This window comes from Leuresthes tenuis, unplaced genomic scaffold, assembly GCF_036924035.1.
Source record: "Leuresthes tenuis unplaced genomic scaffold, fLeuTen1.0.hap1 SCAF_23, whole genome shotgun sequence".
In the NCBI taxonomy this organism is placed as follows: Eukaryota; Metazoa; Chordata; class Actinopteri; order Atheriniformes; family Atherinopsidae; genus Leuresthes; species Leuresthes tenuis.
Window position 1 is genome coordinate 22,821,678 of NW_027325377.1, and position 144,179 is coordinate 22,965,856.

General features: G+C 43.0%; 4 protein-coding genes across 10 annotated transcripts; 3 read left to right on the forward strand and 1 right to left on the reverse strand.

Annotated features, from left to right (window-relative positions):
* Positions 1 to 679: 679 nt before the first annotated feature.
* foxp2 (forkhead box P2) lies at positions 680 to 92,652 on the reverse strand. Of its 6 annotated transcripts, none has more exons than XM_072377785.1 (19): positions 92,262 to 92,652; positions 84,050 to 84,120; positions 83,296 to 83,361; positions 54,144 to 54,330; positions 38,778 to 38,867; positions 29,954 to 30,091; positions 28,484 to 28,573; positions 26,558 to 26,756; positions 25,296 to 25,581; positions 23,602 to 23,706; positions 17,897 to 17,984; positions 16,390 to 16,473; positions 13,015 to 13,225; positions 12,127 to 12,203; positions 11,888 to 11,989; positions 9,332 to 9,453; positions 9,061 to 9,130; positions 8,043 to 8,347; positions 680 to 4,304 (listed from the first exon to the last, which is right to left on the reverse strand). In XM_072377785.1, exons 4-19 carry the CDS (start codon positions 54,318 to 54,320, stop codon positions 4,160 to 4,162), a joined length of 2,289 nt encoding a protein of 762 aa, XP_072233886.1. In that variant the 5' UTR covers positions 54,321 to 54,330; positions 83,296 to 83,361; positions 84,050 to 84,120; positions 92,262 to 92,652; the 3' UTR covers positions 680 to 4,159. The 6 variants fall into 6 exon arrangements, with proteins under 6 accessions (XP_072233886.1, XP_072233884.1, XP_072233887.1 ...); XM_072377783.1 differs by having other exon boundaries at positions 12,127 to 12,230; XM_072377786.1 differs by lacking the exon at positions 23,602 to 23,706 and having other exon boundaries at positions 12,127 to 12,230.
* LOC140283110 (uncharacterized) lies at positions 92,118 to 101,840 on the forward strand. The gene is made up of 5 exons (XM_072377764.1): positions 92,118 to 92,316; positions 95,531 to 96,419; positions 97,202 to 97,260; positions 97,370 to 97,467; positions 98,006 to 101,840. The coding sequence occupies exons 2-5, from the start codon at positions 95,632 to 95,634 to the stop codon at positions 101,171 to 101,173; spliced, it is 4,113 nt and encodes a 1,370-aa protein (XP_072233865.1). The 5' UTR covers positions 92,118 to 92,316; positions 95,531 to 95,631; the 3' UTR covers positions 101,174 to 101,840.
* Positions 101,841 to 133,012: 31,172 nt separating this feature from the next.
* LOC140283081 (uncharacterized) lies at positions 133,013 to 135,147 on the forward strand. Its single transcript, XM_072377733.1, has 2 exons — positions 133,013 to 133,032; positions 134,440 to 135,147. Exons 1-2 carry the CDS (start codon positions 133,028 to 133,030, stop codon positions 134,666 to 134,668), a joined length of 234 nt encoding a protein of 77 aa, XP_072233834.1. The 5' UTR covers positions 133,013 to 133,027; the 3' UTR covers positions 134,669 to 135,147.
* Positions 135,148 to 137,058: 1,911 nt separating this feature from the next.
* Positions 137,059 to 141,567, forward strand: gpr85 (G protein-coupled receptor 85). Of its 2 annotated transcripts, none has more exons than XM_072377842.1 (2): positions 137,059 to 137,208; positions 138,480 to 141,567. In XM_072377842.1, exon 2 carries the CDS (start codon positions 138,631 to 138,633, stop codon positions 139,762 to 139,764), a length of 1,134 nt encoding a protein of 377 aa, XP_072233943.1. In that variant the 5' UTR covers positions 137,059 to 137,208; positions 138,480 to 138,630; the 3' UTR covers positions 139,765 to 141,567. The 2 variants fall into 2 exon arrangements, with proteins under 2 accessions (XP_072233943.1, XP_072233944.1); XM_072377843.1 differs by lacking the exon at positions 137,059 to 137,208 and adding an exon at positions 137,221 to 137,471.
* Positions 141,568 to 144,179: the final 2,612 nt, after the last annotated feature.

Below are 144,179 nucleotides of genomic sequence, written 5' to 3' on the forward strand. Positions count from 1 at the left end.
TCCATCAGTCGAAAGGCTAAAAAGCATGTTTTTTTTGTTTTTTTTCCCCCCACTTTTGAAGTGCCAAGAGGAAACTGCTGTCTTAAAGATGGATGGAAAATGAAAGACGTCTGATGCAATTTCACATCTTTGTTTCCTGTCCATGATGCAGAACCTTGATGCTAATAAGGCAGGCGTTTTTCTGAGCATGACAACAGACTTAATAATGTGGTTGGTGCCAAAACCACTTTTGCAGAGTGCAGCCCAGAAATGAAGCCTAGTTGGGTCACTCACTTCGTACAAAAGTCTTTCAAACGAGTACACAGCAGAACGTCTGTGTGTACTGGGAGATGCTTGTGGTACATGAAAGCAGCAGGCTTGAATCACACACAGGCTAAAGCCATTACAGGTCCAGAGGGGTGGGCAATGCAGCGCCTTGTCCCGCTCCTCTAAACAAGACCCAAGGTGCTGGAAGCTGGAAAAAAGCCTTGTAACATATACATTAAATTTTAATTGTTTTTTTTGTTTTTTTTTTCCTTTTTCCAACCCCTTCTTTCACATCTCTGAAGTAGCGGCTCCTGAAATGTTAAAAGTGTAATGCCAGCTACATTTTCATGGCTGTGCCTTTGTAGAATAAAAGATATATGTGTAACAGTAGGGAGGGGGGAATAATTTACTCTCTGATGCCGGAGGTAGACAGTTGCTTTTCAAATTCCAAGTTTTGGTCCTTTATTTTATTCAGCAGTGAAATGCCATGAATACAGAAAATAATGTCTGTTACAATTCTCAACCATGACCTTCTAATGTCAGAGAACCTTTAACGTATGGACACAGTACACAGTAATGAGAAGTATAAAAAAAAAGTAGTTGAATCTCGATCAAAAAGGAAATTTCAAAAAAAAAGAAAAGGTTTTCACCAATTACATAAACATATGTTTGCTACAGTCCCAATTTACTGTATACATAGGGGGATCATATTCTCAATTATTAGAGAAGGATAGCAGTAGAAAGGATACATGACTCAACTGCCAGACATAATGCTTCATAAAGTATGCACAGAGGTACAAGCAATAAATACACACATTAGGTTAAGCCTTACAGCTACGCAAAGCAGATGCAGAAAAAAGCAGGTTTGCTATTCTTAGCGAGCAATGAGAGAGAAACAGTAAAAATTCAGGTAAGTCAGAAAAGAAACACAGATTTTTTTTTTCCTCTTAGAAAAAAGTCTGGTAAATTTATGGGTCCACCAAGGTTTTTTTTTTCTTTTTACATAAGTATGCACAGTTATCAAAATACAGACAAAATCAACCCAGAAAATCCAGACAACCCTAAAATCTAGTGGAGGAGCAGATCGCAGTTCTGGAGGTCTTTCTGGTATTATGTGCAAGCAACTATTTTAGACATTTTTTTTTTTTACTTAATTTATACAAAACCCATGCAAATCTACAGGTAATATGCATTCTGTGACTGACAGGTTTTATCCCTCCCAAAACAGTATATCTGAGGTAATGCACTCTGATGCATTGTACATGTAGGCCATCGTCCTGATGATTTTTATTATATTCTTTTTATTAGTTCTTGTTTCCAGTCCACCAAATGATTTTTAGACATGCATTTTTAAAACACAATATTCCCTTACAGGTAATCTATACATCATCATTCTACAAATGTTTGCGGACAACCTATTACAATGCAAATCTTCCGTATCTTGACGCAGGGAATGTAAACGTTGGTTTGAGCCACGTCCTGTGAGACAAGTGTAGTAAAGTGTAACAGCTCCTGTGGCATTCTCATAACTCGTGCAATCTGTCATAATTGTTCTGAACTTGTTGTGCAGAGGTAGAAGCTTTTAGAAAGCCTTTTTGGGTAAGTGGGAGAACCCTTTTTTTTTTTGAAAGACGCAGCGTCCTCTTTATTTGGTGTGATAAGATTATTAAGAACGTCGTCTTCAAGTCGTTTTGCTGACTCCAGCTCAGTACTGAAGGGATAAGCTTTGTTCCTGGGCCCAGTGTCCTCCTGACGTGGAACTGGCAAGTGTGTGTGTGTGTGTGTGTGCGTGTTTCCTGGGCTTGGCGTCACACTCCAAAGCAACATATGCACAGTGTGTTTCCATTTTGGTCAGAAGGGGCAGACGCGTTGCTCGTTACAGCGCCACACAAAGCCACGTCGGTTCTCCGACGGCACGCTCTCTGTCAGAACAAGAAAGTTGGCCACGGGATCTCTGTGTTACACTCTGACATGGTGTGTGTGTGTGTGTGTGTGGCTGTTCTAGGATTTCTTTATCCCATACAAGAGGAGGCAGAATTTTGTGTAACTTTGGTTTACTGAAAACAGAAATGACCGTTAAAGCAACAACACTTTTCTAGATGACATAAGCTGAGAGGAGAACGATGGGATGTAGTTTCCACAACAACTAGTTCTTCTTAGTCACGAGACTGTAAGTACCAAGTGTGTTGTAAAAAAGCTGACCACCTATACAGAGCAGTTGTTTCTATATAGTTTAGAAGCTGTGACCCACACAATGAGTTTCTGATGAAGTTAAAGCAAATATCACCTAGAAATGTCACCTTTCACCTTAGATATCCTCTTCTGCAATGGCTATCACTATTTGCTTTTACATGCTCACCAAGCCACATCATTTCATATTAACTTGAAATCATGACTTATTTGGCTTCACTAGATATTTTTCATGTTTGGTTAGAAATGTTTTCAGTTTCGGTTTGGACGCGGCTCAGAACAAAAACCGCCACGGAAGCAAGACGTGACAGCACTTCAGTCCCACTTAAAAGCATACACGTAACAAAGAAGAAAAGAGGAAAAGGTGATGCGTGACAAAAGAAAAGAAAGAAAGTTCACAACAACACGACGTTTCTGCACTTCCACTGAACACACGAATGTTTTGTTTTGGTCATGATCCACTTTCACAGTTCGCTGCTCTCCACCACTTACATCTCCAGCACTAAATGCCTGCAGGTCAAATATCGCATCACCCTTCACCCGCAGCACGTCTGCCAGGAAATCTCCCAAAGTGGACCTTTTTACGACTTCTCAAATTACACAAGAAAAATCAGCATTTCTTTCCGCTCTCTCTTTCATCTTTGTATAGGGCTAAATGAAACAATCCCAGAGGTTATTCCAAGGTAGTTTGCTGAACGAAAGCTTCTCTTTGTACTAGTTTAAAGTCACAGAGAGCGGACCAAGAAGAGTTTGGCGGCTTCTGTCGATAAGCTATTGGCCATTGCTAGTGTTGGCTTTGGTTTCTAGCTGTTGCCTGTGACTGTTTGCAGGTAGACAAAGCTTTAGAACGCAGAGGTAAGAGAACAGCAAAAAGGAAATGATGCAGAAATGTTCTGTGAATGGTGCTTTAAACAAACCCAACCTCATTTCCAGTTTTCTCTTTTTTTTCTTTTTTTTTTACTGACACAAACAGGTAACAGACTGGAGGCCAATTTCTTTATCCTTTTTTTTTCTCCCCTCTTTTTTGTGGACAGCTGCAAAAACAGTCTTGGTAACCGCGGTTCCATTACTGGTGTGATTCAGGGAATGGAATTTACAGTTGGTGGTGTCTTAAAAATCATATCTGCAAAATTAACAATGGAAGAAAGTAAGAAGCTAAAAATAATGTACTGGTTTTCATAATAGTAGCAACATACAGGCAGTGACACAAATTTCCGAGACTACTCCTGTGCAAATGATAACAGAGCAACAACTTGAATTGAACCAGCAATTGTCTCTAGACATTAACAACTACTGTGGGTTGGATTATTCACAAACATAAAATGTCTTCCTTTTTGGCAGTATACGAGGCCGCTAGCTTTCCACGGAACATGATTTGCTTATTTGTCTCATGTTTTTTCCCCCGTCCGTGAGTCCATCATTCGTGTAGTGTGTGTGGCCACGCCACCCCTAATGAAACGGGTCTCAGAGAGTTTTTTCTTTTTTTTTCAACAGACATCTCATGTCTGTCATGTTTGGGGATCCCAAAGGACTGCAACAGAGAGTTCCTTTGGACTGGTCTCTATCCGGATACATGCTCAATAAATAGTCCCAGTGGTGAGAGAGACAAAGAGAGTCACCTGTGGTTTTTTGGGCTGTGGAGTGGTTTCTAGTCTTGTAGGTCTGCGTGAAAGAAACAGTGCGGTCGGGTTAAGGGATACATTGACCAAAAGCTGTATCCTAGTCACTCCAGGTCTTCCGACAGGTTCCCTTCCTCCAGCTCCCGGTCGTCCTCCAGCTCTGGACTGTGATTGGCTGTCGTCACGAGTGACATCGGACAGTCGTCGTCGTCCATATTAAGTGGCTCCTCCTTCACGTGAACCGGAGGCCTACGAGACAGTCACAATGCCAATAAATCCGAGATTCTTATGTGTTTTATGTCACATTCCTGCAGCCGTTAGCACATCAGTAGCTGAGAGAACTCCTGATAACGCAAAATAAAATGTAAATTACTGAAAAAGAACATTTTGGGTCACACAGTTTCTTCGCTGTAATGCAGGGTGCTGTTCAGTTAACACATGCATATTCTGTTGTATCAAAAAACAAGCGTGACATGTATTATCGAGTGAAAGTAACAACCATGTTGTTTGCAAGACGCTAATTCGACATGATGCCTCACGTCTACTGTAAGTAAGCGCATAAAAATTGCATGAAAAACGCTGCCCCTGTAAGGCCGATAAGCTGTGATGTTCCAGACATGTTTGGCATTTAAAAGTTTACTGATGACACCAGGTTGAAATACATGAAAAAGAAAAAAGGGGGAGGAAAAAAAAAACAGGACACATGATAAATAATGGAGAATTTCTCATCCCTGAGCCCCCTGGAGCAAAGGCAGAGGAGAGGCTTTTTTATCTAGTTAATAGAAAGCACAGCCACTCGTTAATATGCAGGGGCTGTGCATGTCGCTCCTCAAGAGGAAAAACCGGCAGCTAGGTTCTGCCATTAATCAACTTCAGCCCCGGCAGTTTGCTCGGACACCATGATACATGTTTTTAACTCTAAATGGATGAATATCTTTAGCCACTGTCAATAAGCTGTGGGCAGGAAGCAGCAGCGGTGCAGCTCACAGGACGCCTCTCCCTTCAGAACAACAGAGGAGTGGGTGGAAAAAAAAGTGTTGGGCGGCTAACAAGAATAATAATGCTGTCACACACAAACAAGGCGTAACATGATCCGGGGCCCGAGTCGGGGAGAAGGGTTTGTGCCACAATGATAAATCTGACAAAACCTAATTATTTTTGACACATCGGATGCATCAGACAGTCCCCATAGACACTGAAAGAGGAGAGGGAGACTTATCAAGTGGTAGTGCGTTAGGATGCGCCTCTCCTGGGCTGCCTTCATCAGTGGAGGAGGAGAGGGCAGGGGGGTGGGGGTGGCTTTGAATTTGAAAAGAATTTTTAAAAGGTACAGATGACTTTAATATTCAGAGCCAAATACTGTAAATTAATATTCTGATGTGGTAGGATGAGAGGAGGAGGCAGATCTTAGCCGGATGCAAGCGGAGCGATGAATATTTCTGTTTCTGTCCCCCTGCTTTAGACAAAGCATGTGCACGTGCACATTCAGAAAAAACCCATGAAGGCACCGTGAAAATATCCTTGTTTCTTATGCGTTAAAATTCAGACCACAACAACATGGCTGCAAGCCGCAATAAGGACGTTTTAAGTCACATATTAGTGCCCAGAAAAGGAGTTCTAGAACCAAATGACACAAAAAAATAATAATTAAATTTGCTTTGTCGGGAGACGTAATAAAGAACATATTATGTTTCAGTTGCTAAAAACCGATATTACTATAGTTAGAGTTCACTAGCATGCCTGCCTCACACTGCATACAAATGCTTGTTTTCTAAAAAGCTCCTGATCATCTTTTAGTCACCATCACTTGAAAATGATAATGAGCGCACCCCATTGATCACCTGTCAGACCTGAAGGTGCCCCCCCGTATCCTCATGTGCTTTTAATATGCAGCTCATTAGTTGTTTGTGTGGCTTAGAAGAGAAATATGTGGCACCGCATTCGCAGGCTTGAGCTTTCTGACACTTTATTAAGATATGTGGATGAGCCATTTAGTGCTTAATGGCTAGCTGCCATTATTGAGTCACTCAGGAGTAAACGCCCGTCTTTGTGGTGTAATAAATACGTGATGCTCTGCGGATGTGTGTGCGTGTTGTGGAGATGCCTGCTCTCACATCAATTGGAGATTAGCTGTGGCAATCATGCAGAGGTATGTCAGGGATGCAAATAAGGTCATTAGTCCAGGCAGCCTAATGGTGGGTTGGGCGACAGGAGAAGTGGTGTAGTGATGGAGGGTGGGGGGCATTTATAACATCTCACTATGATTCATTAACTTACACCAGAGAGGGGTGGTCACTCAACAATTAAAAGTGGCGGGATAAGACACAGCTCATAAGACCGAGCGCCATTAAATAGATTTTCTTTTATTTCATGTGAACTCGTGATGAAGTTGGCTGAATCACAACCAGGAGACATACTTCATGAGGTTGCCAATTTGCTCAAGTTGGGAAGTCTAATTGAGAGTTTCGGTCTTCCTGGGTGTTACTGGTACTACTTCTTTTAAGCATACCCCTTAGGGTGTACATGAGTGTATTACACGTGCACACTCGCAAATGCACACGCCAGCGCTTGCAAACCCAACATGGCCCAGGGCAAGCTGGTCTGCGGTTAAGCAGATATCATTAACCTTTAGACATTTAGGGGAAGGAGAGGTTTGTCGAACTGTTGAATTGAGTTGGTTGTGCTGAGGACTCCTCTCAGGAGAAGGGCCTTCGAGGTGATGTACTATTTAGTTTAGTGCTACAAGCCACTCTATTATTTAAACACATTCTGGAAAAGTCAGTCGTGAAAAACACATTTCTTCCATTTTGAGGTTGTCGTGGCTGCGTGAAGGCAGGCAGGGATGGAGGAAAGGAGGGAGGGCGGAAGGATGGATGGATGCATCTCATCCTCCGCAGCCACTCATGTCAAGGCAGAGTGGTCACAGAGAGGAGAAAGCAGGAAGAAACGCACAAGTCAGTATTGCTCTGTTACTGAAAATTAAATGACCTGAGGGAGTGGTAACACTGGGATTCTGTCTAGAGCTGGGCAGATTTGCTCCACTTAACACCCCATTTCAGAGACGGGAAAACATGTCCAAATATATTAACGTATAGACACTTGATAGGATTAGGCAAACACACTCATAACTACACTCAGCCGTATGGAGAAGAAGCGCATCCTTTCTCCATTACAGAAGTGGTCGGCTAATGTGGACCGACTTAGCAGCATGAGCTTTGATGGACACTGGATAAGAAACATCACAATGTCCTTTTAAGGGTTTTGTCCCCCAAATGTTGCATGTTGTGTGTGTGAGAGAGCGCTTCCATACAAGCTGCCCTCACTCCTTTACTTATTCAGACATTCCTGAAAGTCACACAATATCAATCTTTAAAAACACTCCCAGCTACATTAAAAAAGAGGTGTGGAGGGAGGAGATGTTTAAAGTAATTAATGCTATACTTGATCAATATTAATAGGAACAGTCTTGCATAAAAAATAGCAGCTAAACCTCTGGAACGCACGCTATGGTGTAATCAAAGACTATTTATAAACTGAGACCATGGCCCAGAACCTACTCCAGGTACAACGGCAGACAGAATGAAATTACCACAGCAGATGGAGGCGTCTGCTTATAATAGAACACTTTATGGATACTGAGCTTTGCCCCTGGGTCAATGCAAACAGAAAAAGAGACTGATACTGTGGGTTAAATGCCAGACAATTAAACTAACAAAGGGCACAAAGGCAGCAAGTGAATTCAGGCTAGGCAAAGTGGGGGGGTGAAGGGCAACTTGCCTTTACTTTGTGTAAGGTGCAAATGAGTGTGTTCCTTATTCATTTAACATTTTCAGGTATTTCACAGGCTCCATACTGTTCTACTCTTCAGTGAATTTGGGATCACTGACTCATTTGTACGTGTCTGCCAGATGAACCCCCGCATGCTCGTGCACAGCTGCACTGCTTACAGGATGCAAACTGTGTGTGTTTATTCTGTCTGCAACTTACATGTGTACAGGAGGGGAGTATCCGGGGCTGCCGTGTTCGTTGGTGTCCAGGTGGTCAAGTGAGCCGTTGAGCTCCTCATGGACGGAGTGCAACAAGCTGGGGGGGCTGACACTCTGCGTACCTGGGGGGCTGCCGCCCAGCAAACCGTGTGGACTCCCACCTAACAGTCCAGGTGGACTTCCTCCAGTGAGTCCAGATGGGTCTCCGCCGAGGAGGCCGTGGCAGCTGCCTCCCATTGGACCTGCGGCGCTGCTCATGAGCCCCGGGGTCCCCAGCAAAGGCAGGGAGGTCTCTGCCAAGGCAGCCTGCAGAGGAGGAGGAGAGAGGAATAACGATAAACATATCCCGAATAGTACGATCGCTGATGAGCGGAAGGTAAAAAGCAAGAACATTTTTACAATAGAGAGGTCCAGCAGATTTGTAACCATTAGGTTGTGGCTGAAGGATGATGGGAGAAAAGTTACGGGGGTGCAATTACATAAAAAGTTAAGGAAGTAAAAAGTTGGAAGGCAGGTATGACGTTTGGAGGCAGTATGACGAGTAACCTGTGCACTTCTTACTGTCAACTACCTCCCACCAACTGCCATTCATGTATGATGTGGCTATGTATTCAAAAAAAAGTCCCCCCCCAAAACTTTACCTCACAATAATAAAAAGCCCTGACACTTTCGCCGGCTGCGCATTAAAGTTATATTCAGTGATTAAATTTTTAAAGTTTTTGCCATGAGCACCTCGCTGGCGTACACTATGAAGCCAAATCATTTATGACAGCTCAGATAAATATTAATGCACATGCCCTTGCATTTGCACATGCCGCAATCAATCTCGGGTGGCTGCCACAGATGAGAGAAAGGAGAGAGAACGGAGAGAAAGAGGGAGAGTTGCTTCTTGGTTCGACCACAGGGTGGCCTTCTGAGTCTGAGGGTGGAGAGGAGAGACGGTGTGACAGAAACTGACAGCCATCAGCCACCCAAATCAGTCACTCAGGCTCATGTTCTCCCAAACTTTTGGTTCATACCTGTAAGCTGGCATTTAGTGCAGTTCCATAACCAAGACTGGAGGGCAGGTTCTTCACGAGAGATGGACTTCTAAACATGATGTGAAGAAGACAAACAAAGCAGTTAATACACGACGTTCAGTCTATGTTAAAAAGGAAGACTGTGATAGCAATATATAAACTAAATGGCAGGAACACAGAGAGAGAAAGCTGGGCCTGCTGAGTTCCTGTGATCCTCTAAAAGCCATGGAGCTACAGCTCTACATGTAAGGAGCGTCGGCGGAACTCCTACCCTGTGATCTTCTGCGACCTGCGTTTCTGGTACTCCACCTCATCCACCGTCCACACCGCCCCCTTCACATTCTCCACACGCACAAAGCACTTGTGCAGGCTGAGGTTGTGGCGAACAGCATTCTGCAGACAGACGACACACACGGGTCAGACGGACGAGGTAAAACAAATCATATTCACTCATTATCCGTCAGGAGAAAAAAAAGGCCTGGAAATTGATTTTTTTTCCCTCACATTTTGAAGAAATTCTTAACATTCACGCACCATTGATTTAATTAGTAAAAATTGAGTGAGAGCGAATGCTCTTACAAGTCCTGCACACAGTACATATCAATCAGAGTAAGTAGGCTAAAAGGAGGTAATCAGCATAGCGAATGGCTTATGGTGGTGACAGAAGTGGTAATGCCGGCCTTGATAATGGTGATGTCAGTAACCCTTCCTGCTCCAGAAAAGCAGAGCTCTTAATGGACACATTGCTTTAAAGATGACAGTATTGGAAGACAGTTATCAGGAGACCCTTGTGTCATTGTGTGTGTGTGTGTTGATGAGAGGGTGTGTGAGAGAGTTCGAAATAAGCTGAACTCCATCTGACATCTATATGTCCAAATATTCTTCATGTGGTGTCACATCTGGTGTTGAACATGAGCTTACATGACACTCTTATCTTTTAAATTTATTATCAAAGCTGCCTTCAAATTAAAAACAGGATGTGTCATTCATTATTAAAACCAGTAAGGTGTTTCATTAATTACAAAATAATAAAATCCTATAAAAAAACTCATATTAATACAACCATATGAGCATAATTAAAACATGCATTGGACTCTACAAATAATAACCTTGGCTTTAATATCCCTGCCTCTCATATTTATCATCTCTCTTAGCTTGGTGTGTACAGCTCTTTCTTCAAGAAAGGGATTCAGAAAAAAGAAAAAAAAACTCATAAGCAGATCTCGCATCTGACCTGAAAATCCCAGGATTTGATTGATCTTAATGCCCATGGCTCTGAATATGATAATTTTAATATTAATGAGCAAATGAGCAGTTTTATTATGCATGCTATATAGTTAGAACTAATAAGCTTCTGGGTGAGAGAAAGGAAAAGTGGGGCTGTAGGGGGGGGGGCAGATCTCTTTTGAGCTGATGAGACCAAGCTGAGATATTAAACTACCTTTCATTTCTTTCTCTCTCTTCTTTCTCTTTACAAACGCATTCTCTCCGTTAATCAAATGACAAGCCCATCGCTGATCATCACACTAATGCTTACAAAGGGAATTGTGGAGCTGTGGATGTAAATAGATCACCTTGGTTATTGTGCGGGATTGGAGACATGAAGACAAGATATTTCTAAAGTCACTGTGACATCCCTGCCGGGAACAATGGAACTTATGCAGGAAAGCAGGAGAGAAGCCGTCTAAAACTGTGCCAATGGAGGCGTTTGGGATGCTGTGAAATCTAAAGAGTGGCAAAAGCGCTCAGAACATATCTTGTCATAACATTATTACACAGCAAAACACGGCGCGTAGTGTATTTAACAAACTGGAAAAGGGCACCGATCTTTTTGCATGCCCTCCTGAAGTGGTGATCACACACCCATGTGCTCATTTGCATCCCAAATCCAAATTAATTCACTTTGCTAAATCTAGTGCTGTGACACGTCTTGCATGCTGATGAGCGGCTGCTGGAGTTTTCCCTCCAGTCCTCCGTGCAGCCACAAAGGCTAAAGGAAGCAAAAGGAAAACGTGCAGGGCCAAAAGGAATAAAACACTGAAGACACCGACGCGCTGCAAGGCTTTCTTTATCAGCAGGCAGACACACTCTGGGCTGAAACGTGACATTTTTCCCCATCTTTGTGCAAGCAGACAGGACAATAAAGTTGTGAGGACAGATATACAAATGGGCCCTTTTGTGTGGGTAAATAAAGAGCGCTCCCTCCATGACAGGCTCATTCTCACTTCCTCTCCCTGCTTTAGTTTCATGCGAGCACACCCTTAACCCCTGTCTTTGAAACAGTTTATGTATTTGTGTGTGTACATGAGAGTTTTTGTGTGCATGCATCCTTGGCCAACCCCTCCACACAACTATGAGCTGTTTCACAGCCATCTTTCCTTCCAATTAACCAATGATATGCAGGAGACTGTGGTTTCAGGAATAGGAGGAGGGGTGTATCTCTTAACAAAAGGTGCTGATGATGGAATGGCTGCTGTATAATTAGTGCGTCAGAGCCCTCTCCTCTCCATGCCAAGCCTCCACTATTAATTGCGCCAAATTAGAAAAAGATATCTGAGGGGGAATAATTCTTTCAGCTGTCATTTCTATACAGGAAAAGGGGTATGGTGGAAAATAAATAAGAGAAAGAATGAGCTCCATTCAAGGGAGAGGTTAGAAGGACGGGGAGAGGAGTGTTAATCGCTTTGTGCTGAGTAAATATATGCCTTCTTGAGGTTTTGTGTTTGACTTAAGCAAGTGGACTATTTTTCACTGTTTGGAGGAATAAAATGCAGAGTAGGACTGAGGAGGAGGGTTGTGTAGAGGAGGGACGGTTCATCAAGGTTACCTTCCAAGTTGCAGCGTTACGTCTGAAGTAGGCAAACGTGCGTGTGAACCAGCTGTATATTTCATTAAGTGTTAACTGCATGTCGGCAGAGTCCATGATAGCCTGAAATGAGATGACATCAAATAATGGTTTACTAACACACCAACAGGCTGAGAGTGGTAAGAGAGGGAAAGCTGCCATGATTCATGCAGCAATTAATTTTAATCTAATCAAGCAAAGTTAATTTATTTCCCACTCACCTGTCTTATGAGGGTTGCATAAGTAAATGGCGGTCTGACATCTGCGTTCTTATAAAACTCGTAGTTTGGGGCAATCTCTGGAAAAATAAATACTGTGTCACCACCTGAAATAATTGGTAAATTTTATTCCTTTAGGTACTGAATTTACTCAAGGTCTCATCAAATTAAAAAGGAGGAGGAGGGTGGTTGGAGGGGGAGACAAAGAGGGTGGGGTAGGGCAGAAGGGGGGGGCACATCAAATCAGCATTTTCTATGTCTAACAAAATGCATTTTTAATTAATCTCCCTCGTGAGAGATCTTAAACACTTATACATCCACAACATGAGATCTGTGTAGTTAGTTAGGGTGAAGCTGAATAATTTATGCCTCTTCACACTAAACACAGAAAGTAAATACAAACATCAAAGACAGGCCGTTTAAAATGCAAAGCATTAATACATGGGATGTCTTAATATAATAAATATTGTATTTTTCGTCATTATTTGAACTTAATTAACATTCATGCAATATTTATGCGCACTGGAAGTTCTTGTCTGTTTACATTTGGAGTGATTAAGCGCAGACTTGCTTTTACAAATCCACCAGACTTCCACAGTATGTGGAAGTGTTCCACTGCTAACAGTGCAGTGCTCTGGGTTGAGCTATCACTTTAATTTGCTATTTTAACATCCAATAGGTTTAAATAGAAAAAAGTCAGAGTTTTATTTCTTCTTCAGTCAAATTGGCATTTAGACTAATATAAATATTCACATCAAATTCAAGCAATTTCAGGGGTTTATTTCCCTCAAAATCCAAACATCGGACACGTCGACTTTTCCTGGGACCTGTGTGATTGTGCATTATATTTGTGAACCCGTGTTGTGTGTAGCGCTGAGTAGTTGGTCCTACCTGACGACAAAGGCATGGAGTATTTGTCCGAGTGGCGTCTGCGCATGGCTCCCATGCTGGGGACGTTTGCTCCTCCCAGGACTGATGGTACCTGGGGCATGGCAGCCATGGGTGTGATGGGGGCTGTGGGCGTGGTGGGGGTCTGAGGTAAGTTGGGGGGCGATGCTGAGGGCAGATTCTTGGACATGGTGACGCTGGAAACCAAGTTGAGCTGCGGAGGAAGAGCACAAAATGAGATGCATGGAGCGGAAAAGAGACAGATACAAGTGTGAGATCAGGGAGGAGGAAGGCAATATTTTGTGGTTTCTTGCACAGAGCAGAGTGTCTGCACTCCCCCTCTCTAACACAGCTGTGTTTCCACTAACAAGGCGCGTGGAGAGGAGCCAGCCCATCTCCACTAATTACAACCACCAAATTGTATCATAAGAATTCTAATTAGAGCACGCTGTTGAAGATTATCCAGCGATCAGCCTCCGTGTTATCCCGGCCCCATCTCTCTTTATCTCTCTATTTATTGCACCCTCCCTCTCCCACTTCCTCCCTTCCGCCTCCCCTCACTACCCACCCCACTACAAACAGTCATCATCATTAAACACTGAAGCAGTGAGCGCCACAAAAGTCCAACGCAGGTGTTTTGATTCTGGTCCACAACCAAAACTGTGACGTAACCGCACGTTGCTGTGAGGGGGGGGGGTGTCACAGTCTGTTCCACTGACCTACAGTCACAGATAACTTCAGCAAATCTTAGTCGAAAAACAGGTGGCCATCTGTTCAAGGTTAATAATGGCAGTCTTAATAAAAGCCTTTACAGTTACGATTCAACGGCTGCAGGCCGGGTCAACAGCGTCCGGATTCTAATCTTGAATTAACTGCTAATTTTCAGGCTTTATCATCACTGTAAAATAATGGAAGTCTGCTGCACAATACATACTGTGACAGAGTTACTCCAACTTCACATTAAGTCAGCCTTTATGTAATAAAACAAAGCTATAATCTCTGGATTTCACATATTTGTGCTTGTCTTTCTGGAGCCTGATAAGAATTGAGCATGTTTCTAATGATCTTATCAGTTTTAGGAGACTTTACATCACAGAAATGCTGGTAAGTACCATGTTAAAAGCAAACATTTCCAAAAGAAGCTAAACTTGGAGCTTTCAGATTGTACTGATGTCGTTTTTCTATCTAAAAAAATTAAAGTTTTGGATTTGAAATGCTTTTAAGAGCAAGTCTGAGCTCTGCATGGGTTAGATCCAGCCTTTTCCCACTGATCTGTCTTTGTAGAGCAGCCTGCTGGACAGGATATCCTGCTAACCACGAGGTCATCTTGGATTACCAAAGCTCTTTTTTGTTGTACATGCAAAATAAGTACTGACACTCACTGATTTAAGTCCAGTCAGTTCTACAACAGAACTTCAAATCAACACCACAACTGACCGTCATTTCTTCAGGAGAGATTAGAATTGTTGCAGACCTAATGCCCCTAATTCAGCGCGACTCGCAGCGAGTAAGAATGTAGAGTTCACGATCTTTCTCAGGGTGCTGAGACAAGTTTAAGAAATCTGCATTGACAGTTATGTTCATTTGAGATATTAATGCACTCTTTACTGGATCTTTGTCTCCACTCCTTCAACATCAGATACTTACCTCTGGCTCGAGTGCCAACTACACTCGCTAATCGTTCATCTTCTCCACCACTTTTTCACTTGCTTCCCAAATCTCATGTGAGAGGCTCTAACCGACTGGAAAATTCCTTACTGACCTTTGAGTCTCTGTGCTAATTTACTTGGAATGGTAATGACATCGTTACATATTCAAACCAAATTGCCTTAATTGTAAGCCTACAAGTGGAATGCATCCGTAGCGAGAGTTTGAATTGAAAGCGACTTGAAAGACGGAAGGCAGTGTGGGGCCAAAGGCGCTGAGAGAGATGGAGGGGTGAGGCGGTCATTCGCAGCTCGTGTTGATAAATACGACAAAATGTCAAGTTGGAGAAACTCTGGCGGATGGAGGGGTTTCCAGATGATAATCATATACCCATAGCTGTAATGAGCTGCTATGGTGCTGTCCGTACAGGCTTCTGTTGTTCGGTAAGTCGGGGGGGGGGGGGGGGGGGGGGGGAGACGTCATTTTCTCTGCATTCTGTTACATGGCTTCATTTGTGCATTTGGGCTAAACCATGAACCATTCCCTGTGATTCATGCTTCCATTTGGGAATCCACCAACCATCTGTTTTGTTATATCTTACCACTTCTGTACAGAGGATAAACACACATGGATGTCATTCCCCCAACAAATCTTCATCTTACCTCCCTTTAAAAAGCAGGGAAGCCTTAAAACTGAGGACTTAACTGTTCGTTTAGGAATTCTGTCTGAATTGCCCCCACCATCAAATGCAATTAGCCGCTCTTTCATGTGTGCTTTATGTAATGCAATACTTCATTAGCATCATTCATTCATATTCAGGCGTGGATTATAGGCTGCAAATTCTTTATTGGACGAGATGGAACCAAGCTGCCGGAGTTTTGAAGATTAAAAAAAAGAAAGAGCTACAGAGAGGAAGAAAGAGAGATTGAATAATAAAAAGGGAGTTTGATTCCTGATGGAATTATAGGATAATTATGCTATCTTGTGATTATCTACATTCTATGATGAGAGGTGATGAGGAAAATTATTCTATTGAAAGTAGGCACTTACTAAGCAGCAGAAAGACGCTAACAATGTTTTGCTGTCTAATATTTCAAAATGTCTAAAAAGGGGAGCTGGGGGGGGTAATGTTTTCAAAAATGTACAATCGTAATACCAAATTCAAATACTGGTTGAAATGAATGCATTCATAATCATTCAATCTAAGAGTAAAAGGCAAGAGAATGACATCATTTTCCCTCTCCAGTGACTCCCTTTCACAGTTTTGGGCTTTTTTTCTTTTTTGGTAGACGATTGCAGCTTCACTGTGTGTTCATCATGTTAACAGCACATGTCTTCCCCACTCAGCTGTTATTTTCAGCTGTTTGTTGTTAAAATGACATATCTTCTCCTCGCTCATTCCACTTCTGAGTGCTTCTGCGGCCACTGAGCCAAACAGTCATCAGCAGCCAACAGGTTGTTTTGGCTATTATATCTATCACAAAGAAATGACCCTGCTGTTTCAGCCGAGGACTCCGCCATCTAATACACTTCCAAAGTCTATTGTCCTCTCGCAACGCACAATAACTGATAAGAAGCAGATGTAACTCTGTATTACAAATCCCATTCCACTCCTTTCATCTTCTGTCACTCATTCGCACAACTACTGCGCGGTTAAACCGTTCATTTTCTGTGTGGCTGTCTTATTCAGAGCCAGACGTGTTTACGGCGAGCAGAGCAATATGCACTCACTGGTTTGGGAGATGATTTGGGTTCTGAGGGCCGCATGTGCAAGTGGGTCATCATCGCCTGAAGACGCTCACGTTCTTTAGAAAGCTGTGAAGACAAAAAGAGGGGAGAGTACATTAGGGTGGATTAGAAAGGAGTGGAAGAACAGAAAGAAAGAAAGAAAGAAGGAAGATGTAAGGAGAACAGGGAGAGACAGCTGCAGAAGGTGCAGACAGGTCAGGCCAAACAAATAGCATTTCATCTTTTTGTCAATAGAAGAATTTAGGTCAGCGAGACTTTGACAGTAACAAGCTAGTTGGGCCATAAATTAGGTGGTCCTGAGAGTCTGCTCAAAGTCCTGTGGACACTGTTAGGGGATGGAGCGTAGCCAGCAGCTGCTGGGAGGTGAAGGGGTCTTCCAAACAGGGTACCAGGCGGCCCCGCCTCCCCAGTCCAGTTAGTGGCCCCAGCCGGTGCCTATCATCAATCTAATTCATACGGAGTGACAGGGACCGGACCGTGTGAAAGGCTGAACACCCCCACCACCCTGGATGCATACGCACACACAAGGATCCAACACACACAGAGACAGACGAGCAAGCAGGTATGCGCACACACGTGTGCACGTGCACAGAGCTGGGCCTCATTACTAGTGACGGATCTCGGTGAAAAAAGAAAAAGAGGGGGATGATGGGGTTCAGGGATGGAGGAAAAGGGAGAGACAGCACTGTAATTAGCCACACTGTTCAGATCAAACTTCAATAAACTGGTGCTGAAATAGAATCGTACAACCGATCTTCTTTTTATTTGGCAGAATTATTTACTTTCACGGCACTCCAGACTACAGCCAGTTCGTTTCAAACTGTTCAAGTGAGCAGACAGTAAATATGTGTGGAAAGTGTCAGGTCTGGGACTCAAAGAGGAGAACTTTTTACCCAACCATCACCATAAACTGAGGCCTGGTTTGGTCTGAATATTCCCAGCTGGTGCTGCGTTTAAGCCCAGTTTCAAACGCACATATCTATTTGTTTCTAAGGAAGAGCAGCGCATGTCGCTAGTGCTGAGTAATAATGTCGCTCAATCAGCACTCTCATTATCTAGCCAGCATGACTTCTTAATAAGGTCACGCTCCACCTACTGAAAATAGTTCCCTCCTTTTGAGCTTTCTTCAGGTGCAAAGTGCAGTTAATTAACACAGCAGACTGGGAGAGATGCGCTCGCTATTAATTGGAAAGAAGAAGAGAAAAAAAAAAGAAAGCAGAAAATAAAGCATTGGCTTAATTCAATTAAAACAGCCATAATGGCTTTCGTTGTAAGGCCTGAGGATTCCTTTGTTTAGAGGCTTTGTTGAATTCAGCAGGTCCTGCTTGTCTGGGAGTGTTAAGCAGACCACAATGTGGCCTTTCTCCCGCTTCCACAACTTAAAAAAATAAAGTTTTGAATGGAAAACCTGTGCCTTGGGTGCTGTAAAATGTGATAATGGTAGAATGTAACAATACGTCTTCTCTACATCACCCCTGAGAGAACTTACTTGTATTTCAAGCTGCTGTACAACTTGCATCTGGACTCTACACTGGGCTGTGCTCCGGTCATCGAGGGCATGTTCGCTGTTTAGGTGCCTGGTGGGACAGACAGACAGGAGGAGATGTTACACACCAAATTATAACCCATCAAATATGTCACACCTAACAAGAAGGCCGACGATTCTATTCACTTTCATGATCAGAATTGTGGAGGATGATAACTACAGTATCAACTTCACCAATGTTTTGTTTTCATGATAATATTTCCATACTGGGACAATTATCTATAGGATCCAGTTAGCAGCCATTGTTCTACTGTGAAATGAGGTAATTAGAAGTAACATGATGGTGTGTGGTGCCATGTTTAACATGACAATAGGCCTGCGCCAGTTTAGATGGCTAACTTCAGTACCACCCTGAGCACTGCTTTCTTCTGAGAATAAAAGATGCTGGCCCAGCAGAACGGCTTTGTCGCCTTAATTTACTGAAAACAATACACACAATTTAACACCAGCAACATCTGACACACAAAAGCAGCTCTTCACTCCAAGGTGCATTATCCTGCAGCAGACATATTAAATATATCTGGTGTGTTCGCCTCATTGGAAGAAAAAGGCAGTCAGGCAGCCATAGCAGTCAATGAGGGTTTTTGTCTTGATTGGATTTCGTCTGTAGGACACAAAAGCTCCACCATTAAGGCAGACCTTCGGTCCTGGTAAAGCGTCCATTGGCAGACGCACGCAGAAAAACACAAATATGTGGCGAAAAGGCCTTCGTAAAGTGTTGTGATGCTGGGTAATGAGCCTCCATCTAAATGATCATTGGTGACAAACTCACAAAGCAAGCTTTGAGGAGGAATGCTTATGAAATGCCAGAGCTGCCACTTTATCTCCAGTAATTATAGGTTAGCTTGCAGACCCTTCAATGATCATTTACAGCGCTGCCTCCAGTGCATTAGAGGGAGTACAAAATCTCTCCCCCTCTGGCTTTCACTTTATCTAAGAACACACACTCGCTTGCATTATCGTGAACTTGCACAAGCTCTGATTGGCCACACAAAAAAATACACACTCCCACCACATACTCCTCCACTCTCCTCCCTCGCTTCTTGTTTATCTGCCATGTGCTAAACAAGACAACCCGATGAGCCGGCTTCTCTTGGCCTGTCAATCAAAAGCTGAACAGAGCATTTGTAATCACAATAGCTCTGTACCTTTCAATTAGACTGTGCACATTTAAAACCATTTCATCTTGTCCCTGCTTATGCTTTCGTAACCATTCGGGTCTAGTGCTCAGAAATTTTTCATTATAAATCAAGAATGAGGTAGCACTAAAGAAGGAGGGGAGGGGAGAGGGAGGGATGAGGGACAGCAGCAGAGGGGAGGGACGGAGTGGTGGATTTCTTCAGCCCTGTGCCTAATTGCTGTTTCAGAATGCGCATGCAAAAAGGGGGCATTTCATTAATCATTTAATCACGTCCCTTGCAGGATGAGGGAACTAATGTTGCAAATACCCTTTTCATTTCACTGCCCATAATGCTATCTTATGCACTTGATGTATGGCGTGTGTCATGAATTACAGCTGCTTCAAAAGCACAGAGTGGGCTGCTCGCTGTCCCTGAAGATACCTCATTACAAAAAGAAGAAAAAAAGAAGACAAAGACGACGGGGGAAATCTTTATTAAGCTCGCCTCTCATCGACAAGCAGCTTGTTTCTCTTGCATTTTGCCAATCTGAATGTGTTTGTGTGCGAGGGCCTCGCGACGGTCCTCAAGACAGTTCGAGCTTCCTACATTCAATTTCACTGCTGGCCAGTTAGCAAGGCGATTACAGGAAGATTACTACGTCCATTTATGAAATATTCAAATGGCAGCATGTTCTGCTGAGCATTAATAATGCCAAACGAAGACAAATGGAGGAGGAGGGCAGACGCACATGACAGATAACGAAAGAAAGTCTTATTTACTGAAATGTGGGGAAAAGAGTATTTTTCTCTTCATCCCTATCATTTCTCAACAACAAAGTGGTTTTAATCACATTGAATCTTCTTGTTTGCCTCTCACACATCAACATTTTCGCTGCACTATTATCTTGAACTTCACCGTCTATTGTTTGCTGAAGTTATAGCTAAATCTATATGTGAAGGTGAAAAATGGAAGAAGTTGGACTGACCAAACTGTAGCGTCAGTGTATAAGCACTTAAACTCAGAGATGGACTGATATTTGTCTCAATATCAAGCCTGGCTGCCTACTGTTTATGTTTACTGTTACGGCTCATTCCAGAGGAACATTGATTTATGCCCTACAGGGAACTACCCATGTGAGTTGAGAACAGGGGAGAAAAGATGTAGATAGAGACTGGAAGATGTAGCCGAGGAAGAGAAATCAAAGCAAATAATGGCGAATAAAAAAGACAAAGAGAGTGATAAACAAAAGGTGAGGAAGAGGCGAGACAAAGATGTTGTTTTTCAACCCACAGATAAGGATTTGTTCTTTTATTGCATCCTGCAGTTTGTCTTAAAGAGAAGGGAACAAAAGATCTCAAAGGTTTTTCCCCAAGATGCTCACATGAATATGTATAGGCCATCAACGTCCACTAAGGGCCCAATAATAAATCTACTCAAGCCAGCATATATGGATGATACACTTGTGCTAATTGTCTGTGTGTATTATCAGGGGCTGTGAAAGCCCTGCAGAGAAAGTTAGGCCCCGTAACTGTCTGCATGTGGCACACCAACACCAAATCAGCCAGTTTCACACACACACACACACACACAACACTCTAAGTTTGTACTGTAAACCTACCTGCATACATAACTAAACCTATATTTACAAATTCTCTCTCACACATACAGTTGCTGCCCTCCCTTTTAAAGGTCTTGTCACAGTGCAGCAGACATGCTAAAGGGTGGAGGAGAGCTGTGCTATGCAGGGGCTGGGGGTTGCCACAGTGTGCATATGTGTACATTATATAGAAACTGAGACATTTGGCTGCTGCCTTGTGGGTTTAATTAGCAGCGGGTTACAGACACCAACGTTCAGGTTAGTGGCTGAGCTTGCCATTTCAACATGGAGCCTGCCTTTCTGCCAGTAATAAGGAGAGCAGAGTGGTGACAGAAAGTTGAAGAGTTAAGTGTGTGTGTGTGTGTGTGTGTGTGTGTAGTAGGGGGTGGCAAGTATCCGTTTATATACAGATAGTCTGTGTCTTCTTGACATGCGAGGACAATCATTTAAAAGGGATATAAAAGGTGAAAAGCTAAACTAGAGGGATTGAATATGTACATGTTTATTGGGTTTTCAAGTCAAAATCTGTGGTGAGCAAGAGAGATATCGTGTAGACAAATATGGCCTCATAAATAAGAATCGAAATGTGCCAACACTAATTGGATTTTCTTTTATCTTTACCAAAGACTTTCCTCCAAAACAGCTCTTGCACATAACCTCAAAGCATCAATGTGCCACTCCTCTTTGTCTTGTAACTAACACAAATACACCCACAAACCGTAACAGCCACCACTTAAGAAACAGTCCTGGCAACGCGTTTTCATTTTCAACTTCACAGAGCTAATTCAGGGTGCCAGCCACCTTGCGGCTACCTTCTCCAGGTGAGAACACTTTAAAGCACAGTGAAGAGCTATTAAATGCTGATCCTGACAAGTTTCTTCATGCAACAAAACAATAGATGACTAAACGTGTCACTGCCGCTGAGCTGAGCTCCTGCAGCGAGCTACGAGATGCCAGCTTGACTTGGGTCTCCCCTCCCCACTCCACCCAACTACCAACATCTAAACTGTCATCTAAATTTGACACACACTTTATGTAACCCCGTTTAAACTGTGCCCGTGCGTACGTGCACGTGCGTGTCAGTGTGTGTGTAGTCTACTGGCATCTCCGGAAACATAAAAGGACTCCCTCTGACACCTACAATCACTGCTCCGAGGCACGCCACCGAGCAGCCATCTTTGTTCTAATGACGAGCCTGCCTTCTTTGTCGGTGTCTGTTTTCATGTGCTGGCTGGGTTACAGTGTGCGTGGTGGGTGGGTGGGGGGGTGCTGAACCAAGATGCTATTCTGTAGCAGCCAATGTTCTGGCAAGTGTTCTTACAAAACTGTCTGCCAACCTGTGCGCTCGCTTTCAAGTTTGAAATCTACCTGTTTTCTCTCCTTCTGTCGTCCCCGCTCTTTCAGTTTGCATCCTTTTTGCAGAGGCTTACCAGCTTACAGGATTCACAGGCACACACATCGCATTAAGCAGTGTATCTCTGGCCCTCACCTGAGTAACCAGCTAAGCTACCTAGACACAGTATCCTTAGAGCACACAGACTTCAGTGTGAACAAAGCGTACAGTGGAAAGGAATAGACTGATGCCTTCTTTAAGTTAGTGTGCTAAGGTGATAGGACACGATATAAGAAAACCTGCTAATCCGATGCAGGCTTGCTGAATCACATCTGCTCCCAAGCTGCAAGGCAAACTGTCCTACCTGAACTAGAGCGGATGGAGTCCAGGTTCGACAGCAAACTGGCTTTTCTGTTAGTTCTAAAATGATACTGCAGTAGATGATGCCTGCAGATGTGCTATGGCCACTCTACTACACCGACACCGACATGTTTGTGTCACATTCTCCAAAGGGAATAAGCAAACACACTTGTCAGGCTGTAGTTGTAATATATATTCACGTCTGATTCATTTAAATCCACTGCTGTCAATTATGGCTCTTTTAAGTGTGTTATATGCCTTGACAGCGTGTGAAAACTGAGCCTAATATACTGACTGGATGCGTCTTTGAAAGGCTGGTAAATACCAGTTTATTAAGCTCATTTCAATCCAAAGATACTCCTTTTAGCTTTAAATCACAAGCTGCTTGAATTAGCAAAAACCTGACCTAAATCCTACAGCAGCTCCCCATGGGTGGACTAGTTTCTTGTATCAGTACATTTCTGCACCTTATTACAGTCAATACTGTAGAGAAATGCATTAGTTGGAAAATAAGCCAGAACAATGTCCTGATTTCAAGAGTTTATGTGAATTCACATGGACATTTACAGCCCATGAAAAACACTCACCAGATCGTTATTTCACAGTTAATTACAAATCTAATTAGAATATTCAAATTAAAGCTTTCCCTTTCTTTTCTTCTCTGTGTGAGAGCAGGGAGCCAGGGAAAGAGGGAGGGAGAGAGACTCTCGGTGAGTGGCAATGTGATAACCTGTAATCGGCAGTGCTGCAAACACCTTCTTCCTTTGATGTCCCCCCACTAACATCCTGGCAACAAAGCCGGCCAATTACAAATGAGCTAATTAACTAAATTGTTGATGGAGCATGAAGAGTTCATTTGCTCTGGCGCCTGCACCATGACAACAGTGAATGGGGGGCTTTTGTTGTGAAGGTAGGTGTGCGGCCGTGCGAGTTGCCATTAGCTTTTGACGCTTTTTCACAAACCTATCGGGCCCCTCCATGCTTGCAAGGAAATTTGTTATGGATAAGAGTTGGTTTGAATTGTGCTTTGCAAGAGCAGAACCCTGTCAGGTAGCTATCTGGAAGGTCAAAATGCGCTCTGTGGAAGGCAGAGATGTTTTCTTTGTGAGGCCACAGAGAGAGGAGGCAGTGCACTGAGTGAAGGGGACAACTTTTGTGTGCTTCACAAAAAAAAAAAAAGAAGAAGAAGAAAAAAACCATCCAGAATTGCATCTTAGTCATAAGAGCACGTTCTTACTTCAAAAACTGTCCAAAGTCCTCACAGATGTTCTCACAGCCGGGCCACTTGCACACGCCATGACCATACAGTGGGTGAGTTCCTCCGCTTTCTTCATGTAGTGAACTAGAAGCAGACCAAAAAGAAGGGGGGAAAAAAGAGAGGAAAAGAAAATGAGCAAACAAGAAAAAGGAAATGAGGAGGGGAGGGAGGTCTGAAGAATGAGAGGGGCAGGGCAGCGTAAAAAAAAAACTGCCTCGAGATGATTTACATGAGGTTGCAATCAAGTGGAAAGAGATCAAAAGATTCAGCAGATTCAGCAGCGGGCAATTCAGCTGTTCAGTAACCAAGACTAAACAAGAGAAACACAGACTTAGAGCCGTAAAAAAGGAGTCTACATACTAACTGCATGAACCCAAAGTTCAGCTAACATCCCCAACAGAACGAGTGGAAGCTTTGTCTTGTACAGCCATTATCGGGAGAGGAGGGGTGGCTTTCGAGTAAACATTAAAAATCCAGACAGCAATATCATTTTCATCAGGAGATTAATATTCTGTGTAACTTATGTTCTTTGAGGACAAGGAGAGCAGGGGTGTTCTGGCGTTTTTCAAATGGCACCCAAATAAGTTACGACCCTGCCTAGACAGCACATCCTATTAAAGATGACAGTTTAACCTTTAGGCTTGGCACTGGTGTGTGTGTGTGTGTGTGTGTGTGTCTGCGTGTGAAAATGTGAATGGGAGCGCGTGCGTGCGTGCGCCTTAACGTGCGTTTGGCTGTGCTCGAATGTGTGTGGTCGATGTGTTGGTGCTGGCAGAGCTGTGTTTTACAGAGGGGCTTTCCCCACATTGATCCATGGCATGTTGGTAAGCAGCGCTCCTGACAATACTCCTTGCTCCATCATTATGAGACACCACACACCCCTCGGGACACAGGCAGATAAAAAGTCTTGTTTTCCCTTTCTTCCTTCTCCCCTCACTCATTCTCATTTTCTTTCTCTCTGTCTTGCTTCCAAAAGATATCTTTTTCAAGCCTCCTTTTAGTGGTACTGGAGAGATAGCATCTACTTTAAACCAATTACACAGCACTTCCACCTCCAGTGTGAGTCTCTACCAAACATCCACACAGACACACACATCTCCACCCTAAGTCCTTATTATAATATCGCCCAAGAAAAGCCTTTGAATAATGCATGGGCAGATAGGCAGATATGTGAACAGTCAGTGTTTCGGTGCTGGGTGCATTTATAAAAGACGCTGTCACAAGGATAAACATCCTGGAAACGCCACTCAAGGCATCACGTATTCTGTTTACATGACGAGCACGCAAGGAAGGTAATTTTCAAAAGAGAAAAAAGAGAGAAAGCGCTAAATACTTAATGTACAAGGGGTTACCTCGTCTTCTCTGCCAGGGAGGCTTGTTGTGAGTCTGCGTGGCTTCTTCTTCTTCCTGCTTTTGATACGTGTGTGCAGGCTAAGTGTGTTCAATGTTCCCTTGGGAGAATAAGGCTCTGATTTTTCCTTTAATATTACCAAGACACTAATAAACTATTGCATAAATAAACAAAACACCTTGTTTTCCCTGGAGTTCTGATGTTTTCCACAGTGAATCTTGGCACAACAACAGGCTTGTGTGATGGGTGCCAAGCATGCTGCTGTGATCTTTTCTTAGTGTCGTAGGGAGAAGGTAGGCTGATGACATTTCAATTGTTTTACCTCTCTCGCTCCCTTTCTCTTTCTCGCTCTCTTCTGTGGTTGAGGGCGGGCGACTGTCCGTTGGTGATGGAGTGGTGAGAGATGGGCGGCGATGCTTTGGCAGGATTGGAGGAGGAGGTAGTTGAAGAGGAGTTGTTGGTGGAGAGGTCTAAACCGCCGCCACCCACAGCGGGCCCAGTGCCGGTGCCACCGCTGCTGTGTTTGATGCCGTTATCCTCCATGGTGTGACCGCCGCCTCCGGTCACATCCTTCCACAACTGCTGGAGCTCTGCGGGGCTCAAGCCACCTACATCAAGAGGGAGAAAAAGGGATTATATTACACAGCGTTCATATCAGTGCTAAATTAAAAGCCTAATATTCTGTATGAAACAAAAGGCTCAACTCTTTAAACAACCAGAGAAGCTTCGTACAGATGATTAACGGGCCTTGGTCTCTGTGAGTGATGCTGCCTCACTAAAAACTTCCATTTGGACTTAACTTCTCGACCTGATAGCAGCTCACACGCATCGCTCTGTTGTGAATATGGAAAAACTATGAAATGTTCCATGTTAGATGCACAAGATTTGTTTAGAGCTTAGAAAAAAAACTAATTAGACATTTTTCACTCATGTGATTTCTGTCAAACATTTCCCTGCTTGTTATCTTCTGTCTCCGCCATTTTGGTGATAAACTGCAAACATGGGTGTTTACTTGGCTCTGGAGGAGAAAATGGAGCCTATTCTCCCATCTCCCTCACTGTGTGTCCTTTTATTAATCTCTTTTGCTTCTCCCAGGTTCTCAGTCAAGGCAGTAAACAACAACAACAACAACTACTGAAAGAAGGAGGGGGCCGGGGAGCGGGGGAATAGGAACAGAGATGGAAACAACAAACACGAACACTGGCAGAGCAGAGCTGCGAGAAAAACAGAGGTAGACAAAGAAAGCAATAATCAAACAAGGAGGAAGAGAAGAGGGAAAGGAAGAATAAAAGACTAAACAAAACATTCATGTGGAGAGTTAAGGACAAATTGGATGGCAGTGGAGCATACCAATGAGGAGAAGCCAGACAAACAGATACACTTAAAGATGAGTGTGTGCAACAGGAAGACAGGTGCATACCGATAAGAAAAACAAAGACAAGAAGACAGAGGAGAAAGACAGACAGGTTTAAAGATACCTGATGGACATCCGGACTAATCACAGAAAGTATGTGACAACAACTGCTGCAAGTCATGTGCTCAAGATCAACACAGCTACATCACCCATTCCCTTCCCCTGCTTACCTGGTGGGGGCAGGGTCTGTCCGGGCAGGGCAGCCTGGCCTGGAGCGGGCCCAGGCAGTGAGAGCAGGCCCTGGCGCTGCATGTTGAGCAGGTGCTGCTGCTGCTGGAGCTGCTGCATCTGCAGGAGCTGCTGCTGGAAGACGAGCTGCTGGGCAGCCAGCTGCTGCTGCTGTTGTTGCTGCTGCTGCTGCTGCTGTTGCTATAGAGAGGAGGAGGAGGAGGAAGAGAGGAGCAGAAGAGGATAGAAGAGAAGAGGGTGGGAAAATTACAGAGGAATTAACAGCTGAGAGCTGGAGAGAAGAGAGAAGACTGAGCTCTGTCTGGTGTGTAAGAGTATGCATCTGCTGTGACCTTAGCTACAGCTCTCTGCTTCTTCCTCTGTGACTCCACAAGCTCTACCTCTCCGTCTGCGCTCACTCAGTCTTTTTCCTGCTTTTTGGACTGTTCCACAACAATGTTGCCTCCTCCTCTTCTTGTGTGTGAGCTCACACACAAACAGCCACAAAGCAATACTGACAGACCAGCTCTCAAGCCCGTCAGTGTATGTGTATGATCGTGTGTGATACTAAGCCTCTGGTATAATCCCCCCTTCTCACACCCCTGATAGTTAATTGTCTCGCCTTCACTGATGGTCTGTTACAGCTTATGTGACCAGAGGTACTGGCAGAATGAGAGATGTACAGCCTCACGTGCACGGGAATGCTCAGGCAGTTGCATAAAGACAGCCAGTTGCGTAAGGCTTGTGCAAAACAACAGCCCAAACAACAATAAAAAGAAAAACATCCAACTCAGTCAACCACATCAAAACAAGACAGAAAGGAGCACATTTTTTCACGTGTATAAAGTGGTGCCAGATTGCAAACGGTTACATAAATTTATGACATCTCAGACTATAACTTGGCTGTATTGTTAGATTTTTTTTTCTCGATGAAGACGTTGTTTTTCAGTGTTTCTCCCACGTTCCTCTCCACACATGGGTCTGTGCACGCTGCTTGTCACACACACGTTTCCGTATGATGTTATCATGGTGCACCTGGGAAGGTGTGTGTGGGGGGGGTAAAACTCGTGATGCGCTCACTGGAAAACAGGCTGCGTAATGGCATGTTGGAGGGAGGCAGTTTGCCCTCCACAACCCTCCCAACGCGCCTCAAGAGAAATAAGAGAGCAATTTCTATTCCATATTTGATGGCGAGGCCTCTGAAAAACTATTCACAAATCCAAACAGAAACAATGCCGCCGGGAGGTCAGTTGCAACTTCCTGTTGGGGCAGCATAATGGGCTGCTTGAGGAGACGCTGAGAGGTGCATCTCGGAGAGAAGAGCATAAATGAAATAAATAAAAGTTGAGTGTGTGTGTGTGTGTGTTGATGAGATTCTTTTTTCCTATCAATTTGACTGCTTCCAGTGTTGTCTGGATGTGGCCCTAGACTTGCTCATGAGGTTCAGCATCAACACTGTTACACAAATGTGCTTGAGGCCGTCATGCTTGTCTCTTCCCTTCTGATAGCCAAGAAGAGAAAAGCCACGTCTGTCGACCAGCTGCCTGTCACTGTGATTTATGAGCGGCGTAAATTGTAACTTTAGTGGTGGAGCATGTGTTTGAGTGTTTGCGCGCCCACAGAAACGGTTCATTAACGGGTTAGATGCAGGACCCTTTGTCTCTGGTCTCCTTGCTATAAATCAGTGAGTAATACCAAAGTGTGTTCAAACGTCACCTGAAACAGTTAATTAATTGGGTCAGTCCCTCCATCTTCATTGATAGTAACAGGAATACAGCTGGCGTGTGTGTGTGTGATGTTCTTTTTTTAATCCAAATTAAACAGACTCATATGACTATTTCCCTGTCTGAGTATACCTTTCTATCACTTCCATGTCATTTAAATGTTGGACTGTTTGTGGAAACATGCATGGCGTTACATCTACCTACCTCTTTAGCCTGCTTGCCAGGGTGCTGTTGCTGGAGAAGCTGTAGATGGAGCTGCTCCTGCTGTTTCTTATAAAACTCCTGCAGGTGTTGCTGTGGACACATACATAAAGACACAGACAAGAATGAGCCAATGCATGTTTTTAAGGTGCTCATCTCCAGATGATCTAATTATCAACCACTGATAATCCTTGGCAAACAGTTAAACAGAGACAACAATCCATCATATTAACTCTGGATTTGGCAGCCCGAGTGCACGCGCTTCCTGTGGAGTGGGTGAAATAAACAGAGTAAACCCTCTTAGGATCAGGCTTACAACAGTGAACTGATTCCTTGAGCACACGGAGTACTATAGCTATTTAAACTTTCATTTCATTTTCTTTCAAGTCATCTTCAGATGGGTGTTTGTCCTGAAAGAGAGTCCATGAAGCAGACCATCTGAATGCACGGCTCTGTGAGAGTAACTCCACATGATTTAACCGGCAGTGATGTTAAAAATGAATGGGAGCCCCAGGGGCAAGTGAAAAATTGTTTTCAGCTCTTGCTGCGGTCACATAAACTACATGAATCAATGATAAAACTTTGCTGTATGCAGGTTTTCACTGTGATCCCTGATGATTTAGGATCGAGGACAGATGTTCTGGATTAAAGATTTGAAGATGATTAACGTTGCTATGTTAAGACTGACCAAGTTAACGACATAGTTACTGGAGTATATAGTGTTATGAAAGTCAGAACTGTTGAGCCAAAATACATGCTAGATAATTGCTTTAGTTGCTGTAAAAAGGATTGGTAATCACATGCAATTGTGCAGAAAGCAAATCTCAAGCACTTAATGAAGAAGGATAATCAGAATGACTGACATTCTTAATTAAACTATTCTCTTTTTCTTAATCAAATCTAAAAATGAGAAATGTATTTCAACGCTGACATGAGACTTTGCCAAGTGTGTGCCTTCTCGACTTGATTCCCAATATTACATCATCCATCACCTATCATTCAGCTTCTGGTGTTCAGCCCAAGTGTGCCCTACTCTCTCAGTCCCTGATGGATGCTTGTCAGGGAATTGAACCAGCGACACACCAGAGACGGTTAATTAGAGGTGACATGAACAAGAACGTCAATTTCAGTTTCCTCTTGGTAAGCGTGTCAAGGACACCGTGTTCAGCTGGCATGAGTGGCGGATGGCTGTAACGCTAACACAGGAGTGACTCAGGGCTGCGTGGGGCTGAATGTTTTCAACAGTTTGGCTAGACGACAATGTTTAGGCACTAAAATAAACATGCAACAAACTTTATATACAGCCGTACAGATTAGTATGTGTTCAGTGTTAAGTGAGTGGAGGGTCGGTAAATATGCATTTCTGATCCAAAGCATACCACCCCCCCACTGACGGGCCATAGCTTGCATCTACACCATGTTAGTGCTGAACTTTTGTTTACACTTTCTACATTTGATCCCGGTCAGATGTACCTGCTGCAGCATGACAGCCTGCTGCTGCTGGAGCAGGGCCTGGAGCTGCTGGGGGGAAAGCACCTGCTGCTGGAGGATCTGCTGCATCTGTTGCGGCGTGATCACCTGGGGACTCATCATGGCCACTGACACTGGAACCTGGACATGGATGAGGAGTGATGAAGCAATGGAAGTTGGGATAGAAGAAGAGAGGGGCAAGACAAACAAGATGCAATAAATGGGAAAATTGAGGGAGGAGAGATGGGGTAAACAATGAGAGAGCGGGTGGGAAATTGATGGAGAGATGAGAAAGATGGGAGAAAGTTTGAAAAAGAGAGCATTAGAAAAATGCATCAGGCATAGTGGTGTGGGTCTACAGGGAGTGTGGTAATTGGAGGTTTGAGAGGTAGGGAGAGCAGGCCTCTCATGGCTGTGACGTTTGGCAGCCTAGAGGAGATGCTGAAGGACAGATGGGTGCTGTGCCTTTGTATTGCTCATCTTATTTTGCTGCCTTCACTCTGCTGGGAAAAGCAGGGGATTTAAATAGACATAGACCTTAATTAGCAGGACCCTTGAACTCCCCCACTTTAGTGTGCCTATCAGTGCTGCTATTGTGAAACAGCATGGAAATGCACAACTCCAAAGTTGATTAAAACTACACTGATGAAGTGGACACATGACAGGCACAATCAGTATAATACCATGGGCCATGGCTAGGAGTACACCTTAAGCAGTATTTTATGTTTGAAGGGAGAAAAACAGGAGCGGCAGACCTTTTAGATGCATTCTGCCGTGAACATCGTGTATTTCTTTCTAAAAAAAAAAGACTCCAGAAGCCTGAGTGTCATTTAGTTTCTGTCGATATATCATTTAAGAAAAAAAAGTGTCATTTTTAAGGCGATAATGATTAAAATATAAGCTGTCAAGTTGCAGCAGAACTCCACCAAAACAAAACAAAGATACATATCCTGTATTTCTTCCAAATTCTTCTGTGTGACTTCTGAGGCAGCAGATCAATAGGAAAACGATATATTTCTCTCCTGTCTTTGATTGCACACATTCTAGCAGGGGAGTGCAAGCTAACAGTTTCATTGTGGAGTTTCAGCTGCTCACGGCTGCTTAAAAATTGAACGACTTTTGTGGAGAAAAGATAACACATTTTTTTCCAAAACAAAGTCAACGAGCAATGATACCACGGCTCAACAGTTCTCGCTTTTTAACTTGAGACGAAACCCGCGTCTCTGTCAGTATGACCTCTGAAAATAATCAGTTTAAGATACATACCGGTTTACTTGTTTCTGTCACAACAATCTTTTCATGCAACACTTTCAAAGCTCGATGCTGCATCGGATTCTGAACAGACAATTTAACGCAGTTAAAACATCACATGGAGTCAGACCCTCACTGATTCTAATTGCAACAGTGTTTGGCTTGGAGCCTCCATGACAGTTGCTCGCCTATATGGTGTGTCAAGGGGCCAGTAAGACATCCCTGTCCTCATCGCCAGCTAATCAAGCTGGCTTGATTACTTTCCATGCATGTCTCTCCTTCCTCCCTCCTTCTCTCTCTCTCTGTCAGGCCTTGACACGTCCTTGTTTAGCTCTCCTCTCCTCGACGCCCGCCCCCCCCACCCCAGGTTTTCCCCCCTCTTTGATTAGCCGAGACATTTGCATGGTCACTACACATTTTTCATTTTAGAAGTCATTATGCATTAGTGGCTCCTGATCGCCCGCCTTGACTAATCCTGATGAACTGAAAATCACAGCTGAAGGTCAACTTCCAGCCGGCCCCGCTGCACATTCATATTCATATTCAAACAAATCCTGCCTCCATTGTTCATTAGAGTCTGAGAGAGAAGGGACTCCATCTAAGGTGGGAGAGATGGAGGAGGAGGAGGATGTTGTGGTACATCTCTTTTCTTCTCTGGACTCCTCGATGCAAGAGCACAAGAGAAATTGCATTCACAATAAGCGAGGCGCTGAACAAAAGCCGTCAAAAGTTGCAAATTAAACAGTCCGTGTGTAATTATGCAAATGCTGTGCTTACACCTTCAATGTTATTAACCCTTAAAGGCACATTTGCAAGGTAAGTAATTACCCCCACAGCCAGTCCTGGTTTTCTGTTGGTTGCTATTACAATAGCACAAGTGCAGCAGAGAAACAACACAAGAGATGCACTCATTAAAACTATTAATTGGGTGCCGGCTCAAAGATGTTTTGGTTCACAAAAGGGATGCAGGCGTAGATGCACAGGATTTAACTCAAATGTATGCGCATGAATATGTAAAGTAGAATTAAAAAGAAATTGCACATCATGCTTCAAACTGTTTCTCCATTGTACAGGTGGTGGAAATGCAGGCATTCAAAGCCATGTAGTTGTAAAGGAGTAATGCAGGAATTAAGCAAACCTGACTTCGATCAAGAAGAGACGAAAAATAAACGGACATTAAACAACAGGTTATAAAATACAAAATGTCTTTCTTTTTTTTTTGCTTTCATTAGCTTTTTATGACGATAATAGGTGATAATCACCTCCATTTCATCCCTGCTCCAAACAAGAAAAAAAAAGAAGTGGTGGGGGTGCAAAAGAGAGAAAAGGCAGCAGGAAGAAAGCGAGGGGAGAAAAGGCACTGGCCCACATCCATTGTGAAGTGCTGCACAATGCTAATTCCAGCATTTAACTGCATGCTTTTCTGCTTGACGTATCAGAGGCTCCAAGATGAAAGCAGATAAGTAATTGCTCTCCTGGTTCTTATTCTTCACTGACAACCCATAAATTTAATTTTACACACACGTTCATTTACATTTTCGAGTATATGACATGATAATTGCAGGAATATAACACCTCCATTCTGCAGGATACTGCAGGAGGGCTTGATTGACGGGAGCGGTGAATTGAAAGGAACAGGAGGCTGAATTGCCTCTCCTTGAAATGATTTCGCCACAAAGGGATAAAATTAATGAGCATTTAGTAGACGTCGGCAGTGGCGTAAACATCCACGCACCGTGAATAGACTATCGCCGAAGAGGAGCCGTGATATCCAATCGGGCTGCGCCTCTGTTTCTCTGTTATCCAAAAAGGAAAGGATGTATTTCCAGTACTGCTGCTAAAGTAGTATTAATGGGATTTATTAAATTGTTTGAAATTAGCTGCAGCTGATGTAGGCACTGGAGACCTTCATAACTGAAAAGGTTCTAATTGTGAAAATTTGCATGGGGGAGAAAAAATAGCTTGGCATTCGAATGCAAGCCCTACTTTACAGACACTGTTAAGAAACATGCTAGTTTTAGACTGAACTCACGATTAGTTTATGTACGTAGTCTTAAAAAGAACAATGACACAGGCTGACACGGACTGTGAAGTTATGTGGTTTGCCCTCCAAGTTGGAGAGCAAAACAAAGGACCTTTAAATTGGCTCATGATGTGAAAACACTGGTGGGGCCCTCACCAGAACAAGCAGATCATTACACCACTCCCGTCTCATCCTCTCCAATACTTTGCAAAAGGTCAAACTCAGGTATTTCTCCCAGCCGAATCTGGCAGCCGACTCTCTCATTATATTTGATTTAACTGGGCATTCTGGCATTAGATGTAAAACACTGCATCTCCACAACTTACTGCTCACTGGCTGGCTGACACGACTGGCTATCCTGATGAATGGGCAAATGTACTTCACTGTGTCGCAGTTTATCTTTACAGCAATGCCTTTTTTTATCAAATTTGGCAAAGCAGGAGATAACTAGTATCAGAGTTCAAACTTACACGATTAGTCTCACAGAGAGGGATTCCTTTTATTTCCATTTCCTTCCATACAAATCACTTTGTAATAATAAGCAGGGGGATATCGGATGATATCAGCCACAAACATTGTGGAGTGGTTATCAGTGGCAGATGTTCCTGTAACACTGGACAGGGGACTGAACTGTGCTACTGACACTGCTAAGATAAATGCAATGAGAAAAGGAAGGTCCTCATAGCCAATTACTGTGGATCTGTGGAAGAAGAGACTAAGCGCTAATTAAGCCACTTGCTTCATTTTACACACAGAGAAAGAGATCCTCCATCGCCACGCCCCATCTCTATTTCATCTGAATCGCCTCAACACCCCACAGGGGCACTGGACCGAGCTCGTGGACTTCTGACCACTCAACTCGCTCCATCGCTCATTCCGTCGCCAATTACCGCCAGATCATTAATGATAGCTGGAATGCTCTACTATAGGGCCACCGGGGCAACAGGGCAAGCTGGACTGGTAAGCGCCTGACTCACAAGTTCAAGCATGTGATATGCAAATAGTGTGTGTGTGTTTACTCTGTAAAAATCCCACGCATACATGTAAGCCTCACTCAAATGCATGTTCAGCTTAGGGAGATCAATACCCTAGATTGTCAGGACTGAAGCTAAGTAGATTACTGAATGTTTTCCTAAATCAATTTCTATAGCAGTTTGGCAGCAGTGCTTGGGAAGTGCAATTTATCATAACATAAAGACCCATCATGTAAAAGCATCTAATAAGAAAGCCTGAGGAGATTGGGACGGGCTTAGCACAATTTCCATATTGATTTATCTCCACATGAAGAAACTTACTGATTAAGCCTCTTGACTGTAGTGTACACCAGCGTGGCTTTGCAACATAACTTGTGCACATTGTTTGTGTCATTATCAGTGTGCTCCGTCACACCCTTATCTCTAAACTGGCACAATTCACTCCCGACTGATGCCTCCCTGCAGGTGCACACAGTTCAAGAGTAAATGGGAGCGGCAGAAAGAGTGAAAGGGAGGGAATTAAAAAGTGCAGAGAGAGAAGGGGGTTGAAATAGAAAGAGAGGGAGAGAGCAGGTGAGGTGGGGGGGTGTAGGGGGGCATTTTCCTCTGATGTTGCAGGTAATATGGCCTCCACTGGATCAGCCTCTTCATCAGTGACACACAGTAAATTACAAGTGCTTCAAGCAGCTCAGTGAATTATAGTTCATCACTTGGAAAGGCTTTCCCCCTCACCACCGGGGCCCAGGCGTATCAGATCTGCCGGTTAGGATCCAATTAACACCCTGGCCAGAATCATCTGATTGCATGTGTAAGGGCTGGTATAACTCGTTTATTGCACCCATGTATCTTCTGTCACAAGGTAAATTTGTTGCTGCTACATCAAAGGTCTGAGCTACTTTTTTTTTTATCCCTCTCTCTCACTTTCTCTTGATCCCTCAAACTCAGCCACCTCGCCTTGGGGTTGCATTTCAACTTCTTTTGCATCACAATGATGAACCTACTCTGTCCTCGCAATTTAGCAATCTTGTCCTGTAGGTGTTGTAAAAGCAAGGAAAAAGGAGAAGGGGGGGAGGGGCGGCACATGAAAAAAAATCTTGTTTTCTGGTAACAAAAGCAGTAACCAAGGGTGTTTGACTTAAAATGTGCTGACATTATTCTCTCTTTCTCTCTCAGAGTCAACAGAAGTTTTCCTCATGAATAACATATTATTTTCCCCCACTCTTTTTCCCCTTCGCTGTGATAATTTTTCTCTATTTTCAGATCCAACCAGAGGGGATGCAGCTGAAAGATATATTCATAAATGTAAATGTGAACTAGCATCCTTTAGCCATGCACGCCGGAGTCAGCTAACCTATACTCAAACCTAGCGTCAAAGCCCTTTTCCTTGCATCTATATGTATGTGCGTTCCGGATGAGAGCCACGAAGCAAATGAGTGCTGCCATTGAGATGATATTGGCTGACTGGTGAAATGTGGGGAGTTGACCTTTAAAAGTGTGACACTTCCCAGATGGCCCAGTGGCCACAGTCTGACTGGCCTGGGCAGAAAGCTCCAGATGTGCAGAAAACACAGCTAAACCAACATCTCCTCAAGATCCGTAAAACTTTAGCATTTTCATTCATCAGCAGCTGAGCATTGTGTGGATGAAACTAGGCTTATTAGTCTTGTAAAAAGGTATTCACAGCTTGACAGTGTGAAAGGGCCACAGCAGTAGCAACACTTGCTCGGGGAAAGCTCTCCAGAATGGAACTGGAAGTTAACTACCAAGAGGAAAGGTCAGGGGCCTCCTTCACACGGCCAAGCACCCAACTAACACACTTCCAGAGCAGGGTTAGGGAGGGTTCTGGTTGTGTATCCCCTGACGTATGGAAGTGCAGGCCGTGTCAGAAAGGGAACCCAGGGGTGATGTGGTAGAAAGACGACGCAAGATGGGTGAGTGTGTTTGGGTCAGTTAAATACCTACCAACACTGCTGTTAAGTCCCGCTTCGCTCTGCTCCTCCTGATGAGCAGACACTGGCACCAAGTCACCTCGTGCAATGCAAAACTTTAACTGTCACTGTGCATGTGTTTGTGTATGAGTGCAGAATGTGTGAAGATGCATTATGTACGTGTGTGTGTGCGAGCGAAACAACTGTCAGATTCACAGGCCTCTGTAATCCTCTCCGCCTCTGCTTGTCCGCGTTTCTTTATTTGTATTCCAAATGTCAGTGTATAAATGCCTTTCAGAGGGGGGATATTGCCATAGAGGAGAGGAGCACGAGAGGAGAGAGCAGCAGAGACAAGAGGGTGTTGTGTGCCTTGGGAGAGCCGTGTAAGCAGCATGGCGGAGACAGGGGGATTTACAGGAAGAAATAGGTGTTTATTGAGTGCTCCCGTGGGCTTACTGTGTAATAATAGACCTGTCACATTACGCAAATGTGGAGAAGCAGCTTGTGTGCGTGTGTTTGTGGGACTGTTGTTTTTTTGTATTTTCCACGGGCGTGCATGTGAGCGCTAGAACTGCCTGCCTCCGCATCATCAACTCCTGAGAGCAAGCGGATAGAATTAGTCAGGCGAGAGCCTTTAGCCGCTAATACGAGTAATTAAAACTGCAAGCTGAGGCACTTAGATGCTTGTGTACTAAATAATTTACATGTCATGATCTATGGATCATTTCTCGCTTCTAAATACCAAAGACGGAGAACAAGAGGAGAGAAGACTGGCAGAGGATTTATCAGCATCTCTGCCATAAGCAGGATGTCATGCTTATATTAATCCTTTTCCCACTTTCTGCTGCTCTAATCATACAAGGGGATCAATCCGTGTGATTCCTCGGGTGGAAAACATGTAACTTGATTGCCATTGACTCTTATCTAGCTGTGAATTTAATCAAATATTGCACTGTAGCGCCCATTGTGGCCTCATAATCCAGGTAAATAACACAGCTTTATTGGGTAAATTCCCTCAAGACAAGAACTAAAAGAAGAAAAAAAAAGCGGGTACCAGGAAAAAAGGTTTTAATCAAGTAAAAGTTTCTGCTGCTTTATACTGATATTTGCACACTGGAGCATTACAGTTAAAATGTCATTTGAAATGAGTGGATTCAAGGGTGCACAACTGCATCTTCCCACTGTGAACATGATCTTGAAGCAGAATGCAGTGAGCCATGCTGGTGCAACTGTGCCCCTCTTACATGATGACACTGTGCTGGAGACTTTTTGGAACAAAGAGGTGAGGATGTTAATAAAGCTGGATCAACAAATGGATTAGCAGGAAGCTGAGAACAGGCTGATCGGAAGGCCCTCTGATTCATATTGATTCATATCGTCAACCAGGCAAAGATGGAGTAAGCAAATGTAAATACTCAATATTTACCATCTGCTGGTGTTATTAGAGGCAGGGGCTTGGACACGGGCTGACAGTTAGCATGCAGCTTTGTTCCTCAGGCCATGCTCTGTATTTGGAGATCATAATCCCATTTGTTTAAAACTATTCAGATAAGTTATAGAGAGTCTCATCACAGCTTCACAAAAAAAAGATATAAACTTAATAAAACAAAAGACCTTTAAAACTATGTACAAGCTGGATGCCATTGAGGAAGATAATATTAATTATCAACACTCTTGATGAGTCTGAGCTGAATTATTTAAAGGCATGACAGAGCCTTTGACAACCTTATCTCTACAGCAGTACGTAATTAGATACACAGGGGTGTGACTCCAATTGAAGGTGTCGCCATTGTTAGACTCTGTGAAAATATCAACGGGTGAGGTTAACGCCAATTTCCCTGTCATTAATGAAATGCACGGCGCTCTTAATGAGGTAAACCATTGCTCTTTGATAGTACTTATTAGCCAAGTGGAGGGCACAAACTCCGACACTTCAGATTCAAACAGCTAGAAATAAATTCCATAAAAAAGACACACATTATAAAAACACGGAGCAGATGTCAAGGGGTCTTTGGAGGAGGAAAACCAGCTAACCAGCTCGTATGAAAAACATCTGAACACCACAGAGAAAGAAGGTGTAAAGGAGCGTGAACCCGTTGGTGTGTGTGTGTGTGTGTGTGTGTGTGAGAGACGTTCTCCAAATCACTGACAACTGAAACAGACAGCTCTACAAATCAATGAGGTAAATTAGCGTTGAAGGGTGGAAATGACATGCGGTTAAAATCAGCTGTGTAACCCACTACTCATCCTGACATGTCTTTCAAATATTAACCAACCTCTGGATTTTCTGTGTCAACAACACGATGGATCTAGTGCAGTGAGGCACACACATAAAAGACGACCTTCAGCTTTAATGACCTTTGGAAATCCTGGTGGCACCACTGTCCAGTTTAATGGACAATATGCATCATATCAAACCACGAGCTTCGTGCGCAGGAGTGGGTAAATGGCCTGGATAAAACTATTTTTCTGGGTTGTATATGTGACGTTTAGCTTCCTGGGGACTGACTTGTCCAGCTTTAGGATTCCAATGACAGGTCAGAGGATTGCGTCTGCAAATCAAACAAACTTTGTGGAACAGAGGAAATCTTCTTTTCGGAGGAGCATGTATTATGGATGGACTTAAAAGATTAGACAGGGAGCTGCTTTACCTGCAGTGGACGCTGCTTGTCCTGGCTCTTTGGAGATTTCAGGCCACTGCCTGGCTGCTGCAAGAGTAATTGCCTCGCTGCTTGTAGTGCCTGGGAAGAAGAGAGCACAATACAAAAGACAGTGTGAGAAAAAGACAGAAAAGAATAACGGGGGGGGGGGGGGGGGGGGGGGACAGGGAAAATAAACTATTAGGTTTCCCGACGCTCACAGTGAAAATAATTCCCAATTTCATGCACAAAAAACAGCTGAAAACCCTGTCAGGTATCAACCCATTCATTCTGACGTGGTTAACACTACGCTGAAGATATGTTTTAGTAGCAATTCACAGAGCTGTGATCAAGGATAAATACCGTTTGTCTAGAGCAGCCCTGAAGAAGAGGATGGAGGAGGCGTTGGGGAGGAGGAGGGGAGGGGAGGCAGAGTAGAATTGACCTGTCTAGTGTGTGCTCAACTGAAATATCCACTTCTCTCTGCAAATTACTACCACATTTGCATATTCATAATATCAATTTGAAGTAGAGGCAGCACCATGTGAAGTGTCCCTTGGAGCTGTAATTAAAGTTGACAAAATCAACATCAGATTACATTTAGAATGAATTAACCAGCAGCCCAGGTTTTACACTATGCATTAAGGGTGCTTATGCACAGGCGATGGATAGCGAGATGAAAAGACTGGTGGGGAAAACAGAGACTGATGAAATTGGTTCACAGTTGTTTACACATGCCCTGAAAAAAATAATCTGTAAATTGTAAAATGTGGTTGAGGCGTAATTTATTTCTCTGGGGTTTGATGGGCTGGCCGTGTGATGAACAAGCACAGGTACGGGGGCAGCTGGGCCGGCAGCTTCAGTCCGATCCGATCCGGAAAGGAACACGGTGCGGAGCTGCTCAACACAACTGAATACATTGAACTGCAGGCCTGGAAGCATCAAGTGGGAGTGGTGGAGTTAAAGAAAGAAAGACAACTTCACAGGTGTTCTGCTTTTGATGAAAAAAAGAGGATGAGTAGAAGAAAAAAAATAACTCAGGTGGAGAGTGACACTTCCCCAGGAATCAGCGGTGCTCATTTTATTCTGGTGCTTGCCTGTATCCATGACAACAGCTGCCTTGACAGGGCGTGCATATGGTGCTGCTCTACCAGGTGGTAGGAACAATGTTTGAACTAGTACATTGAGATCCTGAGCAAACAAGGGGAGAAGACAGGAGACAGACAGAGAAAGGCAGTAAAAAAAGGAGGAGGAGAGAAAAAGTTGCCATGTCTTAACCCTGCAGGGAACACAGCCACCCCCCCTGATCAATTATGAAAAGACAGACCAGGGTGGGGGTGGTGCTGGGGAAGGGGCTGTCTGGCTGCTCAGGAGGAGCCAGGGCTTCTGATCCAAAGTAAACAAACACATTACACTGGCACTGGGTCCTAACAGCATTGATCCGTCTCCTCTGTCAGAGGAGTCCAGTCGCCAGTGCTTTAAATATGTGTGTGTATCTGTTAGCTGAGCCTTTATTCAGAGCACACACTGAGCTATGCATCAACACCTGCAGTGGCCAGCCACACATAAGCATATAAAGTTTTGCTGTAAGGGAACAACATGGCTGGGAAATCAAACACGATGTTTGATTTCTTCAGAACATAAAAGACAAAACAAATTCCTCGAAGGCAGCCAATCACTTTGCTAATTAAAACACAGGGTCCAATTAATCTCACCATGATTGGTGAATCAAAGCAATTATAAGGCTTATTGAGTCCTGCACACAGTAGTTAGAGGGAAGGCTGCTGGATGAGTGCGGCTCAAGGTAGCTGTCAGGGGGAAATGTTTATCCATGTGTGAATCAATAATGACTCGCTGTGTTATACCCAAAGTCAAGAGAGCCGCTCGATATATTACACACAGTCAAGAGTACAAAGAAAGAGACGTTTTTAACTGCACTTCCAATATCTATGCGAAGTAAATATCCAGGGAGGTGCTCGCATGAGAGGTGACGCAGAAGGGTGATGGGAGATCAGCTACACCAGGCTTATTAGAAAAGAAGTCTGCTCAAACTGAGCACTTCTCCAAACATAACGCAGATCTTATCAACACCGGACAAACTTTTCCTCAGTGGCTTGTCATGTCTGAAACTGTCTGTCACCTCTCCCGTGGAAGCGGGGTTAGCCATTCTTCAGTCTGTGATGGTGTGGAAGGTAAGGGAGGAAAAAAAGAAAACTTCTGTCCCCTCACATTCACCAGCTCTGAGTATTCAGCCATTACAGTAAAAAGCACCAATTTGTGCCACCCACTTCTCACTCCACACAGATGGTGAGCTAAAGCCCATCTGAAAGCACAAAAAGCAGCAAATGCCAAGGAAAGTCATCAAAAGTTTTCTGAAGAGCTGCTGGAGCAGACAAAAACAGGCACGAGTGCAGACGCAGCGTCTATTTAACCGAGGTTGCTATGCACGAAAAAATGACATCCCCAGTCTATTAATGCACACATTGTATAAACAGCACAATGTGACACATTCTTTAGAATGAGAGAGCAAGCCAGACAGAGCAAAAGAGAAAAAGAGCCAGGCCCCGCTATATAAATAACAAGGCACTCAGAGGCATATTTGATGTTGATATCCATCACTGAGGCTGGAGAGAAGGGAAAAAAATAAGGGGAGGGAAAATAACACAGAGCGACCGAGACCGCGACACAGAGATCCTTATGAAAATAAGATTCAGCCCAAATGGATCTGGTGTAATTGGTTTCAGATAGTGAGGTCAGGAGAAAGGCGATACAGGCAACTATTATGCGAAACGGACTGAGAAACAAGAATGTTTACACAGGCATTCCTCTCCTACATTAATAGGCATGCAGAGATCACTAGAGAGGGCGAAAAATAGAGAGAGTGAGAAGAAGCTGACAGAAAAAGGAGGAATGGGGGAACAGAGAAAGAAGGGCCCCTTACAGACAGGACGGTAGTTCAATACGCAACACGGCAATAGGCACCTATCACAATGCATCTCTGTAAGGAGCAGGCAAAGATCTGAAACAAGGATGAAATACTTTAGCAGGGCCTTCAACATAAAGTCTAACCATTACAAATCTCCAGATTGCTTATTGCATGTGGTGGTGCTGACGGGGGGGCGGGGGGGTGGAGACACACATAAGCCTTCCGTGAAGAATGTCACTCTTTCAAATCCACACGGAGACTTCACAATATTCAGCCATGGCATTGGAATTGGATATGTTTGAGTGGCTGTGACATTGTGTTTGGACAGGGCACATCGCTTCCTGGCTCAAATCACAGTGGGAGTTGTTGTTATTAAGAGTTATAGCTGATATTGGAATGATGACACAGGTTTGTAATAAGCTGCCCCCAACAGGTACGTGTTCACAGGATGTTTCTGTGTCCCTGGCTGTAAACCTGGCGCGTCAGTTGTTGATCAGTTGTAAGAAATGGGCTTGTACGCGCTCTCTGTTGTGCTGAACAGATGTTTTGTGTGTACGCACGTGTGTGTTTATTGTAGGGAGGAGAGGGCTGCTGTTCAACACCAGGCTCTCGGCCAGAACAACTCCAGTCAAACTGACAGCTTTGACAACTCTTACACACACACGCTTCAGGCATAAGCACACGCATGCACAGACAGCACTGCATCACCCGCTTATCTGTCTTCGCTTCCAGGAAGAGGAGAGAGGCGGTATGCGAGTGAGAAAAAGTGGGACTCTCTATCGAGTTGGAGGAGTTACATGCCATAAAAAACAGTTTAAGCTGAACAAACAAATATGTTGGCAGGAGATTTGCTCCGACACCAAAATATTTACACCATATTGTCTCATTTAAGTGGATTCAGGGCAGATGGATGGATGGATACAGATCTGAAGGGGCTGGCTGGAGAGGATAAACAAATAAGAGGAGAAGCAGGATAAGATGCCCCGTTCAAAGTCTGAATGCAAGCCGGGGATTTCATTTTGTGAAAACAAAAATGTACCTTCAGTGGAAAAACTTATCCCTCATAAAGGTCACGACTGGCAACAGAGCTCCAGATTCAGTTCCCTTATCACCTCCACAAAGCCCAGACAGCACACAATACACACCTTGGTCTGCTGGATTGAATACTTGGAAGGAAAATAAAAAGTGATGACTCGGGCTGAAGTGACACACTGGTCTGGACGTGTTGACGGCAAAGCAAACCTGCAACCCCAGGCGCTCCCAAACATATCTGCGGGGGAACAAGGCGTAAGGCAGGGAGAAAAGGGAGAATTTGGAAAGTATGCAGGAGTAACGAGCATTTTAATGTATGAGTGGATAAATCAACAGTCCGTGGAGAATCTGCTCGGGCCTCAGGATGGAGGTAAAACATCCAGCAGAACAATGGGCTTCTGTGTCCCGCTCCGCCACCTCTGTGAGGATATGTTCAGCTACTTCAGCTGCCTCAACATACAAAGTTCTTCAGCCAAAAACACAAGTCAACTCTAACTTATGCTAATTTGTTTTCTGTCTTCCTTGTGTGATGATCACTGCCTCTGCTCCTCGCTGCTTCTCTGCTGCGCTCTGAATTCAAGCCATTCTCCCCCTCTCACACGCCTCTGTGTGCTCATATCAAATTATTCATTTCTTCCTCTCATCTTTTCTTTCCTCCCACTTTCTCCCATCTATCTCACCTCTTGTTTATTGATTCTCTAGATTAAGAATTCCTAGGGTGACGGATTGTAACACACAAGCATCAAATTATTTTGGGGTGTGCTTATTTGCCTTTCCCTTGCATCTATTTGGCCTGTGTCTGTAGACAATTATGCCTACCCAGCCCCAGACTCAGGTGCTAATAATGAAGGACAAATAGAATCGTATGTGTAAACTTCTCCCACTGATGAAAATTTATATTAACTTTCTACCACAGTAAACAGAGCTGCATAGCTACACCGTCCCCGGAGGACTGACGAGATGAATTTGCTCGCTCCTAACCCAGGAAGAAAGCTTGTAGAGGAGAGAAGAGCGCTGGTGGAAAGAGGGACTCGGAGGTGTCTTCCTCCATTGTGTAGCTGCGCATGTATTTTTCCCCTCTTACAAACAAAACGTGGGTCTGTTTTGCAGATCAAAGATCAGAAATATGCACCGATGTCTGGGAGAATATACGAGCCAATATGCTGAGACACTGACAGGCTGCGGCAGTGATAATGGAGAGCATGGCCTTCTGCCATGACTCACTAACACCCCACCCCCTGCTGTTGTCACCAGGCATATTCTCTACTAACATGTATCAGTTAAAGCAAAGGGAGCTGTCTTTTTTTAAGCCCTCAATCCCCAAACTGAGGTAGAATTTTACTAAATATAAAATGCAAACCAAAAAAATCAAAGGTGGAACTTGATTTCCTGTAAAACTACATAATGGAAGTTATCCAGATGTGCCCTTACAGGTTCCACACAAATATCAAGTTAATCCTCACAGTTTACGTACTCCCCTTGCTCTCCGCTCCAAGTCTTCACTTTGGCCCGTCCTGTATCGCTACAACTGCTCCAAGGTAAGTCTTTCACAGCCTGCCAACTGCAAACCTCCTAAATATGCCATCACTTAAAGACAGGGTGGAAGAAAAACACAAAAATAAAAAGAGAGAGGCCAGGAAAGGCATTTGTGTCGGTGCAAAGAGAAAGAGTTTCAGACAGCTGGTTAAATGTGCTCTTTGCAAAAGAAAAAAATGGTGTGAGGTAAAGTTTAGTTGGACTTTCAGAGACATTTTCCCTCCGTCTGTTCTGAAGTTTCCTGCACAGGTGAAGATGACCGTTCCATCAACTCCTTCTTTACAGGTCACACATCTGGATGAATCGCTGATATGAAACAGCAACGTATTAAAGGCGCTGAGCTCAGTGGAAAAACTGGAACTGTGGAAAGAAAGTAGGATGCAGATGATCTGAAACGTGACAAACGAATGAAAAAAGGACCGTAGGCTTACTGCCTACAGCAGCTGTTCAAAGAGCAAACTACTGCAGGCATTTCGGCATCATCCCTTTCAGAGGATCAGACAGTTGGATAAAGTCACTTTTCATGGAGCTGTCTGTCTTTGTTGACAAGGCTTAGGCTCCCACTCCAAAGAAAAAAGGCCAGGAGCGACTGGCAATCTGATTATGACACCAGAGAACAAGCGGCTGCCGCAAAAAAAGACGATTTTGTGCAGAATCTCACCAGCAGAGGCAGCAGAAAAACATGAATGTTGACACAATCTTCATGTACAGCACATCGGACACACATGCACCAGCAGAGATCAGGGCCACAGTGATGAATAAAAGCTTCGTGAGCTGCTGTATCCAAGCTGCATTTAAGTCAATCTGCCTTCAATTAAACCCACTAAAGTCACAAGTCATTTGGTAAACCAGCACAGCTTCCACGTTACAGTGTTATTTGTCTTTATGTCGTCAAAACCCGCCTAAAAGAAGAGGCTGACGTCATTGAGACTCCTCACTGTTGTGGGTGTGCACTGACACGAGCAACACGAGCCGCTGTGCTGATTGAGTGCTTCTGTATATGACCCTGTCTTGGGGGCTCTGCTGTTGCAGGTCAATAGTATGAGTGTCTGTCTGCCTCATCCTGCAGAGCTCAGGTTAAGTGTTGAGTCTAAGTGTTACCCTCTTCATGTGGTCGATGAGAGAGAAAGCCCCCCGACCGACCTGAGCTGTGAGTGAACTGACCTCAATCACAGGTGCAGCATGATTCCAGCGTTCTCAGCCTGTTCACAGGACGTGAACACACTCCGACACAGTGCTTTACCCAGTGTACACCATCCATCGTTATTTCTTTTCTTAATTTTAATCAGGGGAGGCGAGACAATTCAATCCAGTTTTATTCCATTCCACTGAAGCAAACCAGGACAGACTTTTAATGGCAATTACTGAATTTAAGCAAGTTCATGTGTCTGCTTTGTTTTGCCAGTCCTCTAAGTGAGGAGTGCTCTCCACTGAGGGTGATATATCGTTCAATGTATGCCTCACTTCCCCCAAAGATCAACTCAATAAACAGCCACTCCATCTGCCAGTGGAAGGGCACTCCCCATCTCCTCTCTCAATCTCTTTACTTATGTAACACCTATCTTTTCCTGTGCTCCTCCTTCTCTCTTTCTTCCATCCACTCTGCGTTGCACCTTGGTGGTTGTCTTGTGAATATTCCAATTACAGCGATGTGTGTTTGACCTTTAAGTGAGCAGGAGAAGATATAGTTATCTACCTTCCACTCTGACACCCAGCATCTGTCAATCAGCACCACCTCCCCCTCCAACAAGCTCACCAGAACAGGCTCGACTAAGCCGGGTCTCGTGTTTGTGTGTTTGTCTGTGTGTGAAAAATGAGAAAGAGATGGAGAAAAGGAGCACAGACTGTGACCAGGGTACCAGAGTGAGGTAAAAAAAAACAGCCTTGGAGAGTTCAAGTGATTAAAAAAAAAGAGAAGCGTACAAATACATCAGGTTTGAGCATGAATACACAAACACACGTGAACACATAAGACAGAGATGTTAAACAAGCTTTTCCTCAGTCTGAGAGCAGCCCGACTGCACTTTACTTCCATAAACAAAGACTTTTCTCAACAGCATCATGCTTCTAAGAACAAGCAAGCGTGAGCAGAATCGCTCTTCTTCGGTTTCATTCCTGCACCCGCCCTTTTCCAAAAGGCTAATCTACATCTTTCATTGAATCAAGAATGGAAATTCACAAGAAATGCTTCTTTTTCAATTTCATGCTGAAGTAGCTCAAGTTAGTGGATGTAATTTCTCCTAACAAGAAAATGTATCACTCTGTCGCACACTTAGTCCAGCTATGTGAGAAAAAGGGGCTCCTTTCTGCAATTTTTTTCTTTCTCGGGCTTTGATAAATGTGCCAAAAGCATGATCACTCCCTTCATAGCACTCCATACAAGGACAGAACAATTACAGTGGTTATCAGAAAAAAACTAAAAAGCTGTGGTTGAAATTTGCATGAAAGATAAATGACGTATAATTTAGGGCTCTGATATGAGTATTACAAAGTGAAGTACAGACTAAGTCAAGAGGAGGAAGGGCTTCACTTTAAACATACTGCAGAGGCCTCATGTGAAGGCACAAAGTCAAAAACAGGAAGGAATTCTCTCTTCACACGTTTAAAACCTGTGCCAACACAGAACAATTTCCTTGCTGCGACACAAATTCTTGGGACGACTAACGATGCAAAAACTCCTGCAAATCCATTTGAAGTTTTGTGCAAATTAGGATTATCAGCTTTGAGGTGAATTGGATGATGAAGTCCAAACAGGTGAAAAGGAATGCATGAAGAATAGTATCACAGAAACAATACCACGCATGGCCAAGCCACCCGGCTAATGTATATTTATCATGTAAACTTCGGATAAATGCATATGCAGAAACAATCAAATCTCTTGGTTTCCACTGGAAGATTTTGCACGATGGACTCAAGCGTGAAACCAATATCAGCTTAGTGTCTACTCAAGCTTGAAGTGCTGCGCCCGGCTCACAAAGCATGTTCTGCATATGCTCATGGGCGTCCTTTTTATCAGGGTGGAACAAGCAGCTTTCCAGTGCTATCACTGATCAATTCGCACCAGTTAAGTCCCCAGTGTGGGTAAATAAGCAGCGGTTAAGTCCTGATGAGGAATGGCAGGCTGTTTGAGTGGGAACATAGGCTGGAGAGAGGCGGTCCTGCCTATCTTTGCTACAACGGATGCCGAGTGTGACTTCTGTCATCAACCTCAGGCTACAGTACATCTTATTCTCTGTATCTGCCCAAAACAAACGGTTTACTCTCCGAAAAGGACTCAATTGTATGTGGATTTTCTTTCACAAATCACCTCTCCAGACTTTTTATTTGTCAACTTGTTTTCTGTATTTGCTCTCATCGAGATATAGAAATATTTCTTATAAACGTAAATGATACAGATTTCAGCCCACCAGAGAGGAAGAGACCTCGGCTGATACCCTTTAAAACTCAGCAGCCTTAGCTCTAAAGCTTGCAGTGAAGAGAGCCAAAGCCAGCACTAAGTGACATGTCAGTCAGTTTGCCTGTTTGAAGCCTTCAATTCCCCACAGCCTGAGCTTATTTACTGCATTTGTATGAAAAGCTGTGGCGAGGAGAGGGCTGAGAGCCCGGCGGGCTCTCTTACATATGTATACAGTGTTTGGAGGCAATGCGTAAAGAGCATCTCCCATTGCAGGCTGGTGATGTTACAACAAACAACCTGGGAGAAGGCTGGAGCCATTTATATATCCAAAAATGGGTCAGGGATGAAGATAATCGGAGCAAATGCATTAAAAAAAAAGGAAAAGCTGTGATGATACCTGGAATCTGTTAGCAGAGATTCGGGGCGTATTGGAAAAAAGAGCATCAGTGACATTAAAGATGCTACTTCTTCTTCTTGCTAGTCATCTTCTTAACCAGATTTCAAGTCATTTTAGTATTAGTTAGGGAAGAGGAAGAGGGTATACACAACAAACCACCGGGCATGCGTTTCACAGTCTGATTTGTTACTATTCATGACTAAAGCAGAGAGAAACTGTAATACTAGACATGCTTGTTAAATTCACAACACTCCAAAGCTGCCTTCTAGCAAATCCTGTCTTTTGGTTGTCAGCTTAAGACACCCGGCATATGCATATGTAGGATTTTTAAGCTCTGTTAAATGGATAGCGGTGTCGTGGCCTATCAAACGACTGTAAGCCACTTGCCTTTTTTGGGGGGTGGGGGGACAATTACAGAGAGAGCAGGCAGCAATGCGTTACCTCGTGTGCATCAGAAACACCCCCCCACCCCACAGAAGTTTTCTTCATCCTCCAGTTATCTGCACATTAGGAGGAAACAGAAGCATTTACATGTATGTGCCCAGGCTGTGCCTGACAGTTTCACTCCACCCCACTTTATTAATGACTGTTTAAGCCGATGACAGGGGAGTGGCAACAAACAATGACAGAATGCCTGTTTTCGATTGTGAGGCCGCTAAAGATGATGCGCCATTCACCACCAAGCCGGTTTGCAAATAAATTACTGTGGAGGGTATTGAGCTGAAGCAATTGCTTCGCCCTCTAAGAGAATGCACAGAGTGTGTGTCTGTGTGTTGCTGCGCGGTTGTATACGTGTTTGTGCTTGTGTGAGCACACGTATAGATCCAGTGCCATTTATTTCCCAGAGCTGGACCGGGGCAGTTAGGGAGGCGTAAAAGGAAATGAGTTGTGAAGTGGCCATTGATCCTGGCCTGCGCTGGGTTGGCTGGAGCCTGCAGGACGATTGGCTGCTGTTTGTGCGACTCAATGCCTCTTATTTACACATAGGTGGTTAACCCTGGCCAGGTCATTCATCACAGGACTGCTGGTCCACACAGGACAAAAGGAGGAGAAAAAGACTAAAATGTGTCAGGCCTCATCTGAATAAACAATGTCAACCAGTTAATGCAGTTACCGTTCCCACTAAAGTACATGAAAATGTAAATTCTGCTCTTCCTGACATAAGAATGGATGTGCACACTTTGGTGTCGTTTCCTACCTGTGCTGCCTTTGACCTGTACAGTACACTGCTCTCACTTCACCACAGCTCCCAACTGCTCGAGGATAAAATGCCCATAAGTGTTCATTTCCAGCAGATTTCACTCCATCTCTCATCCTCTCCTCACAATTCCTCCATCGCTCCCTCTCCCACTCTCTCACTGTCCCTTTCTCCTCGTGTCTCTTTCAAGCCTTGCAGCTTGACATTTCGCCATGCTCTCAAGGGACGCCTGTGCGAAATGGAGTTACTGGGAGAGTGCCACTGTAAATTCCAGAAGGCCACATGTAATGTGTCTTAAACATAGATGGACAGCCCAGGTTTCAAGGAGCTGAAGAATGAAAAAGAATGGCAGTGAAGGGGAGAGCAGGAGGAAGAGGTGGTGTCTAGATAGATAATAGAATAATACTGTGTTTTGTCTGGGGAAGGGTGAGCAAACAGTAGCTATGCTGTCATTCACATCCTATATCTTTAGTGTCATCGCAAAGGGGGGAACTACAGGCCTATATGTCACAGGCCTGTATGTACTATTCTGTGGGGACTGTCTGCTGATAGCCAGCTTGGAAATAAAAAGAAGGATGGCTTTCATTGTAAATAAGTCAGACACAAGGATTGCCAGCAAAGAGCCGTCTTTTCACTGAAAGGGGAAATAATTTCACAAAGACATACAGTACACCCAGCTTTCCTAATGCTCCTCCTGCCTTTACAGAGAAACCTTATCTTGGCACAGACAATGATGTTTAACAAAGGGCTCCTTTATGAAATCGTTCATTTTTCAGCTGAGGTCTTTCTCCTGTCCTGAGAGGTGATTGATGCATCAGGCCAGGGCCAGTGTCTTATTTACACAGTTGAGTGGGGCAATCTCAGGCCTGAAAGATAAACCTAATGAGCTTCTTTGTGTAAGGGTGCAAATGAGAGACACCATCCTCCCACCCTTCTTCCCTGCTCCATCCAAAGGGACAGTCTGGGTGATTAGGCCTTTAAATTATGCTCAAGGGCAAAGCCCAGATTTGCATCTTAGGTGTGTGTGTGTGTGTGTGTGGCTTCTCAAATATGGCACAAAAAGAGAGGCAGAGAGGCAGGTGAAGGGCAGACGGAGAAAGATGCTTGAGGCTTGTTTGTGGAAAGTGATGTTAGGTGAGAACTGTGTGTCAGTATTTTAGAGAGACTGCACCCAGTGTATATTAAACAACAAGTTTGAGCTGCTGGAGGAGGGAGATGAGCTCATATGCATGTCAAATGGCTGTGCATATGCATACACACACAACTGTCATTTTGTCCTTTGTCTGTGGGGTAACTTTCTCCCTAATGACTTTCATTTTTGGGGAGAATTTCATTTGCCCCTAAACCCTAAATACTACCCATCACTTGCTGTCAGGTTTCTCATCCCTTCTATTTCCTGCAGCTAAACAGCTGGGAAGGCAGGTTAATTGCTGTCACTCTCAAGTTGGACCACTGCCTTCCTCTCGTGTAGCGACAGGGGTAACCTAGAAGTAAGATGGCACCTTGGCGCACTTATTGTAATTTATGTCAATTTGTTGCAGTCATTTGAATAAGGATGAATAGTTTGCTTTTTACTGCATCATGTGTCTCGAACAACACAAAACTGCATCCCTAACCAGTTTACCAACACGGTCCACAGTCCCACTGACAGTACTTCAAGCTGCATCTTTCTCCTAACAAACAACAAACACTCATTTTATATCTTTAATCTCTCCAATCATGTCTGAATTGAAGCCCTTGAGATGAGTAGAAGGCTGAGGCATAAGGCTGTCCCTACAGCTTTCCAGAGGTCTTTGGTTAAAACAACTGACTTGACCATAATAGATTAGCTGGGGCTTCCATCTCGCTCTGAATATCAATATACTTCCTATGGTAGCGAGCCCATTTAGAGGGGGAAGTAGTCCTGAGTATTGGCTCATCAATCCCACTGATAACCCTGGCAGGATTAAGTCTACAGACCACTGTAATCAACTAACAGACTCATTATGGGACATTATGGTATAGATCCAAAGATCAATGCATTTCCTCCATGTACATACACAGCAGCAAAAAGCATTAAAGCATAATTCTGACTGTGGCCAATGACAAATTGATTGGTAACATGAGCTCAGCACATTTTGGGGCATCAGGAGCTTTCATAGTGATCACTTTGCATTGTAATCAGGGCTGTGTAACATTCATCATTTGCTCTGATACATATCTGCAGCTGGCAAATTGCAATCAGATACAGATGGGTATCTAATCTGTGATCTCAAATCAAATTAGGTCTATTTAGACAACCCCGGGAATGTGGTGATGAAACCCTGACAGGAATTAAGGGCTGGAAATTTAATTGTGACAATGGTTATTATTCAGACTCATGGTGAGGTGAGTGTGTGGCTTTGGTTCAACCGAAATAGAAAAAATAAAAAGTGTATTAGGTATTAGCTGCGTGATCTAAGGAAAATTGCAGCCATTAATATTTGAATATATAAAAATTATGTGTGAAACTTAGTCTTGATCTGTGTTCTACAAGCCTTTGGCCGAATCTAAGGTGATGAGACCTTAAGATGCTGCTTTTCTAATTATAGCTGCGGGTGGTATTTTGGAGCTGCTAGGTAATGGCAGAACCCATAGGGACAGTGGAGAATTCATCAGTGCTTATTATTAATCATCCCCCCAGCAGCGTGATGAGAGACTGGAGCCTCTATACCCAGCGGACCACTCAATGTCATTCCAAATATGGATGGAAAATTAAAGCCAACAGCCTTACTTGAGAATGGAGTCAGACAAAAAATGTGCAAAGTTTTTTTCTTTTTTAGCATCACACAGGTGTAAGATAAAAAAGTGCAAGCACACATATGTGCATGCATAAAACATCCAGATTTTACACACAGCTGCTAGCTGTCATTCAACACGCCTGACCACATCCCAGTCCTGACAAATACGTGTATACAGAATAAAAAGGATGTCCTTCTCCCTTGAACTGTGTGTTCTCTGCAGAGCGAATGAGAACAGGAAGTGTGTGTGAAGTTAGCAGCGCAGGGCCCCAGTTTTAAAAAGCCTCCAGAGACCTGTTAGCTGGACTCCTCATTTCAATGTGTCTGTCTCGGGGTTGGGAGAAGGCTTGAGCTGGCCTCTTTACAAGGCACACACTGTCATACACCACCCCCAGCCCACCGCTCCACCCACCCAACGCCGCGGCTTACGTCCATCTCAGAGACTGAACTAGACACTTTATGCTTATGTGGCTTTTTTCTCTTCGTGCTGTGGCCTCTATGTTGCATTTACTGACTTAACATTTCCAGATGCACCTTAAAGTAATTTTCTCTTATATTAGAACGCTAAATCAGATTTTTAACCGCAATTAAATTCCTTTATCTACACTTACCTGTTCAGACATTCATATCCAATCTTTGTTCAAATAAAAAAGCTAAAAAAGTTTCTTTAAATCAACCAAAGCAAGTGCCCCTCTTTTTAGTCCCACCATCTCCCAGAATCTTTTTATCTTCCTCCCATCTCTTTCCATTTCACCCTCCATCTGTTGAGGGTGAAAGATAGATCAGATAGAAGGCTGTTCGAGACGCAACATTTTCAGATGTAAAAGAGTGATGACTTAGAGCAGGAGAGAAGTGACCCCAATCAGATGTGTGTGTGGAAAGAGTTGCAGAGTGGTGATAAATTGGCGGGTGAGGCCACAGTGATGGTGCTGCAGCCACCGGCAGGACAACAGGGACAACTCTGCTGTGGCTGGATGATGGGTGTAGGGACTGCATGGGGACCATATGAGGGGGCTGGGGGCCTTCAGGACACACACAGATGCAGACACACAAACACATCGGCTTCTGTTGTGTTACCCTCACCGATCTGACCACGGGGCTTCAGCTGCCTTCAAAAGTACACACACAAATATACGCTTGCATCAGGCCAAAGGGGCAGCACGCATCATTACGAGCCTGCAGCGCTGTCCCCCATCCACCCCAAAGCATGGCCCTCTGACCCACTCTCCCACTGCTCTTTTGGCAAACTGTCAAAGCCATCATTCACCGTGAAAAGACACGAGAGACACTTGACTCCTTTACTCTGCCGGCGACTGACTTTCACAACTCCTACCCCCCAACCACCACCTCTCACACCCCACTGCAGCTCATTCACCCACAACTTGCTCTGACTGAGATGATTACAATGAACGATGGGCTACAAAGGACAAAAGGTGCCGCAAACAAAGCATCAAATATCTGTGCTCACCAAAGGAATTCAGTACAATTAGAGCAATAAATAATCAAAAAGGTGAGAAAAACAAAAAACTGAATCATTTCTATTGGAAGAAAACGGAAACAGAGACATAAGGTGCAAGTTGCTTTTTCAAAAGTGTCCTGGTCAAAGGTTTCTCTGCCGCTGCTGGTGGGTCGAAATGTGCGTGTGAGCCGAGTTAGGAGGCCCTCTGGTGGATACAGAGCCGCCATGACACACGCAGCCATTCACACGCTGCCCACACTGGACCTTACGGTGCTCCAACACACATCCTCTGTCCTGCACTCTTACTCACACACACAGCTTCTGGCACATGGGCTCACACGGCTGCAACAACAGCTCAACGTGTAGAAACTGTAATGCCAACACAAAAACAGAGTGAAATGCAGAAGAAACTACTGCAAATCGTCTGCAGGAAACTGCCACGAGCACAACAAGCTGCCGCCAAAATATTTACCAACAGCCTGTTCTGCACACAGAGCTGTTTCCACAAGCTAAAAAACACACAAAACGCTCTGATAATTCACTTTGCCTCCCGCCTGTGTGGAACACCCCAGCGCCGCCTGAGCAGAGCACAGCAGAGCAGAGAGGGAGAGCAAAACAGAGTGAGGGTGAGGGAGAGCGGCAGAGAGACGAGACGGGGGAGAAACACAACTTACCTGCTGTTGTTGCAGATGCAGCAGCTCGACTGTGCTTACTTCGCTGCTTGTGTCACCAGCGCTTGATCTCCCATCTCTACTGCCAGCCTCTAATTGGCTGCAGCTTAGGGTGCTCATTCCATTTTGACTCATTGAACTGTTGCTTATTGTCTCTGTGGCCGACTCCTGCATCATCATGATTTAAAACCTAGAAGTGATTAAGAGGCACCGGTTAGGGCTCTTCTTGTTACAATTCCCCCCTTTTTCCCTCCTATTTTTTTTCTTTCTTTGCACGCTTCCATTATCAAGCCCTCAGTCCCCCTCTGCAAATTAAAGCATTTAAAGTAGAGGGAGGGGGGTGGGGGGGGGGGGAGAAAGGGGGATGCAGGAGGAGCAATTATGCATTCATTGTGTAAATGAAGCAATACAAAGAGATGCATGTCCTGGTGCTTTTTTTGAAACGGGAAGGAGGCCTACATATGTTTACGTCTCCGTAAATTTGGGGACGAATAAATAAAATATTTTTTTAAATATATTATGAAACAGTAGCACCGTTAGCAAAGAACTGAACACATTCTTTGGAGAAAAAGAAGCATTTTTAAAACAAAATAAAAATGCGTGACCCTAAAATGAGCGTGTGCTTAATTCCTAATATCTTCTCTGCACTTTGCCAGGCAGAAAACAGAACTCCTAAAATATTGTCCCTCTCAGAGCTGTCACATTTTAGTCTGTTCCTGCCTCTGAAAGAAGTTGCCTAATGACGCAGAGCTAATCATGCAAAATTAAAACGTGGTGGCAGGGAGGAGGAGGAGGCTGCACATCACATGGTGCAGGGCTGCTGATGAACACTATAATAGGTTTGTCATTCTTGCTGTGGCTAAATAAAATCTGCCTCGCAGGCTTCCATAGCGGAAGGATACTCGTGTCATTTATTGGCTTGAATTCCTTTTTTTTCTTTAATCAAACATTATACATGCCGTTTGTTTTACGACTTTCTCTCTTTTTTTTTTTTAATCACTTTCATTTAACGCAGTGCAAATACTGCAATCAAACTTTCTGGCTGGAGATTTACAAGCCAAAATGAAATATTTTAACAGCGGTAAATAAATATAAGAAAGCGAGTTAAATCTGTCACCTTTTTATATGGAAAACTGAGAAAAACAGAAGGGGAAAATTCTATCCCGAATATCACTAATGATTGTGCTAAAACAGCATAAATTATGCATATAACCTCCTCTCTTTCCAGTAATAAATGTTTTATCATTATCCCCTACATTTAATGCTCTGTACCTTCGCTGGGGCGGAGAGGAGCCCCACCAGCATCAGCCGACACACTCCGAATAAATAAAAGACACTAAGAGCTAACAGTCTGCAACTCAGACTGCACTCCACAATTAAGGACGGGGAATATTCTTCATAATAAAACTGATATTTGAAAATATCCCACGTGATTGAGGTACTTTTCAAAGCTCTGAAACATGCAGACATTTCAAATCCCATATTTGAACCATTTTCACACAAAAACACATTTTCATACTCAGTTTTCCAATCTGCCAGAGCAAACCAGCACCAAAGAATAAATAAACCTGCAACAACAGGGGATGAATGATGATTGTATGTGAATGCATTTGTGTGTGCTTTTGAGCCCAGTCCACATGGGTACCGTGTGTGTTCTTTGGCCTGTAAATACCATTTTAATAGAAGTGTGTACACGTCCGTCGCTGTGTTTGTGTGTGCTTGTGTGTGTGTTTGACGAGGGGCAGATACAGGACAGGCCTTAAAGGATGTCCACAGCCAGGATAAACAGGATCTAGGCAGGGAGAACAAACAGGGCTGAGCTATTACACAGAGCAGGGCGACAGCTGCCCGGGACACAAGTAAATAGGGAAGAGGCCAGGACAAGGCGTGCTTGTGAACAAACAGGCCCCTGTTTAACACCGTGCCGCTCACTACTGATGGAGAGAGGCACGGTGAGAAAAGACAGCAGCAGGGAAAGAGGTGGGGAAGATGGAGAAAGACAGTGGGAAAGAAAGAGGAGAGGGAATGGGAGGGAGAAAGGTGGTGGCGGTGGCAGTGCGAGGGAGGGTGGGGGGCACTGGCACGATGTGACATCCAATCCGGTGATGAATCTCAGCATAAGAAACTCAAGGCTGCAGCCGAGATCAGCCGGCTAATAAGTATTCAAATTAGGCATAAATTTTACATGCCCGATGTTTAAAATATTCAGAGAAAGACTGTCTGATTGCCTTTACTACCATTTTATGAACATTCTAATAGAGCTTGGATCTTTCTTTTTTCTGCTTTCTCACTCGGACCGGCGATGGATGTTCGGAAAAACTTGGAAGATATACGAGACAAGGAAATAAGGCTTTTTAATAACATGTGAATGCACGGCAAACGGCAGCGGAAATCTAAGGAAAATTGCTTCATTGATATTAACAAACCAATATAATTTCATATGATGACTTATGTATGAAAAGTGAATGTAATGTAAAGAAGAAGAAGAAAACATTTTTTTTTTAAAAATGAGCAGATCAGACGGAATAATTTCAACTAAATACACAAATAATAAAAGGCCAGTGCACAGCCTAATCTCAGCCATAATCCCTCCTCTTTGCCACAAAAATAAAATCTGTGCAATATGTCAAGCTGCAACATGATGATAATGCAGATATATGCAAAGTATATTCGCAGAGATCAGATGGTGCTTTAACCTTAATGACAGCGGTGAGATAAATTAATTAGCCATCTAAAGGCGCCATTCAAATCTGCCAATTACAATGTCAATTAGAAACAGAGGCAGGCTGCAGTGATGAGCGGACTACCAAGCTGCGGCTCCCACTGTGGGGGTGATGCGACTGTCACAGCTAGAGACACACAATACTCAGGAGAGGCAGATAGTGACAATACTCAGCACCTGAGGGTGTGACTGCACGAAGCGTGTTTCTGCGTTTGAGTCTGGATGTGTCTGTGTCTGGATGTGCCGACCACAGGTCCTCAAGTGCCCCCTCCCTGAGGGGTACCAGCCCTGACCCCACATCAGCCAGTGCTGAGCCAACTGGGTTGGAAAGAGCCACGCCACCTACAGCTACAATATCTGCCGGGGCCCCTTGTTCTGATCTGTGGCGGTGCAGGCAAGTTTAATGTCGCATGAATGAGGCCGCCGGCTTGTCCACATGTGTGTTTTACATCTACAAAATGCTGGTGTCCGGCATTTCAACACACTTGCAATTTGATGCCATTTCCTCAAGCCATAATCTTCCAATGAGGGAGAACCTAGACCCCCTATTATCATGATCGGAAGTAGAGAGCAAAGCTGTTATTACCTGGTAATACGCTGGTAATTGTGCAGATGTATTTCTTATTGAGGGAAGATGATAGTGATACCAGACATTTAGGATGGGGGGTGGTAAAGATAGCTCTAAACTTACTGTTGCAAATGATCCATGATGGCTTCAACAATTCTATCAAGGTAAGGCGTTTTCAGAGAAAGGCACTTCATGATGAAGCACAGCATCTTAAGCATTTTTTTAAAGGCTTCAAACCAACACTGCACAACCACTACTTTATATTCCTCTTCAGCTTGAACAAATATTTACTCTTGAATCTTGCAAATCTATCTCCTTCCATCAGAATCTGAGAGAAGGGTCACGGAGAGGCATTTGGCCCTGGCTTCGGGAGAGTTTCTCCCCTTTCTTCCGAGAAGTGATACAACAAAGGTGTGAGGAAAATTGAGCCTTTCATTGCCTCATAGACACTCTCTCTCTCTCTCTCTCTCTCTCACACACACACACACACATACACAACACCTATCATTAAAGGGGAAAGAAGCAGCCCTCCATCTTTGTTTGCGAGCTCTAAAAGCCCTTAATGTAGCCTCATTACCTGGCCTGTCTCCCGCTCTATCATGTGCAGTAAACACACTCTATGACACTGGCCATCCATCTAGAGGGAATACACAGCTGTCTGCCGTGCTCCAACACTGTTTCGGGAACACAGAGGAATTTAACGAACAACACACACTGACACTGGTCCCATTTCAGGGTTATCCATTTTCAGTGTGAGGATGTTCTCCGCTGCGTCTCTGTCTAAAACACTGATCCATTCCCTCATTCTATATGCATGAGTTGCAAAAAATATTATCATTAGAGTGACACAAAGGAAAGGTTGTGGGGGGGGTGGAGGGTGACCGCTAAAGCTGTGATCCCAGCCGTCCGTTCATTATCAGTTCACATTTCAGGTGGCTGGTGGGAACTCTCTTGGTTTGTGAGATCAAAATAATAAAAAAAAATAAAGAAATAAAAGAAATTACATTTCACAGTCTGCTGACTCCTCACTGCTCTCTGATCAGGTCGAGATATGGTTACCATTTTAAATAATCACAGATTCTGTGCTTGAGTGAAATTAATTCATCATTGCCATAAGTGACAATGCATACAAAATAAAGAAGTAACTGTGCAAGGGCAAGAGCTCACATATTCAATACTTTAGATTGCTTAATAAATCAAAATGCCACGTGTGTGCTGCCAAAAACTGCTGCTTAGGTTTTTAAAGAAATACATTTAACCCAAAGACTAAATAATTCAGTGGAAATAGAAGTTTAATCATGTTAGCATGTAAGGGATAAAATCTCTGAGTGGGATTATTTGTTTGTGCTTCGGTGTGAGGAGGCAGGAAGGCAATTCATTACAGGCAGGCAGCTGCGAGTTGGAAATGGAAAAACGACCACTTGGAAAGCTATGTTCGACAAAATCCAGTCTCCTGGATTAAGTAAGGCAAGCCAGGCTGCTGTGCCGCAGAATTAAAAGCTTTAATGACTACTTCTTATAAACCTGTGTATGGTAATGGTTTCTGCTCACTGATAGAGGAATTTCAAAAGTGCTTCACCGGTGAATAAAGATTGCTTTGGGGAAAAAAAGGGGGCTGAAGAAATCATATTTACAAAATCAGGAGTGGGGCCAAATGAAAGGAGATGAATATGAATAATGGACTTTGCTTTTTTGCCGGATTAACATTATTCAAAGCAACAGAATCAAATGTGGTTATCTCCTGTCCAATGAGCCCTACACTGACAAAACCTCAGTCATATTTCAATTCTTCATTTGAGCCGACAATAAATTGTAGTTCTGTGATAGGAGACATTCAGCAAAGAATGTTCAGAACTTAATTCTCTTCTATTTACAATAAGGAGATGAGGCAGAATAAGATAAAAGACAGACTATTTGCCACAGTGTGCAAGTGTCCATGAATGGATGAGTGAGTGTGTGTCGGAGTCAGTGTTCGAGGAGAACAGAAAGGGAAAAAAATGACAAAGAAAACCAGAGCAAAGTGTATAAGGTACACGTTCAATTGTGCAATCTGCACAATGTCGCTTTAGAATCAAATGCAAGAGGCACTCGTGAACAGCGAGCATGATATTATGTTCGTGTAAATTAATATTACATGAATAAAGACAGCTCTCACAACAGCAAAACAGTAAAAAAGGGACGAAAAGCAAACATCCAAATATTCAATTAAAGCCAAGGAAAATATCTTAAATAAAGCTGAATTCATAAGCTCAACAAAAAGTGGTGGAGCAGCAAAAAATGCACATTTCTTTAATATATAAACTGTGGCGCAGCTCAGCTCTCACAGAAAGAGAAAGAGAGGAGGAGAGAAGCTAGTTTTTTCCAGCATTTAGGCTCGTCCCATATCATTTACATGTTACCCATCAGACGCCTCATTCTGCTGAGGCAGGAGACAAGCCCTGCCGCTGCGGGTGAGCAAGACAGTGACGAAAGCCGATCAGTCGGCTCTCATTTGCATATTTGCCAATTCTGTTAATTAACTCAGCCCACCTAATCAGGGCTAATTGACCTATAAAGAGGGGAGGCCTCATTGTCTCATCCAATCATCTTTATCAGGAGTAGAGGAGGTGCGCTGTGAATTCAGGGTACTTCCGACCTAACTGTATTTATAGACCTCATGTGTGGAAGAATTCCGCTCAGAAAGAAAAGAGGTTTGATTCTCTGAGTGATCAGGACTGAGCCGCTCTGACGTGGACCGAGAGCCGGATAACAAAAACAAGCAAATGGACAAAATCTTTACACTGACGGGACTGAGGAGAGCAGAGAAAAATCACAGGAGCTAATGACAGCTGGATGGTCTGCGTCTCCGGTCGTCCCTTCCACAGCGGGACAGATCCAGCGGACAAGCGCGGGGGAGCCAGCCGCGGCCGGCGCAGCCACAGAGACATAGCTCACTGTGACGTTTCCAGTTATTTCTGCTTGATTAGGGCCATTATGTCTCCAGCTCTGATTTATGTTGTCATTCCCTCTCAGCAGTCCTGCATCGATAGATCTTAATGAATTGGTAAATAAGGGTGAAGATTGCAGTTGACAACACCGCAACATTCCTCATTCATACCAGACAAGATTTATGTAACCAATTAGAAGCATAAAAGCAGGAGGGGGCTCGGTCAGGGGAAAAAAATCATCTTTCCTCGGGAAAATTACAAAAGCCTAACCCACGACAAAACAGATAATGAGCTGTCTTTAACCTCGGCTTAGTCACACTTTTTCCACATAAAGTTAGGGACTTTAAGCATTCTGAGAAAAAATAGGATTTTTACAAAAACACACAGTTTCCAGACTGGCATCGACGCCACATCTGAATACCGTTTAAGGCAAAAATAATGACGGAACCAACAGATTAATAATTTATCTGCAGCACCAACAGAGAACCACTTTCATATGGAAATGTTCAATTCAAGAAGCGCCCTTCAGACTCCGACATCCAAAACAGCCCCCGCGCAGGGGAACAGGTGTGTGTCTCCGGTGAGGTCACACCAACCAGCCGGTCCCGTCAGTGAAGACTTTTTTTATTTTAAAACTGACACATATCTCAATTATTTAATCTGCCAAAATTGTAGTTCTAGGAATTTATTAGCAGGCAAATAAAGGCCACTTTGTCCTTAAAAAAAAATCCAGATAAAAGTGCTGATCATCAATAGTCAGCGACAGGCCAGGAAGACCCAAAGGGCAGGAGTGAACAGAGGTGGAAAATTAAAGCAGAGTGATACGGGAGCCGGCTCCTTTCAGCCTCTCTCCCTTCAAGCACATGCAAATGAGGCCGTGCTGCTTAACTGCATCATTTATGTGGATAATAGCGGCATCATCATTATGGGAACTCAAATTAAATTACATCACAATTAGCATAACAAAGTGATTGGTTAAACTTTCAAAACAAATAACGCGGCTCTGCTAATGAACGGTGTTAATTGGCCAGTGTGCATTCTAAATAAAACATCTAGGTAAACATGTGTTTTACTTAAACCATTTGGAAATTCATCCTCACCCCCACGATTTCTTTTTTTTTTTATGAGACACAAAGAGAAACGGGTGTGGAAAGAGTGAAAGAAAACAGGAAAAGAAGAAGCCTTAAACTGCCAGGGGGATTTGTAAGCTGAAAAATAAAATGTGTAGCATTTAATTTTAGTGCGCTAAAGAACCTATTATATGCCAGGCTCTGGAGAACAATGTAAATTATCTGCCTTCAAAATGGAGTTTGGCCAATTCTCCATGTGAGCTAATCACATAGCTCATTATGCATTAGGGTATTAAATTATGAAGAGGAGTCCCTTTCGCATTCCTGCACAAAGCCCTATGAAATGTTAATAATATGCCCACAATAGGCCAAAACCATGCCTTGCTCACCCTCATCAATATTTAAGTAAACAAATGATCCCACTCGCTTTTGATAAAGATAATTAGTGCTCCACCCAATTATCATTCTTGTGACCTCTTGCCTTTTAAACTAAACATCTGCTCCACAGAGTTTGGGATATTTTGTTTCCCATAAAAGAAGTAAAAGGAAAAACTCAAAAAGCACATTTCTGCAGATGATGAATATTTGATTGGTGCAACATACGAAAGGTTACACGGTGACTGTGCCCCATATTATTTAGTTTCATCATAGTGCTACATCTGTCTACTTGATTTTAATTATCAATGATTAGCTTAGCAAGCAAGTAGCAACATCTGAGAAGCACACTGATCAAGTAATACGAGAGCAGAAAACACCACAGCAAGTTCACGCTCGTAAAAAGCCACGTCAGTGCACAGGCGCGCGCACAGTCACACACACTGAGCCATTCATCAGCACTAATTAAGCAGCAGATTAACAGAGCCCGCAGACCAAGGCTGAACGGTTCCACAGTGGGACGACCAACAGGGAAGGCAGGAGACACAGCCCGGCAATAAAACACAAGCATTAAACACAGCCAAGAGCCTGGACTCCACTATGGCTGACACAAGACTGATGGCTGCATGAAGGAACGGACGGATGGATGGATTGATGGAGGGACGGATGGAGTGTGCCTGACATTTTTTTCTTTTTTTTTTTTTACCTGAAGGTGAAGAGTGCCAGAGATCTTGACCAGAGAGCAGAGAACTCGCCTCTGCCACCAGCGAGGGTGTCTAGCATCAACGGCCGCAAGTCGACTGGTGTCACTGTGTGAAGAGGCAACACTATCTGTGTCATCACTTCAGCCGTGTTTATGGGGGATGGCATCATAAACAAGCCGCCCCCCCCCCACACACACACACCTCCTCGCCACCCGCATCCTAGCCCCCGCCCCGGGTCCCCCTGCTCCCTCTATTCTCGCCACCACTGTGCCATTCATGCATACTCAAATCACCCTTGCCCCATTAAAAAAAAAAAGAAAAAGAAAGCCCAGACGCCTCTCCTGACAATTATTCTATCATTTCCAGTTGTCACCGGGGCAATTACTGACTGGGGGTCCCTGTGCAGGTCAGACATGTGGGCCCGAAAGAGGAGGCTTGAGTTAGGGGAGCGGAGGGAGAAAAATGGGAGAGGGACAGCTGAGGGAGTGTGTGTGAATGAGAGGGGGGGTAGTGTACAAAATGCTAATTTATGGTGGCTTCTTTCTCTGGCCACGTTTGATATAATTACAACATCATTTCCTTTACCTGCCGCTTTAGTGGAAAAACAACTCATTTTATTCTCTGAAATATGATCCATCTCAGCTGTGTTTCTGATTTTTAAAATTTGGAATAATTTCCTAATTTCCTCCTTTATCCTGCTCACTTTTTATTAGTTAGAACAAAGGAAACCTTTAAATCTGTGCATTTGGGTGCAAATGAGTGAGTGTGTGTGCAGTCGCTCTCTGTGTGTGGGTGGGTCCTGGCTGAGTGTGTGTATGTGAGAGTGTGTGAGACGATCTTCACACGGGGACTGCTGAGGCTCGTTGCAGGATGCTCGCCGGCTCTCCGCTTGCACCTCGGCTGCGTGTTTACCAGGGAGCTCCGCTGCTCTATCACACATCTGCTTCGCTAAAAACTCTGCTTTTCTCTCTCTCTTTCGTGTGTGCAAGTGCACACACACACACGCGTGCACACACCCTTACACAAATTCTGCCGGACTGACTCGCTACTTTGCTCTATGTAGTCGGCGCAGTGAGACAAGAGCGAAACAGACGCTAAAGGACGCTGCTAAGAGAGGTGCATTCGCCCCAAAGGTATGTGTGCCTGGCTTTATACTCGTGCAGTTCAATGCTTTTCTTTTCAGCTCTGACTGTGTGGATGTCAAATGTGTGTGTGTGCGTGCGGAGATGTAAAGAGTCTGAATAGGATTAGTGAAGGGCTGAGCGGCAGTTGGTATCCTATACCGTGCAGTGAGTTTAAAGGGCACTTAAAAACAATTCGCCAGATCAAATCCAAGCATTACCCGGTTCCACACTGTGACAAAGCACTGCTGCAGGACCACAACTACATGTCTAAACACACAAAAAAAAGAGAGACAAAATGACCTACCTTTTAAACAGTGAGTGAGAAATCCACTCTCCTCGGTAAGAAGCATTTGAAGAAGTATTCTCAGGAAGCTGACAGCACTAGTGTGTGTCAAAAATGGAGAGTCGGGGGGAAAATGCCACTGGTAGAAAACAGAGGATGAAAAGTAGAAAAAATAGGAGAGCAGAGAGCAACTAGCTGGCGCTTACTGTCAAAGACATCACCAGAGAAGTATTTACAGCGGTATTTACAGTAGCGCGAGGGGAGAGCACCTCTGCCTGGTCACGTCTGAGAGACAGTTGCCGTTTCAGCGCTGCCTAATTAAAACAAGTCAGGCAGCCCCGCTGGATTGTTTTGACGCCTGAGGACCAATAGTACACAAAAACCAGTGGCTTGATCGGGGGAAGGGGGGGTGGTCGTGGGGAGTGGAGAAGAGGGGGCGGAGGGTGGCGAGAGTTGGCAAAGAAATGTGTGGGGGGGTGGTGTTCTGGAGGAATCTGAGAGGGGAGGGAGACTACAAAGCTTGCAAACTGCATGGGGAGACCACCACATGCAGAGTGCCTGCAGTTTTTCTAAAACAAAACGCAAAGGTGACGCTTTCAGACTTCTTTGTCAAGATGCTTTCACCGCAGAAGTCTCGCTAAATTAAAAACTTATTCTAAAAAAAGAGCTCAGTTCCAGTTTACAGACGTTTCATTTGAACTAAATGAATGAATAAATTCAAAAAGGGCAGATGTGTTGGAAATGTCTCGGATGAATTAGGTCAGTATCTCTGACTAAAGCTGCAACAAGCAGCCCATCCTCACCGCCGGCTCCAGAAGCGGAGGAGCGCTGAATCCAGCTCAGCTGGGCTCAGATGTGCCGCGTGTGATGTATTGATGTGTCCCCCCCACTGTAAACAATGCACAACAGGCAATGAGACGGAACATTTAGGGCTAATGGTGTTTGCCAATCCTTTCGTCAATTTCTTTTCATTCCCTCCTTTCTCCCTTTCTCTCCCCCTCTCCCTTGCATGCCACAGATGTTTTTCTTCGTCGCTCCAACAGACAGGAATCTACTGGCAAGAAGAAAGCCTTGGTCTTCCCCATGAGAGAGGAGTACAAAGCCCTCAGTCTGCACAGAGCAGATGCGGAGAGAGAGTCCATCTGCCACCAGCTTGCTGTGCCACATGGGCCTGAGAGATCTAATACATGAGGGGGCATTTATTTCTTTATCTATTTGCCTCAATATGTTAGTGCAACAAACATTCCATTCATTTTAGATAGAACCCCAACACTGAATTAAAAAGAAATGCACACAGACATATGCTGGCAGCCACAGCATGAGGTTAGAGGAAGGGCAAGAAGTTCTGCGTTTTAAGGAGAGGTACCCAGGGCAACTGCGACAGATTTATTTAGGGAAAAAGGCAGCCCCTAACGTGGGGTAAAGACCACTTGAACTCACAGCTCTGAGCGGTGCACTGGTATGATTTAACAGGCTCTGAATAGCACATTATCTCCCCGGCTCCGCTCAAGCATATTTCAGCTGTATGATATCATTATTAAGAGACACAACACAGACCAAAAGATGTAGCATTTTCATTAGTGTCAACTGTCTGAGCTCTGGGGGGGGGGGGGTAAATGCTAAACAATCCTGGCAGAGACAGAGACAGTGGGAGCTGAAGAGAGAAAAAAGGAAGAGAGATGACAAGAGTGCAAAAGCAGGCAGAGGAAAAAAGACAGACCGCTACAGAGAGAGTCAAAAGGGGGCAACATTAAACAACTGCTGTTAATTGCTCTAAGCATCCACGTTATGCCAGTAATTTCTACCATTTCTCTTTCAGAGCTAAATGCTTCAGGGTATAAAGCTCCTTCAGCCCCTTTAATAAACTATTCAGAGCGCCTCACTGGAAAAGACAAACAAAAGGCCCCCGGCCTTAGAAACATTTGCTTTACTAGTGGGAATGCTATGCCCATTTCTCCACATCTGTGACAATCGTGTGCCTTCCGCCTTCAGGTGTTTATTCCCAAGTCTCTTCTTCCAGTGGCTTCTGCTGCCAAGGTCAACGGAGACTAGCAGGCCCACCAGCGTCTTGATGAGGTGGCAGCAGAACAGCGAGAGCAGAAAATGGGGAAGAGAGACAGACAGACATGTGTAGTGGGTTCAGCGGGGAGGGGTGAGAGTGGCAGCAGCTGGTCACAAACCTTGGCAAGAGTAAGAGCAGCAGCGGGGGAGCAGTGCATATGAGATGCAGTGCAGCACCGTGACAATGACAGCAATGGATGCCGTTTCCCATCCCTTTGCACCGCAATAACTTCCAGTTTACACACAAACACTATTCATTTTCAATTAAAGCTCCAATGCAGGACATTGCCTTTGGGGAATTAGACAAGTGGCACAGGTTCCCTCAGTACTTCAGCACCACTAAGCCACCCCGAAGTACGAGCACTGTCATTTGCTTCATCAGTCAGACCTCAGCCACTCTTTTTAACCCCTAACAAGCTAATCTTTAATGAAAGGATTTGGAATAGAAGAAAACCTTTCGTACGTTTAAAAAAACATATACAACAACAAAGAAGCTGCAATGATACACACTTTCCACTGGAGTTTGACTCCCCTCCTCCATTCTCACGTCAGAGCCAGGCAGACAAAACTAAGTGATGTCATTACTTCCCTTTACAACGGTGACAACCAATGTTTGCAAAGAGCAGAACTCCACACATAAAAAAGCACAACATCAGGCCCATTCATTAGTTGTCACTCAAATGTTCCACAAGCACAATTCCTAATCCACTAAGTCCAGCCTACAGATAATAAAAAGTCAAATAAGGCATAATGATGGGGTAGGGCTCTTTTTTTCTCCTGGGCAATGCTGATCACACGATATGTTGTTTATGGCCACAAAGGCAGAGGCCATTATGGACCGGTGATTATATAAGTGGTTGGAAGGCAGCACCAATTTAATTTACTGTACTTAAGCACCAAGGTATCCATGGCAACTTGCCTTGCACAGTGCATTCAGAAATCCCTAATGAAATGCCTATTAAGTGGATGATAATGACAGTGTCCAAATCTATTTGCATATGTGTTTCACTGCAAAAAAAAAAAAAAGAATAAAAATATAAGGCAGGCAGATAAATCCCTGATTACTGCAATCACAACACTAAACACTGTGTGATGGTTTTGTTCTGCCTGCTGTTGGATTTTTCTAAGTTTTTTTATTTTAGAAAATACACAATCTCTAACTCAGCGAGTCATGAAAAGCTTGGTCATCTGGTCTCCAGGCTTAAATATCACCTGCAATAAAACCAACAACAGATTGTTGTGGATGAGGGTGTGCATTGAGGCCTCACTGCCTTCCTCTCTCCACATGTGACTTTCATTTGCGACTTTGGCTTCGTTCCCAACAGGACATCCCTGAGAGAGTGTTTGCTCGACTCAATATCAACAGCCCGAGTAAGCAGGTGGAGGGGGGGGGCACCCAGGCCAAGCCCGGCCTTGGGTTCCTATTGAAAATAAACTCGGCTGTACGTTGGTCGGGCCCAGAAATATCAACACGCGCTGCGAGGAGCCACGTATAGCACTCAGCAGCGTTCCGCTGGTGCCTCTCCAAGGCTTAATGATACCTGCACCTCCCCTCCAGCTGCTTCTGCCGACGCGGCTGCTACACACAGACAGCAGGCGGGCGGGAATTAAAGTATACATTACAGCAGAAAAATAAAAGAGATCGAAATGACAGAAGTCAGGCAGTTCAAGCTGACCCGGCCTCTTGAAACGAAGGAGCTGGTAGACTAGCGACAGACACTCCAGGTTAAATTGGCACTCCTGCGCCTCCTCTTATTTTCCCCACCACAGCTGCCTCCTGTGCCCCCCCACCTCTTCCTAAAAAATAGCTTTTTCTTCAAACGAGTATCTGAATTAAACGAGTTGCTGAAATCAAAGGCTCAGCTGAGATGGATACATTTAAACAAGCAAGTGCAGCTCACAGCAGTTTACCTGTTATACAGCAGATTGGAATTAGATGAAAGAGCGGCGCGTGGACAACTTTCCTTTTCTCACAGCAGTAGATATCATCATATAGTAAAGACAGCAGCCATTTAATTAAATTCCTACTTAGAGGAAGGTACGCGCTGCTCGGTTGTTGTGTTTTCTTTTTTGTTCGTGGCCTCTAGGATGTCATCATGATGAAAAGGAAGCTAGAAAAAAAAGTGAGATTCAATAGTCGTTTCATGCGTTCACATTTCCTGTTAGGGATGAATCCGAGAGCCATTTATGACAGTGATCTGTAGTGTCTGAGGATCCCACAGCTCCAGCTCTGCCAAAGAGATTATCATTCCCAGAACCGCAGCTACACAGTTGAATGGCAGCAAGACAAGCTCGACTGGCAGTCAAAGGAGCACAACACCTGTATATGCTATGCAACAACCGCTACCTAACATCCAAGGAATCTTACGGATGCTTTTACAAGTAGCAATGAAAAATACTTTCACGCTGGATGAGAAATCTAACACTGACCATGAATTCGATAAAAAGAAGAATTTGGGGAAGCGATGGAGACGGACGTGGAAGGTTTGGCCCTTCGTGCTGGACCTCCTCTTACCTCGGCCTGCTGAAACAGTGGCCATCCTTTCATGACTAAAACACCATTCAGACAGATACTAATTACATCAAACAGAGGCCTGATAAAATTAATTCGGGAAAACTGCATTCTAACAAAGAATAATAAACTCATTATATGGAAAATTCAACTCTCATATTCTCCACACCGCAGCTAATTCAAACCTAATTTTTACTAGCCACTAATTTGAGGGTGAAGGGTGGGGGATAGGAATTACATCTGGAGGTAATTGAATGTGTGGAACCGAGCCCAGTGGGGGCTGCGATACCCCCTCCCGCCCCCACACAAAATAAAGAAAAAAAAGTAAGTCAGACAAGACATAGAGGAGGAACTATTTAGGTGAGTGGGACTGGAACGACACTTTCCCCCAAAATGTTTTCATTGTGCTGTCACCAGACATATAGGTGCTGCAGGCACAGAAACACTGATAAATGAGACTTTAAGGAAATGTGGGACTCTGGATAAGGTGCAGGCTTCTCCAGGCAGCTGCACCGGGTCAGGATTTAGTAAATAGCCAAATATGTGGAGCAGAAGGAAGGCTGTGGGTTAATTTTGCCTGCTGTAAAGGCTCAGGCTTTATGAGGAAGTCTCCCTCTCAAGTGACCAGCTACATCTGGGCTGCCTAAGTGGGCTGCCTAATAAATGGCACACTTTTTCAATGATCTGCAGTTTCAAAGCACCGAGTAAAGGGTATCCAGCTGTATCGATTTCCCTGTATGGATGCAAACTTAACAGCCACTGCTGAGGAAGTGTTTGTGGGAACAAGGAGAGCGGCGCTGGTTATGTCTAAAAAAAAAAATAGGAGAGAGTAAAATAAAGTTTGACTCCTTGCGGGAGGACATTAACATGGAGGGAAACTTGCCTCCACACAAGAACCCCCTGCTCTTCACTTAAATCCTTTGCCATCACTTCAACACTAAATGTGTTTTCCAAATGAAAATAAACGGAGTCCGACTGGTTTGAGGCAGTCATACTCAGGAATATGAGATCAAATAAAGGCTTCTGTGGAGGCTGAAAGGAGAAATGAAATGGCTTCTGAGGGGAGATGTACCGAGTAATAAAATTACTCCTTTATATCTTCCTAAACAGCATATGTTCCCCTGGAGTGGGTGAGGGCTTCACTTTGGTCAAAGACAAGTATGCAAGCGGCAATTTTTCCTTCAGGGAAGATTCCCTGATACACTTCTTGAGTCTGGGCGCACTGCAATTTTCTTGAAAACTATTTCAGCAACAAGTTAAGCGGAACTTTGGAAGTTTTACTTTGATGATGTGCTGCCAGCACACTGTCATTGAAAGCTATGTTCCATTAAATTGGAACAGCAAGATTCATAAGCCCATTGCTTTTCAATGAGTTCAAACTAGGCAAGAACGTTCAGCTGAACACTTGCATTTTATTCTACTGTAACGCATGCAGCTACTTAGAAGTGACCATGATGTACTGCAAACACAGGGAATTATTCCCAGGAAGAAAAATGTCACTACTTTGAAATTGGTTTGATATTGCAGTAATACAAGCGCCGTTCTATTTGGTATTGAGGAAAATCTACAACAAAAAGTATGAGTCTAACTACTTAAAATGGTGCAATTGATTTGTATTCTTTAAAAGGTGGTCACAATAATATTCAGATGGACTTTTTCACCACAGCAGAGGGGTTATATTAGAGGAAATTTGCAATTGGAGAGAATACATTATAATTCATTATAGAGTAGCTATTAAACCTTCAGCATAAAAAAACCTTTAGTACGAGGATTGAGCCACTTATCAGACCTACTCACTACCTTTAAAAGCTGTCCATGTTCAGTGCTCTGAGTGGCAAAAAAGCAATCGCTGATGACTTTGAAAACAGGACGAGATGTACAATTTAGCAAAACAGAGACGGCTGGCGAGGAATTTTAAGAATCAAACGCTCATAATTGTTTGTTCCTAAACGAAGGAGGAAGTAAGCTTAAAGAAATTCAGAAAAACCTTCTTAAAACCAATCAATAGAGAATATTTGGCTTATCCTGCCCACAAAACGCCTTTAAAAATCTTAATAAGAAAAGTGTGCTGCATGTGGTAAAGATTCATTGGAGATATATTCGCAGTCTCACAGCTTGTTACACAGAAATCTGCATGTTTGCAACACTGCGTTCTTTGATTTTTTCCCTCATCTAAGAAAACGAGACAACAAATTGAATCAATTACTCGCCGGCTGGACGCAGATGTCCCCGCTTCAGGTTGTTTTGTGCAGTCTTGGCGTGTAATTAAGCAGTTTACACAGGTTGATGATGTTTGTGCTGCGACTACGAATTCATTTCCTTCAGGAACGTATCGAAGAGCTTCTTCTCTGTTTACAAACACCCAGGAGTCAGGAGCAGATCTCATTTAACGCGCCCCAAAAATAGTGCTTTTCAGAGGGCATCAGCGGTCTCCGCTTCTCCAGCTACCATCATGGCTGATTTTTAATTTACACAATGACACTCAATTATACAGCTTTCAACACTTTGTGAACTTAGAAAACAACTTTCTCTCCGTGTTGTCTTTTGCCCCTGTTTCAGCCTGTTGATGTCTGGTTGGGGGGGGGGTTCTGACAGCTTTAAAGTGTCCATCAGCTGCACATCCATCCCCAAACAAACAGCAGGCTCCACTTCAAATACATAGCAAGACTGTTAGGTAATCTTCCCCTTTGTTCACGCTCCCTGAGCCTTGGTGACTAACCTCGATCTCTCCCCGTCCCACCTCCTTCCTCTAAGCTGACACAAGAAGCACCAAAAAGCATGAATTGGAAAGCTAGATATGCCATCTTAAGTATTGACTTAAGTTGTACCTGTTGTTTTAAAAGGGAAAGAAGAGGAGGCCAGCAGCACAAGGGCTCTTTGTTTGAAAATGGGAGGTTTCCTTTTCGATATACAATATCCTGTGAGGTACCAAGCGGAATTACAGTAGTCTAGTGTCTGAGCTTTCTCAAAGGGTGGGGGGGTGTACAGGGCCTTGCAACGTGTGTCTGTGAATTGTTGCATGCTCCTTAGTCCATTGTTGTGTGGCTTGGATGAGTCTCTTCCATCTAAACCTGGGAAATCAATCATTCTGCGAAGAAATACCTTTTATGCCAGATGTGGCACTTGGAAGGAAAGAAAGAAAGAAAGAAAGAAAGAAAGAAAGAAAGAAAGAAAGAAAGAAAGAAAGAAAGAAAGAAAGAAAGAAAGAAAGAAAGAAAGAAAGAAAGAAAGAAAGAAAGAAAGAAAGAAAGAAAGAAAGAAAGAAAGAAAGAAAGAAAGAAAGAAAGAAAGAAAGAAAGAAAGAAAGAAAGAAAGAAAGAAAGAAAGAAAGAAAGAAAGAAAGAAAGAAAGAAAGAAAGAAAGAAAGAAAGAAAGAAAGAAAGAAAGAAAGAAAGAAAGAAAGAAAGAAAGAAAGAAAGAAAGAAAGAAAGGACTTAAAAGGTATGCTCGTATTGGGGAATCTGAGGGTCCAAACAGTACAGAAACAAAAATCTATTACTGATGAATCAAGCTGTCAAAAAGCCACCTTCTTTGAATTCCTGCTTGTTATTTTAGGTGGCTTCTCCGAGGCGTACGCACGTCAAATCTTTGAGTGTGTAAACGTCTCACTTTGAAATATATCTGAACTATTTACTTTGGAGTTGCCAAGGAGAATGAAAGACAAATGTTTCATTAGCAGGTGACTTTTTTCTTTTTGTTGTTCCTTTTACAAGCCTGTGGCAGTTCCGTTCCCTGACACACTGACACGCACCCGAGCATAATTATAAATGCAAGACTTGCTATAGGGAGCTGAACTTTTCACACCTTTCAAAGCCACAAAATTGGATGGTTTTGTGGTTGTGCAGCTGCCGCTCCACGCTAATGCAAGGCGGTGTCATATGAAAAATATTCCTCTCCCCAAACCACAGGGCTGGTCATTAATGAAACACAGGCCGTGCAGTGAGGTCATACAGAGTCTAGATTTCAGCAGCCACACTTAAAAACCGCTCAGAGAGAATAGAGAAACATGAACACAAATCAGATTCCAGCTCCAAGGACGGGGAAAATAAATAAATAGAGAAAGGCACTGGCCCCTCTCACATTTTCCCCCAGCGCTCTGCAAACAACCATCAACTGCAGCTCAGAAACAGCTCACAATGAGAGCAGACTAAACAATCTGGTCCCGGCCAAGGAAAATGCTAAGCAACTCTGCACACAGGATGTCTCACCCTAATTGCCAACTATCAAATCTCACAATGGAATCTATCCATTTGGCAAAATCTTCACAGCAAACTTGGCAGTATACCTTTGCTTTTAAAAGTGTCAATTTCTGTGATGAGAAGGCAGGACAAATAAAGACGGGGAAGTACAGTTGTCAAGAATTTCATTTCTGTCCTGGATTTGGTGGGGTTTGTTGAGCTCACAGAGAAACTAGCAATAATGCGTGCCGAGAGTGGAAAAAAACTTTATTAGATAAAGGTGCGTCGGGTCTTGTAAACGAGTGATTAAAATCCTTAGCATTAAGATAAACACACTAAACAGGTCCCCGAAGACGTGACCACTCAGGAAGGGGAGAGCAAGGGCAAGACCAAGTCAGCAAGTAGGACTGACACGCTGTGTTCCGGAGGTGGGCATGGAAGCGTAGCAGGAACCTGGGGACCAGGGTTACCAGAAGGGACAAGGCTCTAAACAGGAAGCTAACGGGACACGTTCCACAACCTGCCATGTGGCATTGTATTTTCCAGCCAGTCGAAGCCACGCTCACAGAGACCCCATGACTTCAAACGGACAAAATAGCAGCACATTCATGAAACAGAACAGAACTACTGGGAATTAAAGAAGGCAGGGAAAAAAGAAAACACACACACACACACACACACACACAAGAAAAGGTAGCAGACCTCGACAGCAGATGGTAAAATTAACATTTCAACAGTTCCTTCCTTTCATGTAGGTCTCGGCAGAACTTTTTCTTTTTTTTGTAAGAGAGGCTTGGGTTTTGGTAAGATATAGTGGTGTAGAAGGCATCTGGAAAAGGGGAAGAAGAATATTGGCTTATTGCTCCTGATGGTCCAGCTCTATGAAAAATTAAATAGGTCTGTTTTGCAGGTTTCCACTCTCTGGAGTGCCCTAAGCTGTGTTATGGAAACATCATCTCGGTAATTTATACGCCAAAGAACACCTGGTGATGAAAGAAAAATAAACTATTCTTCTCTTTCTTTCTCCATTTAAAACCCAACACTTTGACTTTGTGGTCTCTCCTTTGATGTTCTTTCTTTTCCAGCTTTTTAATGTCCATCCATTTGGCTTATTTTGCAAGAAGTTGGCATCTATTGTAGAGTTAAGTCGTTCACAAAATGCTTGTCAGATTCCATTTTGAAGTCTTGATATACACTTCAAAAGGTGCAGCAGAGATGTTATCACGGAGAGACGAGAGGACTGAGGCATCTCTAATAAAGACCCAAACAATGGACAGCCTCTCTTATTTCCAACCCTGTCCAATGGAGCGTCTCGGTAGTACCCATTAATTTGGACACAGTTCTGGCTAAATTACATGTGTTCCACCTCTGTGACATTTTAAATGCAATTAAAAGCTGGTTATGAAAGTGTGCGCGGACTTCCTTGTGATGAAGGGAAATCACTGACGTGATTAACATGCAAACGAGCTCATGCTGGCAGACTAGATTGGGGTTTGAAAACCTCAATTACTTTTGTGTGATTATCTATTTACCAGTACACAGATTTCCATTTCTCATCTCTAGCCGAGTTGCTCATGCACAAGCCTCAATTACACGTGGCACACCTTTATTTATGATGCGCATGATGCTGAAATACAAGCTCTGCTTATTTTTTTACTATGATGCATTGCCTCCTTGCAGGGCGCTGACGAGCCAGGAGCACCAGACCAACACTTCCTAATGTTGAACCATTTGCTTTGTGAGAACTTAATGTGATCTTGACCCCCCACCATTCCTGCACTCGCCAACCCATCCATCCAACCCTATTTAAACTCAGTTTGATCCTCCTCTCGTCTAGAAAACAGGAAGACTAATGGATAAACGGTGGCCATTTATCCCTTTCAACTCAACCAGAAATATAGCACTGCCAAAAATGAGAACCCTTTAACACGTGTGTCTTAAATCTATTAAAGGGAGACTAATTGCTGGAGAATATCCAACTATATCAAGAGGTAGTTTAGATTAAAATGTATATGGAAACGAACTGAGGAAACGCACCAGGTATTCTACAGCAGTGAGTAGAACTTTGCTTGGATTAATTAAACATGTTTCAGTTACTTTAATCAGATAACGTTTTCTGAAAACATGCAAAAGTGAAAAAACTTCAGCGCAGAAGCGCTGCCAACGTGCATTTTTATTTCAATCATTTATCCGAGTCATAATCTTTCCTTTTGGAAACATTGTGATGCGCGATCTTGTCGTCAGTGTTCCGAGCCTTTTGGTGGAGCTCAGGAACGGGAAGAGAAGGAAAGACATATCTGTGGCACAGCCAGGCTTTTTCTCATTGTGCCCAGCATACATAAAACATGCCCTGTTGCTTCAGCAGGAGCAAAAAGGAAAACAGTGCCATCAAGTGAAATTTCTGAGGATTCCTCAAGCACCTCAGATGATAGATCTATCATGCTATCAGGTGCAGGAAATGTTGGGTAAACTTCAATTAAAATATCTGCGTTATTCCTTTTTTTAATGGAGATGCCTGGTTAAGCTAACCTCATTCAAAGAGTAATCTTTTACTGTGTGAAAAACTTGCATTTCAGACTATACAATCTGTATCTCTGCTCTCGATGAGAATGTGAGGCGCATGAGTACCTCCCACTCAAGTAGACAGATGATAAGACAAGTAATAAATCTGGCACTCTGCTGACTTCATGTTCAGAAAGCTGTTCGAGTCACCTCAGGAACAAAGGGAATCGTTATTACTATTTGAGCTCAGTTGCCAGGACTTGGCTGCAGCATTGATTTAAGGTTCCGGAAGCAGAAAAAAAGGAGTAGATGCAGCACAGTGAGAGAGTGAAACTGGCTAGAGTGATGGGCTGGAGTCATGAGTGAGAGGGAATAAAAAAAAAGAAAGAAAGAAACAGGGAGAGCTTAGATAATAGTAGATAATGGACAATTAACTCAGGCTAGCAGTGCTTGCTGCAGTTAATAGCAGCTTCTGGTGCAGCAAGTCCCCGATCACCACTCAGCCATATTCGCACTGGGAATACAGGCGAAGTCAGGCTGCAGGCGACTGGCCCTCAGAAGTGTACACGCTGTATTAGCAATCTCCACACTGCCTTCATACAATGCTCAATACCAACAAAGTGTCCCAGAGTGCAAATGCAATCATTCTGCTGATGGGAAGTGTGTGGTGCCCTAACCTTGTCCATTGTTTCATGTCCTTTCACCATCAAAATAAACCCAGAAGCTGTAAATCCCTTTTAAAATGTGATATACTGCCGCTCCTGCGTGCAGGCACAGAAATTACCATAATTAAACCTATATAAAAGCTAATTGCACAAATACGTGTGTGGTTGTCAGCAGTGTGCATCACAGGGACAATGCACGTGTTCGTATGAGGGGCCTCAGAAGTGATTTAACTGCCCACCCAGCCCCCCAGTCCCTTCAAGCATCATCTAAATCTATTGATCTGTGAAACACAGAGACCCAGGGGAACCAGTTCACTTAATATCATACATCTAATGATGAGATGAATAACGATTATACCATTTGGTAATTAAACGTCTTACAAACCATTTAACTGACTGTGCGTCAGGAGGGGTCGCTGGAGGTCGGAACGATTGTTTTTAAATCCTTGCTTGACGCCAAAGTCGGAGACACACGTCGGAGTTAAAGCCGGAGATTGTTGGTGGTGGCAGAAAACTGTGGCTGACACAATGGTGAAAACACACTAATGATTTTTAGCAGCTATGGCACTAATCTGTACTGCTGTCAAGACTCGAGAAAAACAGTGTGGCAGGGGCAAAGGAAATGGGGGAAGAGAGAAATAATAAAGCAAATAAAACGCCGTAGCTTCCCACTGCTGCTTGTTTTTATTGATTTAGAAATCTCATTAGCTTGTAATGAGCGAGTGAGAAAAGAAGAAGAAGACATTTTTGGGCGAGTGAACTGTAAATACAACCGGTGGCATGGGTGTTTATGAACAAACACCTGCCTTATTTGCAGGAATCGGTCTGATGCATTCAAAGGTGTGCTCGCCACATGATTTAAGAGCTAATTTACTGTCAACATTCACAACCCTAATCCCTTCTTACAGGCAACAATTACCCAGCAGTTTGTTGTAGAGACAGTCCCTCTGCGTGTATGTGGCGTATTTCTTTGCATGTAATGTATACACAGAGCAGAAGAACAAAGAGAAGTTTTCAAGGTTGCAAATCAGCCTCAAAAATGTCCAAACGCTTTGCAGAACTAGCCTGTCCTTTTTCCTCAAGAGGGCTAACAATACCTTTCTGCAGCTGACTCCAGCTCATTCACACACAGAAGGGTGTGTGTGTAGTTACTCTGGCTCCTTACTGAAGGATAGCTGGTAAACATTGTCATTCCAAAAGAGACGGGATTAGAGCCTGCTTTGCCCATTGAGAGGAACAGTATTCGAAGAGAGAGCAGGAACAATAGCCAAATGGAGGACAGTATCACAAGGGTCCAATGTCTGCTGTGATGAATATGTGGGAGATTATAACCCATTCCATCATTTCCATAATGCAAAACTCTTTTTCTTCTTCGCTCGCAGACTATTCACTAAATAAATGAGAAAACTATCACCCGCGCAGAAATATTTGACAAAAGGCAGAAGTGGAGGGAGACTGAGATTTGAATGACCCTTTGACAATACAGCCGCTGTCCGGACACATTCAGAGGCAGCGGAGTGAGTAAGACCTGGTAGAGTATTTATCATCGGGCACAATGCAAATGTATTACCATGTCACCTATACCACTTTACAGCACAGAATAGAACTACAGTGAATACAAGAGAGTTTTATATAATGCCAGATGGAAATATGAAGGCAGGGTTCTTTTGATTTGTGGCTTTACTGCCTCACTAGCACATTTACCAAGGGATCATTTAGTGGACGCTGGTTTTAAACCTTGTAGCCACAAAGAGTCAGCGCTCCCATTTAACCAATATGCTAACTAGCCTGCCTCGTAAGTCCTTCCAACAAAAATAATTCAAATGAAACTCTTTTCAGAGCAAGTTGCAAAAGTTCAGAAAAATGAGAATGTACATTGAAAGAAGCTGGAGATGACTTCTGGCTGAAGAGTAAATGCCCTTTGCATTATAATGTAAGCCCTATTCACTCACATCTTTCTGTATTTGGCTGACATAAGCGACCACTTGACTGCAGATCCTTGAGTGCAACTGTTACTTTTCTAGAGAGCTCCTCAAAAAACATTAAACTTGTGAAATTCCTGAGCCATAGAAAATCTCTCCCCACCCCAGCTCTCCTCACACCTCAACATCACTGACATCTTTTCGGCCATCCACTTGATGCATGTGTGTGTCTTCGTGTGAGTGTCAGTGAAAGAGAGGAATTCTCTTCAAGGCCACATGCACACGCACGGGTGTGCATCATGTGCTTGATCGCTGCAGTCTATTCCAGAGATTTCTCCCATGGTAGCCTAGTTTATTTACTTTATCTGCAATATAATGCTTCAGTGAACATTAGCAACTTTGAGACACAAGTTTCAATCAGTCATCGAGCGGCGGTGCATGCAACCCCGTGCGTGTGCTCAGCCGGGTGCAGAGAAGAAGATGGCACCGCGTCCACCCGACAAAGAGGTCTGCGAATAATGCAAAATAAAAACGGACAGCTGGAGCAGAGGTAGAGGGGAAACAAAAGAATAGTAGAAAAGGAAAAAGAGGGACGAAAAAATAAACTGTACAGGACAGCAGAGAGGAGAACCGAGGGAAAAGGTGGTGGTGGATTAGAAAAAATGAGTGGAGCTAAATAAAAAGTGATATTGTTTTGAGAGACGAGGTGAAAGAGCAAGACAGACGAAGGGAATGGTAGAAAGAGACAGAAACGGAGTTAAAGAGAAAGAGAAAAAGAAAAGGCAGGGAGACAAGATGTTCTCCCTGGGTAGAACGGAGCAGGTCGTGTCCAATAAACACAGGTGAGCAGCTCGACAGGCCAGGACCACCGAGCTGACTGACAGCTGAGAGCTCTCACTGACCGCCAGCTTTATGTTACATGACATGAGGAGTGCAACTCAACTGACAGAGAGAAAGTGCCTGCACCTCTCAGAGTGTGGGGGGGGGCTGAACAGCACCCATATTCACGCGTGCACAGCTGTTTAAAGCAGCCTGCACGCAGCGTGGCCACAAAGTTGCAAAGACACAACTATCCACTTTCACGCGTGCCGACAGGAGGAGTTTCCCTTCACAGGTGAGCAGAAGAAGGAAACACACTGCTGCTTCGGTTAGTTAGTGGGAGAAGGTGGGGAGTTGTAGGGTGTGGGGGTGGGATGTACGCTGTGTGCCGACTGAATCTTTTCCACATGACGGGCCTCGGGCTGTTTTTGTCAACTGCACTCTTGAGCAGCAAGGAGTCAGGTAGTGTGACCACATGATTGCCCAAGAGGCACCGTGGTGAGAGGGGGAGAGCCGGGGAGAGGGAGCGAGTGAAAGGGAAGCGAAGGGCAGAGAGAAAAAGGGGGAGAGGGATCGGGGGCCGGGGACAGGACCGATGCAGCACGCATGATGAGGTGTAATCACAAACCCCATTCAGAGTGCAGTGGAGTTTGTCAACATACACACATTCACATTCCACTGTCTGTCAGCTCTGTGACCCAGATCGAGCATGCTGGGAGAAGTGTGTGCTTTTCCACACACATCAATACGTTTTGGCCATTTTGCCTCCAACCAGGTAGTAACACTTGCACCGTCTAAGCTTGTGGTTTGTGGCGAGGAGGCCGGATTCCAAGCTGTTGTAGGATTCAGCTGCCACCGGTATCCCTTTTCAAGCTGCGATCAAATGATCACGATGAACAAAGGACTGGGCTTGTTGCCTCTGGAGTAAAAGCGTTTTGCAGTGGCTGTGACCGCGTGGTTTGATTTCAAAACTTTTACTTTGAGAGCGAGCAAAGGCAGAAAAAAAAGCGCACCACAGCATCAGAGAGACCTATCTCACATAGGAATCTTAGCAACTGATTTCAAGTCATTTTTATGAAAAAAATATATTACGACATGCACTTTTGACACACTTAAGTGATTAAAAATGTATAAGCAAACACACGCGAACCGTCAAAGTGTTTGAATTCTACATTTAAACATGCATGGAATAAGATGAGATGACCTTCTGTCATTTACATGAACATAAACCTTCTTTGTTTTGGATAAATAATGCAAGACATGCCTAAATCCCACTGTCATAATTTCCTCTGAGGCCGATAGAAAGGAAAAAACAGGGGTGTATTTCCTAGAAATGCATTTTTTCTGTGGCTCCCGCACAGCATGACTCAATATTGTATTATGCTTGCATTTTCAAAATGTCCCAAATGTTAAGAATTCTGCATCAACTTGTTGGCGTATGTGGATATACTGACACAGTGTGGAAACCCGGAGATAAACAGAATTCATCAGTGGGTTGAATCACTGTGTATTTAGCTTTATGTCATGATGACGATATCCCTATAAAACACTGTACTCTGAAGGGCTAACATAAACTTTGGACTACGTGTGCAGGCTGAAAAACGAGGCTCCCTGACAGGTTGGTGATAACACACAAGTTCAATCTGTCAAGACAATCAGCGTTTAGACCTTGGGAGAAGAATGTGTGGCTGTGTGCGACTGATTCACTGGACACGATCACCTGCGAGAGAAGCCACTCGTAATTCTTCCCACCTGAAAGAGGGAGTTCAACCTCATGTCAGGCCTCTCTGATGTCATGCCTGCCTCAGGTTGGGTTTCACAATAATCTCAGGCTCTTGGAGAGATGCCATCCAGCCCAGCTTCCGCACCCGACATTTCTCCAATTAACTTGAAGGGAAAGAATAACACATGAAACACTACACCCCTACTCGTTTTTTAGAAATTAAGCTAGGGCTTGCAGGGTGTTTGCAATCACTCATTTCCAGAGAATCAGTCATCTCTAATATGAGGTGTGCACACACAGGACTGTTGGAGGGGCTCCAGAGCATGCTGAGGGCAAATTAACCTATTTTTTCTTTCTGTTGAAATTTTCAAAAGCATATATTCTTCCTCAAAATAGAACGGAGACGAGGCCCTTTAAAAAACAGCTGGAAGAAAGATAAGAGTGAAAAAGAAAGAGACAGGAGACAGCCATGAGGATCAATAGACTCAATGAGTCTCTTTATCTTCTCTTAAGTAATGATGGCAACACTCATTCTGAGCCTGCTCTCTCTTTACCTTCATTCTCATGGCAACTGCGCACTCTTCACAAACACTCTCCATGCAATTTCTTTTCTTCACTCCCGACCTCCCTACCGATCTTCCCCGCACATCCACAGCCGCGCTTGTTTTTCTACTCTGACCCTCAATCATTTCTCTTTCCGATGTGTGAAAGTCAAATAGCTGACAGTTGCAAGCGAAAGCTGCTGCATGAAAAAAAAGAGAAGACAACTGAAATGTTTATACTGAGCAGGAGACACGGGCTGAAATCAGCCTTGTTATGGTTACATTTTCAAACTGGATCCTTCTCATCAGCAAAGGTCCAAAAGAAAGAAGAAAAAAAATGGGAATATAAACATCAGGTGTGGAAAAACACTTCCTCAAAGGAAATAAGCCAAGTACAGTTCTGTGGTGTATTTAAGAGCAGTAAAGTGGCGTATCAGACGGATCAGAAATGGGCAGGTCACTGGTCCAAGCACTTTGCTCACAGCACAACACTATCAGATCCCAAACCAAACTTCGTTAAGTTGAAAAATGGAAACTTGGGAACTTCCAAAACTTCCAGCGGCTTCCCCTCCCTTTTGCCTGAGAGTGAAGACAAAACAGCGGGCCGCAGAGAGAGAAGGGCACATGGAGAATGGCAGCAGATCCTTGGGACAGAGAGCAGGGAAAGTAAACCTTTGATGAGTAAGACTTTTTGTTAAGCGATGGGGCTTAACTTTAAAATATTCTGGGTGGCAGTGAATGGGGGATTGACCAAGGGCCCTGATCTCAGCCACACACTGGGGGCACTGGGGTTAATGGTGGATAAAGATTAGAAAAAAAAGGAAAAAGTGGAGGGGGGGGGTTGCTTTCCCTGATTTTCATCCACCCCCCCACGCCCTACCCTGCAGTTTTAACCTTCTCCTCCAATCCCAAGCTAGCGACACAATAGAAGCTACCAATGGGGAATGATCCAAGTCCCTTTGATTTCTGCCTCTACCCCCTCGACTGCTCTAAGTGCCCGGGGTAAAGACCCGTGGAGGGTTCCCCTGTTTGCCCACTCACAGGCTCACAGAAACCATCTGGGGATTGAAAGTGAAATGACAAGAGGTCTCTGATCTATGACAAGAATCAATTTCAAACTGGAAATGTGAGCAGAGGGGCTGTTCAGTCCGAACTGCAGCTTCTTTAAAGCAGCAAAAGATTTGCTTAATTGCTGTAGATTTCTTTTTATTAATATAAGTATATATGTCCACAGTGTTGCACTTTCTCGCAATGATTAGAAGAGCTTCATTAGGCCAGCAGATATGCAGTAAGACTTCATCTTTGAAGATTTAACTGAAATTACCAACGACTATCTAAACCTCTTTTAGGTGGAAAAGGAAATCTGGACTCTGCTTCACTCGAGGAAGTCAGAGCGGTTGGGGAGGCCAATTTGCTCAGCACCACATGTTTTCAGCTGAGAAGCTACAGGTTCTTTACAGTGAAAGACAATCCCTACAGTGCTCATGGAGCCGAGGCAAACAGTAAACAATTTTCTGCTTCAATCATAAAATCATCTAAATTAAGTCGTTTTGCTATTTTTCTCAAAATTCAGGCCTATCTTAATAGCTTAATACTTTTATCATTGAGAAAACATTCCTCTGCTAACTGCTCACTAACCAAAAGCACATGGAACATAACTGTAGCAAATCCTTCCATTCAAAAATCCACACACACACACACACACACACACACACTACTCCAATGACCAAACGTTTGATTCCTCAGGCCACGCTTCGTTCTTTTACTCAAAACATTTCTCTTTCTTGGTCTTGGAAACAAGTATCTATGTGTCTGTGATCCTGTTGCACGGCTGTCTGAGTACTTCTAATAGACAGATTTAACAGAATGATCAATATTAGTCATGTTAAAGAAGAATTCTTCCCCAAACTGATGACTTGAATCATAAAGTTGTGGAAAACTAAGCACGTTTCTTCATGTTCTGCCGTGTCGATGAACATTTGAATGTATGAGATCTCAACCAATTAAGAAGTAACACATTTTTAAGTGTTTGTCAATGAGTTTTGAGCAAGAATAGAACTGAGTATCTTAGTATTCACAACTTGTGCATTTGCATTAATCTCATTTTTCTAAATTATGCCTTTCAATTAAATTGTAATATTCTTCATTACGACTCGAGCTACCCACCATGGATTCTGATACTGCAAATTTGAGATTTCTTGGCAATACTTTGAACCAATTTCTTTCTTGTTTTATCATCTCTGCTTTTCTTAATGAGGTAACACTAATGCCTTTTAGGCCATGTAATTAGCATCCATATATGTGATTATGCAACGATAAGTAAACTTTACTTAGTTTCAGTGAAGCCGAACCCCATCAACAGTTAGAACTGATGTGCCTCATTACAACGGCTGAATTAACCTGGGAGCCGACACAATATCAGGTATGCAAAAAGTCAAAGAAAACAGCTTTCACTCACCACTTTGTACTTCACACTGAGGGTCGTCTGCTTCTTTCTACCAGGGCAGAGTGTGCATATTTCATCCTAAAGAGAAAAATGGGAAAATAGATGTCTGGCCGAGAACACGAGCAGTGCGCTGCCTTTGAAGAAGCTGCCTTTGCTTTCTGTGCATCAGTATTATCAGGATAGAGTGATGCACAACCGGGTACACGAGGATTAAGTTCGAGCTATATTAACCCCAGTTCACTTTATCCTGTTCAGTCCTGCAACAAATCTTAATCAAGACATCAACTAAATAAATACAAAACATGAATTCTGAGCTTGACCACACTTGCCAGCGACAGTGCATATCATAACTTCTAAGTGAGAGTAGATTGAAAATCCCTGGGGTGTGAAAACCAAACAGGCACAACTGAAAGGTTGCCCAGTGGAGGGGGAATTCTATCAAGGTGGACAAGATGAAGATTTGTTACATTTGAGGCAGAATGGGAACCCTGTGACCCCCACCAGCCTCGACAATCACCCAAACCAAAGGGCTCTAACAGTACAGTAACACCACCAAGCAGAGACCGAGCTGCAGAGTTGATCAACTATTCTCATCTCAGCGCATGTGAACAAAATAAGACCCGGCTTTAAAAGGGGGATAAACTGCGGGTTACTGCTAATCTTGATACTGATTGTTGAAAACACATAGTTAAAGCTACTCTAATCCCTCTCCAGGTTAAGGCTTCGGTGACAGACGGACATGGAGGAACCACGTTCCAACACTTACCCTGAGGGAGAAAACCTGCTGTTGTTGTCGTCCGTCACAGTGGGGGGTGGGAGTCCGGCGATGTCAGCTCGCTGAAACGGGACACGACAAAAAGTATACCATTAGTCCAAATGCACCTCATGACACGTTGACTTTTTCCTTTGGCGCATTGGTTGCTGTTACAGACAAGTGTGGACTGGATGGTGAGTTGCATAACTATTTTCTGTATGGTGTGTAGGTGAAAGCAATAAACTTTGAAACAACAAAGTGCACCTGGATTTTACTGTGAAGCCTGAGAAAGAGTGTGTGTGTGAGTGTGTGAGTGCATGCACCGACAGGCAATGCACAATACAGTACAAGCACAACACCGCCCCCACCTTCCACACACGCTGCTCACTCCAAAGTTAAAAGGTGCAGTGCCTGGAAGGCTCAAGCTCTCAGCGCCAAGTAAATCACACCGTTAACCTGACACCATTGATTTCTCATGTAGCCCTATTCAGCCGTCGACATCACTGCACACATGTTAGAGACCATTAGTATTGATGATTTTTTGTGTTAATCACACAACTGCAGCCAGCGTGTACAATAGCACAACTGCAGCTACTGATTACTCTGGACGTTTTTACTGCATATGCATCACATTCAGAGGAAAAACCCAAGTCCCCAGAAGGGTGATGGAGGCCAGCTCCTGCTGCTGGGGGCACGAGGGCCACGAAATGGCCTGGATGAGCGTCTCTGAGCCGTGTGTGTTTGGTTTTTTTTTCCTCCCTCTTTTATTCTCCCAGAATTCCAATGACCCCTACAGGCAACCAGCGGCTGCTGAATCCTGAGGAATGTGCTCTCTGAACTGTACAAAAAGCCCTCAGCTCAAAGAGCACAGCTGAAAACAAAACATGCCAACTGCTATAATTTTTCACAGTTGTGAGTTTGAGCAAAATGTTGCACAGATTGCAGAGCAACATTTACCAAGAACTGGGTAAGAGGGCTGAGGTGGGGGTGCACCAACCAGTGGGCAGCATGTAGAAAACAAAGCTTCAGAATCAAATAACTGATTTCTAAATAATTCTGCCTACCTGAACGGGATGACTTAATATCTCAGCAATGAACAAAGTGTTTAACTATCTTTAAATAAAACCAGCTTAAATAAATGATTTGCTCCTGTGTTGACTTCGACAGCTCTGGGCTGTGGAGACGTCATATTTTATTCACCAGAAAGGCACAGAAAAGCATGCTATTAGTCTGTATGACCTCCAATTTGTGGGGATTTACAAATACCACACATGACTTTACGCCAAATATAAAACCATTGGTAAATTCTATCAACTTATAAATATGGCAAATGCTTCAAAGTATTCATGAAGGCCTAATAACGCTATAGGCTGATATTTACATAAAGCGCCCGCGCACTAAGTCAAGATAAACTATTTAAGACCCGGGCCACAAATACCTCCACACTGCGGAAAAAGGAGAGTCCTGCCATGAAAGAGAACATTATGCTAACAAGTCAGATTACTGTACACAATAACTTTATCTTAAAAGTAAATACCATCCTCGGTGTTGGAAGGAGGGGGTGGGGTGTTATGGAAAGTCACTCGCAATATTTCTGTGGGGACCAAACGCTCCTTATCAGCGTTAGTCGAGCAATTCAGGCCTGCCCGAAGAAAGATGAGTCTTCAAACTCATTCTATTCATGGTCAGACGTGTAATTACCCTCTGCTCACAGTCTAGACGTAACCGCTTTCACAGTATTTAAGACCCCCTATGCAACGCACGGACGCCGGCTCCTACCACCAAGCCCTGCACGTTAAATCTGTGGGCAGATAAATTAGCGAAGAATGCAATAAAATAGACACAATGAGAGGAACTTTATCCTCCCGCTGCTAAATGAGATTTCTTTGAAATGCAGATCAGTGGCTCTAGATTAGTGAATTTTAGCTGCTGTCAACATCATAACAAAATACAAATGCGATTGTTCGCTCCTGCCTTATCTCCTTGCTTCCATCTGCTGGCTGGTTATTTACTCCCCCCTGATTTACTATGCAGATCTAAATAAGTCGCATCAAAAGGAGGGCTTACTGCACAATGCCTTCTTAAGCTTCTACATCAAGGTATTTGAAAAACCGGTAGTCACATGAAAAGGCTGCCCATCAAAGGCACATCTCTAATGAACTCTCCCATATCAGAGGGGGCTTGTGGGGCCTGGCTTTAATGCCTTCTATGTGGTGAGAGAGGAACAGACCAGCAAGCCAGACCCACCACACCATGGCAGAGGAGGGAGGAGGAAGGGGAGGCGGAGGACATGGAGGGGGAGAAAGGGAAAAAAAGACCGGAGGAGGAGGAAGGCCTCAGTTATCAGATGAGATTAACTCAGCATTAGGACTAGACCTGGCTCTTTCCATCCATCCAACCTTAAGGTCTATGAAAACTTCAAGATGAGAACAACTTAGAGTGCATTGAATAGGCCACAGGTTAGTTTTTCTGGAACACAAGAAAATAAAAGTGGACAGAGAACAGAAACCTATTCTGCTGTCCTTCTCATTGATCCCAGGACTCCAAACAGCTCCAGCGGTCTCAAACAGAGCTTTTGCATTACGCTCCGGCAATAACCTTTAATTTCATGGTGTATTTGTTGCATTCAGCACACAGGATGGATTACAACTGACAGTCTCCAGACTTATATTGGAAAAATAAACTGCATGGAGAGATCATGATCTGTAAATCCACCGCCACCATCGTCACCACCACCTCACGTCTGGATGAAGGGGAGACCCCCACCAACGAGTGTGCAGTTTACCAGCGAACAATTAGCCCCGGAGCAAGAGCAGGCCCTGCACTGGCACATGTGGTTAAGAGGCGATCGCTGCGGGAGAGCACCAGATGATGAAAGGATGAGGATGGGAGGAGGGCGACAGAGGAGAGGACACTGAGTGGGTGGAGGGGTGTGGGGGGGGGGCGCGTGGCAGGCACGCGTGTGCCAGTTTTTGGCTTCGAAGCATATCCTTCGCCATTCACTTCCAGAGACGATAAAGACACATAATGAGAGAGGGGGTTAGCCGCCTCCCCAACTGCGCAACATCTTTCACCCAAATTTTAGGAATCAGTCCAAATTGAGCTGTGATGTGAAGGCACCTGATGGTTGAGTCACTTTGCTACAGAAACCCAACTTCTGGTCCCTCCCCTTACCCCGCCTCAAGCATCTTTGTGCTGAGGAGCATGCCAACTGGGCCCAGTGCCAGTCGCATTTGCAACCACAAGGGACCCACGTCTTTTTGCCTTGCCTAATGAAATGACAAAACAACAGATTTACATATGCAGGAACAGGTGCTGTAACAGGTTTGACTCCTCTTGACCCACGCCATGTTAAAGAGAGAAAGTATAGAAAAAAATGCTTTAAAAAAAAAAGAAGTTTATGACCAACAGCTGCCTGGAGGTATTTAGGCTCTGATGGGCACTCAAGTCTGCACCATCTGCCCTGCTGCTTGCCAGAAGTGACAATCTAAATTAAAAGCTACTCATCAAATACCATAAAAATAAACCATTGTTTGGCTGGGCCCATATGTTGTGGCTATTTTATTTCATTCTCAGAGCTGCAGTGGAAGCTGAGCTTCACGGACTGTAGCTGTGATCCAGGGAAAATCCAGGAAGCCACACAGTAGGCTGTAATTACTCTCCCACCGATCTGCAGCCTTCAAACCAAAGCCCTGCGTCATCCTACAGATTATCCCAGTGCATCCAATCCACATGACAAAGAAGAAAACCTAGATGAGCCAATGTGGTGAAAATGTGGCTGTTGTTTAGAGTGGGATTAGGGATCGCCATCAAGGAGCACGAGTTGGGTGTTCAGATGATGAAAGAAGATAAAAAGACTTGCTTGTGCTTGACACTTTTTTATTTTCTAACATCTCTACATGAATTCCAGAAAAACAAAAAGAAACTGAGGGGGATAGAGTGTGGGTGTGACAGAATCCAAAGTTAAAAAGATTCATTTCTGTAAATGTCACATGTCTCCCCTCCATATTTTGACCACATTATGTACTGACACAAATGGGGCATGACTTGGAGCAATCATGTAGTCCTTTACAAAAAGACACAGCAAGTGTGCGACAACCCCAGCCTCCAGACCACCAACCAACCCCCCACTTGCATTATCCCTCCTGTTTTTGTTTAGATGAGTGAGACAGAAGGAACAAACCTGAGACAGTCATGACCCTCCGCCAGTGTTGTAACTTGGTCTAAAGCTATGCCAGCAGAAGGCAGCACCATATGCCCTCAGCCCCGAGCTGGATGCTCTTTCTGCAGCCTAATGTGCCTGTCAAAAACTGTTATTGTCATGACCCCCCCACCAACCCCACCCATTGCAGTGTTTTTTCCACCCACAACATGTTTGAGATAAACATTTTTTTCTTCTTCTCTCCTTCTCTGTGTCTGTCTGGGTCAAGAGCAGAGGTCCTTGGAGCTGTACGGCACACAGAATGCAGGAAGTCAGCGCTGGACACCCCTCATCAATACCAGCCTCTCTGCGGCTGATGCAAAGCTGTTAAAGCCACGATTACGTTTATAGTCATATTTTTTTAAGGGGGTTCTCATTCTCAACCCGACTCCTGTCTCCACGTTTGTTCTGTTAAATGTGCAGCACAGCTTTCACGCCGCTGACAGTTTATCTAAAGGATGCGAGTGATGTCTTAACAAAAGGCTCTTTAAACGGCGTCAGAGTTAGCCAGCGCTCTTCAGCGATGCCTCACACGAGTTCTGACTGTTTACAAGTGACAGGCTGATGGCTAAATGCAGCCTGAGCAACCCTGACCTTGCCTTTTACCATGAGTGACCCTCTGTCTTTTATTCAGGGCAAGACTGCAAAACCAAAGCATTTTTTTTCCACACGAGGACACTGTCCAGACAGTAAAAGCAGCAATGCCCTCACTGACCAGCAAGTAAACATGCAGCTGTAGGCTCGACACGAAAGGGAGGGAAAAAACAAAGGGCAGAAACAAAGAATGAATGAATTCAAAGTTTAATGGATGAATAGAGTGACATGTTGTGCTTATGGCAGCTTTGAATGTGAGCCGTAAGGGAGAGAATTACACGGGAGGTCACGATCAAGGCTATGGTGCCAGGAGAACTCCGAGAAAAGCCTGAATTATTTTACAAATATCTGAGAAACACTGTTTACACGAATCTTAAAGTCTGTTTTATAACTTTGCATGAACGTCTCTTTCCATTTCAGAGCCCTAACGCACTGTGAGGTTATGCACGCCAGCCAAAAGCTACACTTCATAGCTTGAGGTCGGTCATTTGTTTGTGGCTTTTGGGATTCTTGGAGTGGGGCACAGCGCAAAACAATCTATGCATCGTGCTCTGACTCTTTATTATTTCTGTTTAGGTAAATATAGAACCACAGTCTTTTTAACTAGGCCAAGTACACGTGGCCTCCAGAATAAGGAACTTAAACAAATTCGACACAAGATTATGAACTGAGATAAAACAAACTGTAAACATGAATGAGTGTGTTTCTGACTTTTCTCAGATCCTACAATCTCCTTTTTAATCCACATCCCCTGACCCCACCCTGTACCGCTTTCTCCAGCCAAGAAGTCACAATGTTTCTGGTCGACAACGGTGTCTAGTCGGGCTTAAGAAGTGACCCAGAGCGTAACTAAAAAAGGCTGAGCTGTCTCAAGACTCTTAGTAACTGGGGCACACAAAACATCATTACCGTGATGTGGATAATTACAGTGCAGAAGGGTGGCCTCTTAAGCATGTAATGCACTCTTTTATCTTTAGAAGTCAATCTCTCCGAGGCTGACAGCTTGCAGCATATGATCCTGGTAAACAAATACTTTTGCGCGGCACAAAAGTGCCATTAAAGGCCAAAACTGTCAACACAAATTCCATTCTTACTGGGGAAGGACCCAAAGTGCAAGGGGAGGGGGAGAAGGAGATGAGAAAGAGGGAAAGAAGAAAAGGAAAAAAAACGCTTGATCACTTCAGGTCACTGTAACTTACATGGAGGTTGTCATGGAAACATTTCTATGAAGTTAACAGAAATAAAAACCTGAACACATGCCATTAAAATGCCTTTAAGTTCAGCAACAGGGTGAAAACAGCCGGATGTGACAACACACCGGGTAGTGTGCGTAGAGCGGCTCTGGGACGACGGATGCTGGAGCACCAATCGCTCCATCGTCTCAACCACGCTCCCCACCAACGTAGCGACACAGCGCGCCGTCTGCGTAATTACGGAGGTGTTGGGGGAAGGGTGACTCGTGTAGTGTTTCATTGCTTGAGAACTGATCTGCCTTAAATCGGAAATCTACACATCCAAATCCACACCTAACTATTTTCATCGCCGTCTATTTGAGCACTTTCTGCATTCCCGGGAAATGGATGCAAAGTTGTCATGGAGCCTCAACTGCAAAGCACTCTGCTTTACTTTGGCTGCAAGCAGCCATTTTCATATCTAAAGGTAGAGATCCTGCAACAACCGGCGTTTCATTGAGCCGAGAGCTGAATCTTAATTTTGATAAATGATTGAAACATATGACAGGGTATACACATTAATCCTGTGGAGGACATTCATTTTCCTATTACCATAATGTAGAGCCCGACCACCCGATGATGAATGCAGCAATCAAAAAATGGACGCAGAGAGGGGAGAGCCGGGGTAATAAGTGCGCTGCTCCCAACAACGGTCACTCTTGGAGGGAGACTAATGGCAGGTCTCTCTCCATGTGTCCTATCGCTTTAGGGAGAAAAATGCATCCTGTTTTACTAAATCTGGTGACCTCACCTACCACACACACACACACACACACAACGCCCCAACAAAGGTAAACAAGAGCATACGAACCATTTTAAACGTGCTTAAAGAAATGATTATAGGGGCACTTCAACAAAGGGGCTGATTGTGCACCGTCGCTGACATATTTCACAAGAGGCATTTATTGCTGCCTGGCCTTTGAAGAGTGAGAGCTGCTGAGTGAGGTTGTGTGGGGGGGTGGGGGGACTTGGCCCACACCTGCATAACTGAGGAGGGAACACCTGTGCACCCTGCAGCTTGAACAAGGAGGGTGGCTCTGGCTAATCCATGGGTGAAAGCCGATCAGAGGACAGGCCTGGAGAGTTCTGCAGCTCCCGGAACCTCGTTAGAATTTCTTTCCAAAAAAACAGAAAAAGTTCAAGAAAAAACTCTGTTTATATTTGGGCCACAGTGATTACGGAGTGACGAGTCATGACAAGTCACACGAGTGTAACAGAGCATCTGGAAAGCTTTTAGGGTTTTCGAAATAAATGAGCTTTAATTGTACGTTCAACACGATGAAACTGAGCCTTCCACCAGCATCCCCGTTTGTCTCGGGACAGCGAAAAAGATGGAATATAAAAATGGAGCATGCATTCACGGTAAGGCGTTGACTGCTGATAATTGTATCTGGTGATAAGACATTTGACCAGTCCTGCAGATAAAGCACTGATAATCATAAACTAAACTATCAAATTGCATTTCATTTCATTTTATTGTAGAGCATGAAGTAAAAAAAAAATGATGGAATTTTGTCAGCACTGTATGTCCTTTAAAACAGTATATGTGAGTCAGAGGTTTCTTTTAAAAAACGCAGAGTGCAGGATAAATATGCAGCTTTCAGTTAAAAGCACTGCAGAAATAAAGTCTCAAATTAAATCTTATTTTTCTTCCCATCTAATCAAATCCAAGCATCACAAATGAAAAGCAGACAGGTGAGTAACAGAGCTGTTAAGTGAAATTAATTTAGTCAGAAAGGGACATTATCTCAAACCAAATTAGTGCAGTTATTTTTTTTAAAAAGTGTCTGGTTATTTGCAGAATTTATCAATTGAGACTGAGTTCCACGTGCCCTAATTTTCCTTATGAGAATCGTAAATTTAAGGTTTAAAGAACATAAAAGGCTTTCCAACAATAAGTCTGCATTTAAAAATTGTTCAAACATTAAAAAAGCCAAATACTGTGCTGAGAGGGGCTGAGGTGGGGAGGGGGTGAGCTGTCAAGAGCTGCTCTGTGACTAAAAAGCACATAAAGTCCTCGCGCAACTTGTAAATAAACAGCCAAAAGCTGCAGGTCAGGTAGCGAGGCGCGCGCTGAATAACAACAGGGCGAACTTGTGACCGGAGGTCCACTTCCTAATTCACGTGCAGCGGGACAGATAAGTAAGAAGTCACAGGGTGCGGAGAAAAAGAAGCTCACGGGCAGGAAAAAACTTACCACAAAAAAACGCCAGGTATAATTCCCTCACGGTGAAGTCAAAGGGACACACCAGGTGAGAAGCCGTCGTCCTCTATGCTCGCAGGGATCTTCGCACGTGACTGTCCAAGTTAACCATAACGCGGAGAAAAAGAACAACAAGCTGCAGAGTAAATAAAAAGCTCAATATTCCTCCGCTGGGCACCGCTGTCGGAGACACACACACTCTCCTGCTGTCTCTCGTCAACGCCGCTGTTATTACTAATGCAACAGAGAGAAAAGCGGTACACTGAGTCCTGTTTGAATGACGCGCAATGCGAGGAAGAAGCGCCTTGTTTTTTCTCTTTTTTTTCGTTCCTCGTTACGATTCAAACACACATCAAGCTGAATCCCGGCAAGCAAGTATATTTGGGACTAGAACCCCCCCACCACCACCACCACCACCACCACACACACACACACACACACACACACACACACCCCATCCCACCCCCGGGGAGGCACTTGCTTGTGCGCGGAGGTGTGTATTATTATTTTTGGGCGTACTGCGACCCCGTGTGACGTCAGGGCCACCTGCTAAGTAAATAAAAAGTCATTTTTAAAAGTTTGTTTCCCCCCTTATTAGCTTTTCGTGGTCTGGCAACGTGTGAGGGAGCTTAGACGAAAGCGCCGCGGTGGCACAGTGTTGCTGCCCGGGTCCGGCGCGGTTCCCCCGAGCCGGAGACACGTCCACAAGGCTGAGAGATCTGCCTTTTTACGCCGAAACTCCCCGTTAAGTGGCTTTAAAGAAAGAGGGAGAAAATGTGTTTTACCCGAAATGCTCCTTTTCACATTTCACCTGGAACATCTGGAACTTTCAGCCGCAGCAGACGTCATTGTTTCCTATTTGAAGGAGCATGACTTGTCCGTCACATTTATGTCCACCGATAGCACTTAAATATAGATTTGATCTCTATCACAATTATTCCCATGTGAAATGTCGTCTATGATTGTGGAAATTAGAGCATGGGAATCCCACCGAGCTGATTTTTTTCCATACGTTTTGTGTTTAATGTTTTACGGGAAAAAATAAAAAATAGATAAAAACAAAAAATTCAACAGCGTGAACGTTCTTTTGTGTGCGAGCATTTCCAAAAAAGCCCACATTTTACGGGCACCGTTTTAAAGTCGAACCGTTGATGAGAGAAATGTGTATTTTTTATCATTATCATTATTAGATACTCAGCCAGATGTTTACTGCAGATGTGTTCCACGAGCTCAAACCACAGCCTACTCTGTTTGAAGGAAAAACTACATTTTATTTGTGTTTCAACACGTTATTTAACCTTTTTATTCATATTTTTGGGTTACGAAGCGAGTCCTTTATTGAACCTCTTTCAAACCTTTTTAAGAAACGAATGACCAGATTATCGTGAACTATCAAAGGGAAAGGTGTTTCCCCCCTTCCTCCATGTAAAGACGATAAATCTATCTCGTCTACATTTCTTAAATTCTGTATTTTATTATATTTATATATATTTTTGACTCGGTTGTATGAAACTTAATTTGATTCGCGATCAATAACTTTTTATTCGAGTAACGCAGGTTGTAGCCAGTGTGTGTTCACAATACATTTAGTTTTTTTCAAAATATGGAAACAATTCAAAGAAAATATTTGATAGTTCCATGTTGCTCCTTGTTAATATTGATACAGTTTCATATGTGTGTGCAGGTTCGCAATCCCCTGCCTCAGTGGCATATGATAAATCCAAAAACTGGCCTTCCTTTATTGAAAAATAATATGTGTTGATGTGAAATTGGGGGGAAATCAAAGTCGCATTATTCATCCTAACAAACCGTCATTATAATAATTATAATGACTGTTTGTCCCACTTCGTGTTTTTGTTTGTATTTTGAAACCTCGCTTCTATTTGAAATTCCATCAAATAAAAGTCGGAGGAAACAGCATCTGGAAAATGATGAAGGTACAGTATGAGGAGGAGAAAAAACAAGTAGTGTGGAGCTGTGGTGGGGGTATGCTGCCATCTACTGGTCGATCTTTAAAACTGTTTTCTTAGAGGTAACAGGAATGGTGGACTTGAAATAACACTTGAGATGTTTTTCTATTTCCTTTTCCTTCCTTATTGGGTAATTTTAGTTTTTCTAACTATTTGAACAAGTGGTACCAAATAGGACCCAAAAGAAGCATTTTAAGGTAAAAATACAACTTAAATTAGCCCGTGTCTTGATGGCTGTCATTTTATTTTGATCACATAGTGCCATCTACTGATGTATGATAGGCATGCAAGTTGTTCAGTATGTCTAAATGAAAGCTGTTGTCCTGTAAATCATGCTTGCTGCAACAATGTTATTTAATGACCAAACAGCAGTTCAAACCCAGAGAAGAAGTTATTTTGTTTCTTGATGTAGGACAAAAGATTCTTTAAGGACAAAAACCCACTCACCTACCTGTGAGGGATTGTATGACAAGCACTAAAGTCTTTTTACAAGATCTGCTGAATTTAGGGGTATAGTTACTCTGCTTATCGGGGATTAGTTGGATTAAACTTCCTACCCAAGGTGGTTTTGTTTGAAAGCACACACGTGTACTGAAAGAGGGACACCAAAAGTCCAGCCTGCTTAGAGGAACGTAATAATGTTCAATTTTCTGTTCCAAGATGCAGTGAACCATAAAAATGAAGACTGCCTCTCGTGGCAGAGATACCAGAGTATCTGCAGAACAATACGACAAAAGCCTGCCAAGTCCAGCAATAAAACTAATAATGATTTAATGCATTATTGATGGACATTCTCTCATTTCTTTCAATCCACGTGGGGGTCAGTGGTTTGCATCAGCACCCCTGCAGTGTTTCTGGGGAGGATGATTCTCTCTGGGAAGGGGATACCTCAACAGGACGGACAGTTGCCAGGACAAGTGCTGAACTGCAGTCCCTAAATTGCAGAGAGACACACAGTTGAGGAGGTTTATTTATGCACACGGGACTGATCATCTGTAAATAAAGCTGTCCACAGTCACATTCACCGGGTCATGGAAGTATCCGGGATGTGGTATGAGGTGTGAGTTTGATTCCATTGGATCCAGGTCTCTAACAGGTTCAACTCTGGGTTCCATGAAACAAAAGTCTTTTGTTATTTATTTTGTAACCAGCAAACATATTGTGAGAGCATAACTAAGAGAATAACCGGTCAGCCTTGGTCGAGTCGTGTCCTATTAATAGACTCGGCTCAGACTCACTGTAACCCAACTCCATCTGTCAAGTCACGTCCTCTTCCTGCTCTCCCCTCTACAGTGTCACTGCAGCCAGGCTAGGGGCACTCGGGTCTGTGCCACCCTCCGAGACAGACAGACGGCAGGACAGGCAAGCAGCTGCCCCCCACACCATCGTGGATTATGGAGGCTCTGTCCATCCAGCCCTCAGAAGAGGCAGGGGTGATGATTGAGGAGGACGAAGAGGAAAAAAATAGGGACCGGGATGAGGGAGGGATGGAGGCCTCTTCTTCCGTGGGCTCCACCACAGAGGAGGATGCCGATGAGGATTCAGAACCAGAACCAGAACCCCCGCCAGCTATTCGAAGGAAAGTGTCGTTTGCAGATGCGTTTGGCCTCAACCTTGTGTCGGTTAAGGAGTTTCACAATGTTGAAGTGGCAGAACCAGAGGACAGCTGGTCCAATGAACTGCAGGCAGCCCATTCCTCTGAGGAGTTCTATCTCTCTTGCTTGTTTACATCCCCATCATCTGCGGAGGAGCTGGAACAGAGACTGCAGGCCCAGATGGTGGAGCTGGAGAGCATCGAGCTTCTCCCGGGAACCACCACCATCCGTGGCAACATCAGGGTGGTCAACCTTTGCTACAGCAAGAGTGTCTACGCCCGAGTGTCTCTGGATCGCTGGAGCAGCTACTTTGACCTGCTGGCAGAGTATGTGCCCGGATCCAGCGACAGGAAAACAGATAGGTTTACCTTCAACTACACCCTGGTTCCTGCATTCGAGAAAGAAGGTACCAGGGTGGAGTTCTGTTTCCGCTATGAGACTTCACTGGGCACATTCTGGGCTAACAACAAGGAAATGAACTATGTGCTGTTCTGCCACCAAAAGGGACTCGTGAAAGAACACGGTGCCCAAACCCAGGAGGAGAGCGGCAGCTACAGGAGCAAGAGGAGCTGTCTCAGGGCTAACAGGTGAGCCAGTGTGACCCACGCCTCTGCTTCTGAAAGTCCCGTCTGCCTGTGGGTCGACAACACAACACAGTGATGAATATTGTAATGAAATAGAGTCTTAAATCCATCAAGGAATTATCTGGAGCGTGGGTAAAATCAAGTAGAAGCAAGAGAAGGGCCCCCGAGCTGTAATTTGACACGGTGTGAGTGGTGTGTTTACACTGTGCTGTTCTTCTCATTAGGTGAAGTTGAAGGCAATAAAACCTGCTAGTTGGGCCATCGTGTGTTTACACTAAGCTGCTATGTAACTACTCAGTAAGAGATGTTTGGTCTGCAGGACACATGTTGCCCTTTTATGGTCAGATTTCTGTGCACGTCTCACTGTAGCGTGGAGAAAAAGAGACTTTACCCTCTTTTATCACAGTTAACCAAAATTCTTCTATATGAGTGATGGCTCCCTGTTAATGTTTTGAGAACCGCAGTACCGAAACCAGATGTATATCCTGTGCAACTGCAATCTGCCTACATAGGCATTAAACCATGTTTTGTGCATACATATTACTGTTTGGTGCAATCATAGCAAGGCCAGTTGTGCATTTAAAAGAATTCACAAAACTCCATTCATACAGATGATATGTGCTGCGAATGTTGAGACATTAGAAGGCTCAGTGGCTGGTGGAAAAAGAGCAACAACAATCTGTTTTTAATAATCACGAGACAGTGAAGCAGAATATGAGGAGCTGGTAAATGAACTCAGTGTGTGCACGATTCAATAATTGTGTTTTGTTATTTTTGAACCACAGGAATGGAGGTGCAGACGAAAAGACCAAGGAGACCATTAACACAAGTGGATTTTCCACAGGTGTGTTTATAGTACTGGACATTTACTGTATGTGGTGCACACGCACATCTGTATGAATACGTGTGTAAGTGTGCAAGCAGTTTTTGCCCCTTTTGTCATTTCTTTGCAGAATTAGAAGCTGCATACAAAGCAGAAAAGGCTGGCAGAGAGAGGATGGACGGCTCTGAGATGCAGTCGCTGCTTTCTTCTGAAGAGCACAAACCTTGGGTGAGGCTCATGTGATCATTTTTGGATCAGCAGACTCTTTTCTTAAAGTCTGGAACATCACACATTAAAAAACTGCCAGCTATGAAAGAGCTTAATGCTGCTCATGCACTGTGTGTCCAGAAAAGCAATGCTTTTTGGTTTTAGAGCTAAGCTGTAGTGAAACTATATACAGAATGTTCTTTCTGCAAAGGTATGAGCAGAAACTGAGACAGAGATTTGTATCTGTGCAGTACTGAGTGAGCCTCATGGAGATATGGAAAGTCAGCTGACCTGATACTTGAGATGAGGCCTGAAATCACTCACGTGCAAACTACTAAGAATAAATGCAACCTGCGTGTGCACGTGCAGGAAAATTAGGGTTATGAGATGAGATCTCAGAAGTGTTGCAATGCTTTGCATCATTACAGTAATATTGAAGATTAAAAACATTTCACAGACTGGATGACCTTAAAGATTAACAACACATAGCACAGATAGCCTCGAGTCATACTTCAAGTAAACACTTGATCTGAACTTTGACTTTTGGCCTTCTTGACAGGTGGAAAATGTGAAAAGCAGACGCAGGGCAACACGTTTGGCACATGTGCAGGACTACTTCTTCCAGAAGAAGCGGCATCTACCAAAGGCACTTCCACATGATTCAGCCTGTGGCCAAAAGGTTTCTCAGCATATGCCATCTCCATGGGGTGATGCTGCCAGCTCTGACTATAAATTCCAAAGGATGCAATTGAGTGCGAGTCCACCGGTGCTCACCTACCATCAGATTCCTCTGCTTCCTCTGGACTGGAACAATGACACATCGCAGCGGTGGGGGGGTGCTGAGGACATCTTGACTGGAAGAGCTAAAATGACTTTGTCAAAAGCGTCAAAAGAAAATACGCCAACTGTTAATGATATGTGGGCGACTTTTCCTAAAGCTGCAGATGATACCAACAATAAGGAAACCTCTGTGAGTGATGTATGGCAGGTTTTTCTTAATGGGCACAGCTGCAAGGACCGCTCTGATGTTCCAGAGTCAGAGTGGCTGCAGACAGCAGCGTTGGTGTCACCCTCAAATGATAAGGAGCCTCAAATTCAAAATGCAGCTCGAAGTCAGGAGTCTCCAGAACCTCAGGTGGGCACAGATACACATACTGTCGTACACTTACACACCTTAGCTGCGTGTCAGCTACTGTCAGACACTTGCGAAACACTGTCGGCTGCTGTTGCCTTTAACGCTGAAGATCATCAGCCTGCAGAGGCATGTGTCAGCAGCCCAAGAGATGACAACGCAGCAGCACAAGATGCATCCCAAAGGTCACAGACTAACTCAGTAACAGACACTCCGCAGGAATTTAGCCTCAAGAGGGCACCGCCTTTGTCCGAGGACTCTGTTGACAGTCCGACTGAGTGTCAGAAGCACGCGGTCTGGGAGCAGGAAAGTCAGGGAATAATGGGAAGAGCAGAAGGAATAGAAAGAGACGAGCCCTTCACATTGCACACAGCTGACTTGGTAACAAGCTCAGGGGAGTTGGAGACAACAGACATGACAGCAATGCCAGAGTCTCCGAATGCCAGCACTATTGATAGGATCTCACAGGGAGCAAGGCAGGATGAGGCTCTTTCTTCCAGCGGGGATAGGGAGGTTACAGGTACAGCACACAATGCAGGAGATGACATGCTGGCATTTAGGCAGACAATCAGGCAGGAGACAAAGAACGGGGTGAGCTATGACTTTTCCACGTCCAGACAGGGAGTGGAGGAGGGGATCGTGATGAGTTATACGGAAAAGAAAGCGTCTGCAGGAGAGAAGACTTTTAGGCCACAGAAAACCGAAGAGTACAAAATCTCCCCAAGGTGCGCAGATGAAATGCAGTGGGAGGATTTCGTGCTGAAGCAAAACAGTGAAAGTCCATTACAGGAGAGTGAGAGTGGTGGGAGTGAATCTGAACCTGCAAAGTCATGTGCTGGTGGATTTGATCCAAATCAAACGTGTGGGGAAAATCTGGAGCAAAACGGAACAGCTGCGACAGAAGTGAATGAAAATGTTCCAACAATTAACCAAAACATGGCAGTATTCAGCAAGACACCATGCAAGGAAACAGAAGGACACATTTTTACAGACACGGAAATGATAAAGACATTAGATGAGCAAGCATGGCAACATAATGATGAGGCTTTACAGCTTCATTCATCTGGGCAGACGGGGAGCCCATCATTTATTTTGGGAGAATGTGTTCAGAAGAGTGGGGACTTAGCACCGACACAAATAGATCAAAGTGCTGAGCTGAAATCTGAAACAGGTGAACAAGTATTAGACTTAAATCAGACAGAAGAGACAAAAAGGTTGAGCTGTGATGGAGAAGCAATGGAGCAACAGGAAATAAGCCCTTCAGCAAATAAAAGACCCACAGAGGAATCAATGGAATTGAACAAGGCTTTTCAAAATAATTACAATACAGTCAGACCTTGTCCAACGGATAAATGCAACCCAAACCTCGTGGAAGTGGTCGAACTGAGACAGGCAAGTGAGCGGGAAGACGTGAAGGGTCAAAAAGAGGGTGTGAGTAGTGAAATAAGCCCCGAAGTAGTTGCAGCAAAAGAGAATGGGACAAAGAGAGGCATTTCAACAGGGAGCCAACCTGAGACGTCAGAAAAAATAGAAGAAGGTATTCAGGAAGATGAGAGGGTGAGTATTGGGAAGCTGAAAATAGAGGCAATGGGGGAGTCAATGGGTAATGTGGAGAACCCTCAAGGGGAGATGAAGAATGCAATGAAAGAAGAAGACTTGTCAGCAGAAGTTGAGAGCTCACCGCACGCAGAATATAAAAAACTGTCAGATTCCACAAAAGACCCCATTACAGCGGAAAATACAGCATCACTTGAGGAAATCGAACCAGGATTGAAGCAGATGTTCATAGAAAGATTTGGAGAAGATTTGGTGAGGAGGATTTGGGAAGAGGTCTTTGTTGAAGTTCAGCCGCTGAGGAGAGACACACATACTGTTGATGAAATGAGGAGAAAGCTTACTGATACCACGCCAGGCTGCCATCTTATTTTGGTGAAAAACTCGAGTGACACTTTTGATTCGGGTGTATTTTCCTTGACAGAACCAGAAACAGATTTGGCATTAAATCTATGTCAAGGCCAAGAGCAAACTTCGGTGGCTGAAAGCGGTGAGTACTCTCTGAAAGACGGAAGTCAGTCATTTACCACAACAGAGCCAACTCCCATTTTCTCTGAATTACGGACCCATTTGGATTCAAGCGCCCGTCTCAGTCAAAACATCCCCGCCACGTTTGCAGCACACAGTTGGCAGCCTTTGACTGAATCAGCCCAAGCTCTTCGCTCCACAACGGATCAGGAGAACTATCATCAATCTAAAGCAAGGTCTGTCACCCGTCAGGAGACCGTTGGGCAAATAGACGACCGTGTCATGGCTCACAAAGAGAGTCCTGATCAATCAACTCATCAGTCTCACAAACATCTGAGCCCCTCCTCTGAGAAAGTGAAAGAGTGCGACGCTCTCATATGGTGGACTATATTCTCCACCATCAGTCACATCACGAGGCTCCTCCTCTGCACGCTCGTGGTTAGTGGCGTCCTTGTTGTTGTTTTCCTCTGGGATTTCCCCGCATTCTTCACCCTCTACATCTTTTCATTGTGTTGGTGGATTTTCAAGTGGAGGAAACACCAGGCGACGACAGACAAAGGGACGGTGGGATAAGCTCAGATTTAAGTAAAGGTGTGTGATCCCCAAATGAACGTCTTCGGACTGTGTTCAACCTGATGAGCTCACAGTCAAGGTTAGAAGCTTGAATACCAGGTGTGATAAAACAAAAGGCAGAGTGTGTGTTTGGGTGTGTGTTTTTATATTTGACTATATTTTTCCAACTCTTATGTGAATTAGTGCAGTATTTACCAAGTTAATTCAAGCTTTTGACCCCTTGAAACAAAGCAAACTCTTCTTTGGACCCCCTCTAGTGCTGCCAGTTCAACCAAAGAGGGATTTTGTGTTGCTGTGGTAGTGAGTCACATATGTGCACTTGATTGTGCTCCTGTCTCATTTTGTGCTGTGGCCCTTTAAATTTGTATTGCAACTCCTTGTGGTGGACCCGGCCCGCTCTCCAGGTTGGGAACCACTGACTCTCGGAGTCAAGCAATGCTTTGCAAGTCTAATCACCAAGCGAGGTCAAAAAGCCTGAAAGTGATTTAAGAACTGAATCAGATCAAGATTATTCACCTGTTGCTGAGTGTCTAGGCTAACGCAGATTTGGTGCAAACATGTCTGATGTGTGTATATTTGCTGTGTTTTATGGGCCCAATTCCACTTCAAGATGTACCAAATGGAACAAAATGACTTCCCTTGATTTTCTTTAATAAAAGAAATTCATGTGAACTATGAAAGCTCTTAAAGTTGTTGTTTTTTTTAGTTTTTATTTTTAACTTTTTATTCACAGCATTGTTCAACATATTATTGTTTAAATTCCGTATTTTACCAAATATGTTCTATTTATCTTCACAACGATTAGAAACACTGGCAGGTCTTTATTCGTAGCATTGCAGATTGCTATAAAAGTTTTAGTTTATACACAGTTAGTTAGAATCAAACTTTGTTTTAACAAAATAACACGATCATCAGACATGTCAACCATTTCAACCTCAACATCATCTTGTTATAATGGAACGATCTGCTGGAAAACTGAGTCATGGTGCTCCCAGACGTCATCTTCCTCCCCCAGCAGGACAATGCATGTAATAAATGTGTTCTATAATGCAATGCACGTCACAAGTATGCAGACATTGTGGTAACTTTCATTTTGGCAACATAGCGACATGCTCCTGAGCTCTGGTAAGGCTGCTGGCAATAAAGTGGCATCTTGAGTGACACTGAAGTTCAGTTGGAGTTACTTGATCCTGTCTGGGGTATGTTGACCTTTTGTAAGCTGGCAACGGTTCCACATTGGCACCTTTAGCTAACTGGCAAAAAGCCAGTGGTGTTACAGTGGAGGGCTACTCGTCATAGGGCACTGCTCTGAGGAGGCTCACTGTGCAAAGCTGGTACAGCTGCCACAGTGTGAGCAGACAAAAAGTAGCAGTGATGGAAGAAAATGAGAAACTGGGATAGAATCTTAATTAACTTGGGTTACCCAGAGGTGTGAGGTCGCTTCTTGTATCACCGACAAACTCACAACATGTAGGGATTACAGATCAATGTGGGCCTCGTGGGGCAAGGAGAAAAACTGCTGGACACATACAAATTAATTTGGCAGTGAGCGTTACAGTAGCAGTCAGGAGAGCAGTGAGTTCAATGTCATTTGATCTGTTGATAAGTGCTGAAAGGTCAGAGGTCTTTGCTTATTATCAACGTCAGTTTCTTGCTGTCAGTTATTTGCAATCAGGTGGATGTAAAAGCTAAACTTTTCTGCCCATAGAAAAGCTCGGGATAACTTTTACCTGGGTTCACATGAGGCTGGTTGGGGTACCACAGGTGGACGTGGATAACTGACTCTCTGGATCACACCCTGAGCCTTGTGATACAAAACTAAAATGAGAGCTTGTCATCGGGAGTTGATGCCCACCCCCCCTTCATCCATCCTCTCACATTACAAAGTGTATACAGGATTATATGGGGCCTGGGAGACCAGTATTCTTATGAGGTCAGATGGTTTTGTGAGTAGTTTTGTAAAGAACACAGTGCTCTGGGGTTTTCACCTGGGTCAAGGCCTGGTTTTTAGGGTTGGTCTTACAGTTAGTTTAGGGTTAGTCAGCTAGTTGTGCTGGGTAAGAGAATGATTAATGTTTAAGGCGAGTGCAGAGACCCCACAAAAATAGTCAGATAAGTGTATGTGTGTGTGTGTCGGAGTTGGTATTCACTCCAGCGTACGTGTGAGGATAAGAGATCAGGGAGGCAACCTATAATAAGGAATGCACTATCATGTGAGAGATACTCACAGGAGGACCTTTAACAAGGATTTGCCACAAGATTCATGAGCCAATTGTCAGTCAACAAAGCTAAGTTAAGGCTCTGAAGCAGGATTTTTCCTCCCACAGTTATATAGAGATCATTTGGGGAGTTTTCATTATACACTGTGGAGAAATCAAGGAGGAAACAGATCAAAAATATCTGCAATGTCTCAAACTTTTTAGTCTCTGCCTCAAATGAACACTACAGCTAAGGGTATCCATTATTTAAAATACTGTGATAACACTGTTATGCATTTAATCTAAAAGTGCAACACAGAAAAAAAAAACATTTTTTCAGAACTAGATGCAATGCTACATTTTGTCCAGTAGATGTCAGTGCGTCTCCATATTGTAAAGCTCCAGGAGCAGGTCTGAAATCAGCAGGTGCGGTTGGAGCTGAAACATACACATGAAACGGTCATGTTACAATGATGCAGAACAATTACATGAACACCTTAATCAAACATGTGATACTACTATTGTGGATAGTTCTAAATGAAAGATGTAAGTTGTAACAAAAATACAGACGTCCAATCCAGAGAGCAACAAAACAATCTATTTTCTCCCTTTGGCAGAATCACTTTGCAGTGAAGTGCACTGCTGGGGACAAGAGGGTGCATGAGGATAGGCTTTGTGTGTGAGAGAACACAAAATGAGTCAGTGCTGTGTTGTTTGGCCTGAGGGAACCAGAGGCACTCCGCTGACAGATTGGAGACCTGACAGACTGCATCGTCCACACTCTCCCTCGTCTGGGGAACGAGTTTTTATTCATTCCTTTTTTCCATTCCATTGTTGCAGCCTCCCTGTCGGCACCCTGTGCTCTGCCCCATCAACCTTCAGCCTTGCCTGTATCATCTGTCCAAGACCCTCACCCCTTCCCAATCCTGCCATCTTGGCCTCTGACTTTATCACTAAATTTATGTGTGACCACCCCCCTCGCCTCAGCCTCGCCTCTTTGTCTATTCCCAGTCATGACAGGCTTTTGGCCACTGCTACTTGGCCTTTTAAAGTTGATGCACGTTGGGGGGGACACACTGACTGCGTGGGCGACAGTCACACACTATTAAATTCTGATTGTTTTACACTTAGTGCCAGATTCAACTGAGAAGACTGACATAAAAATGTAGGCTGCTTCTTTAATTTCTCGTGTGGCATCTGTGGGAATCTTTAGGAAGTCGAGCGGTTTGCCCCCTAACTGCCAGGCTAGTGATTTGATCCTTTGCTCCTCCAGTGAAATATATTTGGCTAGGATGCTATGGATAGCAGAAAAAAGAAGAAGCATGATGTCATGGGGTAGCCCCAGTGCCTTCTGACAAGTAAACTGCACACAGCTAAAAGACATAGCGTTCTATGTATTTTGTTGTATTCCATCTTGTGTTGTGTTTACAGTATTGTGGCCCTACTTCAGATGTCGTTGTCAGCAGTAGCATTAGCATCAACATGAGAAGCTACGGTTAAATACTAAGTGGTGCATGTTACCACTGACCATATCCAGCTGAATGAAACAATGACACAGTTTAATTTAGAGGTGTTTATTGGTCAGTTATGTTACCTCATCTGGGGTAGTTCCTGGTCAGTCATTTAAACCAGAATGGGAAGCGTCCAAAAGCTTCAACAGAAAGGAGACATTGGGTGCACCATGAGTTATTACTGCAGCAGGAATGCCCCTTTAGAGGACCTAAATAAGAAGACAATTTCAGTGTTTCAGTGTCATGTTAAATTTATTGATGGTTCGATGTGCTCATAAATGTTTTGTACATCAATATTGATTTAGCTGCTTGACAAAGTGCCAATTAATGTTGGTTTATCTTGTAGGAGGGGCTTCGTCCTTCCACTACTTGAGGAGTCTTACACATATACATGATCAAAAATGGCTTTGTGACAGGATAAATGTGTGGTTTGAAGCACTTTGAGTGGTCCATAAGATTTAAAAAATGTATAAGTGTATGAAATACAATCCATTTATCAGATTAAAGACACCACATACGAATGCTAATGTGTCTTCTGTATTGCTCCCCACAATGTTAGAAACCTATCGAGTTAACTTGTTGCCAGCTCCAATTAATCCCATCCTACAAGCTGACATGATCAGAATACTTTGCAGGTGAGTTTATGAACCATAAGTCTATTATTGGCTGTCTTTAACTAATTAGATCAGTTTCCCACTTCCATTGGATCCAGAGGGTAAAATGAACTCCTGCCAGTGTCAGCTGGGAGAAACAGAGATTAGCCTTCAGAGTCCTTCTTTGATCTGTCAATGAAGAAATTCGAGCCTGTGCAAAGGGTGCCCGCTCAACCAGTTGGGGTATTAATCAAAATTTAGAGTGTTTTCTCTCACCCCTTTTTTTTTTAAATACACACACCATACATTTATGCAATGAATTCCATGGATTGCATATCTGAATACAGCACTCATGACAAAGCTCATGAGCTAACAGCTGGACTATGACTGAGATATCGCTTGTCATCGCTGCTGCTGCTAGTTGGGCTTTTTTTGTTGTACCGACGTCCGCCTCATATAAGTCAAAACATGGAGTGGTGAGAAGATACTGACAAGGAAACTGAAAATCCGAGTGCATTTAATGAAAAGGTTTTGGTAAAATGCTAAGAAGTCGAGATGAAAAGGAAGAACGCAGTATTACACCATATTCACACAAGACGTCCAATAATAAACTTAGAAAGTGCATCCACCTAAGGAAGATGAAAAGGTGATGGTGAAGGGGGGCTCTTGATGTTCAAGCTTCTAGATGGCAACACGTAATTACTATTACTCTGGGTTGGCAGCTATTTTATAGCCAAGTTAATCATCCAGGTTTATTTAGAAGCAAAGACAGGGTAAAATAATTCTGCTCTGCAGAAAAGCAAACAGCAACCCCTGTAAGGAGGTAGGAAGGCAGACGAAGGTCTGGGGTTCTTCTGCCTAACTGTTACAGTCTATGAGTGTAGTAGAGCAGTTAGGGGTAGGATTAGGACTTAAATGGTTAGATTTAGGGATAATGCACTACACAGAACAACTTCTGATTATGCATGATGATACTAGTAAGGGTGTATCCCGCCTCTCGCCCCTTAGCATCTGGGACAGGAGTCCCCCTGCCTCCGAATTGGATTAGATGTGTATGGAAAATGGATTGATGGATAGATAGATGGATACTGGTATGTTTTGGTGAGCAGATACCTATCACATGTTTTCTGATGAGTCTCGGCTCCTGTATTTCATGTTAGTCCTTGTGACTCAGACCTTGACTTTCCATGTCTGCTTCCTGCTTTGGTCTGTTGCTTCTCTATTAATGACAAGTGGCTCCTTATAGCGACACTGTTAATAGGTTTTTGTATCTGTCCTAATCATCTAGGCCTAAGCCTGCTGTTTCATCATGTTTTCCCACCATGAAAGTTTAGAAATGTGCTGACGCAACGCGTCAAGAGTGACTTTTTGAAAGGAAAATCTGAGTCGTTATTCCCTGAACAACAAAACCGGAGCAACACTTAAATAAACACTCTCAAGTAAATTTATAGTAACCCTAATTAAATTAAGCAAAATACACAAAAGTGCTACTTATCCATTTAAAGTGATTGGATAGAGAGGTAGACTTACAGGTAACAAAGGAGAGCTTTAGTGATGACTGGGCACACTCTGAGTTTGTGTCAGTCAGAAGACAAGTAGTTGGTTTAATGAAAGTCTTTAGTACATTTGTCTCCATGCCATTTAGTGCATTGGCCTGACCTAAATATCAGAGCAACTCTCTTTCTCTCTCTGTGCTGTTGGTCCCATAAAGGTTCAAATTGCTTAGATACAGGTCGCAGTGTCAGTTTATATAGAGGCTGCTGAAACACCAGTAAAATGGGAAATGAATAGGAAAGTGCTTGCAAAGCTCCTGACATTCTCTTGCTGCTGAACCCTCTAAAAGAATCTCAAAACCTAAATATACACATTCCTGCTGTGGAGCATAAACACCAAAACACAGCTGATATACTGGGGTTTGATATTTCACAGGGGGGTAAAAAAGCAACATGACACAAAGCATTCATCACCCCCCAACACACACAATCTGTGTTACATAATACTTTGTATGACAAGTCAGAGATATAAAAGCACCATGATCTACAAAGATTTTGGTCTGTTCTTTAGAGCAGAGTAGGATTTGAAGCTAAGAGTACTGGACAGAAGGGACAGATTTCTTCTGTGATTCAGTGAGTCCTCAGCCAAGGTAAGCTATGTCATATTTTGTGCCTGCCAACTGTGTGTTTGTGCGTGTGTGTGCGGCTTCATGTTCATGTGTGTGTGCCCGTAACCATGCCGTTGCGTGTGTGAGTGTTTGGGACGCCGGTGTGTGAAATCCCGCAGGTCGTGTAGAAACTGTGTATTTCTAGGATGCATATGCATGTGTGCTTGTGCGCTATATCAGATGTGTAGGCAGGTAGGATTACACAAGGAGAGCTCCATATTGAAGAGGAACATATTGTTTGCAGCCAATATGAAGTTCTTTTTGAGCAAAAGGTCATCTAAAGAGCGAGGTGTCTCTTTTGGGTCAGTTTCAATCTTTTTCCCCATTTCAACTTTTGTTTTTTGTCTGTCTGTTGACGGGGGCTCACATTTCACCCCCTGCAACAGCAGCAAGAAGCATGTGTTTCCAGAATTGATAGATTGCATTGGCTCAGATATTTAAGAAAACACAGATTCTTGGAATTGTCCGAGTATCAGCCGGTCGAGGCGGGTGGCCACCCTCCCTGAGTCTGGTTCTGCCAGAGGTTTTTTCTTCCCACAGTCGCCCCCTGCACGCTCAGGGTGGGACGTTGGATCAAAGTGAAGTTTCAGTGCAATTTGTTGGTTTTCTTAGTTCAACCCCTTTCTTTTAAATTGGCTCTGTATACATAGGAATTGGACTACTTTGGATTTTAATGAACTGGATTTGATTGGATTATGATTGCATCACAATGAATTGGACTCTAATAGGATTGAACTGGATTGTACCTTTTAAGTGCCTTGGCACCATATAAATAAAACTGAATTGAATTAAATTGAATGTTACAAAGATGGCTTTACTGCTATTATACTGACTCCTGGGCAAATCTGAAATGCTGAATACACCACATTCCTTAAACTGCACTTAATTTCATTTTGAAGATGAATATACTTACACAAAGTGGAGTTAATGAATGCATATGTAAATAAATGGAAGATGAGTCAAGACCAATGGAAGAAGAGGCATAAAGGTAACACATCTCACTGCCCACCACAGCTGACTAAAGAGGAATACAAATCTCTGTTTCCCAGAAGCAAGCACGAAACATAGCACAACTAATTTCCAGCATTACAGTTTTATTCTTTACATACCAAGGGAACATTTATGCTCGAGATGTGACAATGTAAAACAAAAGAAAATTTAGGCAAAAATTTATGAAGACAGAAAAGAGGAAGAATGAGTGAACAGATGGGGAAAAAGGAACCAGCAAAACTGCAGCGAAATACGTTAAAAAATACGATAAGAAGACAAGATAGAGAGAGGGATGAGATGTGTACTTTGCTGCTGTGCATGAGGTGACCCTCAATCCGATCGATTTTTACTGCTCTTTTATCATAAATCATCAGCCTAAGTGTGTGCCTGTAGGTTTCTATAGGCGTGTGTTTTTGTGTGACAATACAGTGAGTTTGACTTACAGCCTCTGGCCAATGTGACACAGAAATGTATGTGCTGTCTAATGACCTTGTGATAGTGATGCATGGACTCAACATGGAATCTATTATGTGGTATTTTCTTCGATGATCCACACACACACACACACACACACACACACATAGATAACGTGCACATAAGCACTCACTTCTACTTTCCACCTGTCAGGAAGAATGGAAATGTTGGTTAACGTTGATGAAAATCCTTGAAAAACATACATTAAACATGGAAAGAAAATCAGTGTATATATTTATATTTAGTTATATCAGATCTTTGATTGCTGTCACGGTAAACAGTGTTAATACAGCTTTACATCAGCATGCTCACGCATTAACTGCTGTTTGCAGTTAGTTAACTGCACCATTTAAATGAGTTGTTCACTGTAGAGTTACATGAGTGCCACAGAATAGAATCAATGGAATGAGAAAATTAATCAGGAATCATACACATACTTCAGTCCAAAAACATGAACGTTAGCTTGATTGGTGATTCTAAATTGACCCAAAGAGTGAGTGAGAGTGTGCATGATTGTTTGTCTGCTTTGTCTCTGTGTTGGCCCACATTTCAGCCAGTAATGTGTTAGGAAAGACATTTTGGTAGATGGTGAAACGGCAATAGATTAGGGAGATTCTGCATACATTAGGCAAAGTTCAAAATGAGAAAGCAGACAACTCGAGCTCAAACCCAAAGTTTCAAACATAAGTTGCCTGCGGCTGAAACCTGTATTTATACCATTAACTACCTAAAACACCTTTTATTTGCGATTCCCATATTAGTAGACGACTTGTTTGAACAAATGTATTACCTGGGTTATCATCTGCAGCTGGAATATACAGACGTCACCTAAATATCTTATGTGCAAGCGATACATTTATTCATTTTGAAAAAGCACCGCAGACACCCATCCAAAGAAGTTCAAGACCGACTTGTCAAGAAAAACAATGACCACACACACAGCGACATGTAGAGATATAACATTTTAGAACATTTACATTCTGTCCATGCTTAGCTTACTTTTCGCTGCATTTTCTGTCAGGAGCAGTCATTTGAACATTGCCCCTCAACCTTGAATCGCGCATACTCAGAGGATGAACATTCTGTCTGAACCCAGGTCCCCTGTGTCTGATTAATGCTCTCTCTGCAGGACTCCCAGTGGGATATCACTCACACAGCACACACATGTTCACAGTATCAAGCTTTCCTTGATGCACGCACACACTTCCACATATAGAGTGCAGCATGAGCGCCGCAAACACCGTATTTAGCACAGAAGAGGACATTTTCTGTAGAGTGATGTTTCCTCATCAGTGAGTGTGCATGTGAGACAGATCGCACCAATTACTTTTACATTTACACTTACAGAAAAATAATATCGTGCGGTATAAAAAGATAATGGAGTTACTGTTTGTTTCTCAAGATTATTTTCCTAGAAAAGCAATTTCTCTGCCACTAGTTTTTAGTTCATCACAGTTCATGTTGAGGTTCGCGTTTCAGTGTTGTGGAAATGAATGCACACAATTACATTTGGACGCCAACACTTGAGATGCAAGCCGTAGTTTTTTTAATCTTCCCGTGCATTTGAGGTCATACTCTGGCAACCTCATCGTAGAATGGTGCATCTCAGTGAGCGATGTATAATTATCTCACCCCAGAACAGTTTCATTTCATTTAATTCCCTCTGTCTGGAGAGTGAAAGCAGTTTGGCTGGATGTTTTGAATTTGTTTTTATGTCCCTTACAGCTAAATTAAATATTTGCTTTGGCATTTTGAAATAGACAGTTCTCAGAATACGCTTCAGGGAAGTTAAATTTCTTTCTCAGAAGCCCCATATGTGCTTTCTGCAGGAGCAGAGATAATAAATATTCATTATAACCATTTTTAGTATTGGACATGACATGCAACTTACTGCTGATTTACTTAGAATAGTAGCAGACACAGAACACTGGAAATAGGAAAAAAATTGCGAATGACAGAAGAATATAAACTCAGTGCTCGAATCTCATGTGAGCAGTTGCCCTTGAAGCTCGGGTCCTCTACTCGCCTGAGGATTCTTCAGAGTATCCTTGAACAGCATCTTTTGGACGGAGATGTCTGATGTTGTTCATGGAGTCTGATGGAGCCGGTCTTCTTATTCACAGCCCTGAACGCTTCTACTCGAGTCTGAATGTGTTGCTCCAGCAGGCTGATCCTCATTAGCACGTCCCCGTCTTCCGACGTCCAACGTGGATCTTTGTAATCTTGGGCCATATCAGAACCACCAAGGCTTTGCTAATATGTCTATTTCTCATCTAGATTCTTAGTTCGAGACTGGAGATGTGCTCTGGCCATGATTTGAGCCACTAATCTTAAAATGCAGTGACTCCTACGTTTAATTTCGTTGCAGACGGTGTGAAACTAAGATACTTTTTATTTAGTTTAGTCTCGACGTTTAGTCTTGTCAACTTGATTTCAAGATACACTCATTTTTGCATTTCTCACCTGTAACAGAATCTAAAAAAAGTTGAGACAGTAAAGCTTTTACCACTTTGTAATGTTCCTATTCCACCTATGATCGCGGGTTAGTGTGCAACAGTCCTCCCGCAGAATTATCCTGCACGCAGGTCACTCCGGTGTCTGCTTCTGCAGCAGCGCTTTCATAATGTGCGCAAAATGCAGTTTGAACTTTAAAGAAAGAAATGCACTGATGTCCCTGGAAAAGATTTTGAAGAACTTATGTGCATTTACGCTGCAATCACAGAAGTATGACTGTTTTTTACGATGCACCCCCCACACCATCACAGAGCGTGGCCGTTGGACTTCTTGCTGATAACAGTCTGGATGGTCCCTTTCATCTTTGATCCGGAGCACACAGAGTCTGTTCCACACTGTCCAGAAGACTGATTGAGCCGACCTCGATACACTGTGTGATGGCCTGTCCCAGATGCCTCAGAGCCCAGAGAAGTTGACACCAATTCTTAACAACGTTAACATACTTTAGATGCCTTTTGTTAATGTAATTCCATATTGTAGCGCTTGACAAAGGTCCCCCACAGCAATCCCTTGGCCATGCAGTTGTGTCCAGCAGAGTGTTGAGCTTAAGCTAACACCCTTGCCCTTTAAGCACCGACATTCCTCCAGATTCCTTGAATCATGTAAGGATATCACTCACTGAAGTGGGAGAAATATGCAAATCCCCTCAATTCTTTTCCTCAGCAGTCATTCACAAAGTGGAGATCCTCCGGCCATCTTAGACTGACCTTTCGTGGATGCTGTTTTGTACTAAATCATGAATACAATCAGCTGTTTGAAATAAAACCACTCTGATTTTTAATTTGACTTTATTTTGAGCCCAGACTGCGTGTTGCAGGTCTAAAAGAAATAAAAAATTCATGTTAACTGACAAATGAAATTAAGCTCACAAGAAAACCTTTTGCAACTCTGACTAAGAATTTAATTGATTCCAATCATCAACAAAATTGATTCCAGTGAATTACGTGATCAGAGGCCTTTCTATTTCAAGTATTTTTTGGCAGTTTGACAAAAATACCTAAAAAGCAGTTGAATGGAAACTTTTAATGAAGTTTGTATATCATATGTCATAGAACATGTGGCAAAAACTAATCCAGTGCATGTCGGAACCAATGCTTTATACATATAACATGTCCAATACTGACACATCTCAAAGGCACATGAAAATATCACCCATTTCCCACCCCTACCGCGTTACAAACAAATGCATAAAAGACCAATAGACTTCAATAGGAGTTTCTTAATGTTTGAAATAGATGCTATAAAGACAAAGGTTTGGAACTGTTGTCACTGCTGGTTAATGCATCACGATGGTTAGTCAGAAAACGAAGGAAAAACTCAGATAAATGGTGAGTGTTGCGTATGTAGCTAACATTGTCAGTGGATTATTCCAACACAAATAATGAGGTTTTTTCTAACTTTAATTAAGCAGACTTGGTGTCTAAACCTAATGATACAGAGCCTGAAAATGAAAAATGTAAGACACAAGTTGAGTGCTTACCCAACAGTATGCACGTGCAGATCACTACCCTGCACAATGAAAACTGATGCTTAAGCAATACCCAGGTGCAAATGTGGTGCAAAGAGCCCTCTTCATGTCAGTACAGTATGTGACAAATTGGTAGTAAGACTACGTCGTCAAATAATGTATCCTGATTGTGACTTTAGTGTTTTTTTCCTTCCCAGTTCCATAAGTTCCATACATCCCCATCAGCCTTTGCTGGGATTCGTTATGAGCAAATGCTACAACACACAGATGTAAAAGCTCTTGAACTGCGTAGACATTATTGGCAAAAGATCAACAAGATAAAGCGGTGACTTTTTAAGTTCATCCTCAAAGAGCTGCAGGCGTGCATGAAGGGGTTTCACGTTGTTATGGCGGTTAACAGAAAGTTTGGCAGGTGAGATTACTTGGAATTACTCTGTGAATATTACAGTAAATATTAATCCAAAATACCTTTAAACATACCTTTGCACCTGGACCAAATCCTTTGAACGATAATCACTATGCCACCCATCCTTTGGCAGAACTGTTGGTATTTTATATTCTGACCTGACATCTCTCTCATATTTCCTTTCCTGTCAGGTTTTTTTTCATGTTACAGTCCTCATGTGACATTTCTGCCACTAAGACAAGAAAGGTTTCTGCCATTGTCTGTGCAGAGCAGGCAGCAGTTGCACCTAGTAACCTTATAGTTACCATAGTAACACTTGTTCCAAAAGCAATGTCTGTAGAAAAAGCTTGTGTGAGTGGAATGCATCAAGGTTTAGTAGGCAAATGAAAGACTGCTATTTCTGCAAGAGAATGTCTCTCCTCATTGTTATGGAGCATCACATCAAGTATACTGAGCTGAAATTACATCTCGGGGAAGCAGCTATCATGTCTCTCGAGGTGTGTGAGTTCACACGCAGATTTTACTTTTCCTCCATCTTCCACTCATAAAAAGGCTTAGGTGTCCTCTTCTGCACCTCTGTTAAACTTCTTGCCTTCTTCCTTTTCTCTTTTCTCTTCTAACAAGCACAGAGTGAGAGGAACCTCCTGCTATGGTTGACTAGCTGTGTGGCTGGTGAAATGTGAGTGAATGGGTTTATGTGGAATACTGTTAGGAGGAGCGTGTAACAGTGTGTACAGTCAAAGGAAGAGAGATGGCAAAGAAGAAGCTGGAAGGGACTGGCATTTGTGTGAATGCTGCATTGTGGTAGAGGAGGCTCCCTAAGTCCAGTTTTCCTCATTGCTTTTTAGAGCAATTGATTTTAGTTTGAGTGGCAGGCGAAAGGAAGGAGCACCTCAGCCTGTGGCTGTCAGCTTATGTGAATAACTGCCTCTCCTCCTACTCCCACTACGACATCCCGTCCTTTCTTTCCTGCCACTATACACTTAATCTCCTTCCATGTCACGCAAACAATACAAACAGACACAACTGACCACAGTCATGCATCAGCTCGTCATAACAATCCATGCACTCTCTTTCCTGCCTTATTAGACATCAGGTTGAGTAAATGAACACTTTAATGAAAAGAAAGACTGAGCCTCTCTGATATGTATAGATATATAAAAAGGAGCAGTATATCAAAAGGTGCAGACAAATTAAGGGGAATGAAAGGAAAGCTACGGAGCCTGCATGTCAACACTCCATCGGAAAAACCATATCATCATCGCTGGGTGTCGGCGGGTCCCTGTATACCTTGTGAGTGAGAAGAGCAAGAGGGTGCAGAGAGTTAAAGCAGCTTACAGTGGAACTGCTGTGTTGCCATAGCGACTGTCTTTACATTGAATCATTAGAAAAAAAGACACTTGGATTTCAAACACCTCCCTGGCTCCGCTTTACTTAAAGTCCTACTTTATTCTTTCATATTGAGGGGCTTTGTGGCTCCCTGTCTGGTTTTCTACTATGTGCACACTTTAAGGCACATGTCCATCTATGACTATTTATACACAAATACCCATATATGTATATATATATACATATTTCTATTGTGCAGAATTGTAGATGGCAGCAACTTTTGACCTAGCATTGCATGGCAGTAGCTAAACCAGTGAAGACCTCAGGTTGACTTTGATTGAATTTACTACAAACACTTATTTTATTTCATCATTACCTGATTAGTAGATAGTGATAAAAGTGTACAATCTTATATGACATGTCTTTCCAATTACCCTTTGATCAAATTTGCCTTTGATGCAAAACGAGACGAATGGAAAAAGATTAACGTTTTTTTTTTTTATCACAGCAGTAAAATGGACAGAGAGGATCACTGGTGCTGGATCATTATCATCATTCTGTCGGTTCTACATCACAGGAAACGGCTGTGTGTTTTATCTATGAACAGTGTCGTGAGACACATTTCAGAGCGCCTCTTGATTAACACGGCTACGGTATGACTGTTAAACTAGGCTAAATGAAGCCTTTGCCATGGCAACACATCAGTTTTAGACTCTAATGCGCTGTACCTATGCCCATCTCCATGACAACGTTTTGTAGCATTCACCAGGCACTACCTCAAGTGAGATGCAACAGTATGTTTCATGTTGTGAAAACCATTTTTTCACACATTCACAAAAGGCTGTTTGTACACCTTGGAGCTACCCGGAGTCAAGCTTCAGAAGACACAGATAGTGTCTTTACTGTCAGTCCAAAGAGTTCAATTCAGTCCAAGCTGGTGAGGCAGCATCTGCGACACTGGAGGATGGGGGGAGAGTGATTGCAAGCCTGGCAGACTGAGAACACTGTACACAAGCAGAAGGGAAATGAGATGTGACCATTGTTGTGTCCACTAGAAAAAAACAAATATTAACTTCCAAAGTGGAAAATGTGCTAATCAAAAAAAAAAATACTGCCACATAGAAGCACACTGGTCGGGAGAGTCAAATATTAAGTGTATTTATAGTATCTATACAAATCTGTCTGCTGCCCTCTCTTTCTTCCAATCCTTTTACTCTGTCCTCATTTCAAAACAGGGGGAGGGGGTTTCATTTGAACATGGGCGCCTCTGCATCGTTTTCTGGGAGACAAGTTGACTCAGGGAGCAGAAAAAAAGAGGGAAAAGGAGAGGAGAGGACGTATGAGGTGTCCTCCATGCACCAGTCGATGCAATCCCTAGCAGGAACATGACGAATGCTCCTCCAATGGCAGCTCACGCATGGGTGGACGCATGGAGGGTTTCCACGGCTACCCCCAATCTTCCTTACCATCAGTGCTTCCCAGCTCCCTCCTGCTCTGTGTCCTCCCTTCCATTCACATCGCGTCTGCATTGGAATAAATGTCAGATGGTTAATAAACACAGCAGCGTGCACAGCTGTTCCAAATGACCATCATAGTTGGTAATAATGTCAAGACTCACTCTGGCGAACATGCTTGCTCGAAGACACACAGAATGGCTGAATGTATTCTTTTTTATGTTCACACATGAGTGTGCTGTCCTCCCTGCTTCAATTATTTCTGAGCTGCTGTACATCCGCTGAACCTTTCAATGATAGGTGACTATTAATAGCAAATTATATTCTTCCCATTTCTAATAAACTAGGTTGTCCATTTACAAAGTGGAGCAAAGAGGCCTTTAAATGTCATTTTACTCAGTTACGCAGTGTCACTGCACAGACAGAGGCATCGCCCACTCACTCTCCAGCTGTGATTCTGCATGCCATGAAAGGTAAGATCAGGGAGCTTTAATATTCAATCTTCATTGACATGTCAGCTAAAGGCTTCTACTCAACATGCAACACGACCAGGACTGTTCACTGGCTTGGAATTAGAGGTTGTAATGCTTCCCATCTTGAGAATATGACAGCCCTCTACCACTTTAGTGCTGCTGTTGTTGTCTGCAAAACAAACCAGAAACTTTCCACAAGGTCCACAACAGTAAGATTTTAATTTATCTATGGCCTTTTTGCTTCATTATACTTGTTAAACAAGCTGCTGCTCTGCATGTAATCACATTTACATGTACTGAGGTAGTTGAAGAAAAAGATATTTGATCCTTTTAAAAAAATCCAGTGGCCTAAGGCAGCCCTCTGTGCAGGTCAGCATGTGCTCATTCACACGAAAATTCATGTCCATTCATACATTTTTCATGTTATCAACACAGAAAGCATAGGGATGCATTATATTGTATGTAATTCCATGCAAATGATGCACCTGCATGATCGTTTACACTGTGATGTGCACGAAGAAGCGTTCAGAAGAGCACGTTTAGCTTTAGATAGGATCTTTGTATGCATGGAGGCGAGCACATGTTTTTGTTTCGGCAAATGAAATTAAAAATTTCTGCCTGCATTTTGATGTTTGATGTGAGCACAGGCAGGCGGCCCGCTCAGCTGCTGGGAGAAGTGGCACACTCAGATCATTAATCAGACTCGACGGCGCAGTGGGTAGCAGGCAAAGCCACAGGAGAGTGCTAATGCATGCAAATGTATACTCATTTTGGGGGCAGGTTGAGCCAAGGACAGAACCTAGCCAGCAACAGACAGAGAGAAAGAGCGGAGAGAGTGAGATGAAAATATTGCAGCTCGGGTGAGGGCCTGTTCTTTGTTTCATGGTCCAAAACAACTGAAGCATAAATGGATGTCTTGCTAGATCAGCGTGACACTGGCGAAAAGGTGAAGCAGAAACGGGACATACCAAAGTTTGGAGGCGAATCCAGAATCATTTCTTTCCGTTTTTAACATTATATATATTACAATATGAGTTGTGCTGTCAGGTACAATCACAGTAATGTGACTGGTCAGATTTCATGATACCTCTTCATGAGGATTGTCAGACAAGCCAAAGCAAGACATCATTTAACGTGGCAAATATAGCAGTCAGAGCTGATTCGCTGCCAACTGAGGGCAAAGCTTAGTATTTCAACCCCTTATTATTCAGCTCAGTGCTTGAGCCTCATTATGGCTGGGATTGTACCTTGGTGGAGATAACCTTACATGACTTTCTCAGATGAACCTTTTTTGCAAAGCAGCTTAGGGATGTGAATAGAGTGATGATATCAATGCTGGTGGGGGTTCGCTTCATCTTAAGTATCTGAGGCACTAAATCCTCCTCCCGCTTTTTTTTTCTCTCTGCCAGGTTATAAAACAGAAAGTTCAAGTGAGTCTACGTCTTTAATCTGAAGAAAAGTGAATTCCATAAACTAAAATGATTTTAATCATGTCGATGGGCACATCATCATTTTTTGTGATAGCCAGAAAGATTTTCAGAGTATCATATTTAGTGCAGAATACTTCATGGGTTAGGGTGCATGCACCATGTGCATATTTGTGCCATTTGCAGATGGTGTAGGACTTTTAAAGGAGAGTTCCTTGCATGCCGTAGACTTTTTGATTGGGGCAGATTGTAATGTTGTTACTAAACCTAACCAATCAGTTTCAGTGCCCTTATCTAACCACTATAGTAACAGTTGAATCGATCTACGGTTGCGGCTAAATTTGGCCTTACTGATACACAACCGTCCTTGTCCTGGTATACAAGCAAGGAAGGGTCATCAAGTTATTACCCGAGAAAATTTTAAATGTATTCTGCCACTTTTTACTATCTACGCAGGATATCATAGCACAGATGTTGTCTTTAAGTTACCTGAATGCTGAGACTGCCAGTTGACATGATGGCTATAAAATGAGGATTTTGGCACCACAATCCAAACAACGATGGCTGAAGTTTGAGAACTTATGTTGCATCTAAAATGCTAAAATAAAATGATGAGTCACATCACAACCTTGTCACACATAATACACCACACTGGAAAGCATCAGGATGATACCCAAGGATTGGCAATCTTAACAACAAACAAGTGGACATGTCACAGCTCACTGCAGTTCACACCGATAGGAACATGGCAGCACTCAGCATAGGAACCTGTGCATTAAGGAGCTGAGAGGAAGCCACACTGTTGCCCTGGTTGCAGAAAGCATCGGCAGCACACTGGAGGAATGTAACATCATCAATGAATCTGTTAGCTGTGGCCAACATTTAATTAAAGTCCCTATTCAGTAGCAGTTTTACATGTTTAAGTCTTTTAAATATTAGTTGGCGACATGGTCGATGCACAGCTAAAGCTACATTTAAAAAACAAAAAATGGGAATATGTGATAAGTTCAGTATGTTGAGCGTAATGTTATCTAACAATCAACATATTTGGGCAGCACTTGCAGCTTAACTTAGAATACTAATAAGTTTGGATAATTCAAAGCTTCTGTTTAACTAAATCAAGCATTGGATCCAGACCAAAGGAGATGCTGTAACCATTTGCCATCAGAATACACATTTCATCTTTGGTTTGGTGGTAACTGAACAGACATTGGCACTGGATCATATCCTTGTTCCTGCAGTTAGTAACTTAACGGTATTGGCATTAAGTGGTTAAATCAGTGATACAGTATATTGACCCGTGTTGTATTATGATTGGAGGAAAACCATCCCAGGAAACCAGCTGTCAACTGAAGTCTCGTGAATCAAGGCTTCATTTCTCCTCTTTTCTGTATAGATGAACGGATGGAGGGACAGATAAAAAGATGGAGTGAATGAGCAGTTGTTCTGCTCTTGCAAACAGGCCATTCAGGGAAATTCCCCTGGGACCAGAGCTTTTTTCAAGGTTGTGTCCTACTCAGCAAGCTACCTCTGTTTGTGTGTGTGTGTGTGTGTGTGAGGGAGTGTCGGTGTGCGCATGCCTGAGTGCGTGCAGTCTTGTGGGTCTCAATAACATTCAGTCAAGCTGATATATCTCCCTACACAAAAACAAAGTGCGAACCGTGGATGGTTCCACGTGCACGTGAGTGCGTGTTGAGTGCCAGAGGTTCCTGCAAGTCTCCCAGGTCAGATGGAGGGTCAAAAGCTGTTGGCAACAAATGTTCTTTTTGTTTATTTTGCCTGGCACGAGAGCAAGGCCTAGACACGAGAGAAGAATAAAATGCACAACAGTGTTATTGTTCTGTGTAAAAAGGATGACTCTTTGAGGGAAAATGCCATTATGTGAATACATTTCAAACAACACAAACACTTGCCATCAAATGGCTGCAGGCATCCAGGTTTTATCATAGCTTGTGTGATAAGCCTGTGTTTGTTGCATAATTCATGAAGCCTGACAATGTTTAATACGGTATATTTTCACTTCTGATCAAAGCATTGCGATTTCTTAGTAACTCTGTGTTATCTGACAGAAAAGTCACTGCAGACAAACAATGCCGCCACTGCGGCTGTGCAGACAGAAATGTAAATGCAACGCTGCTGCATCATGGTGATGATTTTTTTCCCTTTACATCGTTCTTGTTTTCTCAGCATTGCTAAAATACATCATTCCACTCCCCACTCATTCGCTGTTGTTTCTTTTTTTTATTTGAGTGAGAAGTATATGGAAATTGGCCTGAAGGATTTCAGAGGTTGGCAAATTGCATTTCCAATCAATGCCAAGACTGCAAAAATCTATGTAAGCCGTGTGTGTGAAATTATGTTTTCATAGATTGGGGAGAGGGAAAGCGCTTACAAACAAACCAGGCAGAGAAAAGTAAGACCCTGTTATTTCTTTGCATTGTAAATATTTCTTCCAGGCAAAGATGGCAACACCATATAAATGAAGGCCGTGGCAGTGGCAGAAGAAAATTAATTAACAGCAGAACATAATGTGACTTCTTTTTTATGTTGTTTTCAAATTAAAGTCTAAAGACATCCTCCCTGCTGTTATGGTGAGGTTGTAGGGATTATATTGTTAAATCCCTGACACTGCCTCTGATCTTGTATTCTTGGCAGCATCTTAGAAAACCTTTTGCACCTTTCCAGTCACACAAGCATGCTCACGCACCCAAACAAACGTCTTAGCGCGCACATGAGCGCAACACAAAACGCATGCACAGACTGCCGGGTGACCCTGGCCTGTCCCAGGTGAGGCAGGGGATAAAGAAAGACTTACGTAGTGTCGAGGTTTCAGCTGAAGTAAAGTAGTGGCCTTGAGCGATTGTCTTTTTCACACAAGAAAGACACAAATGTCTGCTTCACAGCACTTCAATTTGTTTTGAGGCCAAATTCAACTATCTTGCAATAGTTTCATTGTCATGATATTTTCCCTTAGATGACTCAGAAAAAGCACAGAACCTTCCTGCTCTACTTAATCCAGTTGCTTACACATACGGCTAAATAAGTCCTTTTTCACTTACTTTAGAAGCTCTCAAATAAAGCAGGTGGTACAAGTCTGTACCATATTTTAAGCATGGCACTAAACACATTTCTTTGACACAAGAAAAAACAGAGTTATCGTGTTAGTCCAACTAAAACCGGACTTTTAAAATGCATGTTCATCTGACCAAAACCATATGAAATCCAAGACATGAACTGAGACATTCAGATAATTAGGTTGGGTATCAAATCCCTCTGTCTGTATGTGCTCATCTAGTCTCTAAGCAATCCACACATGCTTCAATGATTCACCAACAGTGAAGAGTAAGTGTTTATTGGTACGTATTTCTTTTGTAGGACAACTAAACAGTGCTCAGAGGGTCCCGATGTACGGCATATGGTTCAAACTTCCATTTTCTTTGCATCTTTTTAAAAAACAGAGAGGCTTAAGTGGATATTAATACAGACAAATTCTCATTAAAGCTGCTCTCGTTCATGTATTTTTCTGTTTCTTCCGTCAGACAGCAAAACAGAACTCAGAAATTGTGACTGAACATCTGCCCATGAAGACTGTGCCTCAACATGTCGTCGCTTCACGCATTTCCAGACTGTCGCTCTGCTCTAACAAAATCCTGACTTTACAACCACAGCGTCTGGTGACAAAATCACCGTTCCAGTAACTGGAAGGCAGCAGTTGCAAAGTGAATCCTGCTATACTTACTTAACAATGAGTTTTTTTCAACCTGCTGTGCCAGTTATTCCTATGATACTCCATCTGGATTTAATGAATAGAATAGAGTAGAATGACTGAGTGTTCATTTTATCCCTGGTTGGAATCTGGAACAAAGCACAAATGTTCCAGCGTATAAATATTATATTAAAGAAGTTCATATTTCCTTCAAATCAGACAAATCTTCCAGTGTCTCAATCAAGTGTCCAATCAAACCATCTGTGTGCAGAAGTCATTACTAATGGATAAAAGTCTGAAGCACTATTTGATAAGCAGCACATTAAGCATAACACACTTTCTCAAACAGTTGAGCGATTATATGTAGGCACTGTTTAAAGCTCAAATCAGTATACAAGTCTTGTACTAGATGTTTATATTGTTTGGATCTTTGCTGGATGATAGCAAGATGGTCAATTAAAATGGTTTAAAAAAACATTTGTTACATTTATTTACTTTGTCATGCAAATGTAGTAATCAAAACAATGCACTGCATCTACCGAAGAGATTCATTTCGAATTATTCTTGATAAGGCTTGTTTTCCTGAAAGCACTCATTTGGTAAAAGGGCACAGGCTGTCCAACTTAATAGAGCCGTAAATTGTGGTGTAGCTTCACAGAATTAAAGTTGAAATTAGATGAAATGTTCTTCCTAACTTTCTGACAGATAAATAATGCTTTATTGTGGTAGTGCCATCTTATGAAATGCACCCAGTTACATAAACCTTTCGGCAGACTCAAACATAGATAATGTCAGATAATGACCTTTTCCAATTTACCAACATCATCATTGTAATCTGTAACAGAACAACATTTAAAGAAACAAAAGACAAGATGGGCTGATTCTCTTAATAAAATGTTATTTACTGAGCCTTCTTCATGGCTACTTTGAGAGAAGTCAACATAGTAAAGGGACCAAATTCTATATTTTTCCTATTCATGTTAATACTTGAAGGAAAGATTCAACCAAGATGTAGCAGAAAGTTCTGGCATTGCATGGTGCTACACAGGCACAAACTATGACGTGCATTTCAAAAGGGTTCATTCATTCCTCTATAAATATGAATAGGCACTCAAGATACAGATGAGACACAAAGTTTTAGGCATAAAGATGCATTTGAATATGAAAAGGGGACTTTTCTGAGAGGGGACACGTTGCTTTCATGCTGGCGTACCTTTTTTAAGCCAGATTGACTTGGAAGGGTCAAAGCACACACTCCCACTGACATTGTGCTGTGGTAATGGGGAGAAAAAGGATTTGGAGTCATCAGTTATGTATGTGAGCCCTTCACAGAGAGAGCTTATGCACCCTTGTCTCTTAGAATTTGTACTGTATTACACTGAATACGCCTAAATGTGACCTTAAATGTCTTATTAGTTCACTTGTATCATCATCACTTCTGAACTCATCACCTTGTAAACTAGAAAAATTAAAAGGCATTCAGTACAGATAGTGAGAGGGCCAATGTTAACTCTTTATTTCTTCAAACCAAGTAGTTTCTAATGCCTAAACCTGACCAGAAGAGCTAGGTGCAGGGCTTCCAGTATCAACACTGAAGCAAAAGATCCTTGAAGCAGTTTGAGCCTGCGAGGCAGCAAGTTCAAGAGCCTGTAGCCATGAGCGTAGTGTTGGCTAATTGTTTAACTGTTCTGTTATAAGTTCCCTAGGAAGAGTTTGTAATTCCTTATTGCACAATTGCAAATGGCACTTCAAAAATAAAATAAATAAAATCAAGCTTGACCATATCCTACAGTACCCTTGTTGCTCGAAAAAACCTTGTTAAAAGTCACAATGGAGGCTAAGAGACAAGGCCATTTTCTACACACAGCTTTTATGGACTGCTGTGCAAACACTTTAACTTTACTCACGCTTTAATGCCACCTGCATCTTAAATGTTTTCCACTCACAAACCGGGAAGATTGCAAACACAGCTCTTTAGTGAGTGATGGTGAAAGGTGAAAGAAAAGCATGCGCATCATATAACTGTCAAGCAGTCTAACAAACTGTATGTTAGAAATTCAGGCAGTTCTAAAGAGAAGATGCACCAGCCGATAAAGCAATCTAAAATCTTTATCCCAGTCTGCAATGTGAATATCAATACAAGGGGCACAACTGTCACAGCTGGAATTCCTGAGCAGAGAGGATATGAAAAAGAGCTTCACCTTCAGGGATCAATAAACTACACCGTAACAAAATCACACTAGTATTAGCTATGCATCATTATAAGCATTAAATGAAAAATCATAATCGTAGGCAATCATGTAACGCTTCAGCATCTTGCTCAAGGACACTGATAAATACAGCGGCTCCAGCTGGAAATGAACCTGTGACTCGCTGTTTTATGTAATGGCGCCCTATCTTGGACCACAACAGCAAAAGCATTGCTGCTTAGAGACATGGTCTGTGGTTACTTAAAAGCCCTTTTTTCTCTTGTCTGTAAAGCATTTCTTGACCTGGCTGTTGGGAGAAACGACAGACGTAAGCTTAAAGTACCTCCCGGGCTTGACACAGCACTGCTCCAGCTACACTCTGTAATTACCAGCAGTGCAATCAGCACACTCGTTAATTTCTCCTGACTGACAGCTGCTGATGGCTCAGTTGCAAAAATGCACAAGTACAACTTCATAAGTTAATGGAACTGACAATCCGATTCTTTATCCTGGAGACCTGCACTCAGGTGCTTATTACCATTATCTAGATCAGGAATGTCCAAAGTTGGTCCTCGAGGGCCACTGTCCTGCAGGTTTTAGATGTTTCCCTGCTTGAACACACCTGATACAGATGAAATGGATCTATATGGATCTATCTAACCCCTAACCCCTAACCCTAACCCCTAACCCCTAACCCTAACCCAACTTCTGCACAAGCCTGCTAATGATGCACTGATCTGAACCAGGTGTGCTGAAGCAGGGAAACATCTAAAACCTGCAGAACACCGGCCCTCGAGGACCGACTTTGGACATCTCTGAGCTAAGAAGACAGTTACAAAGTTCTGGAGCTATTGCAGCACATCTTTCAACATGTCTCCTTAAACAGTGTCAATGAATTCCTCTTTCTCCCTCATTTAAAACAGCACTGCTACTTGCAGGTAAAGCCTTGCAAAGCCCTTACGTTATGTAACATGTTTGAGGTGCCATGAGAGGTGCTACTGAGAGTGCCAGCACATGGAATGGCTTTCTGCAGAAGTATTGATTTAATCATAAAAGAATGTGAAGCGGTACAAACTAGGTTCCACCAGCAAAGTAATTGGGCTGAGTGAGCCAGCAGAATTGGCCCAGATAAATAGGTCACGTAATAGGTTGTTTATGGCTGGAAATTGACATGATGCATGAGAGAACAGAGGTTCAGCTCAATCCACAGAATGGCACGGATGCAGCTACTAAAAGAGAGAACATGAGCAATGGAAAGATTTATTTGTAAAATGTATAAAGGCATTTTAAGACAGCCCAGTATCGTGTAAAAAGTGTAATAAACACATTTGTTAACAATGCAAAACATATTCATTATGAATGGTTTTCTGGGGGTATGATTGGAGCCCAGTCCAATCAAATGTAGGTATTTTAGCTACATTCTTTCCTCCGTCATGCTTAAAAAAGGGTCCTGTCCATACAAACATCTCTGTTTGAATGACAAAGGCAGCTGTGACAAAGCAAGTTCTTCAGTCGTACACAAGTGTTCAAACACAGGACTGTGTTACCACGTTATGGTAGATTAATTCCATCCACACGGAACAAAGTAAGTGTTTAAACCACACCCTGCAACATCAACAAAGCTGCAATGATGCGACTTTCATCCAGTGTATTCTTTGCTGAAGGAACCATTTTGAATTGGTACCACAGACAGCTCCCATGTTCTGCCTCCTGGAACTTGTATGATGTGTCATCTGATACAACTGACAGGAACAACAAATAACGAAGCTTAATTAGAGAGGCAGTACAGCAGATATTAATAAAGAAACATTTTCTCACACAACCTGGACATTCTTCTAGAGAGAATGTGGTTATTTCTGGGGTCTTTGCCTGTGCATTTGATCTTTTTTTCTGTGTTTTAAACATTAATATGGTGGCTGAAATATAACAAGAAATAGGTATTTTGAGAGCAAAAATAGGCCAGTACCCTATTTTTCAGCTATAATGAAAGTGATACATATGCGCTCCAGAATGTGCCCACGCATTACCTATACCGTGTTTCATCAAAATTAGGTTGTTCTGGTTTGTACAATCTTGCAGACAGTTCAACAAGCAACACAGAAACCATACAATTTGAATTATTTTCATTGTGCAAGGTACAACTAGATCAAAAGTTTAATCTTAAAGTGAAAAAGATCGTATTAGATCACAATGATATTCACCAGAACAGCATTCGACACACACATACACATAGATCTTAACAAAGATCTTACTCGCCTCTTGGCTTACAAGAGAATTAAAGGAACAGTGAGACATTCTATGAATTTCACTCATTTGTTACTTATATTTAGATGAGAAGATCAAAGTGTTAGATTAGAACCAGCTAGCAATTAGCGTAGCTCAGCATGAAAGCTTGAAACACCTGGAAACCGTGAGCATGAGATAAATCTGCCAGCATATCTCTGTGGCTCACCAAATCCATCCATCTATCCATTTTCTATACCCGCTTAGGGGGGGGGCGAAAGGTCAACAGTCCATCACGGAGCAGCTCACCAAATAAAAAAGTTAATTTCTGCAAAAACAAAAGGGAAGATTTATGGGGCTGTGTGCTGGAAACAGCAGTTGATTCTTTGGATTGCTGTGACACAACCAGTTAACCAGCAGAGAGGACACAGTCTTAATGATCTCTGGTTCCAGTTTCATGCTTATTCACTCTGAGAACTGTATCAGACAAAAACCAGGGAATTAACAGCATTCTATAAAATGTTGAACGGTTAATTTGTATATCCTATGAAGATTTAAACATATCTAAAACTGTATCTGCCACCATGTCATTAATGGGCACTATTTCAAAGTTCTGGATAATTCTGCTCTTTGCTGGGATTTTGTTCATCCTTTTTTTGTGTGTGTGTATGTGCTTTGACAAAAAATTCTAAGGAAATGAACACAGTTCATGATGAACACACTACACTTGTTCATCATTCCAAGCTACGGAGGTGACATTTACACCATGACAGGAAATGTGATGAGCTATCAATCTGCGATGAATGCACATGCACACATGCTATGAATAACAGTGAAGAACTAAGCTGTCAGCCATATTTGACACAGGGCATGCATTAGGGTGCAGCTGAGGAACGCTTGATCACCTTGGGTAAAGCAGCATTGTACTCTGTTCCATCGATTCGAAAAGTTTTCAGTTTTGGCTCATCCGTAAAAAGAGATGCCAACGAAGTGGAGCTTTTAGAAACCAAACGACAATAAATCCACTGTTGGAAAAACATATTCAAGATTCATCACCTGACATGTTAGATGTAAAACCTTCAGTCTCGTCATTTTGGGAGCTACAACTGATGTTTCCTCTTGAAGTGATTTGTTTTTTTTATCATTATTTTTAATTAGTGTGCGATAAATCTCAATGATCACCAGCTTATCACTCATTGTTTTCTATATTCTATATTTCAGATAAATTGTCATATCTTTCTGTTTAACCTAAGACAAGCACTCCTTCCCTCTGCTACTTCCTTCTGGTTCTGCCTCTGCTGAGAAACATGATGAGGAAAATTATATCATACATACAACTATACACAGGTCACAGACAGCAGTTAAAGATCTCTTTCTCTGCAGTCTATGTCTGTCAGCATAGTGTGGAAGCTGTGTAGAAAGGCATAAAACTATTACCTTCCTCATTTTCTCACAATATCCTAGACAGGGCTCCAGGCTCATTCATTTTCCCTGCCCACACGCTCACATTTCCCATGATGATCAATGATTGAAAAGGTGTAAACTCCCTCCTCCTTGCTGTCCATTTGCTTCAGCCTGACATCCTGGAAGACTCCTCCTCAGCTCGTCTGGGGTCTGATTCCTGGCTGTACTTGGGCATTGCAAAGCTTAAATAGCTGCTCCTATATGCAATCAACTTACCCAATCATGTCATTGTTAGTCTAAAAGAAGTTTAAAAAGTGCCAGAATTACCTACGGAAATCATTCCGACAGCACAGCAGTCGTTAGCAGCAGGCTGCCACTAGCACAATGCCATCCTAGATGTAGTGTATGTCTTTCAGATAAAAAGCCTACTACTTTTGATTAATCTGACAGCATTTAAATGTGTCACTGTCACATCTGAATGAGAATCCTTCTCATTTTTGCATAAAAGTTGCGAATGGAAACTCATTAGCTCTAATGTAGCCAATGTTACGCCTTAAGTGTTTCAGATATGATCATAAACCTGCATAAGTGTACAACTCATAATGATCTTTGATTAACAATTTATCCACGCCACCAGGCATAGATGGCGTATTGATAAGGCAGGCAAGTGATTTAAGATGAAAATGAAAATGACTTCTGCAGTTACAGCTGCGACATGATCACTTTATTCAAGCAGAGGAGAAGGTGCAGGTCAAACTCTTTTGAAAGGCATGACAAGACTTAAACTTATCAACTTCTATAACTATTACACCGAAAGTCCAAAATCAACTGATCAAATCGACCATATGCAATGTCTGAGTTCTCCATAATTATTATCTTATCTGAAAAATAAAGCTGCAGAATCAACATCTGATATACATGCTTACTAAAACTTGTTCTTCTCAGACTTTAATAGCCTGAATTTAAACTAAATACCTGAGTAACAATAGATATTAATAAGACACATCTTCTCTTATTAAGATCAAATATTCCACCTCTAAGACATCTGTTTTTACACTGTATGAAACAAAGCATGTAATTAAGCGCAAAAGAATTAGATAGGGAACGTGACAGTTAACACTTCAGATGTTTTACAAGAAATACTACACTTTGATGTCAGAGGGAAGTACTCCAAATATGATAAATCCATTTTTATGTCATAAAATAAGAACGTGTGTGAAGTGGTCATTTGTTGCCATGAATCTATGAGGAATTACTGCCTGATTCCAGTTTCTTTCAACTCTGCGGAACACTTTGCCATGAACTCAAAAAGCAAAAGCAAAACTGCACAAAATGATGGTGAAGATTTCTGCCATTGATTGATTTTGATGATATTGCTCTAAAGAAAGGCTTTTGATAACATTTGAATATACCTAGATTGAGATGCAGTACCTCAAAAAAGCCTTATTTGGTGTGTAGTGATTTGTATACAGTATTTTAGATTGATGTCCCACCTTCCAGGAGGCCATTAATTTCCATCCATTTCAGTCAATGCACCTGTCGAGACTGTAATTTTTGTGATGTAGGAAATCAATCACAGCACTCAGTGCTATCATTCTGCAGCTGCAGGTGTGCTTTTTGTTTCTTCCAAAGTTCAGGCACTTGTAGGAAGACTTGGCATTCAGAAGCTGAACAGTAACCTTATCAAAGCCTAAAAACAGGTTAAGTTTTGTTTTAGGGTTGACTCTTCGACTTTTGAAAGCAATTCTGTTTGGCAGCTCTCAAATATAATTTAAATGCACCAGGAAGGAAGGTTACAACTGCATATTGTGTGCTGATGACATTACTGAGGCATGATAGTAAAGATGACTAAATATTCACTGTGAAGAAAGTCCTCAAGCAAATTTTGAGTGCCTGCTAAAACAAAGGAACAATGTGGTGATGAATTCATTACCCTTTTAAGCATCATACAGCTGTCAGAGTAACACACAGAAGCATGATTGTCAAGCATCCACCCTCATACACCCTCTCAGCTTCCATTATGAATAGATAATTACACTGGGTCACTTGTTTTTTGCAGGTTTATGATGTGTTTCAGTGCTTCCCACATCCCTAACAGCATGTGAGTCAATTTGGTCCAACGCTATGTTATGCAGAACCAAGCTGCCCTTCCTTTCTCTTTTCAGCGTTTATTCAAGCTCTCTTAAACAATTTAACATCTCTAACACTGGTACAAAAGACACAGGATAATCCATTTGTCATGTCCCTCCCAGTACAATTCATTATGGATGGTGCAGTGAAGCACTACAAAAGCAGCGGTTGCTTTGAAGGGTCATCTTTTCACTTTTTTTTTCGGAGAAACCAATTTCTGAACATAATTAATCTTCAGGGAGTGACGGTTGGCGTTGTTTGTTAGAGATGGAAGTCTTTCTTCTTTGTTGTGTGAAGTAATTGAGAATGGATTAAAAAAAAAGACTCTAAAAACTTGCCTTTTCTTTCTTAAAACATTTGAGGGCATATTAACTCAGCAAAGCTGTCAAAATGAGTGAGATAAAAAGATAACTGAGCAAGCATGGGTTTTTTTTAAAGTTTTGCAAAGGATGAATATTGAAAAACTAGAAAACACATGGTTCAATCTGTGTTGAAATCCTTTAAAAAGTATGTTTAAAGTTCAGTTTTTGTTAGAGCTGCACAAAACACCAGTGCCTTCACATTTAATGGAAACACTAAATTGAAGCAAAAATTAAGATAGACATTTTATAGAGGGTCTGACTTGCCACTGTTTCCTGGCAGCAAGTAGCGCTTTAGCTGAACTGAGGGGAAAAAATGCCTCCAGAGGACAGAAGACAAGCAGCAAATTAAAATGGATTTACTGGAAACAGTTACTACGAAAGAAAGATTTCAATTCTGAGGTTCATACAGTTTTTTATCAGGTCTTACATTTGGTAAATACAACCTCAGATGAACAGCACCACGTGGCCCACTCCTCTTTACAGCAGTTCATTTGGGTTTTCTGGTATTGATTTGGCACAGATCTCTCGTGGTTGAGATCTGAACTTTGAGTGGGCAGTTGCAACACCTTGATTCTTTTCACTTTCAGCCAGTTTGTTGAAGGTTTGTTGGTGTGCTTGGAATCATTGTCCAGCTACATAACTTAATTTCAGCAAGGCTGTAGTGGCCTCACTGATGGCCTCATATTTGAGTCTGACCATAGCCTGAGTTGTTTTCCTCATTCTATTTAATTTTGTAGCTCTCCCTGTGCTCTGCTCTTTCTTGCACCTGCTGCATCTCCCCTAATTATCTGACTGAGTTCACCTGGACCTGGTTACCAACACCTTTGATTGATTACTCCTGCTCGGCATATAAATCCCACATTGATCTTCCAGTGTCAGACTGTCATAGCTCTTTGAGTTTGTACAAGTGGGTTTTTCCCCCTCCTGATGCTTTAACTGTGCATGTTATGAGACTAATGCTCTCTGTTAAACCCTTGGAAGACTTAATGCAAGAGGTGATCTGTCTTCTAAAGTACTGAGCCCTTTTGATCATCCTTCCTATTTGTTTGCTTTGATTGGACTGAATATCTCCACTTTAGCCTCCTCTGTCCAAAGGATATTGTTCCAAAAGTCTTGTGGTTTATTCAGTTGCAACTTTGCAAACTTTGGCTGTGCTGCCATGTGTTTTTCCTAAAAATCATTCCAGTCAGATCCTTCTTTAGTCTTTTTGTCTAATTGTACAGTCATGGATTTGAATTTTGAGGTCTGTAGAGTCTGAGATTGATTGCATGATCTCTGGACCTTGTAACCAAGTCCATAACCAGATAGATTGATAACTGTCTCGAATGTTTCCCATTTTTTCCAAATAGTTCAGAAATGACCTTATAACCCTTCCCAGATTGCTGGGCAGCAACAATTGCTTCTCTAAGATCATTGCTACTGTCTTTCCTCCTTGCCATCGTGTTAACACACACCTGAATGCTGCAGAGCAGCAAACTGACAAAACTTCTGCTTTTAAAGAGGTGCTCACACTTGTGAAGTGTATAAGCAAGTACATTTGATTGGTAGCACCTGGCTGCTACATACCTTATTGCCCTATTTCACAGTGAAGCATGTGGAATGGTGAGATTACAGGTTTACTTCTTGTACAGACACTTAATGGTACCTGCAGCCCTCTTTTGAATAATGTGGGATTAAAAACAGCACTAAGTGGAGAGCTGCTGGTGATTTAGTGTTAAAATAACATGAACAAATGATTAAATGAATAGACCCATCTAATGGGAGATGGTTAATTTCTTTAATGCAATTTGTCTCAGAACTGCTTTGCCTGCAAACAGATTTCCTCCCAATATTTTCCAGTTATTGAAATCATAATGCACAATAATTAAGTATTCAGGACTGAAATTTGTTTCAGTCATTGTGGAAGCTGATCAGCTGTACCAGAAGGCACCACACCTGCAGTATAACAATAGTTTGTATTTCACAACACTTAACACTGTATGTGTACAGAAACTAATAAATCCCTTTCAGTCTCCCAAGACAACAGATTTGAAGTACAGTTCCTTCAAGTGCTTAGCAGCCCATTACAATGCAAAGCACATAAATTGAGAAGATTAATGTCACCGTGGCTGGTTAGACTAACGCTCTTAACAATTTCTGGATGCTTCTCTCATCATTCCAATTAACAATTTCCAGCAAAGATGAAATCCAGGTTAAGTGCTGCTGATATTGTGTGTATTTACAAGTGGAGTTAGCATAAGGTAAATTAAATGTGAGGACACTGCCAGTACAACATTGCGAAAAAAAAGCATTGGAACTGAGATGGCACCGGAGAAGTTATACAATTACGACTGTATGAGGAAACTTCATGGCCTTTCCTTGACCCAGGTTAATTCACCAGACTTAGATGAACTTTAATCAAAAGAGGCTTGTACCTTCTAAGAATTAATAGAAAACAAATCAGAACCAGTTCGCTGTTTTGTGATGTACAATACGCTGTTAATGAGAAGCTCTTTGATCTGCTTGTAATAGCCATGTGCTCTGAGGAAGGCGGGCACACAGATCAGAGAGGACTCGCAAAAACCTGTGTGTGTGTGAAACAAACTGCCAAACTGACAGCAGGAGCAAGTGAGGGAGTGTATGATTTGAAAGCCAGCACAGTGTGCAGAGACAGTGTGCGTCTATTCATCTCCTTGCTCAGAGCAGACAGGTACAGAGGTATGGCAGCCTTACAAGGTCAGTATTTTACTTTGGCTTGTGCTCTCTAATTCAATTACAGGCAGAGTGCCCCAGGAGAGCCTGCAGAGAGATACAGGCGCTGCAACACCCCCCCTACAGTTCTACAAGCCAAACAGTTTGTATCATGAAGTAAGATGCTAGCATGTTTGGTCATGACGACACAGGTAATTTTAAGGACTTTTGGATGTATCAGGATGGGATCAGCCCAGTTAGAGTTGGATATTTCTGTCGGTGGAAACATTGAACCTGTTGAGAGGAGTGCACTATGAAGCAAGATTTATGGTTTGGCAAATGACGCAAGGAAGAGTTCAATGACACAAAGGTTGCTCGCTTTGAACTTAGGCTGAACACATAACCCGCTCCGAAGCACATTAAGGTCATTAATCAAAATTGCTGTAATTTGAATAAAACAGTTGTCTGATTTCTTCTTCTTTTACATTTACATCTTTTAAGCTATCAAACAGTTGGAAACCTGTACTAAAAACCCTTTTGACCATAGCTCAAAACTGAAATAAAACCTCACAGTGATTCTCAGCTGTTGTGTATAAAACCTGTTCAACTGTACATTAAACCACCAGAGAAGAGTTGCAGTTACAGCGAGAGAAACTGGCTGATACTGGACCTAGAAAAGATTAGAAATGTTGTCTATACAGCCTCTATAAATTTAGTTTCAGAGCTTTGTGTAACTGTCATGGAATTAATTTCTAATTTACACAGCTACCACTGTTCTATTAGCAGGTTTTTTTCTCTTTTCTGAATGCACTAACAGTGCTACATGATTTTTATATTCTTAACACCTCTACATTTACACTTATCAATGAAGTGTTAGTGACTTGAGTTTTTTTTTTACCACCAGAAGAAGCATCAAATGATGCGTAAAACACTTTTTATGTGAATGCACACAGAACCTGAAGAGGAGAGCCTGGATTAAATAAAGATCATCATAGTATGTCTGAACTTGCTTCCAAGTGATTTCCTCGGAAAGTTCTACACACAGAGTCTGCTTCAGAGTCTTTAACAGGCTTCAGAAGAGCAGGGAAACTTGTGGGGGAATTCTGCTTTTATGCAGCTAGTTGGTCTAATGTTGAAGGCGGCTGGCTTGTGGCTGCGATGGACGTGATTCATAAAGTAAAATCCCCGTATGTCAACATGTGTTCATTGTCAGAGAATATTAATTCAGACAGGAGCTGTTGATAAGCCAACATAGTCTTGTTTCTTTGTAGCAGGGGCTGAGGGGCAAAAACATGATGCACCGACATCCTAAACTACCTGACTGTGACTAATGAGAGATGAGACAAAATGATCCCATTGCTGAATAAAGTCCAGGATTCATTTACTTTAATTTCTCTATTACAAAATATACATCAAGTAGCAGCTGTGTTATGTACCTAGTTATGTTTTAATGTTACAGGATGAATGGCTGAAATAGAAAAAAGCAACAAAAAACAGCCAGATTTAAGGCCAAGCAGCGCTGCCATTGGCTGAGCGCACCAGGAAGTCCAGCCGCTAAACTGCTGTCATCTGACTTTAACGCAGGCGCATCAGCTCCAGCTTCCTGTCAACAGCAACAGAGGAAAATCTCAACATGGCTCCCAAACTCGAGCTTGCAGTGATCGTCTGGCTGATGGTTGCCTCGCTGATCGCCCCGGCTGAGGCTTACGATGCGGGCGACGCTCTGGCCCTGCTGCTGGGCACCGTCGTGACCGTGGTGGGTTTCTGCGCCTGCCTGGGCTGGTACGCACGGAGGCGGAACGGGCTGCTGTGACGATGTTGCGGGCGTCTCATCGTGTATGTCTTGTCCTGTTGCCGTGAACTGCATTTAAACTTCCTTACGCGGTCTCCCATTGACTTTTTGGTGCAAGGCTTATGTCGCGAGGACAGCGAAGGAACGTGCCTTATTGGAACGAAAGCGCCAAGTTCAGCGGGAACCATGTGGAGTTGGAGAGGGAAGAAAATCTCCAGGAAGTCCAAAAACCGGAACTGTTCTTTGCTGCACGCTGGCATTGTGGACCAAACCCTGTTGCCTTCCATATAAAAAGACTGCTGCAGATATTATACAGGCTGCTGTCCTTAGTTTGCCTGCACTGCATATTCCGCATACTTTTCGTGCTTTCATTGATCACTGTGATCACCTGATGCATGCTTTTTCACATAACATTGCAATGTTTGAAGCACAGTATCACATGAGTGCAGTTTCTTTGCAGTGTGTGTTAATGAAAACTTGAATAAATTGATTTATCTGATGGTCGTTGCAACTAATGCTCATTATGTTTGATTGATCCATTGCTTACACGCACCACCCTGCTCCTCTTCGATGTGGGAAATCATGAACTGAACATGGGTTGGACGAGGTCGTGCTTCGACAGTTGGCACTAGCTGTAATGACTATATTATATAAAGATTGAACCTTGTGTTTCACAGAATGCAGTTTTACTCCAGTAGGAACATGAACTCAAAGATCTTCCCTTCAGCGCTCTGAAATACAAACACAAGTAGTAAATGATCATATTTGAAAAGCATCAGCTTTATTGCTAAATCATAGTCATTGCTAACTAATATTTTGTTGGTCATCTGATATGTTGCTGACTTACTTAAGCTTCTGTGCTGTCCGCTGAGTGGCCGAAGTCTTCCCTTGATTCTTTTTTATTGTTAGGCTTCACTCAATCCAAACTAAAACTAAAAGTTTTTTTCTGAGGAATATTTGTGCATCTAAACCAAAATAAAATTTCCAAACTCTCTTGTTTGTTTTTGCATTTTTGGCCCTTGAAAAATATCCAGTAACCATCTGGACATTTAAATGGGTGCCATGATTCCTCCTTGCCTGTTGTCTGTCAGTTTCTTTATCTGCCATTGCATTCAAAATGTTGTTCGAACTTTTTTGTTCCTCATAACAATTGACAGGGACACAATCTAATCTAACAAAGGTAAGGGGGCATTACATATTCATCTTTGAGGCTTTTTATGTGCTTGGGTCCATGTAATGGAGCACTTATTTTTTCTTTTGATGGTCCAGGTTGGTTGCGGTTCTGAAATTTCATAGGATGAGAGGATAAAGTGTTACTGGTAGCATGATGCCTAATTCTTCTAAATTGTATTGCAGGAAATTTCTGGAACCTATTTTGACTTTTTTAATGTCAGTTAAGTCTCTTCTTTGTAGACATGTGAGTTAGTCAAACTGCCAATGACAATGCACGACCTAAAAGATGGTGATTAAACACCAGGACCACATCAGGAGATGATTAAATCCTGCCAGCATGTGTACTATTCTTTTTTTTTACTGAAGTATATTTGCTTTTCACATTTATAAATAAGATTAGGATATTTCTTTTGTACTCATACTACCAACAGGGGCAATTGTTTAGGGATGTTAAGACAGGCTTTGCTTTAATGTGGCTGTGTCTTGATTAATTTCTTAGGGAAAGAAATCGTTGGAAAAACCCTTGACTGTCAATTCTCAGCAGCCAGTTTATCTTCGAATAAAATGTGCCCAGCATTCCACAATTTTCCCCACTACGTGACAGATGTAGCAGTTATCAGTACGTATTACCCACGTGTAATTCATATTCATTGCCCCTTTAGATAAGAAGCCGCATTCACTCTGATTATCTTCAACACTTGTGTTCACTTGTGTGCATGTGGCTGATTGAGTCACTACTCGCTGTGACACAGCTCGTGACATCACAGCTCTCTATACATGGCTGAGAGATCAAATCCCATGAATTTATCATGCTGACCAGGCAAAATGCACAGCAGAGTGCAAAGTGCTTGTCAATTATGTATATATACAGTACAGAGGGAGTCATTCTGGCTTGATGTGCGCCGGGCAGCCTGATTTAACCCCTCTAAGTCTGATTCTCCAACAACCTCAATTAAATCCACTGATGGGCGTGTAAAAATTGACCATTTTCAAACATCTTCAATATTTAAAGCAATCTGAACAAAAAAACCGACACGATAATAAATTGTTTTGCGTCCACATTATGTGTCGAACTTCAGCAGGAGAAGAGTAATCGGTTGTGTGTGTACTGTAGTAACGCGTTACCGGCCAGCAGTGGCCCCGTTGAGCAGATGTTACCGTCAGAGAGACAGAGTTGCTGCTGCTGCTGCAACAAGAGACAAGACGCGTCTTGGATCACAAATAGGGGGATGCAGGGCGCGTGCGCAGTGCGCTCTGTTAACTGTAGGATATTCACCGTAGAGGAAAAAAGGGGGCAGGCACCAAATCAGGCTTTTTAAAACAGCAAAAACCCGACCCGTGCAATGTAAATAACCCACAGGAGGGACACGAAATAGGATTATCAACAGGTAGGATTTTGATCGATCGTGTGATTGGGCGCCTCTCTCCTTCTCTGTATTATTTCTATATTTTGGCCTTGTCTTATGTGGTGGCAGCGATTCTGGGAAATTCATAGCGGAGACTTGGAAATTATTCTAGTCTAATGGACGTGCGGATCCGCTACAGTGTTAAGCTTCCTCCAGCCGACTGGGATACAGAGATGATTCTGTTCTGTTGCGTGTTTTAGCCGAAATCTGTCGGATTCAGACAATAAGAGGACGCATTTCAACGCGTAAGTAGATACAAACGCCTTTATTGGTGATATCAGACACCACTACAGGCTATTCCAGTCCTTAAAACCGTAAGAATATCCTTTGGTGGTGCACCAGCACTTGTTATTGACATTTCAATTCTTTCTCGATCTGTCCTGATGACAATCAGCTCACGCATCAAAAAGCAAAATGATGTCAAAATGCGGTTCATAATGTCAGCAGCTCATCATGTTCAGTTAACTCTCTGTAATTAGTAATATGTAAGATGATGTGGAAAATGGAGGCTGCCTCAATAGACGCCCTAATAAAAACATTTTTTTTAAATCACGGGTTATCAGTGACCCGTAATCCAGTTAAGCTTTAATCAGACAAAAAAAACACGGAATCCAGTCTCAGCTGATTTATTATTATTTCTTTGCGTAAAGGCAGGGGGTGCGAATTCGAGGCGTCCACCGATTTACAGGGGCTTCCTCTGTTCTGCAGGGTGTAGGCTATAGCTGTGATCAAGAGGGGCTTATTTTTGGTCTGCTTTCGTCTTTATGTTTCACAGTTCTCCGAAATAGTCCCCCAAATACCCCCCATATCGAGGGGAGAAACAAAGAAAAAGGAAAAACTAATTCCAATCCAAACCCTGGCTGACGTAGAACTCGCTTCTTCCCAACGCGTAAAAAATGCGTCGTTTATTAATAAAGGCAGGGCTGCGCTGTCGCCGTCTCGGTGCTTTTGTTCAGGAAATTCCGAGACAACATGAGAGAAAATTCTACCACTCTTACGGCTTAATGCTGTAGAGCAATCAAGCTCAAATTCCGTGTCTGCGTCTCTCTTTACACAGATTATTCTGTTGAGGAAGAGCTCCAGATGTTGTGAATGTAAAACAAAAGATCAATTAAAAGACAGCCAGGGGAGAATGACTGCTTTCCACATTCTACATGGTGCAGGTGCAGTTGAAAGCGATAAGCTTTTGTCTTGTAGTTATTTCTAAAATATTTTTCAGTTTTTTTTCTTTTCTTTTCTTTTGTTTTTTTTAGGTGTGATGAGACAAAGGAACAAAGGATGCCTTAGAGGAGAGGTTGCCTGTATGCCTGGAAACCTCTTCAAACCACAGCGCCAAATGGATCTAACGCCACCCCCTGCCACCTCTAGATCATGATACTTGGCTGAAGCTATTCCGCTATCTTTATGATCCCTCCTCCATCTATGGCGAACTATAGCCATGCAGGGGAGCACACCATCTTGCAGAATGTCTCTCCTCTCGCCACGTTCCTCAAACTGACCTCTCTAGGATTCATCATTGGAGTCGGTGTGGTTGGGAACCTCCTGATCTCCATCCTGCTGGTCAAAGACAAGAGCCTGCACAGAGCACCCTACTATTTTCTGCTGGACCTGTGCGCCTCTGATATCCTACGCTCTGCCATCTGCTTCCCCTTTGTCTTCACCTCAGTAAAGAATGGATCTGCCTGGACCTACGGCACGCTGACCTGCAAAGTGATCGCCTTCCTGGGTGTGCTCTCCTGTTTCCACACAGCATTCATGCTGTTCTGTGTCAGTGTCACCCGCTACCTGGCCATTGCGCATCACCGTTTCTACACCAAGAGGCTGACTTTCTGGACGTGTTTGGCTGTCATCTGCATGGTGTGGACGTTGTCAGTGGCTATGGCGTTCCCGCCGGTGCTAGACGTAGGGACGTACTCTTTCATCAGAGAAGAGGACCAGTGCACATTTCAGCACCGCTCCTTCAGGGCAAATGATTCGCTGGGCTTCATGCTCCTGCTGGCCCTCATCCTCCTGGCCACACAGCTGGTTTACCTCAAACTCATTTTCTTTGTCCACGACCGCCGAAAGATGAAGCCTGTCCAGTTCGTGCCTGCTGTCAGCCAGAACTGGACCTTCCACGGGCCAGGCGCCAGCGGGCAGGCAGCGGCCAACTGGCTGGCTGGATTTGGTCGAGGCCCCACCCCGCCTACTTTGCTGGGTATCCGACAGAACAGCAATGCAGCGGGCCGCAGGCGTCTACTTGTGTTGGATGAATTCAAAACGGAGAAGAGGATTAGTAGGATGTTCTACATCATGACGTTTTTCTTCCTGGCTCTGTGGGGGCCCTACCTGGTCGCCTGCTACTGGCGGGTGTTTGCAAGGGGACCCGTGGTCCCTGGGGGCTACCTGACAGCAGCCGTGTGGATGAGCTTTGCCCAAGCTGGGGTCAATCCTTTCATCTGCATCTTCTCCAACAGAGAGCTCCGGCGCTGCTTCAGCACCACACTCCTCTACTGCAGAAAATCCAGGTTACCAAGGGAACCCTACTGTGTTATATGATGGTTTTTGCGTTTTTTTTCCTCCTCTAAGTCTCATTACCCTGATTGATCTTGATCTGGACTCGTTCCAGTTGTACAGCGCACTCTTTGTTTCTAAGTCCTTTCTCTTCATCCTCCAGTTTTCTCCTGCTCCTCCTAACCCTTCTTCTCAGAGGCAGAGGGTGGACTGCCAATGACGTGGCTCTGCCGGGGTGATTGAATATGAAAAGTCTATCAAACATGGAGGCTGAAGGGAATGGGGATATGCAGGAGGTGTGGAGTCCCTCCTGTGTTTATGTTCTAGTAAACAGACATTGTGGAAGGCCATGCCAATGCAGAGAAGCAAAAAGTTGAAAAAAAAAGGACAAAACAATGAAAAGAAAACCTCTTGCTTTGGATATTTTGAAGATGCGTTACTCTGTGATGTGTGAGATACATACAAATGAAAAGAAAAAAAAAGAAAAAAGAACATGATACCTCTCAAGGAATCACTGGAAATGTTTTACATTTTAAGAGTTGCACTAAAAAGAAGATGTAAAGATGCTTTTTTTGGGAGGGGGGGCGGGGGGGATTCGACGGTTGCCAACTGCATTGCAAGGACAACTTTTTTTTCCCTTTTCCTTTTTCCCAAACTAAACAATGAATGCTTTCATTTGCAACAGACTACACAATCGCTGTAAGTAAGGCAAAACTTGGTGACTGTTGGGATGCACCATCACAGGAGGATAAAATGGTTATAATGTAAGTGAGATCTTTTTCATTTCCGGACGGGGGGAGGGCCGGGGCTTATTTAATGATGGGGATTTACAACGTGTGGTTTTTTTGGAAGTTGCAACTTAACACTGGAAAATTCTTTTCTTGTAGTTTTATGATCCATATGTCCCTGGTGTCTGGCATTGTTATTTTTCTTAACTCCTTTTTCCAAAAAAAAAAAAAAAAAAAAAGAGGGGAAAAAAGACGAAGTGATCTATGGATTTGAAAAAAAAGTTTTAAAACAACCTTGTGCTTAAAAAAAGACACTGAAGAAGTAGTTAAATGTTTCATCATATCCATGTACCTAAACACTATCATATTGTTACAGTATTGCTGATGCCACTCCGGGTGTTCTTGCCTTAATGGTTATGATATTGTCATGTTTCTTGGTTGTTTTTTTTCTTTTCTTTATTCATTCACTCAAAAAAAGCAGTTTTGTTTCCTTCTTTTTAGACGCGAGGGGAGTTTTGTCTTTCTTTCTCACATCTGCGTAAAAGTGCATGTCCATTTTTCTTTATAAAAAGCTGGTTCCCTCCCATGAACATCACAGGCAACACTGAGCAGCCCCATTTTTATTCTGCAATGGTTTGCTACACCCCACAGAGTGCGCAGAGCACAGGGAGTGTATGTGTGTGAGCTGCATGAGCGCGTGTTTAGTTGGACGCATGTGTGTGCGCAAGTATATTACAGCGAGTGCGTGCGTGCGTGTGTGTGAACCAGACAACAGTCACTTCAAGACCAGAGCCTTAGTATGAAAATCTTGCACAATTTGTAAAAAATGTAAAAGGATTTAAAAAAAAAAAAGAGGAGACATTTAAGGCACACGTCTTGTTTCTACTTTCCCTACATTTGCTCTCTACTGATTGTTTTCAATGACTTACTTTTTTTTCTCTTGTGGCCATTTTAATATTTATTATGTATTCATTTTTGTATATTATAGATAGATCGTGTGTAAGTATGTGAGTCTTTCATTTTGAAGTCCCGAATGTGAGTACAGTTTCAGTTAGGATTGCATTTGCTGAAAGTTAACTGTGTAATCTGTTGCTTTTTTGAAAATAAAAAGTTTCCATTTTGCAAGATTTCTTCTTATTATCCATGTCATTGGCTGGAGATCAGGCAGTATGGCCACATTAACAGCCAGTGAAATGGTAGACTGCTCAAGTGATACTTCAAGGTTGCTCAGTATTTCAAAGGCAGCGCTAAATGGTTGTATGTTCATATTTTTCTTTCTAAGTTACTATTGGTATTTCCACTAAGTACTATATGTGTAACTCATGTAAGAGAAAGTGACAACGTATTTAAATGTGTCTTTTCTGTCATTTGAGTCCTTGGAGCAGCTTGCCACAACAGAATACATGTCAAACCTTGTCAGTGAATGTGACGCGTCTCTGACATTCAATGGGAATCATCTCCATCTCCTCTGCAGGTTTCCCTTCTCTGTTAAAGAGGAATACCACTCCCGTATGGAATAATGGCAAACCAATAACCTGACGCTGTGCCCTAGAGCCGCGAATGACATAGCAGTTTGTCCCACTCTGTCACTTTTAAGGTCATACTGATGTGCAGCTGCACTGACAATTAGCTTTGAAAAGATGAGAATGAGAAGTGAGGAATTGTGAGCAAATGAACCTTCCTCTTTGCAAGAAATTCACCATCTCAGATGCTTCACTGAGAAACAAATGTCACCAAATTACAAAAGAAACTCTCTGGTGCAATACCAAAGAAATCAAGTAATTGGAGCTCCTCCTCTCAAACACTAATTTTAAAGCAAGGCTATTTATTCCCTGCTTAAGACACTTTAAGTTTTCATTTGAGTGGTATTTCCCTGTCAAAGTCTGTAATTGCAATGGGCTGACTGTGTTTGAACTGCAGCTATTTCGAATCTCAGCTAAACACACATTTGGGATAAAATCTAGTTTAGTAATTACCTTTGCTGTGGTACCAGAAAAAGAAATACAATGCTGAAATGGTTTGTAGACACTCTAAATGACTGTGTGAAACGTTGAGAGAAGAGTTAGTTATCAGTCTAGTAATTTAATGATCTTTTTTTTCATTATACTGAACCTTTGTAGAGGTAGATAAAGGAGATGGGACACTTTACTTTTCATCTGTGGCACAAGTTAACATCTTTTATTTATATTTCATCCTCATTCAGCACATGCAAATAGTGTCACTTTTGAGCGCTGGCCTATTTTCTGTCATGTTGATTTGAGTGCCCCAGTAATTCTGTTTCTTTCTGCATCTGAGTGAAGACGACAGGCAGAGGTGGCCACATTGAAAGCTGTTTAGTCTGGCGGACGAGCTCACACATTGAATCATTTTCCCTCCAAGGTACCTTCTCTACTGAGAAACATGAGGAATCACACTGTTCATAATCAAAGCTATTACCATATGACTGGCTGTGGTTCTGTGCAAGTGTTTAGATTATGGAAGACAGAAAAAGAAAGGCAAATTAAATAGCTGGGAATACTTTATTCAAATCATAAGAAGACTTTTCAACTGGATTTTGGCTGTCAACGAGTAACAGATCCAAATCTAATTTTGTGTCACTCTCCTTGTGTCTCTGTGGATTTGCACAAACAATTTAGTATTTTAATGGGCTGCCAAATCCAATAGGGTCTCATTTGCTTTCTGATTTTAATAAATACCATTCGTTGACTGACAAACTGATTTCTTTTGAAAGCAGGAAAAAAGCTAATTTGATGTGAGTCTGGAGCTTTTCCTGTATGGATAACGCAAACCAAACCTTAATTGAATGTGTTCACGCCGAGCAGCTCTCGAATATTCGAAGATTCCATGAATGGAACGAAGTGGACGACTCAGACTTCTCACATGCTACTCAGGAAAAAGGAAGAGTTGCTTTGTGTCGGGGCACCACCCAACTTGTGCGTTTGTGACCCCACTGGGAATCACATTCATGGGGTCAAATCATTTCTGCTTGCTTTTTGTGTACATGTGTGGTTTCATGACCCCGTGACAGATTTTCATGTTTCAATTTTCATTCAAATGTAGGCTAAATAGCACTACCAGCGCTTTTGAGCCGTCACATGAGCTTAACGGGGTCTGTCTTCATGCATGTGTGTAACTTGCAGAGCTGCAAGGGCTTCTCTTTAATGACTTTGCAGCTTTGTGGCCGACGTGCCACAGATAATTGGTTATGGTCCAAATGAATGTTAATCTGAGAGTCACAAATGTGCAGCTGTGTCTATGTGTGTATGTGGGGGTGTTTTTTTGTTCTTATTACTTTTAAATTGTTTATATTCTAAGCTAATTCCACAGCGACGAAATGCAATGAGAAGATAACAACCACTAAATCGATAATGTGAACAAATCATTTTGTGAAAGTGGGTTTTGATTGTAGACAAATGCATGTATAGATTCTCAAATTACATTTATCTAATTTTAACAAGATCCATATCTAAAGATGGCATTGTCAGAAAATCATCGAGAGGTTAGGTAAACAAGGTGAGAGCATCCTCAGCAGCAGAAAATAACCATGCTTTTGATTGTTGAGAATGAAGTTTGGGGACAGGGTTCTGTAAATGTTGCAGCATTAATTGACAAGTTACTACAGCCAGACCTCTGAACACCTGTGATAAATACAATAAAAAAATGTTGATCAGCATTTCTCCTCTCAGTATCCCAGTCTTCATCTCTAACAACCACCCTCTTCCAACTCCTGCA

Bases quoted from the DNA above. Each gene is read 5' to 3' on its own strand.
- gpr85 (XM_072377842.1), top strand. From the start codon at position 138,631: ATGATCCCTCCTCCATCTATGGCGAACTATAGCCATGCAGGGGAGCAC.
- LOC140283110 (XM_072377764.1), top strand. From the start codon at position 95,632: ATGGAGGCTCTGTCCATCCAGCCCTCAGAAGAGGCAGGGGTGATGATT. The intron at 96,420-97,201 runs GTGAGCCAGTGT...TTTGAACCACAG, and splicing joins AGCTGTCTCAGGGCTAACAG to GAATGGAGGTGCAGACGAAA. The intron at 97,261-97,369 runs GTGTGTTTATAG...ATTTCTTTGCAG, and splicing joins CACAAGTGGATTTTCCACAG to AATTAGAAGCTGCATACAAA.
- foxp2 (XM_072377783.1), bottom strand. From the start codon at position 54,320: ATGATGATGCAGGAGTCGGCCACAGAGACAATAAGCAACAGTTCAATG. The intron at 30,092-38,777 runs GTAAAGCAGCTC...ATCCATGTCCAG, and splicing joins ACAAGCAGCGTCCACTGCAG to GTTCCAGTGTCAGTGGCCAT. The intron at 11,990-12,126 runs GTGAGTGGGAAA...ATCTCATTTCAG, and splicing joins ATGCAACCCTCATAAGACAG to GCTATCATGGACTCTGCCGA.